Source organism: Trachemys scripta, chromosome 2 (assembly GCF_013100865.1).
Source record: "Trachemys scripta elegans isolate TJP31775 chromosome 2, CAS_Tse_1.0, whole genome shotgun sequence".
NCBI lineage: Eukaryota > Metazoa > Chordata > Testudines > Emydidae > Trachemys > Trachemys scripta.
This window is the reverse complement of record NC_048299.1, coordinates 223,368,848-223,513,026: the sequence shown is the minus strand read 5'-3', so window position 1 is coordinate 223,513,026 and position 144,179 is coordinate 223,368,848. Positions and strand designations below refer to the sequence as shown.

Genomic DNA, 144,179 nt, shown 5'->3' with positions numbered 1-144,179 from the left:
CATTGTGTAACACGCACAGAATGTCATATGTTTTATTCTTTTTATATGGTAGTAGTAATATAATCTTGCTACCTAGCGAAACAGGTCTGTTTTAAACTTATTGAAAGAGTCTCTTTGGATAAACAGGAAAAAGAAAGCTTGAAATAATATTAAATAAAGTGGTTCTGTTAGACAATGAGTCCAGTGGCGAGAACATGATGGGAGTAAAATCTTAGTTAATATCTTAGTTGTAGGAATACAACTATTTTCATATCACTGTAAACCAATCCAGTTGTACAGCGGATGGCAGCATCATTTTCAAACCGACAGCTGTCTTCCTATGTCTTGCCTTTGTTCTTGAAAGGTGGATCTGAAATACAGGTTGATAGAATTCCTTGCGTTCTGCACCCTACACGTCTCCGTCCCTCATCCTGTTAATGTAATGTCTAGCTCATTCTGAATGAGTTCTATGACAATATAGTTTCATTTCTAATTAAAGAGCACCTCATAAACATTATATATAAATAGTTTAAAACGGCTATCTCCACCTATTTTTGTTGGTTTGAAATTTTGGGTTCTCATGAATACTGCAGGGGCCAAAGCCCCCGATGGAAATATTTGGCTTAGCCATACACCCCGTGAACCCTGTCCTCTAAATCATCCCTCTCTCCCCACTTCCTTCCTAATATTTCAAATTATAGCCAAAGATTAAGCTCTTAATTTTCTTGGCTTCAAAAGCGGTAACAAATCGTTCAGACTTTATTTTTCTAATAGGTCCAAGATTTGATTTATTGTGTCTATGTTATCACACAATCAAACTTCATTCAAAATGTTGTTCTGGGATTATTCTATACACTGCATATTTATTTTGAATGTCTCTTCTCATTAACGTTACTAAGATTTAATTACTAGCCATTAATTTTGAAATCAAATATTCGCTCTCACTGTCCGGTCACTTTCTTTCTTTCTTTCAACTGTGGATGATTTTTTTCCTCGTATATTGGGTATTTTGGAAGAGTCATGACCCTGTTTCCTTTGGGTTTATAATATTAATATGAAAGGCGAAATAAAGCTTATTAAGAAAGATAGAGAGCTGTGACTTTTCCACTGCTTGGAAATGCAAGGGTCACATCTACCAAATTATAAAAAGAAACAGCAAGGGAGTGAAAAGAAAGAACTTGCTTATTAAAAGATTGTTTAACCTCCAAGCCCAACGTTTAAATTACTCCCCTCCAGCAAAACTGTTACTTTATCCTAACAAAAACAATATTTATAAAGAACAATTTCAGCATTTGCACCTAGAGACTATAGTCATTCCTTTCATTCGCACAGAGACTCCCAAGGCCAGACTTTCAATAGAAAGATGATTAATTCATTGGTCTCTGAACTATTTCCTTTTTCTTGCATGAGATTACGTTTTTGTTAATGTTTTGTTGAGAGCATCCATTCGCACTGTGCTCCGTATCTCCTGCTCAGATGTAGCCATCAATAGTTTTTAACCCTATGTACCAGCTCTGTTTCTTTCTACGGAAAGCTCACGACAAACTTTTAGTTCAAATACAATGGGATCATTTTCTCAGTCCTGGTTAATAACTGCCAGGTTTGGAGAAAGAAGCAGTAATGACAATAGAAATTAAATACGCACAGGAAATGATCAGTCAGGGTGCGCTAATGACAAGCTGTGAAATCATACAGCTAAAACCGAAATAACCTAATGTTTTTAATAGGATTTATCGGTCCTAAGACCTGAACAAATCGTAGCTCTAGGAATAAGGGAGTCTGTTTCCCTCTTCCCCCAAACCAGAATTTCATTAAGATGGATTTCGAAATTATTGGAATGAAGCCCTTCAGAGCCATGTTTTGTAATAATATTTCCTGTTAATTTCATTCCTTTAAAGCTGTATTTTGATTGATAGGTTCCCAGTAAAAAGCTTGTGCCTAGAGGTCTTAAACTTTGCTCTTTAATATATTGCATGCGATGCACAAAAGCAGAGGAGGCGATTATTATTAATTATTTCACTTGTATTATAGTATTTGTTAATAGGACGGGGTTGGGAACCATGATCTCAGTGTTCATTTATGCTAATTGACAGGCCTGCTTCTTTTGTCAGCTGTGGCGGGAGCCCTGTGCTGTTACGGTGTCACGGGAGTCCAGAATCCAAGTGTAGCAATGGGAGAGAATCTGCCCAGCTATCGGGCTGTGGCTGGCTGCTCTCAAATCCCCCAGCTCAGAGCCGCGGTCCCCCCGAAGGAAACGGAAAGGACTCCGTTTGCTTGCAGCAGCCTTTCTTAGCTCCAGGGTCCCCCCCCCCCCGCCATTGCAGCGCTGGAAGAAGTAAAGTAGCGCCAGACTTCCTTGGCCCAGATTTCCCAGGCTGGGAGCCAAACGGCCACTCCTCTCAGGTCACTGACGTTCATGGGCAGCTGTCCCTGGTCCTCTCTTTTTGCCCCGGGGAGACGCCTGGGGTGTCTCCCGGGAGGAGGGGTGGCCCCGCCCCACTCCCTTGCCGCTGGACTGCAGCTTGATTAATGACTCGTGGGGAAGTGGGCGGCCGCTCCCGTAAGCAGCGGGCTGCGGAGCGAAGGGGACTGGCGTTCAGGTGAGCTCCGGGTTCCCCACTGCAGGCAGCCCTCCCCGTGCCTTATAAAAGGCTCTGCCGGCATCTGTCTGTGGGAGACAAGGGACAATGTGACCGCAGAAGTAGGGAGGCTGCAAGCTCCGCGCAGACTAGACAGAGCTCCGCTCCCAGTCCGGATTGAATCAGCGCCCGCCAGCCCTCCCCTCCCCTCCCTCCCTCCCTGCTCCGGGCAGCGCCAAGAGGAAAAAGTAAGTCACCCTTCAGCAGCGTACTGAGATCTCCCTAGCATTGGCTCTGGGATCAAGCTCCATGAGGGGTTTTGCTTTATGAATTCCAATTATAATATTTTATACAACACAGAACATCCTGTTTCAATTAATAATACATAAGAGTTAGACCTGATTTACCAGTAAATCCCGTTCAGATTAAATGCCTTGAGGCTTCCATCCTTGGGCTCGCCTCTGTTCCTGAGAGTCTGAAAGAGGAAAACATTTTGTTTAAAGTTGCACTGCTGAAAATCCTGTACAGTAAGAAGCAATGTAAGTTACAAAAGTACCACAATTGCTGTCAACTCTTTCTGTTTAGTGCAATAGTCAGATAAATGATCACGTGGGTCCAACAGATAAAAAAGGACATTTATAAAAGTTTTTGCTGGTCTCAATTATTTGAACGAACTAAAAATAAAAGACAAGCTTTTCAAAAGAGAAAGTGGCATTCAGGAAAGCTGATGTCTTTAGAGGAATGCGATCAGTCCAATAAAAATATCACTCTCCATTTTGTTTTTTTATAACACTTTATATTAAATTAAATAGACTTTGGGCAGAGTTTTTCAATTGCTGGCTTCACGATTTAAAATCAAAATATTCCTTTAGTAAAGCTCTTCCTAATTCATACACTGTATTGAAGTCTAACTTTCATCAATGTAAGTTCCATAGTATTTATTGTAACAGAATAGATAAAACTGTACTAAATCGCACAATTTTTAGTAAAATTGCACAATTTTTAGTCCATTTAAATATCCCCTCTTTAATATATACCAACCTGATCCTTTGTTAGCTAACAAACACGCCCGAGAAGGGGTAAGGCTGTTAGGCAGAAGTTTGGGGTGGAGGTATATAATGCAGATAAAAAGATCCCAAGTATTTAACATTGAATAGAATTACACCTCATTTCTTTATCATTTTTCAATTTTAAAAAATCCCCTAAACGTTCAAGTCAATGTCCAAAGCTAGAAAAAAATTGCCACATCTGTCCATCCAAGAACTCGTTGTGTGTGCCAACTTTTGAATGTTTGTATGTAATTTTGTTTGTTGATGTACCAGAAATAAATGAAATCATTAGCATCTGAAAAAATCCCACAGGAAGGGAAGTTGTCAAAAGTAACCTTGTCTAAAATGTGGATTTAAATAGAAAATGGTATGCAGAACTGGGACAAATCTATTTGCAAAGAGAGAAACAGATTTTGAAAGGAAAGACTTGAGGTATAATGATAACACATTAGCCACAATTAGATTTTTTTTTTAAGACTTGTGATAAATATTTAAAAGGTAATATTTAACTTTTTTCTGCATATATAATAAAGGCCATTGCTGCACATTCTACAGTGATTTCTATTTAATAGTGTGTATTACTTTGTGTGCACTTACATGTTGTGCAAGATGTGTGTGTGTGTGTGTGTGTGTGTGTATTTAAATTGACATATATATATATATATACATACACACACACCTTGTGCAAAACGTGTTTATATATGTATATAAAAGTGTATATATATGTATATAAAACATATCTTGCACAATGTGTGTGTATAAATATATAAAACACGTCTTGCAGAATGTGTGTGTGTGTGTGTGTATGTATGTATATATATATATATATAAAATTAACACATCTCATTCAGACATACAAATACTTAATGTTTCATTGTGTAAGATCAAAATATTTCCATTTAAATGGTCTCAGGCAGATAAAATGGACATAATCGGTTTAAAAAAATCAGTCTGAAATTTTTGTATCTATTATTGTTGCAAATAACACCTGAAGAGTGCTCTAAATCAATTACCAAAATGTTCTCTCCATATTTTTCCAGTTTGTTTATTTTGTACACTCATTTTCACTGTTTTTCTTGTACAGTTAACTAGATAATCAGATTCCCTTGTTGTCTGAATGTTTCTCTCACACAGGAACAAGAGAGAAAAATATTTTACAAATAAGAAAATGTGATTGTAAAACCACAAAAAATGGGCAGAAGGGCTTAGGAATGATGTAGTACCTGAAACTACTTTTAACTAGTTGTTGTTGTAGTAAATTGACTAGATTTCAAATTGATGATGTCCATGTAACATCATACATTTAAAGCATATACAAGTAACACTTTAGACTATTAAAACAGAAAGATGTTTTTCTACTTTACTTTCACTATTTCATTTTCAGATTAGTCTGTACACAATGCTGTAATATTTGGGTTTGCAAATACCTGTATGGCAAGGGAATGTTTTATTTGTTTAAAACTAAAAACAAAACAAAAAGCTGTTTCCAGTGGAATTTTAAAAACAAATTAAATGGGAAATTTTTGCTAGCCATTGGCTTTATACATTTTTGTTTTCAAATAGACTGTATTTTGGAAATCTCTCTTTAAGAGGCCCATTAAGGAAGTCCATATAGAAAATGTTGGGTGTGCAGAAAATGCAGGATCAGTCCCAAGTATGAAATTTGAGCACACACATTTGAACCTCTTTGGAAACAATGAATCTATTGAGCAACACTTCATAACATATACAGTCTAGCTCTGGGTTCAGAAAGCAGCTAACCCATTGATTACAGATGCTACTATAAACAAAAATACTTTATATTTTTTGTATTTTCCCATTTACACTTTTTTGGGTCTACACTACAGGGTACTGTGTTACATGCTTGATTTAAAACCTAGAATCAGTGCACAGGTAAAATCTTGGCCCTACTGAAGTCAATGGGAGTTCTGCCATTGACGCCAGTGGAGTCAGGATTTCAGCCAATGTACTTTGTGGAGTTCTCCCCACCCCAGAGAGAGAGAACAAGAAAGATGAGGAAACTAGGTTTTTGGATATAAGTTACCAGGGTATAACTAAGCTCCATTATACCATATAACTCTTTATCAATCCTCAAGTCTTTACTTACAAAAAGTTCACAGGGACTACAGTGAGAGTTCTTACTTACATAATTAATATTTTATTAATGTTCACAATGAAAGATTAACACCTATAGGGAGATTTTCCTCTGAATTACAAGCACTTACAACCCAAGTAAAAGTATTTTGTAAATAATAATAATAATATACTCCAAACAAAAATGAAAGTGAACAAGTATATTCAAACATATTATTTGATATATTCTTCTAGCCAAACTAATTCCAAATCAATCACAGCAAAATAAACAAAATAACATTCATGCATGCACCCACATACACCATCATCAAATTAGAGAGGACAATGTAAAACAGCTGACCTATAAGCCTCATTCTTCTATTTCCACTTCTTTTTTTACTTTTCTGCCTGTTCCTCTCTGTCTCTTCCTCCCCATAGCCCTTTTGACTTTGTTCACTACTCTCATCTCCATCCTATAATATGATGACTTCAATGGGACTTAAGCATATGCTTAAATGCTTTGCAGAATCAGATTACAATGTCTTTGGATTTAATTAATAGAAGTTTATTAACTTTTTGTTTGTTTTTGTTTACACAGGAGAGCACTAATGACAGCCGATCTCCAACTTGAGAGAACCAGTCCCTGTCATATATGAAATATCTGGCATACATTCAGTAGTTTTGCCTGAGCAAAGGCTGCAGAATCAGGTCCTTCAGGAGGTATTATTTTACAGAGAGTGGTGAATTGGTGAAAAGGACTGCCAGCTGAGATGGTGGAGTCAAGTATAGTAGTAATGTAGTTAAAGCAAAACTTGGGTTACTATATGGGACTGAATAAATTAAAGGAATATTAGTCAGTTTTGTGATTGGGATTATCTGACAGTCCTTTCTGAAAGTCAGGAAGGAATTTTTCACTGATTGTTCTGAGCTTCTCTCCAAATGATTTTTGTTGTTGTTTTCAAGGGACAGTTTTATGTCCTCTGGCACAAAGACAAAAAACCCCAAACTGGAATAAAGTTTACATTAAAAAAAAAATTAAATGTAGAGGACAGAGCTAGCATAATGATCCTTAAACAATTTCAGACATGAAAGGATTCATGGCCTGTTTCTGGTCTTACATAATAATGGGTCAAATTCTGCCCTCATTAATTCGTTGCTTTCTGTCCGCTCTCCACCACTTCACTGAAGTATGGCCCTATGAGATTAGAAAATAGATTAGAAATGGGATCTTTCATGAGACATGTTTTTTAAATATCAAATAACAAAACAGAAATTATAAACAAAAACTAGTATGCAGTGTTATTGTAGCCATGTCAGGATATTAAACTTGTCTCTCTCACCAACAGAAGTTGGTCTAATAAAAAGATATTACTTCACCCTCTTTGTCTCTCTAATATCCTGGGATCAACACAGATAAAATAACACTGCATACTAAAGCAGTGATCCACAATTCTGCAAGTAGGAATCCTGCTGTTTGCTCTAGTTGACAACTTTTGGGGTTTCTATTCTATTCCTTATACAACAACCAATAGTGCAAGTGACATTACTGGCATCAGTCAAACATGGTCTTTCCTTCTTTATGTCTTCCCTTTCTCAGGGAGAAAATCGTGTGAGAATTTATATAATATATGATGTGTTTATATTAGCAAAGGTTGAAGAAGTGAACCTTCCAGTTGAATGGAAGGTGTTGAGGTTTTTGATAGTTCCTAGATCCTGTGGAAGTTGTTTCCACAGTCTTGGACTGATTCCTAAGAAAGCTCTCTTGTACACATTCTTGCTGTAGACAGGTCCATTGTGTCAGAGGAATGAAGTTGTCATCCACAGTTCCTGTCCTAGTGTATTAGATGGCTTATGTTACACTTGAGTACATGCATGTGGGTTTGGGACAGAAAGGTTTTGCACTGCAAGTGAAGGTCTATTTGCTCTCTTGCTCAAGTTTTTGAGCTTCACCATGGATTTGCAGCACTGCTACTGCTTCAGGGGTTGGATGGTTTCAGAGCTGCTCTTGTTGATTACAGGTCCCTGTCCACCTGGGAAGTCACAAATGGACTGTAGAAATGTATCTGAGAACAGCAAGGAGATCTCCAGCTCTTGTTTGGAGCCTGACTCACTGCTGCCCCCAGCATCTGGCAGTGATTCTTCCTCCTCCTCCTCAGCCGGACAACGAGTTGGGGCAACTGCTGGGAGACCAGCAGCTGCAAATGCTGCCCGGGAGCGTAGCCGAGTGCAGACCCTGCGCCATGCCTTTCTGGAGCTGCAGAGGACCCTGCCCTCTGTGCCACCTGACACCAAGCTCTCCAAGTTGGATGTGCTGCTCCTGGCCACCACCTATATTGCACACCTCACCCGTAGCCTACAGGATGAGGAAGAGTTGCCTGGGGAGGGCTTAGGCACCCTGAGAGGGGATGGCTACCTGCACCCGGTCAAGGTAAGCGGCTGAGGGACAGCCAGAATCTTCATATTTACCTTGCTAAATCAAAAATAATGTCTAATATGAGTAGTTCCAATCACCACAATCTTTAGGCACCAAGGACCAGATCCTCAAAGGTATTTAGGCGCCAAACTCCCACCAATTTCAATGATCCTGATCCAAAACACATTGGCGTTAATGAGAGTCCTTCCACTAATTTCAATGGGCTTTGGATCAGGGTTTAAAATACAAAAGCCAAAGCTCTTTAGCATAGTTAAAGCTGGCACAACCGAATGAAATGGGCAGCAGTAGGACACTGGGGCCTAGTGCAAAGGCTCACTGTTAAGGTAATAATGGAAGCCCAGAGTATGGGTCACAAAATCTTTTAGTACCACTTCTAGTGACTATACCTGGGTATAAGATGATTCCAAACAGTACAGTGCTTGGTGCTATAAGTAGGGTTGTTCGCTTTCTCTCACTGATCCAGTCGCAGGTTTAGGTCAAGATGTTAGGTGGGGCACTAATTCTTCTTGGCTGCCTATGCATTCAATATATAAGGGCACTTTAAGGTCTCTTTGTTAAGCATTCACTCTAGTTTTTAACCATAGTGTTAGCTCTCCTTCAGAAAAACTTGTGAGGCTGCAGGGGGGGGGGGTGGAAAGCATTATCATGAAGGAGTAATTTGGGATAAAAAATGTTCTCAAATGCATTGGACAGATGAATTTATATATCTTCAATTATTTTCCTTCAATTCTAATGTCATGGGTTTTTTTTGTTTGTTTGTTTTTGTGTGTGTGTTAAGAATACTTTGGTTTTTTTACATGTAAGATTCTGGTGAATTCAGGATGATTCAATTAGGACTAATCTTGAAATGTTCTCTGATTTCCCACAAGTTCCTTGAATATTAGTTCCCAAGACAATCAAGGAGAGTTCATTTTCATAGTACTGAAACTGTAATTGTTCATACTTTAAAAATAAATGTACATTTTCAGAGATGTAGCTTACTGGTTCACATGGCATTATAAGTACAAGAGATTCACTTAAATCAGTTAGAAAAAGTAGAGACTTCTTAAGAAAACAAAACATCTAATATTTAATCTATTAAATCAAGTTTTAACTTGAAGTTGGCTATATTTCATGGAATAGTCAATATTTGTTATGTATTTTGGGACAGATTCTGCCCCTTACTGACATGACTCACCCCACTGACTTCAATGGAACTAGCTGACTGAGTGCAGTGAGCAGGATTGGCTCTTGTAATATTTGGAAACCATTAAAAAAAGACAGAATCCGGGGAAGCATTTAATTAATATGGGCAGTCAAACTATACAGATGCACAATTCTCTGGCTACTACAATAAACTGAATAGTTGGCTCATTTTCTAATCCTCTCAATAGTAATTTTGTTTTTAAATTGGTGTTGGTAATACAAAAAAGTATGTTGTGGTCAAATCACAGTATTCACTTTTAATAAAGCTCTAGATGTGAACATTTGAGATTATAAAATCTACAGTTACAGTACACAAGCAAATATTTACCATACGCAAATGTATGAAAGTTAAAATAAAAATGCAAGTACAATTTATATATGCTGAATAAGAAACATGATTACATTTAAAGATATTAACATAGATAATTTTCAGATACCTTAATAGATAGTGATCCATTTCATATCTCATAATATCAGATTTGTTGTAATAAAAATGTTGAGAAAGATATTTTATTGCCTTTCAAAGTGAGCCAAATAGCCTTGTTTTTATTTTATAATTTTAAAATTAATAGACAGTTGTAGGCCTGGCTTAACATAAGTAATTAAACTAGAATTCTTTCAGGGGGTCAACAAGCATGTGGACCAAGGGGATTCAGTGGATATAGTGTACTTAGATTTTCAGAAAGCCTTTGACAAGGTCCCTCACCAAAGGCTCTTACGCAAAGTAAGCTGCCACGGGATAAGAGGGAATGTGCTCTCATGGATTGGTAACTGGTTAAAAGATAAGAAACAAAGGATAGGCATAAATGGTCAGTTTTCAGAATGGAAAGAGGTAAACAGTGGTGTCCCCCAGAGGTCTGTTCTGGGACCAGTCTTATTCAACATATTAATAAATGATCAGGAGAAAGGAGTGAAGAGTGAGGTGGCAAAATTTGCAGATGATACAAAATTACAAAAGATAGTTAAGACCCAGGCAGATTGCAAAGAGCTACAAAAGGATCTCACAAAACTGGGTGACTAGGCAACAAAATGGCAGATGAAATTTAATGTTGATAAATGCAAAGTAATGCACATTGGAAAGCATAATCCCAACTATACATATAAAATGATGGGGTCACCACTTGAGTAAGAGATCTTGGAGTCGTTGTGGATAGTTCTCTGAAAACATCAGCTCAGTGTGCAGCGGCAGTCAAAGTGAACAGAATGCTGGGAATAATTAAGAAAGGGATAGATAATAGGTCAGAAAATACCATGTTGCCTCTATATAAATCCATGTTGCCTCTATATCAACCCACATCTTGAATACACCTCTACCCAGATATAATGTGACCTGATATAACACAAATTCGGATATAACAGGGTAAAGCAGTGCTCCGGGGGGGAAGGGGGAGCTGCGCACTCCAGTGGATCAAAGCAAGTTTGATATAACGTGGTTTCATCTATAATGTGGTAAGTTTTTTTTGGCTCCCGAGGACAGCGTTATATCGAGGTAGAGATGCACTGTGTGCAGATGTGGTCGCCCCATCTCAAAAAAAGATATATTGGAATTGGAAAAGGTTCAGAAAAGGGCAACAAAAATTATTAGAGGTGTGGAACAGCTTCCATATGAGACGAGATTAATAAGTCTGGGGCTTTTCAGCTTGGAAAAGAGATGGCTAAGGGGAGATATGATTGAGGTCTATAAATTCATGACTGGTGTAGAGAAAGTAGATAAGGAAGTGTTGTTTACTACTTCTCATAACACAAGAATTAGGGGTCACCAAATGAAATTAATAGGCAGTAGGTTTAAAACAAATAAAAGGAAGTATTTCTTCACACGACGCACAAACTGTGGAACTCCTTGCCAGAGGATGTTGTGAAGGCCAAGACTATAACAGAGTTCAAAAAAGAACTAGATAAATTCATGGAGGATAGGTCCATCAATGGCTATTAGCCAGGATGAGCAGGAATGGTGTCCCTAGCCTCTGTTTGCCAGAAGCTGGAAATGAGTGACAGGGGATAGATCACTTCATGATTACCTGTTCTGTTCATTCCCTTTGGGCACCTGGCACTGACCACTGTGGGAAGACCGGATACTGGGCTAGACGGATGTTTGGTCTGACCCAGTAGGACCATTCTTACGGGTAAATCCTCATTTTTTGGAAGTTAGCATTAGGAGGGGAAATAAATTATCAGGTTAAAAACAAAATGTCTGTGGTAACTAAAATAGGTAAATGAGTCAATAAGCTAAAAAACCAAAATGTTTGAACTAACTACAACAAGGGGAAACACCCTAAAAATTTACAATAAACAAAATAAGCCTAAAACATAAAATAAGGTAAAGAGTAAGTCACATATGAACAGTGTGTGAACAAAGCATGCTGTAAAAAAAATTGGTTCCTACGAAATAACTAAGCATGTAATGCAATGTATAGTAAATGCAATGGTGTGTGTGTTATCTATAAAGTTTTCTGTATAACTCTGGATGTGTGGTACACCCTAATCAACTTAGCATAGTTCTGCTGTATGCCAAATAAAAAATACCTAAGTAACAAAATCTAAAGTCAAAGTACATTCTTAGAAAGTCAAGTAAAAAATGGTCTTAAAAAAAATCCTAACATAGGGTTCCGTGACTAAGATTCCAAATTCCATTCATCTGGAGCAGGTAACTTAGTTTATTATACATGTAGTTTTACTCTCAAGGATTGCAACTCAGCAGTTTAGCAATGGCACTGAAAGAATTTCAATTTGAGGAGGTTTCCAGGGCACTGGAGGAGTGGTTAGATTTAAAGGAGGTTCCTATGGACTCAACAGGAAAGGGATAGGGACTGGGTGGAAAATGAACTCCAGAAAATAGTATTAGACAAGAAATGCAAGAAAAAAATCCATGTTACTAAAATATAGTATAAAATTCTCTCCTAAAAATTCAGTAACATTAAAAAATGTACTTTTAATACCTATGGAAAAGAATGCTTGGTAGAGCACAAAAAAGGTCTGTTAAATGCCACTAACATTTAAAAAAATAAAACCCGGGGCAATCATAAAAAAAAAAAAGCAATTGCAGCTAAAAATATGTGCAAAAAAGCACAAAAATAAGCTCAAAGCCACCAAAAACATTGGCTAAAAACGTCACTTTACAATTTTTTTAAAGTAAAACGTTAAAGCATTTATGCAGAAGTTAAAAACTTTACAATGTGCTAAAAATATCAAGCAAGTTAGTACAATAGAAGTATTAAACATAAAAGTAAATTTAAAGATTGCTTAATTTTAATAATAAAACATGGTTACCACAGTACAACTTAGTGCATTCTCGCCTGGTTAAACCCTCTTAGGGTACATCTACACTACAGGGGGGAGTCAATTTAAGATACACAAATTCAGCTACGTGAATAGCGTAGCTGAATTCGACGTATCGCAGCCGACTTACCCCGCTGTGAGGACGGCGGCAAAATCGACTTCTGCGGCTTTCTGTCGGCGGCGCTTACTCCCACCTCCACTGGTGGAGTAAGAGCGCCGATTCGGGGATCGATTGTCACGTCCCATCGATAAATCGATCCCCGAGAGGTCGATTTCTACCCGCCGATTCAGGCGGGTAGTGTAGACCTAGCCTTAGTCAAACAATGTATGCAATGAAAGGTCAGGTGGTAACAACTACCACCACAATGCTTTTGTCTCCAAAAACCTGTACAGCCATTCTAAAAAAAAAAAAAAGACCATTCCTCCTCCTTTCCCCCCCGCCCCAAAATGGTCTGTAAATAATTACTGTAGGCAAAAACAAAACAACAAAAAAACCAATACTTCTAATGATATAATTATAAACAATTTAGTCAAAATGACTAAGAAAAAAGGGGGAGGTTCCATTTAAACTTAACTGCCTCCAAATGTACAAGTAAAAAATGTAATCTGGGTATAGTTATCTAAAAAATAATTTGAGCAACACCAAAGGTATTAAGCAAAATATTTAAAATACATTTTTGTAATTATGCAAGGTTTTAAAACCTAAACAAACACTCCTGGATTGTAAAACACCATTTGGTATGCTTAAAATTAATTAGCTTTTTAAAAATTCCACCAAAAATCCATTTAAATCTTTCATTCAAAGTTGCAAAAAACTAACCAACACACTTTTTAAGCAGCTGTCAATATTTCCCAGCAATCTTTGCTGAATTACTATTTTTTCCCCTCTCAAGCCAAACACAAGTAGCTAGTTTTATCTGGCTTCATTACCTCAATGTTTTTATAAAATTCAACATCTTTTTACATAAAAACTAAAAAAACATAATATATAGCAGAAACCAAAATTAGAAAAAAAAACCCTCTACATCCTTTTATAATAAAACAGAAACTACAAAAGCTGCAGAAATATAAATTTAAAAAAATGCACCTCTACAATAACAGTGGGGAGACGGGGAAGGGGGTTGCCACAAAAGTAGCAATGTTAAAAACATTAAGCCATAAAGTGGCTATAAATAAATAAATACCCCCCGCAACAATGTGTATCTAAATCCCCTGAACTGCTTTGAAATCTTAACCACTAACTTTTATTTAAAAATATGAAATAGAAAAATAGGTTCCGTATATGTGACAATGGAAACTCAATTTTGAAGATGAAAATACACAATAATTTTGAAATTGGAAGATTAATGGTTAAATGCCCTGCACTACTTTGAAATCTCAATCAGTATGTCTAATATTACAAAACCAGGATATAGTGGTACCATATATGTGACAGTAGAAATTCAGTGTTGGATTTAAGACATGAGAGTGCTACTCTTACACCAGAACTCCTCAATGAAATTATGCCTATATATCCATGTTTGTTTATTTGTCCCTCTTATTTTAGTGATATTAAATTTGAGTTTTCTTGGTGGGTTCTGATGCCATTATAAACCATGGGTGATATCCTGACCCTACTGAAGTCAGCCTCATGAGAATGACACTGAAGGTGCAGCTCTGCTCTGAAAAGTGTCGTACAAATAGCATCTTGTGGTGCCTTATTTATTGTGTCTCAGCTATTTCTATATCAAATGTCTAGAAAAGGTTGGCTTTTCTAATGCCCAGCCCTACAGAATCAACCCAGAATCCGAGTTCTTTCCTTCTCATGCATCCTAAATATTGTCCTAATTTGTATCTATGTAATTCCAATACCTGAAGTTATGCCCTCAATGCCAACTGTACAACCACAGTGCTGTCAGTAGATTTGTACAATGTAAATTATTTGCCTTGTAATTGGAAATAAGTAAACTGTTCTGATAATGAACAAGAAGAAATACATTCCAGCTTTCTCTCCTAGAACTGTGTTGGCTCTGCAAGAGCCAACAGGAATAAAAAATCGTGAGTGATCAGATATGATTTTGATAGGGAGCAGATATATTGAGTTAAGTGCCATTGTTATGTAGTCAGTTTTCAGGCTCTGATACAGCAATTGATAGCATGTGGAAAAACTGAAGTCAACTGGGTTCTTCATAGATGCAGCAATCCGCCCAAACACTAGGATGACGGCCTAAGTGATTTGTCACCACAAGCTCAAAATAGAATTCCCGTTGCCATATACAGGAATGTTCTGTTTTTACCTAATATACAGCTACAACATTTGTTTACATTCTGCACATGAATACAATTTACCATTTTTTTCCTGTCGGTTCATGGGGATTTTCAGCAACTCTACATTATACAGTGAGATTACATTATACAGTTTTCAATAATTTTGTTCATTATTATTTGAGCACTGACATGAAAACCAAACATTTTTGGAGATAACCATAGACTTTTGTATCTATTTTATTGTGACTTCATTACTATTTGAAGTTTTGCATTCATTTATATTTCAGAAATCATATCATATGTTTTAGAGAGACTCACTTTTTGGACACCTTGTTTGTATCCTGTCTTTCAGAAATGGCCAATGCGATCCAGGTTATATATTGGAGCTACAGGACAGTTTTTGAATCACTCAGTGCAAGCGGAAAATGCAAACCAAGGAGAAACATCAACAAATTCACAAAGCTAATCTACCTTGTCCTTTTTGAAAATTATGATATTTATTACACCAGATATATTTAAGTTAAAACACATTTTCAGACAAACTATAATTTCTGATATATTGTTAATGGATGAGAGAGAATTGATTCTTAAATGCATGTAAAGCCACATCAAGTAAATGTGAAATTTAATTTGTCCCTAGCAGTGGTGGAGATTGGTGATGTCCAAAATGGGTGGGCAAAACTGACAGACAATTGCACTCAGAACTAACTTAAAGCAGCAGGCAATGCAGTGATACTCTTAATGCATCAATACAGAGTAGGTACTGTACCATACCCAAAACGAAGGATTCACAGAATATGTTATGTAGGAACAAATGCAATATAAAACTATATACAGTGCATTGCAAGTTTCAACTAAAAAGCAAACACAAGGATGTCTAAAGAAATACAAACAAGTCCAAAGAGATATACACTTTCTACACTGTGGATGAAATCCTGGCTCCACTGAAGTCAATGGCAGAACTCCCACTGACTTCCATAGGATCAGGATTTTACCCTAATAATCTAAGATCTTAAATTTCTGAATTTTCTCTGAAAATGTGAATGTATGTTCATTGTCACGTGAAAGGTGTCCTGTAATCCACACCCCCCGACACACATAAACAAATGCAAACTGCTTTGTAGATTAAATGTAGCAGTAATATATGTTTACAATATAAATTAAACATTGCTTGTACTGGTCTGTATTATGGTGTCACACGTTACATGGTTTGAAATGTACAAAATGTGTTTGGGGATTAATTCAAAGGTATAACTTGTTTGCTTACATAGCAGGAATTATTTACTTTGTCTTTAAGGAATGTGATGTATTCAAGAAAACTGAGCCTTTATGTTAGGCTGATTCACGACACCCTGTTCAGTTCAAACATTTGCTGTAAATAGGCAACTGTATCTGAAATTAAATACATAGTGAGATATCATTCAATAGTTTCCATTATGTAAAACTTTGTACATGGTCTACACAACTTACTGTTGATGCTAAAACTAACATTTTATTAAATATTCTTAATTAGAAACTTCTACATAAATTCAGCTAGGCTGCAAATTAATTTTTTACAATCTGCATCAGCTTAATTTCCGATTGCACAGGAAACAAACTTTTATAATAATCATACTTTGCACCTTTATAGTAATGTCCATCTGAGGCTGTCTTAATGATTTAGGCCTCACAATTCAATTTCACAGATTAATGAAATTAAGCACTGAGGGATCAAGTTTTGTAAAAGTGCCCACTAATTTTGGTGCTTCAATTTTTGTGTGTCCCACTTAGGACACTTATGGTCTCGCTTTCAGAGGAGCTAAGCATTTCAGTGGGAGATAAGAATGCTCAGCCCCTCAGCAATTTAGGTCCTAGGTGTCATCCAAAATCAGAGTGGACACCCAAAATCAGTAGATAAATCTGTAATAGTGGCCTAAGTGAGTTGCCCAATGTCATATAGGAAGCATGCAGCAAACCAGGAACAGAACACGGATCTCTTGACTCCCAGTTCTGTGCTTTAACTACAAGATCACCCTTTTCCTTTAAAATATTTTGTTACAAAACTATTTTTCAAATGTGTATAATTTAAAGATGGTGTATTAAGAAATTAATAACTACTGAACTTCATTGATAATATAACAAAGATGAAAATTTCTCTGACAGATGGAACATTCTTCTAACACAACTCCTGAAAAATGGCCTCTCAGATTCAAGATCTCTCTGAGACCTGTAATTCTTCTCACACTGATAAGAAAAAAATAGTGAAATTTCTCCCCAAGATGCATAACAATACTTAGTAATGATAGAGCCCTTTACAAGCATTAACCCTCACAACACTCCCATCAGATAGGAAAGCATTATTATTATTTATTTGTATTACCAAAGTGCCTAGGAACCCTAGACATGAACCAAGACCACACTGTGCTAGGCACTGAACAAGCAGAAATGATGGTCCCCCAGAAAGCTTACAGTCTAAGGCTACATGTACACCACAGCACTTACAGTGGTGCAGCTTCATGGCTGCAGCTGCACTGTAGTGCTTGTGGTGGAGCCACTCTAAGCCGACGGGAAAGAGCTCTCAAATCTGCTTCATGATTCCTGCCACAGAGAGAGGCAGTAGCTATGTCGGTGGGAGAAGCTCTCTCGCCGACATAGCGTGTCTACCCCAGCGCTTAAGTCAGTATCACTTACGTGACTTGTGCAAGGTATGGCTCATCCACACCCCTGAGCGATATAAGTTATACCGAAGTAACCTGTAGTGTAGACAAAGTCTAAGTAAAACACAAACAACAACAAATGGATGCAGAAAGGCCAACGGGGGAGTGTAAGGAAACAATGAGACAATAGTGGTCAGCATGAAAGGCAATGGTTTCAGCATACCAGTGGCTTAACTGCTGTCAAATTTTTTACAGGCCTTACTGAAAAGAAGAGTTTTGAGGAGGGATTTGAAGGAGGATAATGAGGGAGCTTTGTTTTTGGGGAGCACCTCCCAAGCATGAAGGGTAGCATGGGAGAAAGCACAAAGGTTCTTGTTTGAAACGTTAACAAGTGGGCAACGGAGGTTAGCATCGTGGGCTAATCAGAGGCAGAAGTCGACCTTTTGATAGTGAATGAGATGAGAGGTAGGGTGGGGCTAGGTCATCCATCAAGAGTGTTGAAAGTGAGGGAAGTAGCTTATGTTTGATGCAGTAGCGAAGGGGGAGCCAGCGGAAGGATGCAAAGAGAGGAGCGATGTGGTAAAAGCAAAGGACTAGGGAAATTATGTTTGCAGCAGCATTCTGAAGGGAAATGAGTGGGACATGTCTGAATTTGTCAAGGCTAAAGAAAAAGATGCTGCAGTAATTGAAACATGAGACAATGAGAGCCTGGACTAGAGTTTTAGCTGTGATGGATAGGAAACAGTGTATATTAGAGTTGTTATGCAGAAAGACTCAGAAAGATTTAGATACAGCCTGGATGTGAACAGACACAAAAAGAATGAAGTGACTCCAAGGCCACATAACAAATCAGTGACAGAGTTGAGAAGTGGAGGAGCTCTTGGCTCCTAGTCCTATATTCACTCCTCTATAGTAAGTTGCCCTTCCAGAGTATGTTACCGTTTTTACAGAAAGTTCATTTCCAACATGCTTTGTGATGAAATACATGCAAAATGGTAGTTTTACATACATACATATTCATACAGTAAAAGTTTATTATATTTTTATCAATTTTCATCATGGAAAAAGGCTAAAAAAGTGAAGTGCCACAGATTCTGTACCAGGACTGGTGGTTTTTAATATATTAATGATCTGGAAGAGGGGTTGAGAATTAAAATGATAAAATTTGCAGATGACACCAAATTAGTTAGGTTGGTCAAGTCTGCAGAAGAGTGTTTTTCCAAGTTCGGGTCATGACCCAGTACTGGATTGAGGCATGTAAGGCACTTGTAAGGCCTGTAAGCATGTAAAGCCTTGTTCAGCGACCCATTGGCTCTGGTCAGCACTGCCTACCAGGACGTTAAAAGTCCCGTTGGCAGTGCTGCTCAGCTAAGGCAGGCTAGCGCCTACCTGCTCCGACACCGTGATGCACCCTGGAAGCAGCCAGCAGCAGGTCCAGCTTCTAGGCAGCGCGGCCACTGGGCTCCGCGGGCTGCCCCCGCCCCAAGCACCAGCTTCACACTCCCAGCCAATCAGAGCTGGGGGGGGCACAGTGTCTGCGGGAGAGAGCCACACGGAGCCACTTGCGTTCCTCCACCTAGGAGCCAGACCTGCTGCTGGCCACTTCCGGGGCGCAGCGTGGTCCGTGGTGCCAGGACAGGCAGGAAGCTTGCCTCTGCACCCTGGCTGCGCTGCTGACCAGAAGCCGCTGGAGGTAAGTCCGCTCCCCAACCCCTGCTCCAGCCCTGAGCCCCCCAAGCCCCAGCCCAGAGCCCTGACCCCTCCTGACTCTAACCCCTCCCTGAACCCAGAGCCCCCTCCCACACCCTGAACCCCTCATTCCTGGCCCCACCCCCCCAGCCCTCACCCCAACTCTCTGCCACAGCCCTGAGCCTCCAATACCCCAAGCCCCTCATCCCCAGCCCCGTTGGGTCATGGGCATCAACAATTTTTTTCCACTGGGTCCCCAGGAAAGAAGTTTGAAAACCACTGCTGTAGACAACTGTGAGGAACTTCAGAAGTACCTAACCAAACCAGTCGAATGGATAACAAAATGACAGATGAAATTCTATATTCAAAAAATGCAAAAGAGTATCCACTGAAGGGAATTATTTGAAATTCTCACACACCTTATGGGGTTCTAAATTAATGCCATCAGTTAAGGAAAAAAGACCTACGGTGAAATCTTGGCCCCACTGAAATCAATGGCAAAATTCACATTGATTTCAGTGGAGCCAGGATTTCATCCCTAGGCATCACTGTGAAGAGCTCAATGAAGAGCTCTGCTCAATGTGCAGCAGAGATTAAAAAAGGAAACAAAACATGAGGATGCATAAGGAGTAGGAGGGAGAATAATATGAAAATATTATATAAATCATGGTATGCCCTTACCTAGTATATTGTGTGCAGTACTGGTCTCCCATCTCAAAACGCACATAGCAGAAAGAGAGGGAATTCAGATAAAGGCAATGTAGTGGAGTAATCACTCCGCTCCGGCCCTGGAAGGGTAAAAGCAGCCCTGGAGAGGGCTTCAGCAGGGTAAGAGGAAACAGCTGTGAGAAGCTGAGTGAGTCGTTGACCTGACCACAGCTGTGGCCAGCTTAATCAGGGCCCAGCTGGCCCTTATAAGAGGGCTGGGGCCAGAAGCTAAGGGGAGATACTTGGCTGCTGAGCAGGGTACCTAGACTGGAGCAGGGCTGGGGGAAGGCCAGAGTAGCTGGGGAGCTCTGGCCTGGAAAACTCCCAGCCTGCAGGCCTTGCTAAAGGCTGGAAAAGGTATGGGGGTTGCAGAGGCAGCAGGTCCAAACCCCCCTTGCCAATGAGTGGTATAGACTGCAGTCTTCCCCAGTCAGATGGGGCTAGATGGTGACTCGCAGTAGCCACTGAGGTGAGGTGGGGATAAGGGGCTGGGAATTCCCTGGGGAGGGGAGATCTTGAGAGACTGTGGGGTACTGCAGGGGGCAGAACCCTGAGAGAAGGGGCACTGGGATCTGGGAGGGACATAGGGGGCCAGCGGCAAGGAGAGACACCTGCCAGCAGAGGGTGCTGTGGAGGCTGGCGAGCTAATTCCCTGGACGACCAGCAGGTGGCGCTGTGCTGGTGAGTTGTCACCCCTGCTATAGGCAACAAGAATGATTAGGGGCACAGAAAAACTCTAATGTAAAAAGTAACTGAAAGGTTTGGACTGTTTATTTTAGAAAGCAGATGAACAAGAGGGCACATGGAAAAAAGTATACAAAAAATGATGTAGGAAAGTAGGCTGAATAGAAATTCCCAGTCTTTCTTAGAATATAAAAACAAGGGGACATTCAACTAAATTAGAAGATGGATCAATCAAAACTGATAAAAGGAATTATTTTTTTCATACAAGGCTCAATTAGCCAGAGGAACTCATTGCCAAAACATACAATTGAGGCCAAGAACTTAGCCGGATTTAAAAAAGGATTGGATATTTTTATGGATAATAAGAATATCCAGTGTTATAATAGTAAATATTAAAAAAATTAATAGGATTCAGGGGATAAGTCCACGTGTGCATATATTAGGGTTAGAAGAAAACCTTTTCCTGCAGACGGTTATTCCATAACTACTTATTGCAGGGTTTTATGCACCTTTCTATGAAGCAAGTGGGGCTGGCCATTGTCAGAGACAAGATAGATTGACCTTGGGTCTGTTCCAGTATGGCAATTCCTATGTTCCAATGCCCCTAAATGAAACTTAATGTTTGGGTCAGAACAGTTTTGGTAAATATGCAAAGAAAGTCAAAATTAAAGGATGATTTGGTGATTTTATATATATATTTAATACATTGCATTTTTTAAAATGGCTTTACAGCTAACTAGCTTTTTTGTTTGCATTGAGTCTTGTGTTAAACCTCAAAAGATTTGATTTTTAATTAACTCTGCATGTGTGAGTAGTGTAAATGTTTTAATAAACCTTTACTGCCATCATCAGTTTCTCATTCAGTACGATAGTTTAAATTTAAACTAACTATATGTTTATACATATAAAAAACACATGCACACAAATAACCTGGATATTCAAAACATAATACATAGTTCTTTTACCCCATACATACAGCTGTAATTACAACACTATGCCCTCCAGTTAAATGTTTTCCCCTGTTAATATATGCCCTTCCAATCGCCAGTTCTTCGAGATCACTAAGAGGAACAAAACATTCATTCTATTTGTGCAAATTGAAGAATGGCAAAATAAAACAAAGATGAATTTGCTATGGTGTTTACTTATATAAGACAAGAATTATAACTCACTGAAAATTGGTCTGTGTTCGATATAAAACAGTCTGTAATTGGATATTAAACAGAGCAGCTTCATAGCTATTCCTCTTACACCTATATGCTGAGACATCACTAAATTATTTAGTGGTGAGCAAATTGGGGTTTTGGGGGGGGGGTGGTTTGGGGGGCCAAACTGAAAAATAAATAATTGGGTTAGTTTAAACTGAAACGGATTTTTTTTCCTTGCAAAAAAAATTAAATAGTAAAAATTTGTGTTGGAATGTTTTGTTCAACCCAAAACTAAATTTAAAAAAAGTTAGTTTTGTTTTCTATTTTTTATAAATTAAATGCTGTTTTCAAAAGTTTAAACCATCTTTTGAAATGGTCAAAATAACCTTTTGTAACGGTCAAAATGAAACATTTCAAAATGAAGAAAAGTTAAAATATTTCCATTTGAATGGCTGCAATGAACCATTTAGAATTTTTTTTAAACCCCCCTGTCTTCCCCCCGCCACTCATTGATCCAGTCAGTAATAAAATGCCAGTCAGGAATCATCAGTAATTTGGATAATTTGCACAGAAATTATTTCAGTACAGTTCATGTGTTCCTAGTTTTGGGGGATTAATTTTCCATCTGATCAGAGCCAAAGTTTCTGGCATACACACCATGGACTTTTCACAGATTTGGAACTTTGATCTTGAGCACAAGTATAAATGCTATTATTGTTTAAATGTGTATTAAAATAACCATCCCATCTGAAGTAAAAAGAATCCATATACAAATGTCATACATAATGACAATGCACTTATGCTTTGGGTCATTGCCACTGGTCAGGCATTAACTCCATTTTGATATGAGTAAGGGAAAATTCTACTACAAAGGCACAGTCATCATGGGCAACTTCCTTCCTGTTACAACCTAACTTCCTAGTATAGGCTACTTGGGGACCTAGAAGATTTTCAGAGGATCAGAACTATTCACCACTCTTGAACTGGGGGACATATTACTTTACTAATTAAATTTAAATGTGTAAATATCGCTCCTACATCTTGACAGTTCAGAAGAAAAATAAACGTGTATTATATAAAAAACATGTTAAGGTTGCAAAGTCAAACACTCGAAAGCTACAAAATGCCACAATTAAGATTGCACATACAACATTAATGCAGTCCTCTGATGTCAATAGTTCATGGATTAGGGACCCAATCTTATGGGGTTTCAGGGGCTTCTGTACAGATTAATTAGAATCTTTCTATCTACCCAATGGGACTCAGTGCTCAGTCTAGAAGATACCATCAGAGATGCTTCGTTTTGCAGTTCTCAAACTGTGGATTTGTCTCTCCAGAGATAACAGCAACATTTTTAAATAAATAAATATACAGAAGTGAGAAATAACAGACCTCAACCCTATTGTCCCTCTTCAAATGTGTATACACAGAGTCAATCCCTTACCTCTCTCTAAAAGTGCAAAGTTTCCAAAAAAATATATATATATTGTTGGGCGCAGAATAGATCTGGACAAGGAGAAGAAGTCTGGAAATAAATGTGGGAAGGGAGGGACAGGCAGTAGAAACAAAAGTGAAAGTGTTTGAGCAGCATATTACAGAAGTCTTGAGGTATTTGAGTGTAGCCTTCATTGATTTGAGATCTACCATACCATTCTCTCACTAGCAGCAGGCTGTAAAAAAGACCCAGTTTGGGAATATTTTAATGAAGTTCCTCTACCTGTGGGTAAAACAGGCATGCGTGTGAAATGCAAACAGTGCCACAAAGAAATGCAAGATCTAGTTGCCCGAATGGAGCCACATCATGAGAAGTGTTCCTTCTCAGGAGGAAGCTGCGTTGAAGATGATGAAAGAAACATGTCTGAACATGCAGGATTTTCAGGTTTGTAAACTTTTATATTTCATACTCTCTTAAGGACTGCCTGTCTTCCTTCTGGACTATTCTTGAATTCTCATGTTTGAGCAAAAAATAGTTGTTACTCTATGGTACTAACATTTTAGATGCAGTTATGATAAAAAATAAATAGCTGAAATAGGCAGATCTTCCTTTTACAATTTCACCTTTAAAGTAGTACTGTCAGTGAAGGCAATGAGTAATACTAAATGAACAGTATGGTAATAATAATTAAATGACTGCATTGACTTATTTTGTTTAGGGGAATCCAACCTCAACATACAGGATTCTGAAGACCATCCACCTTCAAAATCACGATCATTTTCTATAGTTTCAGAGTTATCTGCCAATGACAGTGTTTCAGTCACATCATGTATGTCACATAGCCCACAGTATATCACCTGTAGCAAAAAGAAGAAAAATCTCCATCACCCAGAAACAACCATAGAGAAATTTGCGATAACCAGCAGATTACAAAAAGAGGTAATTGATGACAAAATTGCCCGGTTTGTTTATGCAACAAACTTTCCTTTCCGTATGATTGAGAACCCACACTTCATTAACATGGTTCAGTCATTAACACCAGGATAGAGTCCACCCAACAGAGCAGATGTCGCAGGCAAATTGCTAGATAAAGCATATGGAAGAGAAATTGAGTAGTGTGCAAAAGGTCTAGAGAGTGAAATTGTTAACCTGATGGGTGGAGCAATGTCAACAATGATCCTGTCGTATGTGCTTATGTGACAACAGAAGAAGGGAATGTCTTCCTTACAGAAACAATGGATACATCAGGAAATGCACACACAGCAGAATACTTATAAGAAGTAGCAGTAAAAGCTATAACAAACTGTGGGGGAAAAAAAGTTCAAATGTCTAGAATGCAGTTTGGTCACAGACAATGCTGCAAATGTATCCAAGATGAGGAGAAACTATTTAGAAGAGAGCCCTAAGCTAATAACATACGGTTGCAGTGCTCATTTGATGCACCTCCTAGCCAAAGACTTCAGTGTTCCAGAAATAAAGGCTAATGTTGTTGAAATTGCAAAATACTTTCGTAACAACCACTTTGCAGCAGCTGCTCTGAAAAAAGCCGGAGGAACCAAGCTAACTCACCCACAAGACATGCGATGGAACTCTGTAGTAGACTGTTTTGAGCACTATATCAAGAACTGGCCTAATCTGAGGAGTTTGTGAACAAAATCATGAAAAAATAGATGGCACTGTCACAGCCAAAGTTCTTAACATTGGGCTTAAGAGAAACATTGAGCACATGCTGAGTACCCTGAAGCCTATTTCTGTAGTCTCAAATAAAATGCAGGGAAATAGCTGTTTTATTGCTGACGCCGTTGAAATTTTGAAGGAACTGAGAGATCTTAAAAAGAGAAAAATGCAATGACAGAGTTAAATTACAAGCATTAAAAAAACAAATGGGACACGCCCTATCTCCAGCTCTTTTTCTTGCAAATATTTTCTATACTCAGTACCAGGGTCAAACCTTAACTGCTGAAGAAGAGGAGTTGGCTATGACATGGACATCCAGCAATCATCCCTCCATAATGCCAACTATAAAAAACTTCAGTGCTAAGGGTGAACCATTGAAGAAGTATATGTTTGCTGATGATGTTTTAAAGAAAGTCACACCAGTGAACTGGTAGAAGTCACTTAAGCACTTGGATTCAGAGACTGTTGAAGTGAATCTCACTTTTAACAGCAGTAGTTTCTTCTGCCGATGTAGAGAGAATATTTTCGTCCTTTGTACTAATTCATTCCAAATTGAGAAATCGTTTGGGACCTAAAAAAGCAGGAAAGATTGTTTATAATCTGGAAAAGAAAAACAAACATGAAAATGAAGGTGAAGACAACTGAGTTAGCTGCAGAAGCCAATATTTTAAGTTTCTCATGTTGACCTGGCTGACAGTCTATTTGATTTTTTTTTAATATTTAACTTTTTTAGTTAAACAATTGAAGCAAAAACAAACCTGATCTTTAAAAAAAAAAAAACAAAAAAAAAAACAAAAAAACCTTGAATGTTTAACTAAATTCAAAAATTCATATGCTTGTTTTGTTAAAATATTATAGGTTTCCTGTTGGGGGGGAACCCTAGAAGACATAACATTGTTGCTTTAGTTAAATAAAACAACTTATTGTTTTGGTGATGTTCTTCTCCTAATACAGCAGGGCAAGAAAATCCTCCAAAAATTAATGATTAACTTGTTGAACTAGAGATATTTATGAAGTCATTGGGAGGTGAACTATCTGCTTCAATTACCTTTGGTAAATGAAATAACCAATCATTCATTTTTCTGATATAGCTGTAACATGAATCTGAAAAGTTTTCAAAATAAATCACTTAAAAAATATATAAATCTATACCTTCTGAAAATGAAACCTACATCTACCTCTGAGTTGTGAAGACTATGTATTAAGGTTGTAACAACTAACAAGAATGCACTTTTATGTGGAAATCCATGATTGAATCGAGTCTTCCTGACTAGTGGATTTAAATAAAATTGAAACACTTTCTAACAGAGTGGATTTAGAAAAAGTGTTTCATTCTGCATGCTTTTTCTTTAATAATGTGGCTGGTAAAACCTTTAAAGTTAGTGCATGTAGTTCATATAACTGAACCTACCCTACAGCAATATAGCATAGTGACAACTGCTAGTTTCTTCTCTAGATTGTTAACAAACAGAGCTAGCATGAGACACAATTAGTAAGTACATCTTTGCAGAAGGTGTCAAGTATCAGGGGGTAGCAGTGTTAGTCTGTATCTACAAAAACAACAAGGAGTCTGGTGGCACCTTAAAGACTGACAGATATACTTGGGCATAAGCTTTCCTGGGTAAAAATATCCAAAGAAGTGAGGTTTTTACCCACAAAAGCTTATGCCCAAATATATCTGTTAGTCTTTAAGGTGCCACCAGACTCCTTGTTTCTGCAGAAGGGTGATTCCTTCAGTAATTCAGCCAAAGGTATGGCACAACGCCCTGGGAGAACAGAGTAGCCTACAACTGCAACCACCCCAGTAATTTGAAGGATGAGGCAGTGGCTGCAGTACACGTGTCAGGGTGAATTTTTAATCCCCGCTCCCTTTATTTGTACGTGACTTGCCTACAGCTTCCCCAAGGGCCTGGTCCTGTCCGCAGCCTAGGCAGCCGCTGTGTGCGCGCTCCTGGTGGCTCCGTGTCAAACTATCACACGCCCACGCCGGCCTAGGGCGCCTGAGGGCAGCGGGGCGGCGGCAGCAGGCTGGAAGGACCGTCCCCCGCGCTGGCAGCTGGCTCGACGGTAGCCTGCCCGAGCCGCTCCTGGGTGGGACTCTCGCGGCCTGCGCTGCTCGGCGAGGCGCCTGCACAGCCGGCCTAAGGCTTAATAACAACACAGAGCTCCCCAAATCCCCACGCGGGGCACGAGTCAGGGCCGCATACTCCGAGGAGCCACGCGGGGATTCAGCGCCCGCCGCACGTTTAACGGTCACGGGCTGACCCCGCCCACCTGGCCGGCCTTGCCTATGCGTAGTCAACGTGTGTGTGAGTGGTTTAGCACCATGGCGGCTGCGCATGTGCAGAGTCTGTAGCTAGGGGAGGGGCGGAGCCCGGCACTGCGCAGGCGCATCTCTGACATCCAATTCCCATTACGTTAGTGGGACCGGTTCAGGATACTGCGGAGCAACACAGAGCTTGGGCGAAGTTGGCGTTCTGCCATACTTCCGGTCACGTGGGGCGAAAGGAAGCGGTGTTTGTCACGTGGCCCTTTCTGGGCTCGTTTTAACTGGGGAGAATGCAGTTCCTCCTTCCGTTCCTTTCGCGGGTGCGCGAGAGGCAGCTGGAGAGCGGTCAGCGGCCCACGAGGTGCGGGGCTGGGGGAGCAGGGACGGACTGGCGGTCTGGGCTGAGGGGATCCTGTGGGTCGGGGAGGTCTGTGCGAGGCGGATTGGAGGGGCGAGGTCTGTGCTGCGGGGAGGGAGTTCTCTGGTGGGTTGCTTGGGTGTGCGTGTAGGGTGGGTATGTGTGGAAGGAGGGGTTTAGGGGAGGCTGGGGGGGCGAAAGCAGGGATGGGCGGTCTGGGTGTGTGGGGATAGGTGTGTGTAGGATAGGGTGACCAGACAGCAAATGTGAAAAATTGGGATGGGGGTGGGGGGTAATAGGAGCCTATATAGAAAAAGCCCCCAAAATCAGGACTGTCCCTATAAAATCAGGACATCTCGGGGGCTGGACTAGATGACCTCCTGAGGTCCCTTCTGACCCTGATAGTCTATGGCTCTAGTGTGGGAGGAGGGATTGGGGGCTCTGTCTGTGCTTGTTGTGTAAGCACTCATTAAGGTGGTTGGGTGCAGATTTGGCTCGAGTGCCTTGGTGAGGCAGTTGGTGTGTGTCACAGCAACAGCCCTGTGGCCAACTAGCCAGCTCCTGCATGTCTCTGGCAGGCTGCTAATGTACTTTGAGGCCACTGAGACTGTCTCCCTAGAACCTGAGTGTTGCAGAGCCCAGAGAGTAGTTTCCAGCCCTGGGTGAAGCATAGATGCCCTGGATATGCCTCTGAGCTCTTGGACCTGGAAAGCACTGTTAGCTCTGAGAGTCTCCTACTGGATTCCAAACAAAAACTTAAATGGACTCATTGTTAATTGTCACTCTGGCAATTCCATTACAAGACTCACACTAGTTGATAATTTTCTTTCATATGCGGTTGCTGGCGGCAAGAAGTTTCATGAGACTCTCTACAGAGAAGACATTGCCAATTATATCACTATATATAATGTGCCAGTGTGGTTAAACTTCTATAATTACACCAATGTAACTCCCTGTGTGGGCACTTAGCCCTCAATAATGTTGGCTTTTTTGCCTTTGCTTAATTGCTCTCAAAGTAACCTACAATAAGTTTAAAATACATAAATGCATTCATACTGGAATAAGAATGTCCATAAAGTAACCTAACTGGAATAAGTGTGTCCACACAGGGAGTATAGCAGTCTAAATTCACACCCTGTATCATACCGGTATAACTTTCCCATATAGAGAAGCCTTAGTTTCTAGCCCTATTGGTTACAGAGACAAGCTTAAAAACATGATGCAAGTGCATCCTAATATCTCAGAAACTAAAAGACAAATAAGAGAGAACTGCTGCTAGGAAGTATTGGTACAGTAACAGCTGACCGACTATTTAGTCACCACAGAGAATTTGTAGATTCTAGACTTGGTCTATACTTAAGCTTCGCTGGCATAGAAATGTCAGTTGGATGTGTGAGACTTTTTTACACACGTGGCCAACATAGCTGTGCTGGCAACATTCTGGTGTAGACAGTTCTACTGGCAGAAAGCTATTTTGCCAGTATAGTTCATTTTGTTTTGGGAACTGGTATAAGATAACCTGCAAAAGAATTATTGTCAGTATAAGCTAGTTCTACACTAGGGGAGTTTGTCAATATAGAAACTCCTTGTAGATCTTGCTGTTTTCTATAATATTCAAGCTTGCATTAAGAAAATTTCTACTATAGCTCTCAGAGGCTTGGTCACATCCCTCACTGATGTACTCCTCAGTATAGATGCAGCTAGGTTGATGGATGAGTACTTCTGTCAATCTAGCTAATATTTAGGGAGACAGTGTTCCTATAGCAACAGAAAAAAAGTCACTGTAGGTTGCATCTACACTATGGGGCTATGTTGGCATAGTCTCTGTAGTGTGGACATACCCATAGGAAAAACAATGCTAGGAGAGTTGTACACCTCTCTCCTGTAGTCCATCTTGATGTGCTTTTAACTTTGTATTAATATGCAGCTGCTCAGAGCTCTTCATACTGGAAATATCTACCCACTGTCTAGTGTCATTGCAGCTTTGTCTACACATAGACTTTCCCTGGTTTAACTGAACATGTTATTTTTAACTGATTCAGAGCTGTTCGACACTACAGAGTCAGGCTGGTTTAACTATATTGCTCAGGGGGCTGTGAAAAATTTCACACCCTGTGCGATGTAGTTAAGCTGACCTAAGCCCTGTGGTAAACACCACTAGGTTGATAGATGAATTCTTCCATTGAGCTAGCGTCCCTTGAGCAGTGGATTTACTACAGCGACAGACGAACCCCATCTGAAACTGTAGTACATGTCTACACTACAGCAATGCTGCTGCAGCGTTTCTAGTGTGGGCATATCTTAGTTGTATGTAGATGAAGTCTGTAGCTCAATGTATTAATTTGGATGGTTGTTTGTTTTATGCCAATCTTCTGATCACTTAAAATGGGGGTTTTTCCCCTCAGGGTTACTTTGAAGTTAAAGAAAAAATCACAAACTCCAGGCCCTGATGGTTATAGTATCAGCTAAGCAAGTTTAACTTGGGTGAGATAAATTGGTTTGCTAAACAGTAATCTTGGTGTAGCTGTGCAATATTTTTCAGTGACCCACATCATTTTTGTAATGCTACCACTTAGTGGTATTTTAAAATATGAATAGGGAAAAGTAGAATAGGAAACAAAGTTAAATGTTTGCAAACATCTGTTGTCTCAGATCAGGAGTACCAAGCAATAAGAGTAAGTATTTCAAGAACAATCCTTTGTTCTATTACTTTGAATTAGAAATCTGATTTGGGCAGAAAATCAAAGCCAACTTGTTAAATCCCCTGACTACAAAGGAGACTAAATAGTGTACAGTACTATTGCTTTAAGGATAAATTGTATAGCAAAAATATCTACAAGTCATGGGAAAAATGAATTAATACGAACCTAATTTGTTGGAAATTGGCTTTGAAACTAACTAGTAAACTGCCCTCAATATTTCACATAAGCACCCAGTATACTTTCCTATAATGAGAGAACAAATATTGAGTGAGAAGATCTTCAAATTCTTAAACAAAAGGATTATAGAAGATCACATGGGTTTATTTTAAAAAGGTACCATACTCCCTCATCACATTAAGTTTATTAATAAATATTTAAATTGCAGTAGCACCTAAAGACCACAGTGAGGTTGGATCCCATTGTGCTAGGCACAAAAAGTTGACAGCAGTACAATTCTGAATAAGACCTGGGGGCATACACCCCAAATAGCCATATTTGCCTTGTTTGCTGGGGACCTTGCTAGCATTGGGAGAGAAAAGAACCCTCAATTCTAACAAATGTTATACAGATAACCAACTTCTGTTTTCATTTTATGGTATGCAAATATAATTTCAGAAATTCTGCTACTTGTGGGGTTCTAAAAGAGAAGAAAGTTGATGTGATGGTTTTATAAATTGGAAAAGTACTTTTTAAAATATAATGTTAAAGTCCTGAGAGATGAGCTACAGGTTTCTTGGTTTCTCTTTGAACGTGTAATTCCACAAGTATTGACAATTACAGTGAAAATGAGAGTTTAGAAATCAGCTACTTCTTTCAGACCTCTGGGACCTTGTACAATATCTCTGGCAGAGAAACCAGGAAGTATGTAATTTTAACTAAACTTAAATTCTAATCTTGACACAACTTTAAAAATGGAGTGAATGTAATTTGCACTTTAAAAATAAAAAATGGGGCAGATGACCTGCTAACATGTTTTATATACACTCTGATTTGAAAGGATAGAGTTTCTAGTGGAAATGAACAGAGGTAATTTCCTATTATGTCCTCCTCATAATGACATCTCCCACCATTTCTGAGACTAATCAAATGTGATTATAGTTGCGCTAACACTTTATTTTGAACAAACTGCTTTGTTTGATTGCAAATTAAATCGCTGATTTCTTATTTGAGACTTGCTTTAAGACACTTAGTTTATTTTACTACAGTTTGCATATGTTCTGTGAAATTGAGCTGGATTTCATTAGGCAATAGAAGACATTTACTATTGGCAAATCATTTTTATTGATTATTTTGAGTTATTTTCAGTCTTTCAAGTGTTCCAGATAATGATAAATTGGACAGCTAAATAACCTTACTGCTGTTGATATGTCTTCATAAATCATTTTCATCAGCAGCTGGGTGTCCAAATTCTAATGATAAATTGCCCCTTTGTCACTGGGGAGTTTAGTTAGAGAGTTGTCCAGTGGTCCTGACCATGCCCTTTCCATAGTATAGTGACATACTTAAGAGCATTAGTTGTCTTGGGACTCCATTGTAGTGGGATCTTGGTTTGGTAGTCTCAGAGGCAGCATAATCTTGGTAAGAGTTCTGACCTTGAATTGAACCTTCAGGGAATGTACCATTGTGCTTACATGGAAACCTGTGCTCCCAAAGCGAGGTAAATATAACCTTTAACCTTAGTTCATCTTTCATACTTGTCAAACCCAACGGGACAAAAAAAAGCAATGGCTACTCCTTGGGAATATCATACTCTTGTAAAATCAATAACTCTGCATAGTGGAACATGCTTAAATATATAGACTTACCCACAACACATTCTTTTAATGGGCAACATTAATGCCTTCTGTTTAACTGCTTTTTGTCTCTTAAAAAATTGTGACATTTTACTGAACTTATCCCAGAACTCGCTTCATGAAAATGGTTCAATATTAAATTGTCACTGGGATCAGTGTTGCTTTACTGATATAATAATCCTTTTGGCCCATTTTCCAAGTGAATGATGAGAATTCCATTTCTGTCAACTGTTCAAAATGTCTGGAACTTTTTTCTTTTAGGTAATGAGGATAGAGTCAGCAGTTAGTATTTGTTTCTGATGGTATTGCAAGTTTCCTGCCTCGACTCTGCTATGCTACTCCTTTGTAACCAGCAAGATGTCACATGAACTGTTAAAGAAATAAGGCTGTGAGTATATTGTTGTGTATTTACAGTAAGAAAAAATCCCGGTGCTTGGAGAGCTTCTGCAAGCTAGCAACCAGGAAGGTGTTTTCTGTTAAATCCAGACCCAAGTCACTGTGGTTTTGAACATTTTGATTTTGAAGGGGGCAAAAGAAGCAAGATGGCAGTGGGAAAACCCTTACTTGTTAGTTCTATTTTTCATGTGACTGAGTGTTCTGCATTAACAAATGCAAATTACTGTAAAATATACACCTACGTGTTGGCAAACTGTCCTGAGTGGCTGAGATGCTGGGCAAAGTGCCCAGGGGCATGTGTTTTCATAGCTTGAAGTTAGCCTTCTTCCATGCAGTAATAACTGTATCAAAGATAAGAAGTTGTTTCACTGGCATAATGATGACTTCCTTTTTGCCGTTTACCCAACTGAATGTCATTTCGTTGATGTATATTTCTCAGTCTGAGATGCCAGCACATCTGTTAAGTAAACCAAATAACGAGGAGTTTGTAGAATCCAGTCGGCTGTGTGGATTTCTAATTTATTTTTTCTCCTAAACACCATAGATGAGCATTGGCCTCAGATTTTGTTGCTCTGTCCAGAAATCCCTATATTGTGAGATGGGCTTTCAAATGCTGCTTACCTGAAGCCTGCCAGCTCTCACCTGAACTGCTGAGGTAATTTAAATGCTTATCTTTTGCATCTCAGTACTAAGATACTAGAGTATTTGTCTATACAATAAGCTTCTCAACAAGTAATAAATTAATCAGATAGCAGAATTCATTCTGGTTCTCCTGAACAAAAAGAATAAATCCCAGAATACTCAGATACAAGCTGTTCTCTTTAGAAACCAGAGAGCAAAGATAGCTACACTTCACCTGGCCATTCATCCCCATCCTACACTGGTGGAGTCCACATGGTGACAAGTAAGTATAATTACCACACTTGTGACTAAAAATGTGGAGGTAACTCATTTCTTAAATGGTTCTGAAGCTAACAGGCAGTCTGAACCTTTAATTCTAGTAAAGAGATTTATGTACTAACGTGGGACCTGATCTTCAGACTGTGGCTTGCTTTTGCACTTAAAATGAATTGCTGAAAAAAGCATGATTAATTTTGTGGATGCAAAATTAAACTGCCGTTTGAAGGCCAGGCCTAACTTGTAGTACTAGGATGCTTATTTTATACTTCTAAAGAGATGTCACTATATTAATATTTTCTTTGTGATCAAATACTTACTTTTAGTCTCATAGCATTAAATGCTCATCATAGACAGGAAGTTGCTTTGTTGGCATAATTTCTTTTTGCCATTTACCCAACTGATTGTTTTGATGTATCTGAAATGCCAGCCAAACACTGAATAAACCAAAAAGTGCCTGTGGATCAAATTAATTGTTTCTGATATGAACATTTTATTTAAAATAGTGAGAATTGAGTCAGTTGTGACGTTTATTTCAAATGTTTTTACAAGTCCCATGTACTTTGTGTATAGCCAGCAAAATGTCCTATCAACTGGTAAAGTAATAAAAATGAGTCTGTTGCTTTTTTTATATCAATACCAGAAATCAGAATCCAATAAGAGTCAAATCTTCATCTGGTGAAAATCTGCACAGAATTGGTCCATGATGCTTTTCCATGATGTCCCTGAAACTATGTTGGCTTACACCAACTGAGGATCTGGCTTGGTGGTCAGGGGTTTCATTAGGCCAGCAGCTGGGAAGCTCTTCCTATTTTTATCTAGCCCCTGTCATTGTAGTGATCTTTTTTATTTCTGTTATAGCAATCTAAGAGATAAGTTGGAAACTGGAATGGGGGGCAAAAAATTGTACTAGTTTTGTGCTTTTATATTGCAGAAAATAATTGAAATTCAAGTCTTTTAAAATATATGCATTACACAGTGGCAAAATGACATACTGCAGAAATATAGTTCTTGTCCAGATTATCATGCCACACATACTGCAGGAAGACAAGTTCTCATCTTGAAATTAACTACCTTTCATTAAATCAGCATCTTAGACAATATGATGTTACTGGCATAATGATGATTTCCTTTTGCCGTTTACCCATCTGAATGTATGGTGATGTATATGTTCAAATCTGAGATGCCAGTAAAGGTTTGGATAAGTTCAGTAACTTAGTTTGTCAGTGTGATCAGTTTTATACACTTTTATTTCTGCAATTTTTTCAGTGGGAAATACCTTCGTTATGTGACTTGCTGAGCTCAGACACATTCAGAAATGCCATTTTCCTGACTTTGTTCTGCTCTTTGCAGCCAACAAGATGTTGGTTGAATTCTCTTAAGGTAAGTGGCGGGGGAGAGTATTGTTTTTGTGATGCCTTTGTATATATCTCTATGCTGAAAAGAATGAAACCTAGCCCAGCTAAGGTAGGTAGAAGTCTAGGTTAAAATATGTGAACCAACCCAACAAATGAGTCATGGAGAGCAGTCCTTTAAAAAGTTGTGAGGAAATAACCCTCTGACCATTCTGGGTGAGGACTCAACATTTTGAAAAGCTTAACAATCTTTCAGATGATTCAGCCCAACTTAAAACTAATTTCAGAAACTTTCATGTGAATATAAAAGGAAAATATAGTTGATTTCAAAGTCAGCCAGACCATTTTGAGTTCCAAATATTTGGGTTACATGTGATCATGTTAATATTTCTTTGAGAAAAGAGAGGTTTAAATAAAGACAAAGGGTCTAATTTTGTGGAACTGAACCTCTTAAATTGTATTATGATAGCCTCTTCCCCATATTCATAATTGTCCATGAGACGACTAATAAGCTTAGTTTTAGTCCTGGGTGGCAGACTGTTGCTTTGATGGCCTAATGATGATTATCTTTTGCCGTTTACCCAGCTGATTTTTTCTGGAGAGAACATCTGAGTCTGATGTGCCATCTTAATTTTGAGTTAGCTAGATTACATAAACTGTGACTCCAATTTAAGTGTATTTCTTATGCCTTTTCTTTTCAGAACAAGAATTTACATCAACCGTGGTGTTAAATATATGTTGTCTAATGTGCAGTTAACTTGCAGCTACCAAGAAGTCGTACAGTTTTCAAGGTATTTTGAATGTTTCAGGAGCTAATTTTTCTGTCATATCTGTTGTTTTGATACTTTCATATTTTAACTGGATCCTAAAGCAATTATCAATCTGAATTGATATAATGAAAACTGATCAGAACCTTCTCTAGAGCAGGTTCTTTATTGTAATTAAACAACATTGCTGGGGGAGGGGGAGAGAGAATGAATAAATATATTCTTAATATCCCCCTTCAACGTAACTCTAAAATACATGGTAACACTGTCGATTTCTGATTTAAAAGCAGTTACTTTTAATCTACTGTCCCAAATGTATTAAATCAGCCTTTTAAAGGTAAATGTTTTGCTCATAAAAGATGCTATATTGACTGCTCTAGTGCTTGAGGTTTTTTATCCAGAGGCCAGGCATAATGTGGGCAGTAGCAATATGAGCTTTCCTAATCCCAGCCTGAGTTGACAGGAGGACCACTAGGGGTGAAGAGGGTAATTGTGTTCACACCCATTCAGATCTTGTCCTTTGCTTTGACTGACAATAAGCATGTAAGATATGATGGTGGTTTTGTAGTGCAGCCCTGTCTGCAAGAAACGATCCTGAAACTAACAAATTGTGTGATGCTGACTTAGTCTTGTTATAAAGGCAAAGGGAAAATTCAAAAGCAAATTCAAGGTCCTATTACTAATCTGTTATCAAGAAAATCTTCCAATCGCAGGAAATTTTTCTTTCCAAAAGCACAATGTTTACTCGGTTATATCTACCTCCCTTCATAGTGAGGATAGCCTGCTATGTAATCCCCAAAAGACCCAACTTAGACTTATTTAAAAAAAACAAACAAAAAACCTTGCATTAACATGCTGGAAACGACTCCACACTTCTGTATGAATAACCTTTTTTACATAAAATCAAAAGCTCACTAATCTGAGCCAGTTCCTCAACATTACATCTGTTTCCAGTTTCCTCAACAACATTGTGTCCATATTTGTCATTTTCTTCAATCTTGCAATATTTCTGGCCACTTGGGCTTCAGCAATGAAAATCCATCTCAGCTACTTGCTGTAACTATTTCTGCGAAAAGTCTGTTTCACGCAGTATCCTCATACCTACATTTCACTTCTCTTTGGTGCATAATTTGTTTCAATTTTTGTTTCATTATATCTATACAATTCAGTTCTCATTCCTTCTGAGTTTGAAACTGATTCCCTTCACCACATCTTCTCAGGCATGTTGTGGGAAGCAGCCCTGTGAACCAGGGAAAAGATGAGTGTGTTCTGACTTCCTGCACCAAAGAATCTGCGGGAGTATAGGCATGTACAGTACATACAGGTATGGTCTGACCTGAAAAAGCATAAATTTAATTAACTTCTTGTGGTCAAATGTGGTAGTGAGTTTGTTTTCGTCTTGATGACTTTTTTCACTAATAGACTAATAATTTGTCATTCTAATTATAAGAGGCAGCACTGGCTAGGGACACTGGACAGGGAGTCAAGAGACCTGGGTTTTATTCCTGACCTGTATGACAGTAGGCAAATTACTTCACACCTCTGTTCCCCCTCCTCTCCTTTGTTTCTTTTGTTTACAGGGCTGGCACCAGCAAAGAAAGCAGGTTCCTGGATGGCCAATAGAAAGGGTCAGCAATCCGTCTGTTGGGGTGGCACATCCAGGTCAGTGGTGGCAATTCGGCGATGGTTCCTTCAGCGGCAGCTCAATCGCTCCTCTTCAGTCTTCAGCGGCACTTTGGCAGCGAGACCTTCAACCTTTTTTTTCCCCTTTGCCACTTGAGGTGGCAAAAAAGCTGGAGCCAGCCCTATCTGTTTAGACTAGAGTATGAGCTCTTCAATGCAGGGACTGTCCATATTAGGTGCCATACAAACAATGGGCCCTAATTTCACTTTAAGGCCTCTAGGTGCTACTGGCATACAAATAATAAAATAGCTATCATACCTCTAATTGTGTCTGAATGAAAAATATAGTTGTACATACTAAATGTTTTTAAACATACACATGTACAGTTTTTATGAAATACTTGTGACATTCTATGTCGTTGAATTGCAGCAGCAAAAAAGCCCACAGAATGCAGACAAAGTTGGTAAAGTTTAATCACTAGACTCTGAATAAATAGTTCTACAAACTACCTTTTAGTTTATAAGCCATTTGACAGCATTGGTTATTTTTTAAACCATTTTTATTTAAACTTTTGTTTTCCTCTTATTCCCAATATAAGTTTTTCACTACCATTCCCTGGGTACATTTTAATAGTTGTGGGGGTGTGAGCATTGTCACCTACTTAGTATTTACAGCAGCATGAGTATGGTGCTTTGCTTTTCTTCTCTGGGTCATCTTATCTTTAGAAGTCACAGCTTTGAGAAGCCACCAGTCTAGTGATATGCTAAGTCTGAGAAACTTAATGTGCAATATCGTTTAATTTCGAGTTGGCTTATTCGTAGGAGTAGCAATTTCATAAAACATCAACTTTCATATACATTTTGCAGTAGCAATACTCTAAAACTTATTAAATTTGTTTACATTTTCCCAAAAAAATCCCAACTTTATGATGAAATAGGAACAAGCTCTGTTTTCAGAATGGGGTCTTTATTCTTCACTAGTGGTAACGTGTGTTCCAGGGCCATATGTGGCAATAAACTGTAACAGTTGCTGATAGCACTGCATCAGATAAACATCTCTTTGCTGCAGAGAGTTTTCATCAATGAGGTCAAATGGAAACACTGCATTTGGAGCCACACAAAATACAGAGGCACCTACACAAAAAAGAATTGAATTGAAAATGTTATGTTAATAGATTCCATACGTTCCTGGAAAATCCTCTTGGCCAACTGTTCTGCTTCATCTTAGTATTTGAAAGGATGACTTATGAAATGAACATTAACCACATCTTATAAAGTAATATTTCTACCTCATTCTCAAATTTTCTCTCTCTATTTTTAAAAAAAAAAATACTCCTGGGGATTTGGTATTGGATAGGAGATTTACACTTCTGGTTTGAATTTGGTTCAGCTCAACAGCAATCTGTCTTGAAATTCCAAGAGGCAGGTAAGATACTCCTCCATTAAGCTCTTGCACGTGTAGGTTCTGACACTCAGATCCTTTAATGAGTTCTACTGACAGAGGGATCTGCAGGGAGCTCATTGCAGGATCAGGGCTCATGACAGGAAATTCCCAGGTGAGAAGGAATTTTTCCTAACCTTATAATATATCAGATCTTGTTTGTGTGGTTTAAAAAAAAAAAAAAACAACTTGGGATTATCACCCTCTACTGTTAAATCAATTTTTCTTCTCTATATTAATAAGAGATAAGTCTAAAATGGTTGGTGCTTATTGCCTTTGAAATGTAATGCTATGCCATAAATTTGAATTAATCAATATTAAGCTCCTGCCATATTAATGGATCTACCAAAGAATCTAGATACCAGTCTTCTAATAAGGAAATGAGTATGAGGAAAGCTGTAAATGTCCAAGAAGCCAGGTACAGCCAAAATAATTCTTGCTTCTCAGAGTGGTGTTTTGCTCTTTAGCATTCTGTCCCTATCAAGTCAACTTTGCTACTTTACTCTTAGCATGGAAATGGTGCTTTAACTAAGAAAACACAGATATTTATATCCAAATTTGGGATGCCTTAATTCAAACTTGATTGCATCTTTGATCTAGTTTAATTGTGTTTATATTGGGTAATTTTTAACATTAAATATAAAGTATCTACACATTTAGACCTAATACTCGACTAACAAATGACCAGTCAGTTAAAACATAATTATTTTTACCATGTTTTAAAGTGAGAGATGATTCAAATAACAAAACAGCAATCAATACATCTTCCTCGAGTACTTTCTTCCTTAAACTCAGTTTAGTGTGTGCTTTAGACAATGAAACCCTAAAAGACAAAAACGCCAGGGTCTCGGAAAAGTATATTACATAAAATACATGTGTATGCACTGACTACATAAAAAGCTAACTATAGTGGCAGTCAGTAGCACCCCTATAGTTTATTTTCCATACCATACCCAAATTTTATAGATTTAAATACACTGGGGGGGGGTACTCAAATGATTTCAAGTGAGCTAAGTTACATACTGTTTGTTCTATCACAGCCAAATATGTACACAACTATTTTGTGCATCACTTGTCCCACAATAGTCTGAGAATAAATGTTATACAACTCCCTCATGAAACTAGTAGGGGACTATAATTATTGCATTGCTCAAGCACTAAGGAATTCAGGATACTGCAACAATCAACTCAATTTCTTTATTTTTGTAATTTGTTTCAGTGCTAATTATTTTAATGGTGAGGTTTGGCTTTTAAATAGCCATTATTTTTCATGCCTGGCAAATGAGCAAATAAGTTTATTCAAATAGAGATTTCTGGAGATATTCCAAGATAAATTCAGGAACTCTGACCATCCTACAACTATAAATACTATGTAAACTACTGTACAGGACCTAGACCGGGGGGCAAACTATAGCCCAGGGGCTACAACCAGCCCTTCAGATGTTTTAATCTGGCTCTTGCTGGGGAGCAGGGTCCGGGGCTTACCTGGTTCCACGCGTTTCCTGGAAGCAGTGACATGTCCCACCTCTGGCTCCTACACTTGGGGCAGGAGCAGCATGCGGAGCCCCCTGGCTGCCCCTAAGTGCCACCTGTGCAACTCCCATTGGCCGGGGTTCCTGGCCAATGGGAGCTGCAGGTGCGGCACCTGTGGATGGGGCAGTGTGTGGAGCTGCCTGGCTGTGCCTCCGCTTAGGAGCTGGAGGGGGGACACATCGCTGCTTCTGCAATTTGCTTGAGCTAAGTGCCACTGGAGCCTGCACCTGTGAGCCCCTCCTGCACCCTTGCCCTAATCCCCCTTCTGCCCTCTGAGCCCCTCGGTCCCAGCCCAGAGCACTCTCCTCCTCCCAAACCCCTCATCCAGCCCCATCCCAGAGCCCACGCCCCCAGCTGGAGCCCTCACCCAACCCAACCCCCTGCCCCAGTCCAGAGCCCCCTCCCATACCCTGAACTTCTCATTTCTAGCCCCACCTCAGAGCCCTCACCCCCTTCCACATCCCAACCCCCAATTTTGTGAGCATTCATGGCCTGCTGTACAATTTCCATACTCAGATGTGGCCCCCTGCCCTAGACTGAAAACTTGAAGGATCCTGTATCCAAAGATCTCCATGTTTTTATTTAATAACTTAAAAAAAAGCCTCAACTCTCAAGTAGGCAAGCACTAGTACCATTTTTACAGATGAAGAATTTGAGGCATGAAGAAGTTAAGCAATTTAATTAGGAAAATTAAAACGTACAGGATTTTCAGTGCAGATGTTGATAGTTTTGATCCATGAATAGAATCTGTTCTGACTCTGCGACTTGCTAGGTAGTAGCCGTGAATGAGTCTTTCTGCTTCTGAACTGAGTTCTACTTGCAAATTCTTAGCAAATACAATAAGCTAAAAACAGCATAAATTTTAAATATTTAAGGACTACTGTTGAAAACTTACACCCAAAGCTCATTTTGCTATTCATAACATCAGTTGCATAGTATTAATATATCTAGACAATATTTTCCATATTAACACAATTTTTAGAAAGGATTATGACCATTTATACAGCAATATGGCTATGTCTCAGGTGTAGAAACAAGTAATTTGTTCACTAATCTAGTAAATTTAAACAAATATGCTAGAAACTCCCTCAATCATTTTAAATAAATATTCTCTAGTGTACTGAAATAAACATGCACTATACTAATATAGTCTAATCTTGTCCACACTGCATACTGGAGATCTACTTTTTAAAAAATTACATTTACCAACACTATTGCTTCAAAAACTAAGCAAACAAATGGAGTTTAATAATTTGGCTCTTAAAAGGAGTATATAAATTACTTCAAATGTGTACAAAACACATTAATTTTAGTATGAGAAGGGTTTAGAACGCTGAACATAAGAGTTTTGTTACTGTCAATGCTCAAATTTGCATGCTATCCTTATTTTTAATCTATACATGTATTTTAGGACATTAGTTGTGCATGTTTAGTTTGTTAACCTATAATTATGAAACTCTGGGCCAAAATCAGTTGTGGTGGCTGGGGGTGAGGTCACTGGAAATGAACTTGCTTGTACCAGATCTGAATTTGGATGATGTTTCAGGGTTAAACTTCTAAAACCCAATTTCTATCCCTTTGAATGCAAATAATAGTTAATCAAAAATTGATTTAAAAATAGTTCCCCATATTATTGGTCACTATCTTGGGATACCTGTTGCAGATTTCGTTGCACTGGACAGTCAGATTACCTCTAGTTTAAATTTTAAGTACTAGCTGTCAGCCAGACAGTGGCCGGTTGAACTTATTTACTAAGCATCTGCTATCACTAGAATCTCTGACTGAACAACAAAGGAGCTGTGTACCTCCTGATGGCAGTGGTAGCCAGTGATGTCAGTAGTGTTTAAAAATTAGTGTAGAACTCCCAAAAAGCAACCTGATACATAGAAGATACAAAATGAAGTTGCTTGTCAGCATATCCATTACTTTTTGAAAGATGCTATTTTTCCTGCTAATAGACATTTTCTTACTGTGATTTAGGGTGAAATCAGATTAATTGCAATTAAAGTTTTACGTTTTGAAGTGCCTTGAGTGGTGGAGGAACATGAATATTGTATTAGTATCAAATGTGCATCAGGTCACTATGGAGTTGGACCATGTTCAATTCAATAAGTATATTGTCCATCCTGCACAATTAGGCTGCTGTGAATTTTAATAAGTCAGCCTTTTTTGTTTTCCATTTTTAAAAAAGTATTAAATGATCACTAGTGTTTTGCTTATACTCCACTAATATATACCTGCATTCTCCTTCCTGGAAGAGGTACACACATCCCTGTGCCCTCAGAAAGTGGTTCTTCTGGAAATAACATGATTAAATCTTTTGTTGTAGTATTAAGTCCTGAGGTGGTGGTTTGTGGAACAGATACAAAGAAGGTGTTATCCCCACTAGATAAATTTTCAGAAAACACCCACTAACTTATAGATGGGAAAATTGATTTTATCAGTGAAAATAATGGCAAAACTCATTGACTTCAGTGAGACCACAAGGGGGCATGGAATAGTAAGTGAATATCTGCATGGCTGGAAGTATACAAGTCATCTCAGGAAAATCACATCATGCCAAGTAATAGAGTTAAATTATAAAATACAATTTTGTTCTGAACTACAGCTAGTTACCTCTTCATAATCTTGTGTTCTGAACTGCTGGGAGATGGTATAAGGTACTTCTTCTGCATCAATGGCTTTTTTCATGATGTGATCCAAAAGAGGAAGAGCTCGTTGGCAAGAAAATTCATTGCAGTGTATCAAAAGCCCAAAAGCATCTATAAGGTTAGCTGCTATTGATCTCAAGTCCTAAACAGAATAAAACCCAAAGCAATATGACTGAAAAGCTCAACTGCTTATTTTTCAAATAGAAAAAAATCAATTTACTTCTGAGTATACTGTACAGAAAATGACAGGCTCTAGCCCTCTCTGATAGGTGTGCAAGTGCAAAGGTATTTTGAGTGAAATTACTATTGTGGGGGGAAAATAGGGTAGTCCAATGTCACACATGCGCACACTCTACAATCCTGTTTGTTCAGAGGCTGTAGGAGCAACATAAAACCCTTGAATAAACAAAGGCTTCATGTTTAGAAAAGCTGGTCTGTTTTTAGAGGATATGGGCTTTAAAGTGACTTCACTGTGGCTTGGGTGGAGATGTCACCTCTTTGTGTTGGTCTCCATTGTTTTACATGTAGAATTGTCTACATCTCCAGACTTGTTACATAACTTTGCCATAACAAAGTATATGTCTTACCAATTTGCCAATTAGAGTATTATCCTTTTGTACATATGTTTTGGATGACAAATCCTCATCTACAAAAGTCCAGAAACTGGTCTGAATTGGAAGGATAACTTGCTGGTCAACATCTTCTCCATACTTCTTTCCAGGAATAAATACTGTAGTGGTTCTGCTCTCCAGCACTATCAGGTCAAACAATACATGTTACTTAAATTAAACTACTGTAATGTAACATTAAATCTCCAATCCTAGTTATAGGGTCTGAGGATAATTCCAATTACATACTGCACTTAGTTTTTATGGAAAAGTAAGGATCTCTTCAAAGTAACTGATGCAAAAATGTAAAAGTAATCATAATGCATTTAGTGCAGGGGGGTGGAGAAAATGCTTATGCATCCAAGAACCTTTGTGCTCTCCAGCTAAAGATTTTCATATCCCTGTGGAAAGAATATGCCATCTAGTCCTCTTTGCAAAAACTTTCACTTACATAAAACCAATTCAGTTAGCTAGGTGTATACAACACCATGTAACGCTGCAGTCTATTGGTAAACTAACTTGGGCTAAGATGCCACCCTTGGTCTGTACGTAAATTAAAACATAGAGAGGGTTATGTTGTTTTGCTTTGTTTAAACTACTATAGCTGTGATACAGACAAAGGAGTGCTCCATCTTCAAAAACAGGCTCTCTCTCTAAAACTTGCCATGCCATGCTAAAATGTGCTTGCATGAACTCCTAAATATAATTTGAGTGCTCTCCATTGCCAGGACTTGTATCCTGCATAAGCTAGTTTTCTATAATTTAAGTAGTTAATGTAGTAGGTACCTCTTCTGCCCTAGTAAGTCTGTGATCCTATCATGCCTTGCTTTAAGCTCCATTCATGTAAAAATCTCACTACTCTTCCCCAGTACTGTTAATATCCACTCACTTTTCTCCCTATCTGTGGCATATATGAGGTTTTCTGATGACAGAGAAGGTGATTTTCTCAGCAATTAGTGAGAAATTATAACATCCCTGTCAAGAGTGCATGAGAGTAGGGTTGCAGTTAGGCTTTAAAGGCCCCTGGACAAATTGTAGAAACTAGCTTCCTCGAGGTCTGGTGGTCCCATCTCTCCTAGTGTCTAGCCCTGGCTCTACTTGTCTCTCCTCTAGCACTGATTTCTCCCCTCTTCTGATTGCTCAGTGTATGCAAAGTGGCTTTGTACTGGTTACCTGACTGCAGAAGTTCAAGTTTATCCTTTTTATGTGACAACAAATCTCCTATGAAGCAGATACCACCTTTGGCCAGCAGAGCACTGCACGCCTGAATGCTAGCAGTTCCAGTTCCATGCTTATCTTTGGACACAGTAGGAAAAATGTCATTAGATGCTGGGTGCCGTATGCCACGGGCTACAAGACAAACACTGTAATTCAAAAGCCTAGGATAAAAATAATTGTCAGCAATTTGCAACACATGCAAAAAATGTAGTTACAATTAGTTTTTGTAAAAGGAAAATAATTTATTTATAAAATCGGTATTAAAAGCACACACATTGGAACTTCATTTGAATAAGGTAGAGCATTTTAAAATCATTTTATAGGAGTATAAAATATTTCTGAATACTAAGATAAAACCCGGGGTTTCTTATACACAACCACAAAAGGGGCAGTATTTGAAATGGTTGCTCCTATTTATCTTTAATAGTTTCCTTCTAGTAGCATTAACTATATGAAGAAGCATAACTTCCAGCTGTATTCTAATTTAATATTCTTAAATTGGTCTAGCATACAAGGCAAAATTCTGAATTGGGTCAGAGGAGAGATTGAATTATCTTCCCACATTGCTAGTGCCTGATTCTGCCCCATTGAAGGCAACAGAAGTTTTACCATTGACTTTAAAGAGTGCAGGATCAAGCCTCTACTAACCATTTTGCCACATGTATGGTGACCGGGGACAGGTGTGTGGATTTACACAATAGTGGACCCAAAGACTCTGAGGCATGGGTGCAGGGCCCTCCCCTACTGAGCTGTGTTCTAGGGCATGCAGAGTGGTCAGCCCAAACGTTATCTCCCACATGCAGTGGAACCACATTGATTCCATTGCTCATGCTTGCAAATGGTGGAGGTGGGCTTTGTCCCAGTATTAATAAATGACATGGTGTGATAACATGTATATGTATCAGAGGGGTAGCCGTGTTAGTCTGAATCTGTAAAAAGCAACAGAGGGTCCTGTGGCACCTTTGAAACTAACAGAAGTACTGGGAGCATAAGCTTTCGTGGGTAAGAACCTCACTTCTTCAGATGCAAGTAATGGAAATCTCCAGAGGCAGGCATATATCAGTGTGGAGATAACGAGGTTAGTTCAATCAGGGAGGGTGAGGTGCTCTGCTAGCAGTTGAGGTGTGAACACCAAGGGAGGAGAAACTGTTTCTGTAGTTGGATAGCCATTCACAGTCTTTGTTTAATCCTGATCTGATGGTGTCAAATTTGCAAATGAACTGGAGCTCAGCAGTTTCTCTTTGGAGTCTGGTCCTGAAGTTTTTTTGCTGTAAGATGGCAACCTTTACATATGCTATTGTGTGGCCAGGGAGGTTGAAGTGTTCTCCTACAGGTTTTTGTATATTGCCATTCCTGATGTCTGACTTGTGTCCATTTATCCTCTTGCGTAGTGACTGTCCAGTTTGGCCAATGTACATAGCAGAGGGGCATTGCTGGCATATGATGGCATATATAACATTGGTGGACGTGCAGGTGAATGAGCCGGTGATGTTGTAGCTGATCTGGTTAGGTCCAGTGATGGTGTTGCTGGTGTAGATATGTGGGCAGAGTTGGCATCGAGGTTTGTTGCATGGGTTGGTTCCTGGGTTAGAGTTGTTATGGTGCGGTGTGTGGTTGCTGGTGAGAATATGCTTAAGGTTGGCAGGTTGTCTGTGGGATGATGTATATGTATATGATGCAGGATGCCACCATCTTGACAGTCTAATGGCATCCAAGCCAGGCAAAACTCAGCATACTAAAGCATGAGACACAGGAGAGGCTGAGAAGAAGGATGGTCCAGTGGTTAGAGTATTGGTTGGAGACCCAGGTTCAAATTCGTGCTCTGCCAAAAATTTCCTGTGTGACTTTGGACAAGTCACTTAACACCCTGATTTTTAAAGGTATTTAGGCACCTAAATAAGTTTAGCAGTTTAGTTCTTAGTCTCTTTGTGCCTCAATTCTCCAACTGCAAAATGGGGATAATAGTACTTCCTTACCTCACAGGAGTGTTGTGAGGATTAAAGGCATTTAAATATTGGGCGATGCTTAGATATTACAATAAAGGGGATCTATAAGTATCTGAGATGAGATTTGTAAGGTACTTTGTATTATATATATATTTTTGTAAGTTACTGTAAATAGTAAAGGCCTGAGGGAGAGATTGAGGTGTGGGCTCTGGCCAGACAGCCTTTACTTCAGGCAGCTCCTGGCCAGTGGCGCAGCGGTGCTAAGACACAGCTCTGCTCTGCACAGCTCCTGGGAGCAGGCACCATGTCTGGACCCAAGGCCAGCCAGCTCTGCACGGTGCGCACTGCCCGCACCTGAAGGTGCTGCCCCCACAGCTCCTATTGGCCGCAGTTCCCTGCCAATGGGAGCTGTGGAGGCGGCGCTTGGGGCGGGGGAAGCATATGGCGCTTCCCTGATCACATCTGCTCCCAGGGGCTGCAGGGATATGCCCGTCGCATCCAGGAGCCACATGGAGTCAGGGCAGGCAGGGAGCCTGCCTTAGCCCTGCCGACCAGGTCAGCGCTGCTGATTGGAGCTGCCAGGGTCCCTTTTCGACCGGCTGTTCTGGTCAAAAACTGGACACCTGGCAACCCTAGTCCAAACAACACAGTGATAAAAATACCAGCAGCCATTTGGACCTTGTTAATCACTGATGGAGCTGAACTGGAGGTCACAACAGTGTGACACTTTTGACAAAATAGCTAGTTTAGAAAAAACTAAAGTGCTATATCAGAGTGATTTAAAGCTTGAGAGGGGCAAATCTTTGCTTTTATAGCCACAGACTGTAGTCCTTTCAATAGCAACTTCAGAAGGACTATAGTTAGGCCTCTGCTAAACAGGGAGGAGTTAGAAATTCGGCAAGTTAATTAGAAGATTGATCATTAAATGCTTTACTCGTTAAAAGCAAAGCCTTAAATTTCACCATAGACATAAGCAGCAGGTCAGTTAATGCCACTAGATCGCACATGCCCCACGTGACCATCACATAGTTTGCTTCCCTCTCAGCAGTATAATAATGAAGACCTTGCACACAAATGACAAAGGAAAGGAGAGTTCAGAAATCAAAAATGTAAAACCTTTATTAAAAAAAAAAGTTATTTTGCTGAGTAAAACCCCAGGATACACTTTAAAGTGTGAACTCTGTTTTCCTTTTGAGAAAATATCAAACCTCTCTATATAAAAATTTGGCAAATCTTTTATTTAAAGTCAAATATACTTGTAAAAAAAATACAGGTGTCAATTTACCTATCTGCTATTAGGGTGTCACTGGTCACAATCAAAAGATCCAGGTAATCTGCTGTCTCTCTCTCTCTGTCACATGTCTGGACTAGACTCAACAGTATGGACAGTTTAAGAGTATTGTAAGTGCCTGGTGGGACAACTTGAGAAGCAAAGATGTTGGCAAGTATGGCTGTAAACCTCCAACATGAACTTGAAGTCAAGGAGAGCAGATACTTAAAATTCTCACTGATACCAGAAGTACCTAATATAAACACAGGATATCTTAATCAACACTTTTAAACAGAGCAATTCATGTAATTAAAACAAATCAGCATTAGGTAGATCCTATTATCAGAAAAAAATAATTAAAAACAAGGTATGTTTGGAATTTATTTTAGCGTAACAAAAATTCAGACTGTGAACAGCTTAAAATGTTAGTTTTACTATTATTAAACAGGTAAAGGACACTGTGTCCACTAATACATACTGAGTAAGAGTGCGAGTACATGAATTGAAATTGTATGGCCATCTAAGATACAATCTAAATATACCTGTGACAGACTGACAATATTTGCATCATCCTGGACAAACTTTATGGAATTAAGGTAAACTTTATTGAATTAAGTTAAATCTTACTGAGTTAGGATTGATACCTTTGGGGGCCATTGTATTAAAAATGCAATTCTGTATGTATTATTGTGGAGTTGTATGTAACTCCTCTAGGAGGAGGGAGAGGTAATGTAATTCCTTCAGTTATTAGCCCCTGTGAAGCTACCCTCTGGTAAGTTCCTCATATAGTAGTTCAAACTGGATTCTCCAGGGACCAACAGAAAAAGAAAAGATTTTTGGTTAAATAGCCTGGTTTTAAACAGGCTCAGTGCCTTCTTCCAGATCCAGTAAACAGACAGGCCCCAATCCTTAGGGGAGGATTGGAAGGACGCAGCCTACTGAAGCCCCATAAGACTGTGTGCTTGTTCTGAGCTAAAGCTGTGATGAACTTGAAACCACAAGGAAACCCCTTTGGTGAGGTATTGAAGGACTGCCTCTGCCAGAGAGCATGTTAGGGATGAAGTGACCTCTAGTAAGCTTATTAGAATGCATATAGGTTCTTTTATTGTTTTCTCTGTAATGCTTTTTATCTTAATAAAATAGACTTACTTAGAAAGAACTGTGTGGTAACTTACAACGGTGAGCAGTCACACTGTTAACCATCTCTGAAGAGAAAGCAAGCAGATGTGCTTGGGCAGCCTGTCTCTGATGGGAATAACACAGTGAAGGCAGAGGACTGTGCAGCCTGGAAATACTCATTAGAAGGTAGTGAGACAAAGGTCTCCAACCAAGAAAAGCCACAGCTGGAGACTGGAAGCCTGAGGCAAAATCCAATTGCAGTTGCCATTGGTCTGAACTGAAACAATACCCTCTAATGAAAAGCCGAGCTTAGAAATAAGATGATAATGGAAAAGCACATCAATAAATAATGTTCTGCACTTTCCTAAATAGAGAAGTGGACAATAGTATTGTGTGTGTTTCTTGGGAGACAGCAATATCATGGCAAAAAACCAACTGGGACAAGCCCATACTCAAGATTACTGGAGTGAAAGTACCAAAGTGGCTTCCAAACCTGGATCCTCATGTACTAGCAGACTGCACTAACTGCCAAGCCTTTGATCTAATAAAAATATCTATTTTTAGTAATTTTAATTTACTATACAGTTGTCTTACCTTCTGGACTACAGAGCTGTATACTGTTGACTTCTATACAGACTGTAACTTGTGAGCAGTTTTGTATGCAAGCCGGAATTCCTATAAACCTATACCTGTTTCCTATTTTCATTTTGTTTGACAATTCATCTAGAAAAAATAAATATACATGGAAATATAGGGATTTATTAGAAAATCCAAAACTTTAAGATTATAAAGTATTTTTATATGTTAAACTAGTGGTTCAGATTAGAAAATATAATTTAGGGGAAGCAGCACACACAACAGTTTGATTCAATGCAGCCTTAAAGAATGGAAATAGAACTATGCATGTAGACAATTTATAACATTTTAGGGCAGCAGGTGAGGGAAGTGAGTGGGACGAGCCACTGGATGATTTTCTGTTGAGAAAATGGATAATGCAGTTAGTTTTGAATTGAAACACAAAGGAGAATATTTGTACTCTCAGATCTCTGCTCTGAGATTTGCAGTGTTCTCATGATCATTTATTATCAAGTAAATGTGATGGCAAAATTCCTTAGTAAAGAATATTAGAAAGACAAGGTTGGTGAGGTAATATCTTTTATTGGATCAACTTATGTTGGTGAGAGAGACAAGCTTTCAAGCTTAAATAGAACGCTTCTTCAGAAGCAAGGACCTAGAATAAATAGATTAAAAAAATGCAAAAACATACTTGGAAATCTTCAAATTTCTGTTCATGCCATTCAAAACCTGTACTGTTTTTGGTAAGGTTTGTAATGTAAGTTACGTGCAACCTAGTATGGGCCTGAGCTGTGAGATGCTATGTCCTGCCAGTCCCCACTGAAGCCGATGGAAATTGAGGGCACACATTACCTCACAGGATTCAGCCCAAAGGCTTTACTTTGTAATAATACACATACAACATCACTATTTAGTTGTGTTGCTTGTTATTTTGGAGTAAATGGGGGAAAAGGGTTACAATACTGCAAAAATATTTTGTCATAAAACAAGGTTAGTTTTTTGGAGCCTGTAGTTGAATTTTCACATTCCAAATACTGTATTGTTTGCAATGGAAGTTAGAAACCTCAGAAGCCAGAGATCATGAAAAAATAGGGAAAATGGCTAGATTGAGGAAGGATGTTACAAAAAATGTTAAGCCACTGCAAAACAATATAACCAGAGGAAGGAGGAAGAAACAAGTTACACAGAAAGTGAGATAATGCTGAACTGGCCAAGACATTTTAATTAAGTAACTAGGGCCCTACCAAATTCGCAGTTCATTTTGGTCAATTTCATGGTCCAAGGATAGCAAACTTCATGATTTCAGCTATTTAAATCTGAAATTTCATGGTGTTGTAATTGTAGGGGTCCTGACCCAAAAAGGAGTTGTGGGGGGGTCGCAAGGTTATTGTAAGGGGGGGGGTTGCGATACTGCTACCCTTACTTTTGCGCTGCTGCAGACAGTGGTGCAACCTTCAGAGCTGGGTTCCCAGCCAACAGCCGCCGCTCTCCATCTGTCCAGCTCTGAAGGAAGAGCTGCCGCCAGCAGCAGCAGCACAGAAGTAAGGATGACATGGTATGGCATTTGCTACCCTTACTTCTGCGCTGCTACTGGTGGAGCACTGCCTTCAGAGCTTGGCACCCAGCCAACAACCACCACTCTCCGCCCACCAAGCTCTGAAGGCAGCACAGAAGTAAGGGTGGCAATTCCACAATCTCCCCTAAAATAACCTTGTGACCCTCCCCCCCGGTCAGGACCCCCAATTTGAGAAACTCTGGTCTCCCCTGTAAAATCAGTATAGTATAGGATAAAAGCACACAAAAGACCAGATCTCATGATCCGTGATGTGTTTTTCATGGCCATGAATTAGGTAGGGCCCTATAAATAACACATCAAAATAAATATGAATGAACCAATGTTTTGACATGTGTTGTCTTTAACTGCCTGGCTTACCACACGGGATTCCTTTTCAAATAAAAATGACATAATCAACTAAATATAAACTATCAGTATTTTCACCATTTTGTCCAGAGAAATGAATATATCAGGAAACTGTAAGGATTTGTTCCAACTAAAAAGCCATTTTACAGAATACCATTCATTTCAAAAACATTTCTGTTTAAATAGATCGATCTCATTCAGTTTTATCATTATATTAGGATAGATGAATACACAGCCTACTCACCTCTTAGGAAAACTGTAAAAGACTGAATCCTGAAATGTGGTTTGTTGTTGGAATATCCTTGGAAAGCACTCAGAGCTTTTGCATCTATCATTTCAACTAGCTGTTTATCTTACAAAATAAACAAGTGTAGAATGTTATATTTCTTAAGAGTGGTACTTTACTCTTTAAAGAATAAACTAAGTAAATAAAAATGTATCAAAAGTAGAAAGATAATTTAGAACTAAAAATAAAACTACATAATTCTTACCACCAAGTACTCTAAATTTCATGTCTTCTCGCAGTGGTGAAGCACATAAACTGCATACAAAATCATTCCTCACTGTTGCAGACTCTGTAGCTCCAGGGATATGCACTCTTATATAATTAAACCCTAATAGAAAGCATTACATAGACTATACAGCCAAATATTTCTTCACATTTAGTCATAATAATTTGTAATGGACTTTACTTAAAATATATAATTGGTTTTAAATGCAGTTTATTTCAGTTTACTATATGGTAACAAGTATAAGCTCTGAAAACTTCCTGGCTCTTTAAAAATGGCACACAGCCTTCATTTTAATCCCCCAACCAGAGTGGTAGAGTGAGTAAAGCATTGAATTGAGAATCAGGAGTTCTCAAGTGTCGAATTTTTCTGTTCTTAAGATGAACAGCTTTATTGAATGTTCTGTGTTTCTCTCATGACTTGGGAGTCTGTCCCCCTGCCACCAAATAAAAATCAACAATTATGGTGTACTGGCCCTCCGAGCCACATACAACAATCACAGAAGTTTGAGAGCTGGGGCACACCTGCTGGGAGCTGGGACTCAGAGCTTCAACCCCACTCCTGTTGAAGCCCCAAGCCCCGGCAGGTGTGTCCTGCAGGGCTGATGCCCTGAGACCCCTCTCCCCGCTGGACAGAAGCCCCTACCCCCGCCCACCCCACTGCACGGCAGAGGTCCCAAGCAGCCCCCTCCCAGTCTGGTAGGCGGAGAATGGAGAGGGGGGTTTGCGAGCCACATTTAATGGTAAAAGAGCCGCATGTGGCTCATGAGCCACAATTTGGCCACCCCTGGGTTGTAGTTTTACCACTGGATGGCAGAATTGCTTATTACAGATTCTTAACCTCATCGTGTTATCCTGGTTTTGTGAGAAGCAGTCAGAGAGATATGTCCCTATGTGCTCCATTCAAAACTACATGAGGTCTCTGTGTTTATTATTATAAATATGTCTTCTTGATTAAAAACATAATTACAATGTGTTCTAAAATGAATATTCTAACATTGGGAATTAGCTTCTCTTTTATACCTTCACAGTCACTATGATTGTGAAAAACAATTTTAGGGGTTAATCCTGCAAAAGCTTTAGCACCAGAGTAATTTTATGCAGGGGAGAATAGTCTCATAGAAATCAAAGAAGTTATTAAAGTTAACAAGTTCTAGACTGCTGTGAAGGAATCAATCCTAATCTAGTCCTGCTGTATAGGTAGGAGTCTGACACTGACCAGGTCTTCACTAGAAACTTTTGCTGGTATAAGAACATTGGTTAGGGTATGAGTCTTTACAACAGTTTTATACAGGCAAAAACCCCTAGTGTACATAGTTTACCAGCAAAAATGTCCGTTAATTAGTAGAGCTTATTTTGTTCAGGGAACTGTTATAAGCTATATCGGCAAAAGAACTTGCCGGTATAAGATGTCTCTACTTAGGGGATGTGTGTGGGGGGGAGTTTGCTGGTATACAGGCAACGCTTTGTAGTGTAAATCTGGACACTGACTTCAGAATAAATCAGAAAGTTGTGATGTTCTCACTACATCAAAATGCATCCTGGATATGCAGTTCCCTTGAGTAAATTACATACAAATCTATACAGGAAAATGCCAAGTTTGTCTAGATTTTAATGTAAATAATGAGTTCGAGTTAATGGGCTAATCAGTCAGAGAATCTTTTGAGTCTAGAACTTTCCTCATTTTACATTTTTTTTCTTACCTTCAGAAAATGGACAGGTTTCCTCAGAACAAAGGAATCTTGCTCCTTGTGTGTATTTCGTTACAGTTCCCATTGCAATCACTATTCCCTCTGACATATAAAATCTCTGAGACATGTAATCAAGTGGAAACTCACAAAGGCTGAGAACATAACTTGGCAGAGGAGGCAAGTGTGTTGGTTTCAACACTATATTAATCTCATGAGAGAAAAAGGGTTGCATTAAGACAAAAATCTTTTTTATTTGAAATGTTTAGTATAAATGACAAATGCTCATGTACAAAACCCAATGTGGTCCACAGTTACAAAAACATATTCCAGGGACGTGCCAAATAAGGTGAAAATAGCTCATAGTCACATATATCCACCTTCTCATACCCAGAGTATGCATGGGTAAGAAGTTCCAACTATTTTTTTTTTAGATTGATAGGACTGTTGAATGAAAGTGAAAATTAAAACTGAAAAATTAACACCAAAAAGATTGCTAAATACAACTTAATATTGTTTGAAAATTACTTTATTTTTATGTAAGCTGGTAAAAAGTTTAAACTCACCTGGGCCTCTGTCTGTAATTGTTCAATTAATGACAGTGTTTTAATAGCTATGAAACAGACCTGTAATTAAAAAATAAAATGATTTGGCAAAGAAAAATTTGGTTTAAAACATTGAATACATTTCTGCCTCTGTAAACATACAAATTCACTTACCGACTGAAAAATTTGTGCAGCTTTCATGGGTTTGTGTAGAATCTGATTGCCAAGAGCTGCATCCAACTCAGCAATATCAGAAGGATTTATCGAAATAATGAATCGATAAACAGCATAACTTTGCTTTGAGTCTGTAAGAGCAGAGAGTCAATATGCAAGTGTCTCAGAGCACAAAATATAGAAATAAGGTATATTTTTCTTTAAACTAACTTTGTTTGGTCTGTCAATATTAATAGAAGGTTTACTGAACAAACAGTACCATTATATCGTTTGCAATCGTCCACAAATTTCTGAAGGCCACCACTCCTATCAAGGTAAATAAGGGCAACCTCTTTCATTCTCAGAAGATCTGGTCTCATCTTCCAATGAAGCTCTATGCTTTCTTTTATCAAAATGTTAGAATATATTAATATAAATCATAGGTGGTAGAATTAGAGTCAGAGCTCAAGAATGCTGTAATAATAAAATAAGTAAGGATAAAACATATATAATAAAGACATCATATCTGTCAAAAGTGAAACCAGGTGCCAAGAAACTAAGCAAAGACAAATATTGCCTTCTATAACATTACAAACAATGTAACTTTCAGAAATATTTTTGTCTGACTTCCCCTTCAAAATGGAAAATCCCTTGCTCACAAAGAAATACAGTATTATGTTGTTACTGTAATTTTTCTAATAATAATGTTCCAGTATTTTGCGACAATGAACTATTTTGTGACTTTTAGAACTTGGAGACCCAGAAAAGTGTCCCATTCTTTAACAAAAATTCTAAGGTTTTTGTGTAGTATAGAGTTATACCCACCATAGGAAAAAAAAATCACACAATATTTCTGTGCATTAACTAGATGATGCCTTATGGGGAAGGGCAGTACAACCAGTCAGTCACAAGTTTTTACACAGAGTGAAATTGCATTACATAGATTAACATTTAGATTAATGTTGTCATTTCCTTTATGTTTTCTAATTTAGGCCCTGATCTGTGCAGACGCTTATGCTAGTTTTAATTTGAGTAAAACCAATGGAAGTACTCATATGCATAAAGTTAAGTATATGCATAAGTGTTTTCAGGACTGGGATCATATTTTGTAAGCTCTTTGGGGTAGGCTGATTGCACTTTTATTTGTTTGGTCTATATTGTACATTAGGCACATCAATGTTGTTATACAAACACAATAAGTAATAAAAAATCATATATGTTGTCTCTTACTTTAAATTCTCCTTTCTCCAAGTATCCAGGTCCACAGATTCTTCATTGGATTTTCATGTCCCCTGCAAACTTAAGGAGGCGGAACCAGACCAGTCAGTCATCACGGACCTGGAGTTAAGCTCTGCACCAGAAGTGCCTATTTCCTATTCTCCTCTGCATCCAGATCCACAGATCCCACAGTGTGATTTTCACAGGATGCAGCACAATCAGGAAAAGTTACTTAGTCTAAACACTCATAAATATTTACAATTTTTTAATTTAAAAAAATATATTTTTACTAAGACCTTACACATGTACACCTTCCAGCTAAATGTGGTTTAGATTGAAGATTGTTAGTTCAGTTTGTACGTCTGTCTAGTTTGCTTCCTTCTAGATCTCATCTCCACAGAAATTCATTGTGATGGAATTCACCCCTGGGTTCAAACCTCACACACTATTATAATAATCTTTGTACAAGGAATGCCTTGTGAGGTCTCATTAGAAAACTCGTAATTTGATGATCAGTGATATCATGGTAAAATGTGTGTGGCAGCTTTATGCATTAAGTTATACATTTCCTCTGTTTGATGTTAAAAATACATGTGCAGACTCACATATCACCAAACTGGTCAAACAGACCTGTTTTGAACAAAGTATATGCTTGTCTTAATTGGCATTAACACAGTAAACAGTCATCAACCAGAAAAGGGGAAAGGAGAAAACAAAGGGAGCTCACACAGGTGAAAAAGCCCAGCAGGGAACAGCCTTCCTCCAGTAGACTGCCTGTCTCCTGGTTCTCAGCTGGAAATGCTTTTCAAAGAGGGACTAAAACACTATAAAAAGGCAGGGCAAACACCCCAAGCCACCCCTCTCTTCCCTGCCTACTGTATTCTCTGCACCTTAGAAGGCAATGACAACAACTGTTGGATGTTAGGGGCAGTGCTCTGACCTGAAGAGTTTGGTCAGTGATGCTGCTGAAAGCATGTGTTGAGAAACTATGCTTGAATCTAATATAGTTTGTTAAATTAGGCATTAGAAAGTGTTTTATCTTTATTTTTCTTGTAATAATTTCTGATTTTTATGCCTCATTATTGGTACTCACTTAAAATATATCTCTTTGTAGTTAATAAACTTGGTTTATCTAATCCACTGAGTTTATATGAAAATTTCTGGGTAACTCTATTTAAGGTAGTAAACCGTTGTATTCCCTTAAAGGAATAAGAGATTTAATATATTTGGACTGTCCAGGAGAGAGCTTGGCAGTACAAGACATACATTTCTGGGGGGAAATTTAGGAGTTGGGAGTTTGTTGGGATCACCCTGCAGCATAACCAAGACTGGTGAGAGCCAGGGTGTGACCCAGTTACACAAATACATCTGGGTGCGACCTTCCTGCTGGTGGCTGTTTCTGAGCAGGCCAGGTTGGAGGAGGCATTGCAAGGCACTCCAGGTTACAGGGCAGGGATGACAAAGCCGCCCAACAAGTCTGGATAGCACCCGGGTATATCACATTCACCCTGTGCAGATAGCCAACACAAGACACCACTTAAGTCTTCAAAAATAGCTCTGGCCATCCACTGCAATTGAGGAAGCAGAACTGGTGGGCTTTTCAGGGGGGCAGAGCTTACTCAAGGAAGATCTGTAGTATTTGTGGACCTAACTGCATTTTCCCTTCACACTGAGATAACTGGATGTTTATGGAGAGCTGTCTGTAAGCTGGGATAAGGCAAAACTATATATTGTGTGTGTCTTGTGGGCCTGTGCAGGGGAATATGAAGTAAGGGCCTGAAGTGTTAATATGAAAAACTGTAACCGCAACGTGAGGAAAGATTCCATTAGAGTATTCTCTAACTCCTGGGAATTGCTCCCACATGACCTGCAGCTGCTTTGATAAATGCTGCTCTGTTCCTTAAAACCTCAAGGAAAATTGAACACATTCCATTAAATTCAAGCCATGCACATCCAATTTAACCACAGCCGGACAGTAACCATGCACAGACAAATCCAGCTACCCAGAGTTTCTTTCCCCCACCCCACTGACGCTACACTGCTGCAGAGAGAAGAAAATATGGGACTACCGCAGTTTAAAATACTGTTCATGTTGTTCCTAGACATACTTTGAACACTAGCTGGATACCCTGGCATGCTGAACTGTCCAGCCAGCGACACCCCCCCACAATTATCCTCCCTGCTGGCACCACTACCCCCCTTACCTGCTGGCACCTCTACACCCTCCCCACTATCTCCCCACCTACACATCACCACTGGCATCACTACACCCCCGCATTGACGCACTACTCCATCTTACCTGCTAGCACCTCTACACCACCACTGACTCACTACCTCCCTTACCTGCTGGCACCATTACGCCCGTGCCCACAGACCCACTACCCTCCCTCGCTAGCTGGCACCTCTACACTCCCCCCACAGACCCACTACCCCCCATACCTGCTGGCACCATTGCCCCCCTTCCCCTACACTGACACACAGCCGCACCTTACCCGCTGGCACCGCTACACCCCCACCCCACACACTGGCACCCCTGCTACAGCGCTGCCGTGGTACTTGCACAGCAAGCAGGTCAGGGGGAGGGGCGAGAGCTCCCACCGGGGAGGCGGGGGCAGGCGAGGGGCTGGAAGGGGGCTTCTTCGGGCGCAGCCTCTGGCGGACCGGGGAGGACCCCTGCACCCCTCCCCCCGGCCGCTCACCCACAGACAGGCGTGGGCCTGAGGCGCCTGCCGCCTCCCTGAGCTGAGCTGGGCTGCACGAAGGTGGGAGAAGCGGGTCGGAGTCCGGGCACAACAGCGGCCCCAAGCGGCCGACGGGCGTCGTTGCACATGAAAAGTTCCTGGCCGGCGGGTGTCGGGGGAGAGGGCCTGAGCCCAGCCTGCCTCCCTGCTCGCGCCCCTCACCACACCCGGGCACCTGCTGATCCAGCACAAGACAGCCCCCTTCAGCGTGGGGCCGGCCTGCCTGCCGCAGAGCACCTATGCTGATGTGCCCCCCCGCCCCACGCAGAAAGGCGCCTGCTCTGATAAGTTCCCCACACACCATGATGGGGAGTTGCCCCCACACTGATGCGCCTTCCTCCCCTCCCCCCTACAGCGGAATACGTACTAACGCAGCCCAACGTGCGCCAGCCTAAAACCCTAATTCCTCCCAGTGCAGGATGCCGCCCGCCCATCCAAGGCACTCCCACCCAGGCCCAAGATTGATGCATCTACAGAGCCACATCGGCTGTGACCCCCCCCCAGGCTGTTCAGTCCCCCAACGTAGAGGCCCCCCCCATTACCCACAGACAGGGCTTAAATTCTCATAGAGCATTTCCTGAGCCCCCTATGCCTCCTCCACCCCCACATGCTATGAAAACTATGGGGGGGGGGGGACTTGAAAATATTTATCAGCGCTCCACTCGGGCCAGCTTCCGCTGAATTTAAGCCCTGCCCACAGAGGTATTCCCACGCTGGCCTTACACACCCAGTCCTATGTTTCATGTGCCACATGCTGTGTAACAACATTGGAGGACTCCATGTTTCTACAAACTGAACTGGCTCTTTATTAAGAAAACTAGTTACAGGGATGCTGCAACTGGTGCCTGCATTCCAGCCCCGTGCACAGACTGACCTGGTGCTTCCTCCAAACTCTTCCCACCTGAACCTGCGCTCCTCCTTCCAAAGTTTATGCTGATTTGTTATCTTTCCTTTTAACCATTTTTTTTCCTGGACCAACCTCTACAAAAGAGCCAACTGGAGCACAGGACAATGCATGGTTGGCTGCAATGTCACTACTACCACCATCACCACCCCGTGTCCCTTATTTACACCAAGGGAGATTCGGTTATGAAAACTTTACAAAAAGGGTAGGCAGGCCAGCAGCAGCCTTCTTTAGTAGCAGTAACTCCTAGTATTACTGCTAACAATGTCATTCTAAGTATTTTTCCTGTATGGATTTGTCCTTTATCTAGGAAAATGTTAAGAAGCAAGCTACAGCAACCAACTGGATCAAATCCCCCTCCCCCCCCCCATATATTCTTACAAAACAACCAAAACACCATACTCAAAGATGCAATTCCCTTTTCTAGGGCCAGTCTCCAAATTGGTCTCGAGTATTTGAAATTCAGATTTTAAATCAATGAAAACTTCTTGGGAGTTAGAGGGCAGCACTCAGGCTTCAGTAAGGAGTGCACAATGGTTTGTGTGTTCTGCTAAAGCTTGCTATTTCATACTTTCACACTTTGCATTCAGTCTATGAATTAGTTTTAAAACCTATAATGAAATCCTGGTGTAGGCAGAGTAACTTTCGGTTTTAGATAAGGAAGTGTAAAAGCAGGAAAAATTGATTTACTATTAGGTTCAGCCATACATGATGGATACTCAGAAGACTCCTGTTCTGCAGTTACAGATTTTCTTTTTGAGACTGAACTGAGGGGCTATATAGTTTGACATTTCACCACTTGGAAAAAATCCTTAAACTGGCACATTCCTCTTCTTAGTAAAGCAGTGATATCACACCCTATTTAAAATTAGAAAGTTTAGGATACAAATAGCCAAGGAGATAATCTTTGCAAAGCCAACACCTCATAGAAAACATTTTATTGAAAAGAGGACGATGGAGGCTGAAATTAGCAGAATTATATCCCTTTCATTCCCTCTCCTTTTACTACTACTTCAATTAGCTAGCAGAGGTACATGAGCAGACAGACACCTTGTGTCAATTCTTCAGTGTTTCATCAGTGTTAATCATTGTGCAGGTGACATACAAAGGATTATTGCTTCAAGTGAGAAATTCACTTTGGTTTAACCTTCTGGGAATTTTCAACTGACATAGCATTCTAGGCATATTATTACTTTTTACTTACAGGTGTCCTCTTAGAAATGCTACTTTCCCTGATCTTCACAAGGGATTCTATTCCACTGCAACAAGATCTGTAGCTTAATGTTTATCTTAATTACTTGGATTTTGTTTTGTTAGCTATGACAGACAAGTTGCATTTTTATGATCAGAGAAACTTCAATGCTTAAATTTTTTTTTTTTAAATTTCTTTCAAGGAGTTAAGATCTCATGGTGATCCAGTTAAAGGCACTGAAATGCATTGTGAAAAGTGTGCACCCACACTTACCAAGTGACAGACAAACCTGTTATTTACAATCAAAGTGAATCACAAATATTATTACTGCTATAAGTAAGTCACATTAAAACTGGAGCCAACTTTCAGGATGTATTGTGTTTAAAAAAACCCAAACGAGTTGATCAATATTAGCATTTTGGTTATATGTGCATATCATAAGAGGCACACACTGTGTACTATCTCTCTTCACATTCTTAAAAGTAATCAAAAGATAGTTTAATAGTTAGGAAAAATAACTATCAAGCAAAGATTTAAGAGCTGATACATTAGAATATAGAAAGACAAGAAACTATGAATTCTGATACAGTTCATTTAGAATATAAATTAGTATTCCAGATACACACAAAATAATCCTAACTTTTGGCACCATCTCCTCTCTATAGGGTCATAGCAAGACTGCCTTTAAAAGTAGCAATGATTATTGCCCTTCAACTCTTTGGAAAAATGGAATTTTAATGCAAAATAATTTTAGTGCAGTTGCGATTCAGATATTTCTTCATCAGAAAAGAACATTATGGACAATGTATTTAGTAGTGTTACCAAATATTTTGGGCTAGTTTGTGCTACCCTTACTCGCTTTGAGTAGTGCTTTATTTCTCAAATAATCCAGTGGAAATTGAAAGGAATACTTCAGAAGGTATTTACGAAGAGGAGTAAGGATGGCAATTTGATCCTAAATGAGCAACTTTTCAGTGTGCAGATCCTTAAAGTATGTACTTATTCTTCAATGAGGAATTAAATTTTAGAGTAAGTGCTGTAAAGTAATGAACTTATATTTCAAAAGGTGATATAACAGGGGAAACATTTATCTTTTTTAAACAATGATATACAAAAGACAATTGCATAGTTACAATTCAAGCACAAAGTCACTGTAAATAGTTACAAAGGCATTTATAAATGTGCTAAGTTTGCTGCTGCTGAAAGACAACCAAATCCTGGATAGGTATTAATGTAAACCTGGAGAAAAAAATCAGTCAGTGTGTTTGCTTAAAAACAGATATTGTAAAGGAACAGCTTTTAGAGATCTTCATTTTAAAAATATTTTTATGCAGCAGGTATAACAGTTTAAATCCCAAAGAAAGCCATCTGAAATGCCCAATTTCCTCATATACAGCAGAAAATGTTTGTTCATTGGTTTCAACCCTACATATAAAATGAGGCACTAGTTACACATATTCTGGACTATTTCACACTCATGTTTCAGTCCATCTTCAGACTTGTACTTGTGCAGCATTTGTTGGCTCCTAGCCTCCTAGGGAAACAAGTCTTCAGAAGGTGGTGCATAAGAAAATCCAACAAATGCATCATCTGCCTCCAGCACACTGGCATTTACAATGTTATAACCAGAGGAAATGCAAACTGAATAAGGAACCATTTCTTCCGTAAAAGCTGCATCAAAATTCCTTATATCATCTGGGCCAACCTAAGAATGAGATACACAAACCAGCATTAATCATATTAATATGGCATTTGTATTTTTAAATGCTTTTGTCTGTTAAATATTTTTCATTTTAGTAAAATTCAAAGTTGTCTACGTTATGAAGTTCTCCCTTTCATAAAGAGAGCAGTTAAGTAAATCCCATCACTCTGCCTGAAAACAGCTTTTGAAGCGTTTTTTTATGGGGTGTAATTCAGGCCAAAAGATCAAAGTGTCAGTAAATTTGCCAAATCCACATATACCGTGCAGTACTTCCAGAAGGAAAAAGACAAATAAGTGCTGCTTAAGAGATGGTGAAAAGAGATACAAAAACAAGAAACCAACACCTCCTTTTCCTTCTATTCACCCTCCTTCCTAGTCATGCATTCTCCTTCTTTTTAAATTTTTTTTTAAAAATCACTCTTCATTTTCCTGTTTTTCTCCCGTTTTTCTCCCCATTTTCTCTTTCTGCCCCTTTTCTTTACACAGGTTTGTACTGTATTAGTATTTTTCTAAGAGAATTTGAGCTCAACTATCTGTATGTCAAATGGCAGCTCTCCTGGAATCAGTTTAGTGACCGACAAACATGGATTCCACTAGTGACAATAACTACACAAAAATGGTACCTCTTGCACCTCTTAGTGGGGCCTCAAATTTAAAAAACGCAACTTAGAGGAGTGTTCCCTCACTACCTAAGCACACATAATGCATCAAACCTATTGGGTAGGAGCTGCCCATCACCCAAACAGTTGGAGATGTAGGGGGAAAGAAAGATCTCTCCTTCCCAGTAGTCAGGGTGGAAAATGGGAAAACAGAAGGTGGAGAAAGGTCTCAGAGAGCTGTAAAACAAGTCATAGTGCAGTATTCTGACCCTGTGCCATGACATGCAAGTCACGAAAGCACAACTTTATCACATTCTGATCCAACACTATGACAAAAGCACAATGCAATGTCAGGATGGCATGCTGCTGATCTCATTCAATAACAAAAATGGCTCTCTAGCTCTTCTAATTTAAGAACCATTGCTCTAAACAGTTCAGAAATGGTCACCAACACTGTTTGAGAGGTACTGGGGTTGCCATTCTCTGCAACATTTAGATAGATGTTCTCACCCCATAGATTCTGCCCCACTACATGAAGAGATTCGGGACATATAATCTAAATATACAGATTGCACCTACCACATTAGGATTAAATGGTGGTGGAATCTTCTTCTGGAGAAGGTCAGCCCAGCTGAGAGATTCAAAGAAAGGATGCCTTTGAATTTCAAGCTGCAACAGTGAGCAAAGATAAACTTGGTTATTTCCATGATATACCCTACAGCACTTGAATACAATGTTGTTTCAGAGATCCTTCCAGCATGCTAGAGTAAAAGAGTTTCTTGGATTTGGTGCAGGAACCAGCAGGGGTGAAAGTAAGGCGGTATGGGCCAGTACAGCATACCGGTAAAAAGCGGCAGCTGGTACCAGCCCGTACAGCTGACTTTAAAGCCCTGCCGTGGCAGCGCTTTAATGTCATTGCCCCTTTTCCAGCCCCTGCGCTCTCCCTCCCCCCGGGTCGCTGCTGCCGGAGGTGGGGGGAGGGTGGGGGAAAAGGAGCAGCTGCCCAGGGCTGGCGATTTAAATGGGCCTGGGGCTCCGGCTGCCGCTGCCACAGCAGCAGCCCCAGGCCCTTTAAATCACCGCTGGAGCCCCAGGCAGTGCGGGCCAGGCAGCGCGGATAGGCTGGCTGGGGGACACTGACCCTCAGCCCCGCCTCTTCTGCCCGAGGCCCTGCCCCTTCCGGGGGAATGGGGGAGCTCAAAGCCAGCCTCCGTACCAGTAAGAGTTCAATTTTACTTTCACCCCTGGTAATAATAAAGTTCAAGCCCATTATTTGTTTTACAATTTGTATTAAAAGGTATGGCTGGAGTGGCTTAACATTTCTGAAAAGGCTGGCCAGTACATTTTATTTTCTGCTTAAATCGATGTCTTAACCAAAACCTGGTTTCAAGAAGGTTTTTCAAGTAGTATTTATGTTCATGTTCCTGCTCCAAGCTAACAAAACTTACTAATATGAGCACTGTTCCAGATGGAACGCCTCCAGGAAATCAGCAGTATGTTTTCTGTTTATGTCTATAGTAAACAGTTATGTCCTCCCAAACATAACTGCCTTTCATTTACTGTGTGCTGCAAAAAATGTAAATTGTACTGTAGCAATCTAACAGAACTTTTAAGTTTGTGTATGACTAGATCAACACATTACAGAACATTAATAAGACTCTAAGCCTAAATACATCAATCAGGGGTAAAACTGCAAGATCATTTGATATCCTGCCTGCACAATTCTATGACAACTTCTCTGTGCATCTTTACACAAACTTAAGGAACACTGTCAAAATATTATTTGATAGAAGTTTGCAAAACACTAGCCATTATTTGTAAAGCCATTTTGGAAGCCTGAAAAAATAGTTGTTTCCTTGCCTTTTTCTTATTTGACAAATAGCATTTTTCTCACCATTGAAGCTGACTTTACCAAAAAAGAGTAGCTCTTTTTGTTTTGGTAACTTCCTTGTTTGAGTACTAGCATCATCAATTATATCAGCACAGCTCAGGGAATATGATGTTAGGAAATGTGTTTCCTTTGCTGGCAGGTATTGCAGCAGTCAAGCTCAAACCATTGTAAGTTCTGCATAATAAATGTGTCTTCCCCTGCCCTTCAGGTTTTTGGTGACAACTAGGGTATTTTGTTTTAAAGTTGATATTCAGCATTCAACGGACATTCTCTACCTGTTTCTTACAAATAATGTTGAATTGTGGCCTTAAATTTGACAATGTCCCTTTAATAAATTAGTGCCCGATTAATTCATTGCCAGGAAATTACATACAAAGTCTTCTCTTGCTCCAAGTCTCTTTTGCCTGTCTTTCTCCAAGAGTTCTTCCAGAATAGACCAGGCTGTAAGACTGACTCCTGGGCGCACATATAGAGGTTTGTGAAGAATATTTTCATACATCTCAGCAACATCACGGCAGTAAAACGGAGGCTGAACAAAAACAAAATGAAGAATTGAAATGGGGCTTTGAAACGGTACTGTTCAATAAAAACTTTTTTCAAATGTGAGAGTAAACTGTTCCATCAGAAATGCCAATGATTAGCAGTGAAAAATAGTTTCACCTAGTGGCAGTCTGATTTCAGATAGAAATTCAATTTTTTAACCAGAATTCTTCCCTCCCCGCAAAAAAACCCCAACTCCACACTTCTTCATGAATGGACCAATTCCTTTATCCTCACATAGCACATGCAGTGACACCAGGATTGCATTCCTCTGTTAGCGCTTTCCTGCATCTCCTGTTCTCTGCCCAGGTGCGCTCACATTCATTGGTAGCTGTAGAAGTTATCCACATTTAAAAATCTTACTGAATGTGAGCAAAAGAGCATGAGTGGTTGAACAAACTTTTGCATGTTTTCCCAGGTGAAGTAAGGAAATTCATTTGCATGTGAGGAGGGAATGTCGTTTGTGAAACACAAAACAAGCTGTTTTTAGGGAGGTTACAAGAAATAAACCCTAGCTTAAGCATGGAAAGATTTGTTTTTTACTGCTGTATTAAGAAGTAATCTGGGGGAAATTGGAAATGTTAGGGTTAAAAATCCTTTGCTAATGTCTTTGGTACCACTTTTGGCTGGTAGTACTTTACTTTTATAGGGCAGCACCACTGCTGCTTCAATAGACTCTTGCATTTATGCTGCGTTAAATCTGCTTGACTCCACTGGATAAGAATTATTAATGTCACATCAGTTTGGAGAGCAGAATTTGAGACATCAAAACAAAATTCAAGAGACAAAACTAAATAGTAAGTTAGAAAGTTACAAAACAAGTTATTCATCAGTTAAAGTGTGTTTTAACCGTTTTGAAAAGTTATATATTATTAACTATAGTATTCAAGTAAAAAGTTTGAAAGGAAAAAGATAAAATACTTACCAACCCATAAAGCATTTCATATAGAACCGCACCAAGGCACCACCAGTCTACTGTGTTGTCATAGGGCTGTTTTCTGATCACTTCTGGGGCAAGGTACTAAAGAAAAAAAAAGTTAGGCTGGTTACATTCAAATCTAGCCTTTATCCAAGCAACTATTTTACAATACATCTTTAGGAAAGTTACTGTATAGATTACTAAAGATTTCTCTTGTCCTTTAACAAACTCGGTAAATCTCTCTGACATCCAGCCGATTGTTTAAATGGACAGCTGTTGTTTCCCAGCTCAAGTTATCCTTTATACCCATTGACAATTTGCCAAATTACTGTGCCATCTCTAATCTGACAATTCTTTCAAGTTTCAGGGAAAGGTCACTGCACTGTAGCTTCACAGACAACTAAGCAGCAGCTGAAGCCACAGTGTGGGAATCTGCAAAGGAACAGTTTCCCTCTGCCAATGGCATCTCTTTCTCAAGGGCAAGTTGTTCATTAACCAATCCTGTTGCCCCCCCTTGAATACTGAATGAGGGGTTTAAAAAGTGGGAAATAAGTGGAAGCATCTCATTCTGCTTCAAACCAAGAAAATGTTTCTTACTCCTCCCTACTGTTACGGCATAATCACATGATCTATATTTTAAGTTTCAATGAGGCTTCAGACAAATAAATCATCAATTGTGAAAATCCAGAGATTTTTTTTTGTCACAAATTAGTCAGGGGACACAGATTTGAAGGACACATTCCATACCATGGTTTGCCATCCTTTTACATCAATTACTGGATGGCAACAAGACACTACCAGGTTTCTAGGTGCCTCACAAAAAAGTTTATTCAGGATTTAGGCACTCATATGGTTCCCAGCACCATAATAGCTAAGTAGATACATCTGGTACAGAATCTCCTAGGCCCACCAGGCTATTCTGTACAGATACACAGTTATTTAGAATTTTGACGATATGGCTGGATCATTCTTGTTCTCACAGCCCTGACCTGCAATGCTTTTGCTCCTTCAGTCCTTGCCTCTCCTCCCTCTTAAGCAGAGATTGCCGATTCTACTTTATAGTCAGTTACGTGATATGGACAAATATAGGGACCAGAGAGAGATCATACTAGACACAGGTACCGTTGTAACGAGTGGAGTTTAAATATTAAGCTAGATCATTAAACTTTTAGCAGCTCATGAATGATCTGAATCCAAGTCTCAGAGTATTCAGACTGGTACACAACCCACAACGCTCAAACTCAGTAAAAGGTTTTTATAAACTGGGGCCTTGGGCCATAGTGTTTCAGTCCTCTTGTGTATGTCCAATATGAATTACACCAAATGTGTTAAAAAACTTGCTCTTAGGACAAGTCAAAGTTTTTTCTTTGCAATCCATTTCACAATTGGTCATAACAAATGTTTAACCACCAGTGCTCTATATTTTGGCATTCAAATTTTCCAACAAAGTTCAATAGACACATTGTTTCTCTTCAGGTTTGATTACTATATGTTTTATTTTATGGACTCGTAGATAGATTACAACTCACATAAATTGCTGCCACAAGAGTTTTCACTGACAGACACTTCACCATTTGTACAATCCTTGTCAACTACAAAACTTCTAATTCATGCAAGATTATCTATCTGTCCATCAACTTTGAAAACTACCAACACTCCCCACGCACCACCCCAAAAAATGAAACCCTCTCCCCCAGTTTGTTGTGGCAATTTGCTTGTGCTGGCTAAAACTCAAGGAAATTAGCTTACTTCTGGTGTCCCACAAAAGGTTGCGGTGGTGTCCGAGATAGCAATCCCTTCTTTACAGAGTCCAAAATCTGTTAAGACTACATGTCCCTGTAGAGAAAAAACAAAAACAAAACAGATCTTACTGAAAATAAAATCAATTTATGACTGTATCATAACATTTTGCATTTACAAACGGTAAGTGTTCATGTAAAGAGATGTCCAATTTTGGACATCTGATGGGATATGCTTACCAGTGAGTCTAAGAGAATGTTTTCTGGTTTCAAATCCCTATTAAAAACAAAGTCTTATATTAATCCTCCTATGAGTGTAATCAAAAGATGAAGAGAGAGAGTTTTATACTAATAAGTAGTCACTTATTTTTTAAAAATTGAGTCAGACCTCTCTTTAAAAAAATAAATAAATGGTAAGCTTAAAGTCATAAGTCCACGTGTAACTAGGTTGAATAAAAACAGCAAATGCAGCTTTTCTTGATTTGCTACATTTATCTTAATGCAGAACAAAAATAAGTTTTAGGAAATGGTTACCTGTATACAATATTTATGGAGTGCAAGTAGCCCAATGCACTGGCTATTTCAGCAGCATAAAATCTGGCTCTCTGTTCAGGAAAGGAGCGTTCTCTTTGTAAATGAAAGAACAGCTGTAAATATACAAAGATGCAAATGATAAGACAAACTGGCATAAAAATATCAAAATTACAAGATGCAATCCTTTGCAATAACAAGCAAGTCACTTTCAGTTAGCTTTTTTATGTCAAGCTAGCAGAACTGTGAAACAAATTAAATTTTTTCCTTTTACATAACCATTTATATCCTTCCTTTAACCATGTCTTTATTTTATCACTTGTGTAACCCCAGTGGTACTTAGAGTGCAATGAGTTAATAGACAGGAGTACAGGATGTTTCCCAGAAAGTCAAGTCCAGCCAATACAAATTTACTCCTGAGGGCATTCTGCACCAAAAAATTAAAAATTCTGCACACAGTATTTTAAAATTCTGCAAATTTTATTTGTCAAATAAATGTGGAGGCTCCAGCATGGCATTGGGGAGCACAGACCACTGGCTGTACAGAGATGGAAGATTACTGTACAGCTCCCTCTTCCCTTTCCTCCAGGACACGGACTCAGCGGTGAGGCTGCACCCGACCCTGACACAGTGCAAGGACCAGGCCAGGTGCACCAGGTGGGGTAGGCAGCCTCAACAAGGCAGGATCCAAGTGCGGAGGGGCTCAGTGTCAGGGATCCAGGTGTGGGTTGAGAAGGTTCTGTGTGGGACAATCTGGGTGTGGGCTTCTCAGTGGGGGGATCCAGGTGTGGTGGGGTATCTGGATGCACAGGGGCTTGTTGGGGCGTTCTGGGTGCAATGGTAATGGGACTCTGCGGGGGGGTCCAGGTGAAAGTGGTTGGGGCTCAGAAGGGGTGTATGTGGGGGGCATAGAGCTTGTCACGGGGGTCTGGATGTGGGGAGTTCAGTGGGGGGGTCCAGGAAGGCTGGGGGAGTGGGGCAGGGATCCAGGTGCAGCTGGTTGGGGCTCGGTAGGGTGGGGATCCGAGTGCAGGTGGTTTGTTGGGTGGTCCAGGTGCTGGGGGAGCGGGGCTTGTCAGGGGAGTTCTGGGTGCAGGGGGAGTGAGCCTCGGCATGACAGTCTGGGTATGAGGGGGTATGGATGCACGGGGGTTGGGTGGATGGGGGAGCAGCTCCCTGTATAGTGATCATCCCTCACCCTGCAGCTGAGGAGTGATGGGTGCAGGAAACAGGGGTGGAGGGAGTTTGCAGAATTTCCTACAGCCGGGGGAGAAATCTTGGGGTGGATCTGACACAGCCTCAGATGCTGTGCAGGGGAAGAGGAAGTCCAGTCCTCCCCAGCCCAGCCAGGACTAGCAGCTGAACCCGGCACAGGGTAGGAGCCAGCAGCTGGGTCTTCTCCAGTCCCCCCACTTCTCCACAATGATTTACCTCTCTGCGGCTGTCCTAGGCACCCAAAAAACTTACTGCTGGGGAGGGATGCATGACCACTCATGGGTTCCCTTTACTTCCCCATCAAAAAGTCATTTTTCTGCAGGGAAGCAAAGAAATCTGCGGGGAACATAAATGCTGTGCGTGCACAGTGGCGCAGCATTCCCCCAGCAGTACAAATTATTACATTGATGACAAAGGCAAGCTGGGGAGTAACTTATAGTCAGATCTCTAGCCTTTTCTATTTTAGAAGATAACAAATAGCATAATACTAACTAATTTGACAACTGCCTATGTGCGGAGCACTTCAATACAAGTACTTGCATAACAGTCTAATGAGATTACATTCTATTCTGAGACCACTTGGAGGAGTTTTATATTATGAGGATACATTCTTCAATCCTATAAGTTACTTGGTGCAAGTGGACCCCACGGGCTCACAGGCTTCCGCTGATATCTACATGGGTGTAGGAGTCTACTGACATGGTGTTACTTGTAGGGTTGGAGACTACCTTGCCATGCACAGAACTGAAAAGTTTGCTATAGAAAAAGACAGTTACCTTTTCTGTAACTGGTGTTCTTCGAGATGTGTTTCTCATGTCCATTCCATATTTGGTGTGTGCGCTCGCCACATGAATCGGTGCCAGGAATTTTTCCCTCAGCAGTTTCCACAGGGGACCAGCTCTGATGCCCTCTGGAGTGACACCCACATGGCACGGTATAAGGGGCGCCGCCGGCTCCCCCCACCCTCAGTTCCTTCTCGCTGGAAACTCAGACAGTGGGGAAGGAGGACGGGTTGTGGAATGGACACGAGCAACACATCTCGAAGAATAACAGTTATGGAAATGGTAACTCTTTTCTTCTTTGAGTGCTTGCTCATGTCCATTCCATATCAGGTGATTCCAAAGCAGTACCACTGGAGCAGGGTAGGAGTTCAAGGATGTGTAGATTGCAACACAGGTCTGCCGAACCAGCATCATCTCTGGCCTGCTGAGTGATGGCATAATGAGCAGTAAACGTGCGAACAGAGGAGCACGTTGCAGCTCTACAGATGTTCTGGATAAGGATGTGTGCCAGGAAGGCCGCCAAAGATGCCTGCGCTCTCGTCGAGTGGGCTCTGACAATCGGCAGCAGCGGAACCCCCAACAGGTCCTAGGCACAAGGTAATCCAATTAGAAATCCTCTGCAAGGACACCAGGTGACCCTTCATCCTATCCACTGTAGCGATGAAGAGTTGAGTCAATTTTCAGAAAGGCTTGGCATGTTCTAAGTAGAAAGCCAAGGCCCTCCAGATATCCAGGACGTGAAGACACCTCTCCTCACTGGTTTTGTGTGTTTTGGGACAGAAGACTGTGAGGAAGATGTCCTAGTTCATACGGAAGGTGGAGACCACCTTTGGCAGGAAGGCAGGGTGGGGACGCAACTTTACCTTATCTTTGTAGAAGACGGTGTATGGAGGTTCTGAGGTCAAGGCTTTAATTTCAGAGATCCATCTTGCCACCAGGAACATGACTTTCCATGACAGATGGGAAAGGAAGTAGGAACCCAGCGGCTCAAAGGGCAGGCCGGTGAGCCTAGAGAAGACCAAGTTAAGATCCCACTGCGGGACAGGAGTTCGTACCTGCAGGAAGAGTCTTTTGAGCCCTCTGAAGAATCTGACCATCATGTCATGGGAAAACACCGTTTGTCCTTGGATCCACAGGTGAAAAGCGGAGATGGCCACTAGATGAACTCTAATGGAAGAGTGTGCCAGGCCCTGGTTCCTTAATGGAGCAGGTAGTCCAGGACAGCCTGTATGGAAGAACATGAGGGAGAGATGCCATGTTCGGATGCCCAGCGGGAAAACCTCATCCACTTGGCCAGGTAAGTCAGTCTAGTTGAGGGCTTCCTACTAACTATGTATAACTATTTTATAGGATTTTAGAGTTTGCAAGAACAGAGAAAGAATCAATTCTAGCTGAAGCAGCAGACATTCCAGCACCGTCACTGGCTGCAAGAAGGAAGTGAGGGTGAGGGGAGCCGTCAGCACCCCTTATACCACGCCATGCGGGCACCAGAGCCGATCCTCTATAGAAACTGCTGAGTGAAAAAACTTCCGGCACCAGTGCATGTGGCAAGCACCCACACCTAATATGGAATGGACATGAGCAAGTACTCAAAGAATATTTTCTTTCTAAAGTCATCTTGTGACGCATAGCTAGAAAGGGTTAAACATCCTAAATAACCCTCAAAAAATAAGTGGGGAGATAATGTTTGTGTATTTCCATATGTATGAGTAGGGTCCACAATGTAATCAACAGTCCCTGTCTATGCTTTATTCTGATAATTCAGAGATCAAAAAAACATCTGATCATTTAAATGAATTGTAAACATGGGATATCTCTGTATTCATCTCTCTTTGAAATGTATGGAGAATGGTGGAGGAACAAGCAAACGGCCTTATGTTAATTCATACAGCTAAGTACTGGTTATGGACCTCCTTCAAAGTCATCCCAATTACCTTTTGTTCCCTGAGGAACTCCCAACTTGTCAAAGATGACATGAAATAGTATAAAAGATCCTTGGGTCTTGATTCTGTCATCTCAGATCTGTTTAGGCTTCATCAGGGGAAGTTTGAGTCACAAGACTGAGGTCCCAGTTACGCTGGTTCGCCCTGACTATGAGATTTAGACATTGGACTCTGAACTATGAACTATTTCTGAAAGAACTCTTTGCAACTACAAAACTCACCATCTCTGCTATGAATCTGAACCTCAATGAATTGAAGTAATGTCTGTATATTGATCTTTTATCCATACTCTCTCGTTTTTTTAATAAATTTTAGTTTAGTTAATAACAATTGGTTCTAGTGTGTTTTTGGGTAAGATCTGAAACAGTCATTAACCTGGGAGGGAATGTGTCCAATCCTCTGGGATTAGCAGAACCTTTTCTTTTATATGATGAAATAAGATTACAGAAATTTTCATCATATTTGATGTGAGTACCTGGATGGAGGCCTGAGGCTGGATCACTTTAAGGGAACTGTGTTGTTTGGACTTGAAGCTGTTTTATGCTGTCTTGGCAAATCTAAGTATTGGAATATTGACCAGCTTTTGGGGGATTGTCTGCCCCATTCTTTGCAGTTCACCCTAATTCAGTGACCACAACTGGCTCCCCACTAGGACCCCAGTCACACCACTACTGGAAATGAATAAGCAAGCAAGATTCCAAGCATTCCAACTTGACTGCAAGAAGGAAAACTTTTGTATTGTATTTATTTCTATCACTGTTGGTGTTAGATTTGCATACTTCTTAATGTGTGTAAGTTGTACAGAGTTCAGAAAAACAGCATTGTCTGGCCACACTAGGGGGGCCAGGGTGGGGAGGGGGAATAGGAGGCAAGGGATGTGGTTTAATTAGGCCACAACTTTATTCAGTTAAAATATCTGGGAGTACCCAGCAACAAATTGTACAGTGCAGGTCACCATTCTTTCCTTAATCATTTCCCAATAATTCCCAACTAGGTCCCACCTATCCTGCTGCTGGGACCCTGCCACCCTCCCCTCACATGAGGGCAAAGGAAGCTATAAAAGGAGAGGGGTCACTGTACAAGATGTGGGAGTCCAAAGCCCCTCTTACTCAGTTCCATTAAGGGATTATTTCCTTTAAATCCTCTTCCAATCCATTTGATCTGATAACTACACTCCTTCCCCACTGAGTAGCTGCATTGGAAACCTGCCACAAGTTTTACATATTAAGTTATGACATTATAACCTAACCCTCCCCAATCCACCTAGTCCCAGGTCCACTGTGGGGAAATGTGAAAAAAAAATTCACCCTACCTTGGCCAATCTGGTGGTGAGGGAAAAATTCCCCCCAAGCCCACCAAGGGAAAAGACACCTAGTATAATGTCCACTGCAAGTCAAGGGGAACCCAGTTCTTTTGCCCAGTTCATGGGTGGGTGGGTGCTGCTAGCCCAGTCCTGGTAAAAGAGAGCCTCTAGGGATGCATGGGGTATAAAACCCTCCCCCACTGCTCCAGTCAAGCAGGAAGGGCAGTGTAGTGACCTTCTCCTGACCTGACTCCAACTGCTTCCTGCCTTTCCCGTCCATCCCTGTCAGCTTTCCCCCCACTCTTCCCACCCATTATAACAGAGCCCTTAAAGATCTCTAGCCTCTTCTATTTCTTATAAGAAAAGCATCACCCCTTTTCTTTCAGCTAGCCAGACAAAGACTCACCCCCCCCACACACACACACACAAAAAAGCTCCACTGGGCACACTGTATGGAAAGGAGACAAACACTAAATAAAAATAGAAGAACACGGGACATGGGAATTACCATCCTGGACCAGACAGAGATCTATCTAGTCCAATATCCCACCTCCAACCATGGCCAGCACCACGTGCTTCAGAGGAAGGTGTAAGAACCCAGGAATAGGCAGATGCAGGATAATCTTCCCCCAACATTAGGTCTCATCCTGATCTCTAACAGGACTGGCTTAGCCCAAAAGCATAAAGTTTAATGTACATCCCATTCATTTTTTGTTCTCATTAATTATAACAACTCTGGATACTGCTATACGTATAAAAGGTCCAGTCCTTTTTTATTTTAGTTTTTGGCCTCAATGACTTCCTACAGCACTGAGTTCCAGAGTTTACATGTTCTGTGAAACAGTATTTCCTTTTGTCAATTTCCCACCTTTTAATTTAACTAAACGTCCCCTTGTTTGTGTGTTATGAGACAGGCAGAACAAAAGTTCCTCATCTACCCACTCTATACCATTCATTATTTTATATATATATTATATATACACACACTTGTATCATGTCCCCTCTTATTAATTTCCTTTCTACTGTAAACAATCCCAGGCCTTTCCATCGCTCTTCAAATGAGAGATTTCATGCCTTTGGTCATTCTCATTGTCGTCCTCTGGGCCCTCTATTTCTGCAGTATCCTTTTAGAGATGGGGTAACAAGTATTGTACATAGTATTTCAGATGAGGCTACACCACTGATCTATATAAAATGTATTGGTATATTTCCATTTTATTCGCCATCACATTATTTTTTAAATGTAACATCTTGTTTGCTTTACTGACTGCAGCTGCACATTGAGCAGAGGTGTTCATTGATACCCAGGTGTTTACAGCGATACCCAGGTCCCTTTCTTGAATTGACAGTCAATTGAGACCTACAACAGAACCTCAGAGTTATGAACACCAGAGTTGCGAACTGACCAGTCAACCATACACCTCATTTAGAATGGGGAGTACACAATCAGGCAGCAGCAGGAGAGAAAAAAAAACCAATAATGTTTAACACAGTTCAGTAACTACTAAAACAGTAAAGGGAAAGTTTAAAAAAAATTGATACAGTAAGGAAACTGTTTCTGTGCTTCTTTCATTTAAATTGAGATGGCTAAAAATCAGCATTTTTCTTCTGCATAGTAAAGTTTCAAAGCTGTATTAAGTCAGATCAATTATAAACTTTTGAAAGAACAATGTTTTGTTCAGAGTTATGAACCTTTCAGAATTACGAACAACCTCCATTCCTGAGGTGTTCGTAAGTCTGAGGTTCTACTGTATGTAAGGCACATGAGTAGCTTAAATTTTTTTCCCCTCAAATGGGCATTAGTCAACATGAAATTCAGTTTGCCATCATGCTGCCCATTCACTGAGTTTGTCTGGGGGTCTCTGGTCATGACGAACCTGAATAACTTTGTCTCATTTGCAAGTTTTGCAACCTCACTCCCCTCCACTTTCCAAATTATTAATATGTTGACCTATACAGGACCTAGAACAGAACCTTGAGGCACCTCACTGCTAGCTTTTTGCCAAGAAGAAAAAACAACCATTTATACTTGACTCTTCTCCTAATCTTCTCTCCTCCCACCCCAAGCCAGTTTTTTAATCCATAATATTTTGCCTCTGACCCCATGACTACTTATCTTCTTTAGTAGCCTCTTATGCAGAACTTTGTCAAAGGCTTTTTGGAAATCTAAATTATGTCAACTGGTTCTCTTTTATCTAGTACTTTATTGTATGTTCAAAGTATTCTAAGAGATTAGTGAGACATGATTGTTCTTTGCAGGAACTGCACTGGTCAGATGCTATGCTATCATGATTTTCCAGGCGTTTTGTAATTCTGTTTTAAAATAGTAATTTCAACCAAATTTCCAGGTAAAGATATGAGGAATTATAGACCATTAAGCATCACATTACTCCTAGAGCCATTTTAAAATAGATGTAATATTTGCTACCCTCCAATCCTCTGGAGCAGTGGTTGTTAAGGAGATATTGTGTACTTTTATTATCAGCTCAGCCTATTTATACTTGAGCTCCTCCAGAACTCTTGGGTGTATGTTATCTGGGCCTAGTGACTTACTGCTTGTTAAATAATCAATTTACTCCAGCATGTCTGATTAAAATTTACAGATTTCATCCATCTCTTTCACAAGTTCTTCCTCAAATTACGTATGGTCTCCTCAGCTTCAATATTGGTGCTCAGAGTAAACAATGCTGCAGATCACAAGGCTATTTTAGCAAGAGGTAACTATGGCATTTGAGGCTATGGTGTACAACCAGAAGCACAGTAACCCTGAAGAAGTCAATTCAATTGTTTAAGTCTGTCAAAAAACACACCCTCTTCCTGCTGCTTCTAGAACAGGGGTAGGCAACCTATGGCACCCATGCCAAAGGCAGCACACGAGCTGATTTTCAGTGCCACTCTCACTGCCCGGGTCCTTGCCACCGGTCCGGTGGGCTCTGCATTTTAAAATTTAATTTTAAATGAAGCTTCTTAAAACATTTTAAAAACCTTATTTACTTTACATACAACAGTTTACTTATATATTACAGACTTATAGAAAGAGACCTTCTAAAAATGTTAAAATGTATTACTGGCACGTGAACCCTTAAATTAGAGTGAATAAATGAAGACTCGGCACACCACTTCTGAAAAGTTGCCAACCCGTTCTAGAACTTGGCATCTAGGCTCTTGTTTATGTCACAGAAAAGGGAGGAATTGCTTTAAGTGCTGAAGGAAATATCAGTATACAGTGAATTCATATTGAAGGTATGTTTTATTTACAGCCATATCCAGTAAAACAGTGTATATAAGGCTGGTGAGAATTTCTGCATTAAAATTGTGTATTAAGGTTTATATTGAGAGTTTAATAAAAATGAGTTGTATGAGAAAGAAGAAACTCTTCAATAGTTGCAAATAAGTTTTTGAATACAAGTCTACAGCAACATCTTAAAAACTGTAATTAGTAGGTAAAATCAATAGGATTTTAATTTACTTACAGAAATAGTAAAATGAGCACATTTTACAGTAGATTTTTTTTTTTCTGTAAATTAGCCTGAGGAGACAAAAACCTGAACAAATATGAAAACTACTTACCTCCCCTCCATTAACAAAATCCAGAACAAAGTAAAGCTTTTCTGTTGTTTGGAATGAGTAATGTAATCCAACCAAAAATGGATGTTTCAAATTTTTCAACAGTACATTACGTTCAGCCATAATATGTTTTTGCTGCAAGGAAGTGAAAGGTCAATAAGTAAATAGGAACAATTTTGTAATTGAAGGGGAAAAGAAAAATGTATTTCCCCGCACCTCTTTCCTGTTGAGAACAACTTTTTTCTGCAGTACTTTGACAGCATAAAATTTCCCATCCAGTTTTCGTTTTGCAAGAAGAACCTGTGAAATTTATGATGAGAGAGGAGACGTGGTTAGCGTAGTTCTCATTCTGATATTAAAGAGTATCTGAAGAAACATGATTAATACAATTACTTCACTGTACAGTTTCTTGGCCCTTAAAATAGTTCACAATTATTACCAGTGTCACCAGCAAAAAGAGAATGTTTCCAGAATATGGAATCTAAGATCTTGCACAGTTTCTGCTGAACTGTAATGTCACAATGGAGAGCTTATGCAAGGCCAAATTATGGCATAGGCACTACAGGTTCATGCCTAGAGCCCCAGCTCCTGGAGTGGAGGAGGGCGGAATCGTGGCTCTTTTAAAAATATACATTTCTAGTCTCCATGGTTGTGGTGAAATGCTCAGAAATATGACTAAGGAGCCTCAAACACTAGCGCCGAGATGGATGAACTGCTCCATCTATCTTAACAGGGTGTTGCCACAAAGACCCACTGCTCTGGGGAGCCCAGCCAACACCACCCCAAACAGAGAACTGGGTGTGTGGCTGTAGTTGAGTAAGCCCAGCACGCCCACCCAGCAGATAATGCAGCAGCAGGAGTGCAAGTACTGAGGTGCCTCCCTGCTGCCACCCTTGCTTCTCTGTGGGGAAGGAGGGACCCTAACTGCTCCAATGATAGGGAAAACCTTACTGCTGCTCTTGGTCAGGAGTTGAGGGGGTCCCATGTCACTGCTACTCCAGGTGGAAGGAATGATGCCATGGTATAAAGTGGGGCTGTAAGGGTGGAGCCACAAGGGGCCTTGTGTGCCATAGGCCCCAGGTTGCCTTAATCCAGCCCTGAACTTGTGAGAACCACTTCCCAGTGTTCACCAAATCTAGTGCCAGTGTGCAGTTCTGTCAGGTTGAGAAATGTTAAGAAAGCTCACCTTGCCAAAGCTGCCTTTCCCAATGACTTTCAAGAAGTCAAAGTCTGTTGGCTTAGCGCTGGAAGTGATTCAGAAAGGAGGAAGGTTACTTGGAGTAGAAAATATCAACTTCACAGTTTTACACAATGCTCAGAATTATATTTAAACAAGTGCTTGAATTGCAAACAAAGTGCTAATCTGAGCCACTATTTCCCTGCACACCATGTCTCACTTAAGGCCTGCTAGTAGCTTGGAGGTTCTCCATACCAGCTCCTCTTTTATGACCCGCAATCAAACCCTTCTCTGTTTTCACTTCCTATTTTCTGCCAGGGAAATACAATATAAGTGTTAGTGTTAGAATTTAAATAAAAATAAAATTGACAAAACGGACTCAGTGCCACACTTCTCTGCTCTTTGTTCTTTTCTTCCCCCTCCCCCATCTCATGTTCATTCTAGTCCCTTTTTCTTTTTTTAAGTCTAGGTTTTCCCCTCATACCTCCCTCTTTCCTCCTGGGGCACCCCCTGCTTGAAAAAGGCCTATGACTCTTAAAATAGTTTGTTCCTTGTCCTTCCCCCTTTTTCAAGTCTTTGTCTCCCCTTTCTCCCACCACTCCCGCATTCTGTTCTTTGCATCCCATTTTTTGGCATTTCTTCCTCTTCCTTTGTCTTGTTATATAGTCTGCCTCACTGTCCATCTATCTTTCCTTGCTGTTTTCTATCCCTCAGATTAGTCGTCCTATTCTCTGGCTTCTGCAATTCTTCCCCTCACTGCCCACCCTACTTTCTTCCTATGACTCCCTATCTCTCCCTTCCTTCTCTCTGGGAGGCACATGTATTCAGATGCATTCGGCATTCAAGTGCCGCTATCTCTTGGCCTTCCAACCTTCCTTCTTCACATGGCTCTTGCCCTCCAATTTGACAATTACCTTACAAGGACCACCATCCACTCTATTTGTTGCCCTTTTATTGATTGCACTACCAAAGAGGATTTGGGGCACAATATATAAAGCCCCACACTCTCTCCCAGTGGTGCAGTACAATCAATGAGGAAAGTAGCAAACATGGGGAGCAGATGCCCTAAGCAGGAAATTAGAGGAAAGGCAAAAAGGATGAGGGAGTTGGGAGACACAGCGATGAGAGCAGGAGCCACATAGAAGGAGAGGAAAGACATACTGATTGCATGAGCCAGTTTTTCATATCAACATAATATAGTTCCTTATACTATACTGTAGAAGTTTGACATTAAACACAAGTTTACATTAACACAAGTTGACTTGATTTGATCTATATAGTGGTTCTACATAAATCTTCAGACCAAAATCTGTTCTTCTTGAACAATGAAGAAACAACCCTTTTGCTCTCTAGGCTAAGAGAGGCTGGAAACTGCTGAGTGGGCATTTTTTCCCCCCTCAGGAGTCTTTTGGGCAATTAAGACAAGCCATGGATAGACTTCAAACCAAATTCTTCTAGTGAAGGAAGAACGGGAAAAGTAACAATTGCAAACCAGGGCCTAAAAAAATGGAAAGGGAGACAATGGGGCTCCTCAGGGCTGTGTGAGGGTTGCTATGGGCAAATTCTGTCCCCACAACTCTTCCCTCAGTCATATAATAGGGGGATAGAACAAACTGCAATTCTGTACAAGCTTTGGGGTTTGAACTGTTTGTTTGTTTGTTGGGGTACATTTTAAAACTGCAGCTATGGCGTTCCAAAGAGGAGCAGTTATCTTGCCTGCATAACATCATCATCTGTCCCACTCGTGTTTGAAACTTAGTAGGTTACAAAACCTGTTAGATAAGAGAAGAGGGGGCGGGAGAAGAATAGAAAGAAAAATCTGTAAGGGGGTCTCTGTCTGCAGGATTGCAGCAACCCTGCTAGTAGCGCTCTGAGGTGGAAAGGGGAGGCAGGTCGTTTGCATATTTCAAAGATACACTCTCCCAACCTAAGAACATTTATATATTCCTTCTATTGTTTAAATGGGGTAAACTATTTCTATAGACATCACGACATCTCAGATTTGTTTGGGGTACACTACTGGTAAAGAATCTGCTGATTATGCTAAAATCACACAGCATACAACTAATGTGCATGATAATATTTACTTAATGCCGAGTTAGAACCTTTGCTTCTCTCAAGTTGCACAAAGTAGCAAATAAAGGCACGTATCTGGAGGACATTTCATATAGTTAGCAATTAAAGTGTGTCTAACTTTTGGTTTATATTTAACTAAAACATACTGAGGATTTCCAGATGGTCCCAGGTTGATATTCTGTGAGGTAGAGTTTAGCTGTAGGAAGGAAAAAAAAAAAAGCAAGCTTCAGATCAGTTTAGATTTGATTACCCATTAAAAGGAAATCCCATCTCTTATCCTTCAGCTAATATTCATTGCAAAATATTCAATTAGCTCAAACCATCTCTACATTTATATTTCTCATTATTTTCTATATAGTATTTTTAAATATATTTATAAAGTTAAAATATCAGAAGAGTTAACGGGAAGGGTTATACAGACAGTGTCAAAGTATAAAGGTAATATAATCTTATGTTCCAATACAGATGGCAAGGTTATGAACAGAATTTTAAGTCTCAGCCTTTTTAACAAGTAACTTAATTTCAAAATAGGTTAAATTTTGGACATTGTTTTATCCAGAGAATATTCCTGGAATATTTATTTAATTTTTTAAATCCACTACACTCTTGCCAATATATTATCAAAATAAACACTGCTTATGCAGGACCAGTTAAAGACATTGTGTGTAAAGGCTGTTGTCAACCTTTGATAATCCGACACACAAGGTTAATTATTCCAATTCCAGTAACTGCAGGGATGTTGCCAATGCTCATACACCTCCCTCCCCCACAGCATATAAATTACAGGGAGAGGGAGAAGCTCTTCCAATTTCCAATCTCTTCCCTCTTTAACCTCTGTGGATACCCCAAGAAGCAATGGGCTTAAACTGAAGCCAGGGCAGTTTAGATTGGACGTTAGGAAAAAGCTTTTTGTTAGGTGGTAAAACGCTGGAATAAATTGCCAATATTCTGATCAATTTTCCCAATTTTATTTTATTTTTTAAAATTTATAGGACATCTGAACCATGACAGAGCAGAAGAATGTTAACTAGGAATATGATGAACATTTAAGGAGAAAATATAAGATATTCCATTTATGATTAGTGCCTATTGTATTTTATGATGGATGGAAAATTAAGTTGAAAACATACATCCATTATTGAGATTTTAAGTTACATTTGTCACCACAACTTTTATTGATTTTAAGATTTCCATTAAAGTCTGAGAAATTAAAAAATGGAAGCCCTAATTTCTATTAAAAATGTAACAAAGTGCGATTGTAAATTTAATTAATTCTTCTACCTCCAAAGAGGTGAAAGGTAGAGAGTCTAAAAGTAAGGAACAGTGTAGAAAGAAATAATTATACAAGATTTGTAGATTTAGAAGACTCAGTAACTTCAAATGTTCAGCACTGAAAACTACATCAGGAAACTGATCTTGTCAATTAGGACCCAGGAAAGCTTATTAATTAATGCACAATAGAAGATTCAGTGCCCAGAGAAGCGTATTGGGAAAAAAATGACTTTTGTGGGAGTTGGAGCAGACCGCAAGAGTGTTAAATGACTTTTGCATGCGAAGAACCCTTGACTATTGGGACATGAGACACACAGAACGGATTAAAATAATTATTCTGTTATTCTACCCAGCAAGACAATTTTTTTTTCTACCAATTTTTATAGTAGGACATTATAACTAGAAGTTCTTAAGACAGAGGCTCCTAAATAGACAGAGACTTAGTACAATTCTAAACCCAATATAGTGGCTTTAGTAAGAGATTGAGGTTTGAAACCTCGCAGTGTAAAAGGTGAACTGTGAACCGAAGTTATTTTTTCTTTGCGCTACTATAAAAATGGCTTCAAATATTTTTCAACTTAGAGTCTCCTTTTTTAGTTATTAAGCATTTAAATATCTGATCCTCCTAGCCTTCTCTTTTCTGGATGTCTCTGGCAAGGTCTTTGGAGGACCTAAACAGTGATGTCACATGAACTGTAACCTGAGCCCAGCCCTTCCAGCCCCTAACAAATGGGGAAAACAGATTGTTAACACTTGTCTTTGCAGTTTATATTTTAGGGAAAAACTGAGTAACCTTATTGGAAAGGAACAGGGAGGAACCCGTTGGGGAACAACTTATTTTGTTGAAAGTTACAATACATATGAAATTGCCCTCATGTAGTTACAGTTTGTTCAAAAGTGCATGATTACTGTTCTACTCCATTCTAGCTGACTGTTACCTTTTGATTGCTCCTTTCATCCTCATCTTCAGATGGATCTGACTGATGCTTTGGATTGTCCATCTGAAGAAATGCTCTGACATCCGGGCTAGAAATATAATTAAACCTATTAGGACATTAGTAACCTAAACGAATTTGCAACTCATTACTACAGAAGAAGAATTTTTTTCACGTTCACCATCATATTATGCATCTGGTAAAGAACAAAAACCCTTCCAACAAATTGGTTGACTCCAGCCTCTTGTAGCGCGCGCGCACACACACACACAGGTAGGGCCACACCCAGCTGCAGACACAGACTGAATTCAGCTGTGTGTGAGAGAATTCTCCCAGCACTCACATGCACACCACTTTTGGGGAATAAACCCAAAATAATACTGTCTTGCACTGTATAGAAAGATCTGCACAGTGCAAGCTCACCAAAATTCACCCTCCCTCAATGTGAAGAGAGATGCACAACTTCTTCTCCCCCCAAGTTAGAAATTGCACAAACTGAGTTTAATAATAAACAGAACAAATTTATTAACCATAAAAGGCAGATTTTAAGTGATAGCACACAGAACAAAGCAGAGTCCAGATCAACCCCCTTCCCAGCCTTAAAAAGGATTTATCTAAGGCAGGAAACCTTTGTTTGATCCCCATCTCCCTAGAGAGGAAAAGTACCATCAGTGTCCAAGGTGGTATTTTGCATCAGGTGACATTATCACTTGACTTTGTAGTGTCACAGCTACATCCCAGGACACCTCTCAGGAAGGAGAAAGATTAGTATCTTCCCAGTCTCATTGTTTCTTCCTAATGGCCCATCAAGGCTGTGATGGCCAAGTGTCTGCTGGGTGTCTCCCAAATACACATACAGTTGTAATTGTTACATAGTCCATATCCCTAACTTCAGATACAAAAATAATACATCCATACAAATTGGATAACCACATTCAGTAAATTATAACCTTTCCAATGATATCTTACATGAGCCAACTTGCATAACGCATGTCTTAGTTATGCCATATTCATATCATAACCAATTTCTATGAAGAATATAGGGTATAACGTCACACAGGGTTAAAAAAAAGAACTAGATAACTTCATGGAAGATAGCCATTGATGGACCTATTAGCCAGGATAGGCAGGGATGCAAAACCATGCTCTGAAGTGTCCCCAGCCTTTGTTTGCCAGAAGCTGGGAATGGGGGACATGGGATGGATCACTTGATGGTTACCTGTTTTGTTCATTCCCTCTGAAGCACCTGGCATTGGTCACTGTCAGAAGAGTAGATACTGGGCTAGATGGACCAATGATCTGACCCAGTATGACTGTTCTTTTGTTCTTAGACATACCTGTTCTACCTCTCATCTGAGCTAGTGCACTAAAAATAGTAGCATAGCAATAGTGGAATGGGTAGCAGTAGCACGGGGCTACCTGTGCAGAGTACAAACCCACCTGAATCCTCTGGGTATGTATTCAGCACAGCTAACCCATGCTGCCACTGCCCATGCTACCCCCAGCTATGCTATTTTTAGTGTGCTAGCGCAGATGGGAGCTAGCACAAATATGAGCTGGAAATTGTACCCGTAATTTGTAGTGTAGACGTAGAGAGTGAACTACCTACATTACAAGTCCCCAATTTATAAGTCCGCAATACAGTGTGTGCGCGCTACAAGAGGCCGGAGAGCCTAATTCAGCAAAACAGGGAGAGGGAATCCAGGCTGGTGGAGCAGGCAGGGCTCAGTGAAAGCCCAGTACAACAGGTTGCATCCCAGAGGGAGTTCAACCCGTCACACCCTGTTATAGTCTTGGCCTTCAACATTCTCTGGCAAAGAGTTCCACAGGTTGACTCTGTGTTGTATGAAGAAATACTTCCTTTTGTTTGTTTTAAACCTGCTGCCTATTAATTTCATTTGGTGGCCCCCTAGTTCTTGTAGTATGAGGAGTAAATAACACTTTCTTATTTACTTTCTCCATGCAAACAGGGAAACACACTCCTAGCTCAGTGTAGATGTAGCCTCTGTTTAACTGAGCATGTACACCAACATATGCAGTATATACAATTTTTCCACTTGCAATGACTTGCCCTATTAAAATATAAATGAACATGAAAAGATTGCAGGAGGTGTTCAGTGAGACTATTTCAACTATGCTAATCGGAATTAAGCTTTCCACTTCCTCCACCAATGTTTGTAATTGGTTGTTGTCTTGTGAAATACCACAGGAAAACCAATTTCCTTTCTAACACCTTCAGTATCAGTGTGTCATTTACAGTTTTCTAAAATTAATGAGAACTTATTACCGTATATAGAATGAACTGACATTATTTGTATTCTAAAGCACATCTTGGGTGATAAGTGGTATTATATAATTTCTTTTCCCCAATGCATATTGGTAGAATCGTGTATTTTAACGGCACTTGTTTTGTATTGTCAAGTCTCAATGTAAAGAAATCCCTGCGTTCAGTAATAGACTGGCCTTCTGCTATCTACATGTCAAGCCCAATACTTACGAAAAAGTGTTTTGCAGAAAAAAATATTACTTTTACTGCCAATGATGATACCCCACAGCTTGAAATAAACCCTATTTGAATACAATGCTTCAGATATCAGGAATGGCAATATACAAAAACCTGTAAGAGAACACTTCAACCTCCCTGGCCACACAATAGCAGATGTAAAGGTAGCCATCTTACAGCAAAAAAACTTCAGGACCAGACTCCAAAGAGAAACTGCTGAGCTCCAGTTCATTTGCAAATTTGACACCATCAGATCAGGATTAAACAAAGACTGTGAATGGCTATCCAATTACAGAAGCAGTTTCTCCTCCCTTGGTGTTCACACCTCAACTGCTAGCAGAGCACCTCACCCTCCCTGATTGAACTAACCTAGTTATCTCCATACTGATTTATACCTGCCTCTGGAAATTTCCATTACTTGCATCTGAAGAAGTGAGGTTCTTACCCACGAAAGCTTATGCTCCCAATACTTCTGTTAGTCTTAAAGGTGCCACAGGACCCTCTGTTGCTTTTTAGTGAAAAAGTGGTACACCAATTTGTGGTGTTTTAGAAAACACAGGCCTGAAGCACTAAGGCTTAGTGGTGGAGAAGATGACGACAGACCACAACTATGTGAAAGCAGGAAAAACTAAAGACTGGGATCCTGTAATCTAGTGGTGTTATATTTGTTTTTCTTAGTTGATGTTGGAACCATAAGGACCCAATTTCTTTTCTAGAATGACTACTGTTCATGTCTCTCACTGCAGAAACTGGCAGTTTATTTAATACAGAGGACACTGCCATCATAAAAGTCACCTAGCGGAGTTATGCTATGTTTAGTTTTCCTCAAGGAGCTACTAGAATTATTTTTAAACTATGCTAAGTCTTTAATGCATTCTATTTTATGCACTTGGTTTTAAGCTGCTTCTTAAAAGGGTGTTCTGATAGACAATTGCACGTATTATCTTTTCAGTAAAGGCCTACAGCTGAGGGGGAGGATGGCAGGACTTAAAGAGCTGCTCAATGGATTAGAGCTCAACTGTATTAACAAGAGAATTCCTAGCCTCCTATTCTAGATTAGGAATCAGCAAGACAGAAATGTTAGTTCATATTCTCCATCTTTTCTGAAGCTTTTCTGCAAGGTACCTATAGTCTGTGGAGGAGAGAAAATTCTCTCTAAAATGAAGCAAACAGTAAAAATTTGGAGTCTAAAGCTAATCCACATAGGAACTACCATACTAGCTCAAACCAATGGTCCATCTAGCTCGGAATCCCATCTTTGACAATGGAGGCTAGTACCTGACTTCACAGGAAGATCCACAATTGACCACTATGGAATTTCTTGCAAGTATCTTTCTAACCTGCTTTACAATAATTGGTTGGCTCATATGCGTTAGCATGAAGATTTGCTTTTGATACAAAAGAGTCAAAGGACAAATTGCAGACCTAAGATAAGGACCCACTGAAACAGAAAAAATTCTCCACATTTCCCAGCAACACCAGTACGGTTTGCCAAAGCAGGACTGGTAGTACAACCACCTAGCACTTGTCTTAATGCATCATGTGGTGTAGCAGATAAGAGCTACAGAAAGTTTATTGGAGTGCACACACAGTACTCAACATTTTTTCTATATATCCCCCATCCCATACTAATTCATTTCATGTTACTAATCTACTTAATTGAGTGTACACGTAGCAGGTTAAGGAAATAGTGTCTAGAAAATAAGTTTGTTTAGGAGGCCATTTGTAAGGACACAGTGGTCATTTCCCCCCTTTAATAGTTAGTTTCCAATGGGAATGGATTTTACAAGAACTTCACTAAAGGCTTGATTTTTGTCTGTTACTAATATTGATTGGTAGACAAAACTAAGGCTGTGGACTTTTATATAAATCAGTATGATTCATTGTGGTCATTCACAAAAAAGAGGCTTAAAATGTATTTTAAAAACAACAGCAAATAGCGATATAGTGAAATTTTAAATCTAATATTTTAATAATCCCTGCACTGCAAGAAAAAAAAAAACCACCTGGAATAAATGCATTTCAATCCCATTCTGTACTACACTACAAAGACAACAGCTTGATCCTTCTCCCACAGAAATAGTTGTTTACTTTAATGAGCACAGGACTAAGCCTTTATTCTCTGTTTGTTCATTAAATACATTTCTAATTAGACAACTAGCTATTGGGGAAGGGAAGGAATAGTAAACCTTAAAATCTTCAATTTCTAATAATGGACTTCATATTTATACTGGTCTTCACTGGACTGGAATAGTTAGTGCTAGCTTGAAGTACTTAAAATAGATTAAAATCTAATTTATGTACTGTTAAATCTTCTTGAGCTTTTCAGATCAGATTCAAGGAAAAAACATCTGTTCCTATGCTCAAAGAAAAGTTTATGAACCTCATGTTAAAACAGTCCAGTGTCCGGCTTTGGAAAAAAGTACATATAAAAAGCTGTTAATTGAAATGTTTCACAGCTGTATACTTAAAGAACCAGGAGTAGGAAAAAAGTCTGTGGACTACTAAAAATATTGTAAAGAAGTTCTCCTGTTTAATACATGAGAAAGAATAATTGTTGAAACATAATCTGTTATTTGAGAATTACTCTTCATTGTTTCGCAGCTGAGGACAGTGGTATGATCCACTATGATCCAACACTTTTTCTTTTACTAGAAAATTGTTCCATGACAAAGATTTTCTGTTGTGTCTATAAGCTTTTTCAACTTGTCATTAGGAAGAGTATGCAGAATGCTTTTGATAAAAAGAAGTACATGTTTCAGGTTTATGAGGCCTCAAAGCAGTTCATGAAGCAGAAAAAGAGCATCTGATGCATGCTGCAAATTGTGGCAATGTTCCCCATTTAAGAATGGTTGTTTCCGATCTAAAAGCAGAACATTCCATGGGTATTGCAGATTGGCAAATTAAGTAGAGTAAGTGAATGAAAGCAGAAATCTAAATATACTAAGGGTTTGTTTATATTCAGATTTGCATCATTTAAACTAGAGGTATGATTTTACACAGACTTAATTAAAGCAACGCTGAAGACCGGGGGGGACATTTATTTTGGTTTAATTTAAATTGATTAGGAGTAGGTTTAAAATAACTTTGGTTTAAGAGTGGCATTTCAGGTAAGTGTTCTCATGGGATTTGTACTGGTTTAGCTAAATTAGTGTTTAATTAAAAGGGTGGCAAGTTTGTATGCAGAAAAGACTTAAGAAAGCAAGCCAAGTGTTTACATGACAATTGCATCACTTTGGATCTATCTTAGAGATAACTCAGTCTGGTCAAGTGAAAAATTCTCTAAGTTGTTTGCTGTGCTGTTGTAGTTGAGTTGGTCCCAGGAAATGAGAAACAACGTGGGTGAAGTAATAACTTTTAATGGATCACTTTGTTGAGGGAAGAGAGCTTTCGAGCTGCACAGAGGTCACCTGAAGAACACCTCTGTGCAGCTCGAAAGCTTGTCTTTTCCCCCAACAGAAGATGGTTCATTAAAAGCTATTACCTCACCTTGTCTCTATTATAACATTTACCATAGATAACACATTTTGTACCCAACTAAAGAGTATTTAAAGTCAATCAGTCATATATTTTTGGAATGTATCACGTGTCATTTAAATAGCCAAAACAAAAGAGAAGAGGAACTACTTACTGGTTGCATAGCTCTGGCTGTCTAACTAAATTTTGAATGAATTCATTCAGTCCTGCTCGTCTCTGTTTAATAAAATCTGGGGAAGAAGGGAAAAGTGTAATTAGAAAGAATCATTCAATGAATTCATGGCAAAACAAGTTTTTAATTTTGCATTTTTTACATTACTTTAATGGAAGTTAGTTAACAGAAAAAAAGCGTCTGAATATAATTGGGCTTACGCATGAGGATTTTGTATAGAAAAAATATGAAATGGGAAAGAATAGGAGCCCCAGTCTCTATATAACTTTCATTTTATTATACATTTTAAAAAGCAAAAATTTACTCAGCCCAACAGATCTTGCATGCGACAAGAATTCAGAGTGTGCAGTCACAATGGCCTAGATTTTATATTGGAGAGCACACTGGCCCTGATCCTGCTAGCACTGAAGTCAGTGACAAAATCCAACAGCGACAGACCTACTCTATAAGCAGGCATCAACATGTAACCATTACCAAAGATATTTTAAAATCTTTATTTCTCTCTCCACTTTTGATGTAGTTTGTCTTGCACAAAAGAGCTAACCTAACCTGAAACTAAACAAATGTTTACTTTGGTTCAGTAGTAAGGAAAGGCCTACTACAGGATTGCAGTCCTTGTTATATCGATCTAAGCTTAATTCTGTGCAAGCCAGATGGATTAAATTCAAAATAAAGAACAAAATAAAGGAATAATAACCAAGTCATAGTCTACCTGGATCAAAATTGTCTCCAAATATTCTTTTAGCTGGAATCTTCAGGTTCATAGTGGGAAATTGTTTCTTCAGCTAAAAAATAAACACCATATGCATACTTAGATATTTGGACTCCAAGGCAAATCCTATAAATAATTGCTTGATGTAGGCATATTTTACTCTCAATTTGCAGAAAGTTTGGACTTCAGACTACTAGCATCACTTTTTCTGCCCTTAATATTGTCTTTGTTGGGATTAGTACAAAGGGGAGTGTGGAGACAGAAGGCTGACCTGCATATAAACAAATTGTCTAGGCTCCATTTACCAGTGTATTACTATTTGTAACCTGGTTAGAAGACAAGTTCAACCTTGTTGCAAGTAGGGCTTTTAGCATCTATTGTTATTAGAAATGTTCTTTATTACATTGCCTCCTCTGGCCCAGTTTGCTTTTTTTCCCTCCCCTCCCCCACAAAGTAGCTGTCTTCTGGCTAGGAAGACAAGTATTGACAAACTCAGTGGATAGGTCTCTAATGATAGAAGCCCTTGGAGCCCAATGCATTTCCAAACACCTACAACCTTCCAGGGATTGGATGCTGTCACTGCAGCAGACAGACCTATTCAAAGAAGAGACTGGCTTGTGAGAGTGAATCTTTGCCCAAATCCAAATACAACTTAAAAAACAAAACAAAAATTCCACGCACTCGGCGTTGCAGAATAACCTGGTAGAAGAAAAATCCATGTTCACACTCAGACTTTTCTTAGTCACTCCTCCTTGTATATGTATAGCCTGAAAGTCAAGATCCAGGTTTACACCACAGTAAAGCAATCTCTAGGAGCAAGGAGCCCCTAGGCTGGATGGCTGAAATTCAGACACTTTGCCCTAGCTATTGAGGAGCAAACTAATTCACCAATAAAGGATTCATAACGGTAACATGCCTGTGAGAGGCACTGCGTGAACTCATTTGAAAAAAGTGCATCCAGAGAGGATTGCAGATAAAGAATTTATTCATACTATGTAGGAGGCCAAACAATAGAGGGAATAGGAAGGAAAACTAAGGAGTTTATAATATGGTAGAAATCTTAGTAGAGATAAAGACACTAATACATTCCAATTCATTCTCCTTGATCTCCGTAAAGCCCGTGTGTTTAAAAGCCACCATCTAAAAATTGTGAAAGGAGCAGCAGATACATCTCTCTCTGTTTTGGAGACTATTTCTTCTCCTCTGATTTAAGAGCTGGTGGTCCCTTTCTCCAGTTACCCCATAGGCAAGTTTCAATATCAACTCCATTTGGCATTTCACGTTCCTCCCTGACATGCTATGCAGTTTGCAGAGTCCTTTGGAATGTCCAGCTCCTTCCCTTCTTTTCAGGAGAAATTGGGGCAGATGTCCCTTTCACCTTGGCTAATTTCTCTAAGAACCTACACTTGCATTAGAAAGGCTGGGGCAGACTACGCTTCATGACAGTAGTGACATTGTCTGACAATCCAGATGGGTGGGCTATATTAGCATTCTTCAGCCACTGAAGAGGGGATACTTTCTTTCTCCCTTGATCCCATGGGTAGTCTAAGAGGTGTGCCAAGTATGACATGTGGCATCCCAGGCAGACTTCAGTCACCTAGGTAAAACAAGGTGTGTGGACAGAACAGAGTGCATGTCACTGAGGGTGCCAAGGAGGGTGGTTTCAGCAGCTGATGTTTTGTGAACCAAACCTCCTAACACATGTATGTATCTGAGGGTCTGTGGGGTGTTAGTTCCTCTTGTAAGATCTGGAGGCAGTGACTTTAGGGGAGTACATACTAGGACAGAGTGCAGACAGTAGGGTCCCCATAAGTGCATGGCCCTGGATAACAACAAAATTGGCACATGCCTAGGACTGGCCCAGCTTGCTCTCCTCTAAGTGGAAGGTGGTAAGGTGATAGGGAACAGCCAGCATGGATTTGTAAAGAACAAATCATGTCAAACCAATCTGATAGCTTTCTTCAATAGGTTAACGAGTCTCGTGGATAAGGGAGAAGCTGTGGATGTGGTATACCTAGACTTTAGTAAGGCATTTGATACGGTCTCACATGATATTCTTATCGATAAACTAGGCAAATACAATTTAGATGGGGCTACTATAAGGTGGGTGCATAACTGGCTGGATAACCGTATTCAGAGAGTTGTTATTAATGGTTCCCAATCCTGCTGGAAAGGCTTAACGACTGGGGTTCCGCAAGGGTCTGTTTTGGGACCGGCTCTGTTCAATATCTTCATTAACGACTTAGATATTGGCATAGAAAGTACGCTTATTAAGTTTGCGGATGATACCAAACTGGGAGGGATTGCAACTGCTTTGGAGGACAAGGTCATAATTCAAAATGATCTGGACAAATTGGAGAAATGGTCTGAGTTAAACCGGATGAAGTTTAACAAAGACAAATGCAAAGTGCTCCACTTAGGAAGGAAAAATCAGTTTCACACATACAGAATGGGAAGAGACTGTCTAGGAAGGAGTACGGCAGAAAGGGATCTAGGGGTTATAGTGGACCACAAGCAACAGTGTGATGCTGTTGCAAAAAAAGCAAACATGATTCTGGGATGTATTAACAGGTGTGTTGTGAGCAAGACACGAGAAGTCATTCTTCCACTCTACTCTGCTCTGGTTAGGCCTCAGCTGGAGTATTGTGTCCAGTCTGGGCACCGCCTTTCAAGAAAGATGTGGAGAAATTGGAAAGGGTCCAGAGAAGAGCAACAAGAATGATTAAAGGTCTTGAGAACATGACCTATGAAGGAAGGCTGAAGGAATTGGGTTTGTTTAGTTTGGAAAAGAGAAGACAGAGGGGACATGATAGCAGTTTTCAGGTATCTAAAAGGGGGTCATAAAGAGGAGGGAGAAAACTTGTTCACCTTAGCCTCTAAGGATAGAACAAGAAGCAATGGGTTTAAACTGCAGCAAGGGAGGTCTAGGTTGGACATTAGGAAAAAGTTCCTAACTGTCAGGGTGGTTAAACACTGGAATAAATTGCCTAGGGAGATTGTGGAATCTCCATCTCTGGAGATATTTAAGAGTAGGTTAGATAAATGTCTATCAGGGATGGTCTAGACAGTATTTTGCCCTGCCATGCGGGCAGGGGACTGGACTCTATGACCTCTCGAGGTCCCTTCCAGTCCTAGAATCTATGAATCTATGAAAAAAGTGTGTACAGTAGTAACAGCCTCTGCCAGCAACGAACCCCAAGAGATCCACTGAATTTGCACGAGTCTGCAGCTGTAAAGGCTTATTTTAGGTGGATCAAGTCTTCCCCTCCAGGAAATCATGACAACTCCTAACTGACTTCCAAGTACACCTCTATCTCAATAGAACGCCGTCCTCGGGAGCCAAAAAATCTTACCGCGTTATAGATGAAACCGCATTATAGTGAACTTGCTTTGATCCACCGGAGTGCGCAGTCCCATCCCCCGGAGCACTGCTTTACCGCATTATATCCAAATTCGGATTATATTGGGTCGCGTTATATCGAGGTAGCAGTGTATTTTAAGAAACAAGTTTTTCAAAGAAGTACAACTATCTATACACTTGTTTCCTTTATTTCTTTGCAAAAACAATTCTAACGCGATTACTTTTTTTTCCCCTTTAAACAAAGACATATCAAATACCACACACATACTTATTCAATAATATCCACATACCCAAAAAACCCCAAAGTCCCACACCTCTAAATCCTATTAAAGTTGAAACTAGTGAAAAACGGTCTCTGATGGTTTAATGTGGAACACAACTACACACCATAAAGGAATGAATTCAAACCATACAGCAAACAAGCATTCCTTTGTGCGATTTTAGTGTGACTCTTTAGAATGCATTTTACTCACTGTGTTGTACAGTTTATCAAATTCAGCATATCGTCTGAAGACAAACCACTCATTTCTACCAACGGAGACCAATACTTTGTAAACCTATGGGAACACAAAGGCAGAGTAAATGTCAAAAATCTGTTTCAGAAAAGCCACCTGTTTTGTTTTCGGGGGGCTTATATGTGCATGTATGTACACACACAAACATATTTCTCACTAAGCTACTTGTTTATTACAACTTCATATAAGCGTTAATCCAAGATTAACAAATCCTGTTTTCTGTAAGCTGCAAAATGCTCATTTTGTTTTAAACTGGAGCCTTAAACATCAGTAAAACTACTATATAAACTCCATAAGATGAATACACATTCAGCAGAAGCATCTTGCTACTAGATACTAAAACGCTGATACAGGTCCACTTTGTGGTGGGCGGGTGGAGAATGAGGAAAGCCTCAAGTCCAATGTAATGATGCAAGAATGAAAGCGGCCTCATTCTACAGAAATTTAGTCAGGTCTTTATAAGTTAAGAATATATAAACAAGCTAAATCTATGCATTTGTTTTAAAAGCAAATACAAAGGAAGCAAGCCTTCATAGTACTGTTAGCCCAAAAAAAGCACATGGTTGTCACTGAAGATCATCCTGACCCAAGCTTTTGTTGAGTAGCATGTCTTGACGAAAACAGGCAAGTGGGAGAAAGCTGTACATTCAACATGTAAGCAATCACTTATCTGTAAGAGTAACTCCTCTGCAGATAGTATCTGTGGAGTTAGACTGCCTAGAAGTGTTTTTAGGATGCATCATTATTGGACAAAGTTGACAATCAAGTCTAGCAAAGAATTTATTTAAAAAGAGTAGTGTTTGCCACTCACGTTTCCAGAAAGGCATAAACTCTAAACCTGTTTACATAACCATCCATTCTGCTTCAACCATGCTCAAACCGCAACAGCAGAATTAGACACCTCCCGAAGAGGAGAAGAGAGATGATGCACCCACAGTTACTATTTATAGTTAAGGATTATTCTTCTGAAGTATTATCTATGGATTCATGCTTACACTGCCATGACTAATGAAAGCATATGAGTTAGTGTAATAGGCTATAAACACTCCCCTGGAAGTCAGGCAGGGAGGAGTTAGTTATTTTCCAAGGGAGCTAGGCAAAGCACCTTCTTCAGCCCAGAGAAATTGGCTGGCCTGCCAGCTGGAAAAGGGAGGATCCCCATCTAGGCTCACCAAGGAACAGAAAAAACAGGAAGGAAAAATTGCAAGACAGTTCTGAGAGAGAAGGAAGTCACACCCAGTCTCACTCCTCCCAGATGTGGTGCTGCTGTTGTAGCCTGAAAGATTCTAGAAAGTGGCTGCTTTACCCAAATCCAGGACTGCTCGTTGCTCCAGCCAACCCCAGGAAGGGAATCAAGTCAGGAGACTCTCAGACCACGATGTAACCAGGAGATCCAATGAAATTTACGTGAAGGATTATTCCCTACCTCCCCTAGATTAGGGACAGGGAGAGCAGAGCCAGCAATTTCTGCATTAAGCTAGGGTGGTGGCAGATTTAACCTGGGAAACAGACAGATTTAACCATGTCAGCTAGAACTACTCTTTTCCTTTGATTACCTGCAGCTGAAGTGAGCCTGATCAGGCTCAGCCACCTGGGGAACCAAGATGAGACAGGTCTTAATTTACACATCTATAAAGGGGCCAAAGCAGGGAAGCTGGTGTTTTAAAGGGACAGTATTCTTTTTCCTTTGTTTGCTGGTGTCTGCCACTAGACAGGGCCACCCTCCTATGGCTAAGCACAAAACTAATGGCTGGGCAAATGGATTGTCCAGATCTCTTCCCATGAATCCTAATTTTTTAAATGGAGCACATGCAGATCTCTGTTCTCATTGTAATGTTCAAGTCAGCTTCTGACTTCATCCCTTTTAAAATGAAAAGTCAAACCTCTTAGCAAGAATTATTAATCATGGTAGAAGAAAACAACCCTCAGCTATAAAGGACCCTGTTTTAGATTACTCCCCGACATCAGACCTGCAGCGGAGGCCTCTGGCATTCAAAAAATCAGCCAGTCAAGTGCAGGCTGTTTCTTTTTCTTCTAAAAAGACATCTCCTGCCTTCCCTACTAAGGAAACAACTCCTGTATCTTACCACAAAAGCCAAAACACTCAAACTACAAATATGTGGTAGTTTAGCCTAGTGTTAAGCATTACCAACTGGTACCATCTTTTTACCTGAGGAGGACACCCCTACCATATTATGCAAACATGCACTTTTGTCCACACTACTGGCAACTACACTGTTCGACTCCTGTGGGGTGAATGGGAATAGAATGGAGTGGCATCCCTAAAGCTTAGGCCTTTGAGACATTATCCTCTCACCTGCTGGATGTTCAAGCAGTTCAAGAAAAGTTACACATCTAAGTGCAAGAATCTTCCACATCTTCCTTACGGTTTTTACAATAATGCTTTCCTCATGTGTGTCTGTCTCTCCTTTTCGTAATCCCCTCCTGCAGGCTCAAGGAGCAATGCCCAGGGGCTCCAGAGAGTCACTGCAATATGGGTTTGCAAGAGGAGAGAAAATAAATGCAGTATAATAGCCATAAAAATGCTCTGGAGGATGCAGGTCTACTATTGAAATTTACTGCACCCATCGCTTCTTGGCTGATAGTGTTATTAAATCCTAAAATATACATGACAAACCCACAAGCTTTGCTGTGAAAAAGTATAATTTGTCAGGCTGCTAATTATTCCTGGATATAAAGTGGAAGAGGGCAAAACTGAGCAATATGCTTCCATAGGGAACATTCACCCGGCTAGACTGTGCCTACTGTCACCTCTTCTCTCTAAAATTTCCCCACTGTTGCTAATGTTGGTGCAGCTCCACAAGTAGGAGTGCCCAGGGAGACAGGTCTCTAGGTTACAGCTGATTTTCTGCCTAAAAAAAATTCTACATGACCTGGTGCTTAAAACTCTGGGGACTGTCATTGTCTTGTGCACTCTAGTGCTGTCACTAGTGAACTTACCACAGCAAGAAATTTCAGGACAAATGTCCAACCACTGACAAGTCTGTAAAGAATTAACATTTAGGTAGTACAATGTGTTAATTTTGTTGTAGGAAGATCAGACTTTTGAGAGAGCTACTTCTTTCAAACTACAAAATCACATGAAATACACTTCCAACACATACTGACCCCCCGAAACTGCAAGTTAACCAAACACCCTTTTTCTTTTCTCCACTCCCCCCAAAACAGTTACTTCATGATATACTTGCATATTTACATTGACTACATAAAGTAATATTCTTTTCCTTCTGAAGATAAAAAGAATAACTGCTGTAGCCTGAAAACAGACATAAACCTTGCACTAGTTTTCATCAGTGAAACACCCTTGGATTTACTAATTCTTTAGAAACATAGAACAAGCTAGTCAGCAGCTCTCAGTTTCAGGAGGAAATTGCACAACAGGGCAATGAATCGGATCACATTTTTGAAAGAAAGCATTAGGATGCATTCTTTATACCCTAACAGACATAGAAGCAAAGACAAAACCACCCAAAACCACTTTACTTCCTATTTTAAGTAAGATTCTTTGCACCATTAAACAAAACAAGTAAGTACTGCCTGCCACCAGATTTAAAAAAAAAAAGCCTGCATGATGTACAAAATATGTCTATCAGGAGGCCAAAAGGAAACAAAATGAGGGGAGGGAAACTTCCAAGGGCATAAGAGTCAGAGAAAATATATGGGAGAGGGAGGGAGTGTAATAAGTGATGAGTTTCCTTTAAAAAACGTATAAAAACCATTAAGAAAAACTGTAAAGATGTAAAATAAATGTAGAGTGTGTATACTCAGGAGCTCGCTTTTTTTTTTTTTTTTTTTTTTAAAGTACACTTCACTCTTTGGGATTTTATGTTTTTCACAGAAAAGATATGGCAACATTTGGATCGGATATGCTAGGGCAAAAAAAAAAAAAATCCCCCCACATTTATACACTAAATGCCAAATATGAAAAAAAAAATCTGCAGTTTTGTTTAAAGGGGTATCAAGAATTTGTAAACCAGAACTATATCTACAAAAAGTGACAAACTCTAGAATAAATATCCTATTTCCCTTGAAGATTCATTGTGTAAAGCATTTTGTTCATTATGTCCAGTACATATCATTTGCACTTGAGCAAACACTAATTTCTGTCATCAGTATGTGGTGAGCACAATAATAGTCAAATATTTAAGATGTGTGCTAATGTACAAAACAAAGCACATAAGTAACAAGTAGTCTGTCTAGAGAAATGCTAACATACTTACAGTAAACCTCTTTTTCTTCTCTCTATGTTCATCAGAGCTGGGAATGCTAACACTTGGGCAGCTTTCTTTGAGATCCATTTTTATGTATTCTTTGGCCAAGTTTGTGTCAAGAGACTCCACTCAGTGTATAGCAAACAGAAGACAATCTCAGCGATACTGATCCAAAATGTGAAGCTTTTCTTGGGAAAATTTAAATTCCATCATGCAACCTTAAAATGTAATTAAAAAGGTAAGATTAAAACAGAAACATTGCTCATTTGCATGGTTAGAATTAGTCTGTGAGCTCCTTCTCTGGGCAGGAATTATAACTTCCTATGCAGATATACAGTACATAGTGCAAAAGTGCCTGATCCTGATTGGGGCCTTTGGCCAGTGGGGACAACAGACACTACTCATCTCTGCAACAGACACTCAAACGCTGATCCTACAAGATGTTCCATGCTGGTGGGCTTTTGCCCCTTTACAGAGCCCCATTGACTTCAAAGGGGGCTCTGCAAGGGTTCAAGGCCCCGCTGCAAAAACTAGCTTGCAGGATCAGGGCCACAGCATGTAATGCACAATTTGGGACAACAAGGCGACAGGCAGATAATTAACATCAGAGTCAAGTTAGTTTTACTCAGCCATAAGAGCTGTATTGAGGTAGAAATAATTTATTCAAGATTATTTCTAAATATCTTCAGATGTTCAAGTCTGTACCTCAAGGCACTGCATTCCTGTCAGAACACACAGAGTATATTTAAGGAAAGATCATATGAGAAAAATCTTTCAAATCAAGTTTAAAGGGACAGAGTTAATTTTAAAACGTCACTTCTGTCTTTTGTTACAAGTGAAGCATATGACGACAGTAACTCCAGGGCCGGCTCTGGCTTTTTTGCCGCCCCAGGCAAAAAAGCCGCTGGCCACCCCCTACCCCCACCCCCTACGGGAAGGGCGGCCGGAGCCCCAGGGGGAGGGCAGCGAGCCCCAGTGGGGGCTCCGCTCTCCCCGCGGTGGCCGGGGGGAGGGCAGCGAGCCCCGGCGGGGGCTCCACTCTCCCCCCGGCAGCCAGAGCGCAGGGGGCAGGGCGACGAGCCCCAGCCAGGGCTCGCCGGGGGGAGGGCAGCCAGAGCACCGGGGGGAGGGCGGCGAGCCCGGCCGTGGCCCCGCTCTCCCCGGGGGCCGGAGCGCCGCGCCGCCCCCCTCCAGGTGCTGCCCCAAGCACAAGCTTGGTGGGCTGGTGCCTGGAGCCGGCCCTGAGTAACTCACAGATTAAGGAGACTTCCCCCAGTTTTGCTTACTTTGTGCTTTTGACAGCACATTGTCTAGAGAGTTTCATCATTTCCCCTGTACAGACTGTTAGTCAACCTCTCTTCATTTAGGCCTTTCAACACAGCAATAGGGAAGGGGGACATTTTAAAAGGCAAGAAAATGAAAAAGTATACCTACCAAAATAGGCCGGGGCCAGGTTAGTATTTAACTGGTTTTCTGAAGTTTAGATTTCAAGTTAATGGTGTCCTCTTTCACTCACCATCTCTGGGGCAGGGACAATTTTTGTTGTTGTGTGTGTGTCTAGCACAAAGGAAACTAATCCTCAACTGAGGCCTCTAAATGTTGCCACAATACAAATATGAACTTTTAAGTAACACACCAGAGGACCATAAATAGATGCTCAAATTTAACAAAAGAACTCCTGTTCAGGAATGTATGGATATTTCAGTTTTTTTGTTTTGTTTTTAAACCAAGTACAGTTCAATCCTAAAAAAAGGTAACACTAAAATATTAAATATCTAGCTTGTTTCATATCTAACTCGACAGGGAGAAAGCTTTCGGGAGTGAAAAGCTCAAATTTTAACTGCCATTTTCTCAAAATAGGGAAGTTGAATATGAACTGCATATTTCAGGGCAAGAATTAAAAAAAAAAAAAAAAACACAACCACCCACCAAATAATTTGATGCAATTCTGCTGTTAGAGACACCCATGTTTGTGTTGGCAGAAGTGACAAAGCCCCTGGTATCCAATTGAAGAGATTTGTTTTTTTTAATATTCAGCTAATAAATCTTAGATGAGTCTGGTTTTCTTCTTATGCTCAAAATCCAATCACCTTGATCTCTTCCAAATCTCCTCTAGTTTCTCCTCAGATTTGAGGAACTTGATCATTAATTATAATTTACAATTAAATAAAAGAAATATTAACATGGTGAAATTATTAAAAATGCAGAAACAGCTATAATCACAGTGAAATCAAGATCATTCACTAAGCAGCCATTTATTCAGTCAAATTTTGTTTTAAAAATTTGACTCCCATTTGCCTTAATGTTTGACTTTCCCATACTTACTGGTAACTCACATCAGAGTAATAGTTTCCAAGTTTAATTCAGATATGTTAATAAGTTACATATTCGAATTACATTATCTTCTACACACCAAATCAGCCACATGTACCTTTGATGAGCCACTGTTAAAAAGCCGTGTTATACTGTAAACCATAATTACTCTTTTATAAAATTATATTTGGGTGCATAACCTGTAAGAAGTGTGCTCCCTTACTCCCCACACCTAGTTTAAAAAATAAACTAAAAATGTTGCAGTTAAATATTATACTGCAGTCCTTCCCCATTACCCCAAATATGTATTATTTGGTACAGAAGGCCCCTAAAGTCAATGAAAGTGGTATAATATTTTCAGTCATGTTTTATACTAGGTATATGATTTACAAAACATTTATGCCCATTTATGGAGCTAGTAGTTACACATATACTGCATTTGCTCATATTGTTTACTTACTTATTTTCCTGGCCATCACGTCGCATATTAGAACAGCAAGCTTTTTCTGTCTTTCCTTCCCTCATTAACACCATCCTCTGAGCACTGTCAACCTCTCACAAATGGACACTGTGTCTAATCCTACAATGTTCCTGGAATTTTTGCATTCACCCTCATGTCAATTCCACTTAGGGCATGTAAGGTAAAGATACAGGCCATCCCTCTCACATTCTTTAGATTTCAAAGCCATAGCAGAATGACAGGACACTAAGAGTTGCAGTACTACTGAAGAAAAGGCATGGATTATAAGAAGTCATAGTCCAGAGAGCAGTACTGCACAGATTTGATATATAGCTCATTCTCAAATGTAGAAAGTCCAAGAGAAGAGTCACCAAGTTTGATACAGGATGAATTTACTCATCTTGATCTGGTAGAAAAGAATGAGCAGCTATTGAAGACTTCAAAGAACAGCAAACAATAAAAATATTTATACTGCAAGTTGCTTGAAGCTTTGCATGATGCAGCTTGCGTTTGTTTCCCTGAGGAGACTACACTTACAATAGCGTTGCAAAACAACATTAAAATTAGGTGGTAAAATTGGAAAGAGCAATTGCACCTTGCCTATGAAACTCCAGAAGTTGAAAGCCTTCATGCAGTTTCTATTCACCAGCAGCACTCAACTATCATGGTAACTCCTCAACTGTAACATACATAAGAACTTCATTTCAAAAAGGTTTTTCAGTTTTTCTTGATTCCTCCACCCCTACAACACTGCAGATCAGCAGGTTTATTTGCTAATTTCAACAGTGCCTAGCACCATGGCAACTAGGTAATTCAATAAGGATCACAGGTTAGATGTATCACTCATTAAAAAAGACAAAACACAATCATACCAGACAAGCATTGCAGTGTGCCTTTAAGGCTTTTGTAGACTCAGGCAGACCACCAGAGAGGAGTGAATTTTAAATAGGAGCTGAGAAAGCTCTACCACTGCTAATAGTGTGCTCCCCTATTAGAAACAAGTGCCTTCCTGCTGGCCTCAACTCCCATGACAGGTAGAGGGAAAAGACAAAAGTCTGACAACCAGACCATACACCTTGAATTGCACCCAAGTGTACATAGGAATCCACATCTGGCAACTCACAGCAGCCAAGAGACCTTCAGCATCAACTGAAGCTCCCACAGGCTGGAAGGGAGAAAGGTGCAGAAGACATTTGCACACAGATGGGCAAAGCTTTTCCACAGAACATTTTTCACCGAAAAATACAGATTTGAGTTGACTGAATGTTTTGTGAACTAGTGTTGATTTCAGCAAACTGTTTTGGTTTAAATGAAAAAAGTTTAGAGGAAGTGGCAGTTCCCCCTTATAAAACTTTAGCCCAGTGGTTAAGGGACTGGGAGACCCAGGTTTAAATCCCTTCTGGTGCAGGGACTTGAACCCAGGTTCTCACTTTGTAGGTGATTGCCCTAACCACCGGGCTACAGTGTATTCCAACGTGGGGGAAATCTCAGAGTTTCTTCTGTTGAAGCTGTTTCACTTTGTATAAAATAGTGAAAGAGTCATTGGACCAGAGACCGAGAATATGACTTACAGCCCTCTGTTTAGGACTCCCCTTTGGGAGGGGGAACATCTAGGTTCCAATCCCTGCTCCAGTGACAATTTAATTAATTTATACATAGAGGAACAGCTTCAAAAGGAGAGACTGAGAACAATCCATGGATAAATGCCCTATAGCCTGATGGTCAGAGCAAGGATTCAAACCCAGGCCTTCAATATCTTGGGTAAGTGCTCCAGGATAAAGGTTATAGGTGATGGCACTCCCTCCCGCTCCCCGTTTTGTGAATCTAGCCCTTCATTTTCTTTGCTAAAACAAAACAAGGTTAAATGCCCAAAACTGAAATGAAGTTTAGTTTGACCTGAATGAAAATTACTCTGTTTTTTCCCTGCTGAAAATCCCCAAAAAGTTTGATTAAACAACCTGAACTTTTAAAAAAAAAAAAAAAAAAAAAAAAAAAAATTTAAGGAACTGCCAGTGAAATGAAAATAGTCAGTTATTTGCACAGCTCTCTGTTGTGAGGTTTGCATTAGAAAAGAATGGGGCAGTCTCCTTGGCAGTTTTAGATGAAAAAACATCAAAAGCAAATACCTAGATCTGTCACAAGAGCAGCAACCGATCCATGAATCATTCTGACAAAACGCAAGAATGCACACTTGTTAGATAGTGAGACACCCGTTTGTCCACTACCGTTGTCTTTTACCAAAAAGCATGCCTTTCGTTCTTTTCTGGGTTAACTATATAGCCCAGGGGTAGGCAACCTATGGCACGTGTGCCAAAGGCAGCATGCGAGCTGATTTTCAGTGGCACTCACACTGCCCGGGTCCTGGCCACCCGTCCAGGGGGCTTTGCATTTTAACTGAATTTTAAATTAAGCTTCTTAAACATTTTAAGAACCTTATTTACTTTACATACAACAATAGTTTAGTTATATATTATAGACTTATAGAAAGTAACATTTTTAGAAGGTCTAACTGTATTACTGGCATGCAAAACCTTAAATTAGAGTGAATAAATGAAGACTCGGCACACCACTTCTGAAAGGTTGCTGACCCCTGATATAGACATTTCAATTTTATCCAGATCCCTGTCTCTCTCAGGAACTGTGAATGCCAGGAGAATAGAACATGGCTGTTACAAAAAGCAGACACACATCTGACTATCCCCATACATATACAACATTGCAGTACAATATATTTGAAAATCTCCTCAAGTGACCTATTATAAAAACTGAGCAAGATGGATCACTATCAGTACATCCACACAATTTCAATTCCATATTAGGATCTGAATCCTGACCGACAGGAATCCAAGAAGTCTTTTCAATCTACCGCTGAAGTTGGCTCATCTCGACCTTCTTGATAAACTTCCTTAAAACTGGAAGATTTGTGAGAGGATAGTAACTAGTGAAGTTTTAATGTCCAAATATGGTTGCATAAGCAAGGTCCTAACCACTTGTCAACCATGGCTAGCTGCTTGCACTTTTGGAGAGAGGAATTAAAAAAGTATCACCAATGCCCCCTTCCCAATGACCCTCCTGCTGACTTTAATCCTTCACCATGGACAACTCCCCTCTGAAGAGTAGCTGGGTGATATTCTAAGCATCCCCAAAAAGCCCTGTAAATAAAAAGTGGGTGAAAGCCAGCCCCCTCCTATTCTAATACTTTTCCTTGGTGATTGGAAACTTGGCCCAAACTGTACTATGAAAGGCCTCTCAAGTTTTGTATCTAATAAGAGAGAAACATTTTAGTCTAACTATTTTAACTTACAACAGCACCCAGAGGGCCCAAATCAGGATCCCAGTCCCATTGTGCAGGATGCTGTACAGACACACTGCAAGAAAAAATGTCCCTGTCCCTCAAAAGCTAAAACTAGATTAGACAGTTTGTGTGTACTTCCCATGCCGGCTGTAGCACTGAAATTAATAACCAAACAGTATGCCCAAAGCTCCACTGACAACAATGCTGCTGGTGTTCCCACACTGTAAAGGAAGGGTACCATCTTCCTTTCAGCACTTTGAGCAATAGGAGGAAGCAGACAGGGAGGTGGAGCGGGCAAAAGGAGTGGGAGGGCAGGTGAAAATAAGAGGATTTTTCCAAATTTATTTGGAAAAGAGAGTCAGCAGGAAAAGAATCTGGCATGTACCTTTTAAGAGGCAATATAAACAAATGACCACAAGGAGAAAGACATTTGGGTGGCTACACTAACCTTTCACCTCTGGAAAGCTAGGTCCAAATCCAGGGCTGGGTCACAAGTGAAATCTGGAAGCTCCAGCTGAGACGGATTCTGGTGCAGGAGGGACCTGCAAGAAATAATGCTGGATAAATAGGAGATATTTCAATTATTTGTCATGGTTAAGAGTTAAAAATAGGTTTAATGTTCTCTCTTTAAATTAGGCCATAGTATCAGTTTCAGTACATCAAGATAGGATAATCACAGAAAGAAGAGAGACAGGGACTGTCAGAGGATCATGAGACTTAAAAAGTATATTAAATTTATCCATCGCTAGCCTAAACCCTAACAAATATCAGAGGGGTAGCCATGTTAGTCTGAATCTGTAAAAAGTAACAGAGGGTCCTGTGGCACCTTTGAGACTAACAGAAAAGACTTTTCTGTTAGTCTCAAAGGTGCCACAGGACCCTCTGTTACTTTTAACCCTAACAAAGTTACCTGAATTTCAAAAGGGACCCAAGTCCGCTTGGATTTGTTGAATGACTAACTTCAAAATAATTCAGGTTTCAAACAGACCACCCTTTAATACCATGTGCATTTTCATTTTATGGACCTTTTTGTAAGTTTTAAAGAGTGTTTTCAACTCTCCTGCTGATGTTTACAAAAATCTGTCTAGCAAAGGAGAGTGCAGAGCACTTCCCTACATGCCCGGGCCCACCCCTCCTCAGCTCTTCACGCATTCCTGCTGGTTGCCATTTCAGTTCTGCTCCCATTAGTGGTAAATACCCTAGAGAACAGCTTGCACTTGGAGCTCCTTCAGATAAGAGATGATGAAAGCAATGCTAGTTCATAAGACAGGAAGTGCAACATTGGCCTTCTGCAAAATGATAAAACTGAATGAAGACAAACTGCTGTCAAACTGGAAAAAAGAAGAGTGTGAATTGTGTTCCTCCTCCACCCCTTAACCTGTAAACTGCTGCTGTAAAAACAACCCCCCCCCCCGCCTCCACCCCACCCCACCACCACCACCACCGGTCACTCTGCAATAATCTGGTCAAGGTGAAATGTAACTCTTTTGTTATTCTCCCTAGGAGAAAGGAAGAGGACAGAGGTGAGTGAGAAAAGTTAAAGAAGAATGAAGAGGAACAGGAATAGGGGATAATTGCCTACTTTGCATCCCCTACCTCAGTTTCACTGGGTAGAAAGAATAAGGGAGACATTTTCTACTTATAATCCCACTGAAAAGTATGCCTCCCCTAGGACAGCAACACTTATTTTATCTGTCCTGGGACAACCACTAACTGTTACATGTGAAATTTCAACATTTGTATCTCAGGTTGGATCTGTCAGGATTCTTGTTTATTGCAAGACAGAATGAACTATAGGCTCCACCACTGTTGAATGACTGTAGTGTGGATCATTACTAACAACTGAGCATGTATTCAGCAAGCTCCTAGATCTGCCTTAAGAGCAGCCCTCTAGAATTGTTAGTAAAGACTTATTTACCCATATTTAGTCCTTAATGATTAATCTCTAGCCATATCCAGAGAATCTGGACGAAGGGATACAACAACTGTAAATGCATTAAATTAGTGATGAACTACAGGCAGTAAAGTCCACTTGCACTGGTCATATGCCAACACTTATGTTTTCTGGATTGCTTCCTCAACCTTCCTGTGTAGCAGCTCCAATTAATTTAGGCAAAAATTTTCAAAATTTGGGTGCCTAAGGACAAGCTCATAAATATGGATTTAAAGTTTTGGCCATAGTGCCTTGAGCTGCTTCTGACAGATCTTACGATAAAGCCTATCCCACTTCCTTTGCTTCAACCACTTGTAGGGAGTCCAATTTTGCTTCAGCAGGCAGTCAGGCTTCTGTAAACATCAACCAGAGGGTTGTTATCCCCTTTTTGACTCCATTAACATACATCCAGTCACATAATTTGGAGAGGCAGGATAGTCTAGCGTAATGAATATGGGAGTGGGAGTCAGATCATCGTAAACTCCAATTCTGGTTGGGTTACTGGCTGTGTGTGTGTATTTGGACAAGTCACTTTACTACTTTGTCTCCAGTTCCCATCTTTAAAATCATAGAATGTAGGGCTGGAAGATAAGTCAGGTCATCTAGTTTAGTGCTGAGGCAGAACCAGGTATACCTCCTAGACCATTGAGAATACTGACATATTTAAGGAGGGTGTTGCAATATTTGTAAAGAGCTCTATAAAAGTATACACCAAAATTTCATAACCAACAGGGTAAGAGATCTAGAAAATGGAACATCTCCAGAACAAAAAGCTGATAGGATATGCAGCATCAAATCTAAGCAGACTCTTCAAATTTAGATATCCCTAATTCTGCAGAAGTCAATGGAACAGTTAATACTGCCAAATTCCAACAGTGACAAGGGGTGAGGTAATATATTTGAGAAAGCTTGTCTCTCTATCCAATAGAAGTTGGCCCAAAAGATATTACCTCACCCACCTTGTAACTCTAATATCCTGGGACCGATACATTCTTGGAATTTTGTTATAGCTGTAACATAGTTAAGTAGAACAGATTTGAAGGCAAACCAAGAAGAGCATTAAGAAACTTACAGCAACACAATACTGTGGGCCCAATTCACCCATACCCAACCCTTTGGGTAGTTACACCAGTGCAAAGTATTACCAAACTCAGAATGATAGTGTTTTACACCCACTCTGCACTGATCCAAATGTCTACAGGGAAATGGTGACTCAACAGTCTTTCCTCAGAGAATAAGGTCATAATAGATGTCTTTAAAAAAAAAAAAATCTAAGGATATAGAAAGCATCAATCTATGCCTACAATACAAGTTGGTGTCACAATTTCTAATGTGGCACGGTTGTGATTTATAGTGAAAGGTGCTTATGGAAGCTAAGCATCAATTAGACACCACACATTAAGGCTACCATCAAGCAGGATATAGCTGAGGTAATTTATACAGCTTTAAAGAGAGTATCAAAGAAATAAAAATAGCAATCCTTTACTGCTGCATACAAATTAAGCTTAAAAAAAAAAAAAAAAAAAACCACTGATCTAACAAGTCTTCCATATTGCATTTTTTTTAAAGTAATACAAAAGCCAATTTTGAAAATCACTACAAACATGCAGACACAAAAAGTTAATATAAAAATACTGAAAATATTAAGATTGTAATAAGCCTACAAAAAAAGTTCCAGTTAAAAAGTTAATGGTATTCCTTCTTTAGTTCCAAAAGGATCTTCAAGAAAATAGTTACAGGGAATTATTTGATCTCCTCTAAATTTGAATTTTCTTGTTTTTATTAACTCCTGTTACAAGCTTTTAAGATGTATTTTATTAAATTCTCTCATTTAGAGTAGTAAATAGCAGTCACCTGAAAGATCAGATTAATGTTCTGGTGAGCACTATTTAAAAAAAACAAAACAACACACACACAAAAATCTATGTTTAGGTACTCATGAGACCAGAACAGTTTCATTGGAGTTCTTCTAGTCTATCGGATAAATGGCTTTTTCAGTTTAAATATGAAACATATAAAGTCAGCATAACACAACAGCCCCTCTAAATCCAAATTTAGGTATCTCAGTGTATAATCATGTTAAGTGTATCTTCACTGAAAGCTATGAAACACCTGACTGCATGAAAAATGGAGCTAGTGATTTATCTGTGAAATTCCCAGGAGTGTGGTGGTTGTTGGGAGAAGCACAAAGGTCTTGAAACTGCAGACATAGGTAAATAGTGTGTTGTAATAAGTTTAGCAAGCGATAACACAAACCTCAAAAATAGACAAGTGAGTGACAAACCACATTCCATATTGAGTTATGGCATGTTCAGAACCAGAAAATAGAAGGGTATCTTTTGGATGGCGTAGGGAAGAGAATTGACCAGCTTCCCCTAACATCTGTATGAAAATAAATTAAAAAAAACTCTAGTGTCACTGCAGCAAATCTTTAAATACTAATACCTTACAATTTTGTATTCATGAACATAAATTACATTCCCCCAGGAGACCCAAAGTCATATCATGCCATAAAGGGATGGGGGGAGGATGCAAAGTATTTGTTGTTTTAGAAGTAGCCTTAATGGAGTTCAAACACATTGACTCCAGTACAACTGTTAGTTCCCCTCCATAGTTGCAACTTTTCCACAAAATGAGCAGTTTACAGCCATAAGCAATTTTGTACAAGACACAAAGAAATCTCCTGAAGATAGAGTTTTATATCATCACACAGAAGGTGGCTGCTCCTTTTCCCCATCCCAGGGACTCTGACAGAAGAGAAGTGTACTCAATGCCAGGTCCTACTCCCGCCCTCAACACCTTGCAGTAGGGGCTGGGAAATTCATTGCATCTTGTTACAAGGTGAAGAAATGACATTGATCTGCTTAATAGGAAAAAAGTCTAGATAAACTGAAGTATTTTCTGAATAATGTCTCCTTCACTTTAGGAAGGGAGCGCCTCTTCTACCTCCATCCCCCTTAACCCTGGGAGCCCCAAAGCAGCACCTAAACAGAGTACCTGGCTCCAAAACCCTTCTCTCTTGTACCCTGGTCCCAAAGCTGTATCAAAGACACAGCACTCCACAGCTTGCAAGACAAAGTGCTCAGCTTCCTCTCCCTAGGCATGCCCATCTGGAGAGCTCTGTAAGCAAGTTGTGTACACACACTGGAACTCTTCCAACAACGACTGCAGGGCAATGAGAGGAACAGTCCCCTTTCTGATCATCACACAACAGAGTCCTGAGCTGTTAGTGCTCTCTCAGCCAGAGCAGCTCACACTCCCTATATCACAGGACACTAGAGGACCAGAACGAGAGCCCAATGAAAAGCATCACCCACTCCTACATAGAATCCGGCCCAAGACTCAACAATACTAACCTCAAGATGCAAAAAGCCCCTATCCAGAGTCAGACCTTTCAAAGACCTTGGACCAAACCCTAACGAGACAAGACACCGCCCACTGGGGACAGCAGATCAGAAACCGTAGTTAAGAGCCTCCGCAACAGCAGATCTGTCTGTGACCACAGGCAAACCAGACAGCTGACTGGCGCTCAACGCGCACCACCGCACCCGCAAACGAGAGTGTGAAGCCAGTGCAAACCCAGTGCGGGAGGAGCGCCCCGGTCGGCACCACGGAACCCAACACACCTGCGAGACACACGGACTCGGATTGCGAGCCATGCATCGCCAGCCTGTCCGCCCGCGGAGGGAGCGGAGACGGAGACGCATTAGTGGTGTTTTAACGAGGACAAGAAAAACTGGCCACCACAGATCCCCGCCGCTGTCCCCACTCCCGGCTGAACCCCATCCTGTGCAGCATCTGCTGGGACAGGCGCAAGCTGCTGCCAGCCCGTCGGGCCACTACAGCGCTGGGCGGGGATGGAGTTAACGCCCTCTCCGCCCCTGGGCGGCGGCACGATGGGCGACCGGGCGCAACAGCGTCGAGGCCAGGCCAGGCCAGCGCTTCCCCACGCACCTGGCTCCCCCGCGGGGCCCGGCCCTCGGGGAGGCAGCGCAGCACCCAGCAGCCCGCCGCTTTCCCGGCCCACATACCGCGAGCCCGCCAATCCGGGCCCGCGGCGCCAGGTGGCCCCGCCAGGTGGAGGGCGGGGTGGCGCCGCGCCGGCAGAGCTGTGGGGGAAGAGAAGGGACGCCCAGCCGCCCTCTGCAGGGCACAGAGCGCAGGCTTGGCTCGGCTCGGCTCGGCCTGGGAGCTGCCCGCTCCCCGGTGTGCGGGGCAGACCTACCCCACCCACAGCCTGCCCAGCCCAGCCCCTTGGAGCTCTTCCCGTCTGCTTCCCCAGCAGGCACCCCCCTCCGCCAGCCCAGCAGTGTAGCATTTTTCCCCCACCTCGAGGCATGGGCCCCGGGCCTACTCCATCCCCGTGACTCGTTTCCCCTGGGGCAATACTTTCCCTTATAGTGCCAGCTGTAGCGAAAGGCTCTCCCCGCAGGCGTCTTCTCGCTTTTACCTTGCAGCGCACACTGCTCCCCGCTTATACCAGCCAGGCCAGGACTAGCGCAGCTCTTTGAACGCTATGGTACAAGTTGTTCTAGCTCCAGAGCAGGTGGCTTAGGAGCAGCACGAGCAGGGCCTTCCCACAACGTTGTGGAGCAAAGGGAGAAAAGCTCTGCTAGGAAACGGTACTCGTTAGGACAGCTTGGCAGAATAGGAACACTAGTGTAGGCCACTGTTGCATTCACGCATAAAAGCAGGAAACTATAAACGTAGGTCCTGGAGCTATAGGGAAAAGAGATGGGACAAGCCTACAACAGGGGTTGGTAACCTTTCAGAAGTGGTATGCCAGTCTTCATTTATTCACTCTAATTTAAGGTTTCACAGGCCAGTAATACATTTTAATGTTTTTAGAAGGTCTCTTTCTCTAAGTCTATAATATATAACTAAACTATTTTTATATGTAAAATACATAAACATTTAAAAAAAACCTAAGAAGCTTCATTTAAAAATTAAAATAAAATGCAGAGGCCCCTGGACTGGTGGCCAGGACGCAGGCAGTGTGAGTGCCACTGAAAATCAGCTCACATGCTGCCTTTAGCATGTGTGCCATAGATTGCCTACCCCCTGGCCTGTAGACTAAACTGATACTCATTTTACTAAGTGATAATCCTCATAAAGCAGATGTTAGGCAAAAAATTAATTATTTAGAATGCCAAGACAACTAGGTTAAAAATAGGGATGGAAAACTACTTTTTTCAGTTTAACCCGTTGCAGGCTTTTGTATACGAACCCACATTTAGCTACACAAGTGTGTGACTTACCATCTAGGATAGCAGGTAGGGTAATCATCCATCCTATCAATTACTTTAAATGAAAGTCGTCTGTAACAGCAGAAATAAAGAACTAATGCAGGAAGATCAGAGAGTTTTGTGCAAATCTGGCACCAGTTTAGGGCAAGATGTTTCCTGTCCTTTACATCTTCCTTGCCAAACAAGCAGCTGTGTGGCTGTAGACAATGTGCTCAGACCCTATTTTTATACCTCCCAAATTAAGGGTCAGGTTCCAATACCCTACTCAAAATTAGTTGCACTTTACTTCATAAATTGTCCTACTCAACTCAAGGTGTCACTCATAAATAAGGATATTAGAATGCAGAATCTGGGCCAAAAGGTAGGTCTGCTTTGAAATCAGAGTCAATGCAGACCTTTACTTTAGCAATGCTATTATTCTGATTTATTTGGTTTGCTAGATCTAAACATGCAGGTGAGCATGAAGTTAATAGACAGCAGGCTAAAACCAGTGGAAAAAAATTACAATTTCTATAATGGGTATAAGAATTAGGAAGGGACTGAGCCATGCCTGTAGTCAACGTAAGTGAATGAGGCCTTGTCTCCATGAGAAAGTTGTAGGGATTGTTACTAATTTAACTACATTGATTATTGACTTAAGCCACAAACTGAAATAAGAGTCTACATGTGTCTAAATATAGTTTCTAAGCCAATTTAGTTAAAGTAGGTACAGTTGTATTGTCAAAGCTTAAGAGGCAAATACCCTTTCCAACAGTAAATATTAATATGAATGATTGAAGGGACACCAGGGACCCAGACCTAACTAAGCTTTGTGTAGCTCTAATAGGTCTCTCCCCAAAAATACTTGATCCAATAAAAGATTTCTCTCACCCACCTTGTCCGTCTAAAGGGATACTGATGAGGAAACTAACCCTAGATTGTTAAATAAATTAGATGTTACTCTTTTTATAATTTATAAAGGTATACTCTTTACATTATACCTGACTTGGATGTGAAAATGATCTAGTCGGTTTCACTTTCTGTTTAGTGTGTGTGACAGAATGATGCAATATCTGAGTTCCAGAAACACTTCAGGGAAATATTTAAATGCCAGTCAAAACTGTTTCCGTCAGAACTTAGAAAGGCTCAGAAATGTTTCTGTTGACCGATTTTGTTTTTGTTTTTTTTAAATCCCTTGTTTTTAACCCAACTTTATTTAACCTGACTAGACATGATATTTCTTTAACTGGAGTCAGTACAGTCTTATCATTGAGTACATAGCAAATACGTCAATTTGTGAGATCCTGTTTTTGAATCTGGCTGTTGACAGTATTTCACTAAGCTGTCATTCATTGACAGTCATCCAAAAATCATCCAAAACATAGACACAGTCTGGCATTGTTGAAATACAAAACGTTAATCAAAACACTGAAGTAAATGCATGCACACAAAAGCTACAAATCAACTCACTAGATCACAGTTTCTCTGCTTTCTGTGCCCTTTGTTAGAAATAGTGTAGTAAACAGTTATGGAACAACTTTTTTTTCCCCTTCCTCTTTTCAGTGTTTATTTTAAAGTGGATATTACTGTGTATCTTGACTCTATTCCTTAGAAACAGTTTGCTTTTCATTTATTCTGAACTGGAAAGGTTTTTGTTCCATGTCACATGTTCATAAAGAATACCTACGCAAACTGTGCTATCATTGGTTTCAGAATAGCAGCCGTGTTGGTCTGTATCTGCAAAAAGAACAGGAGTACTTGTGGCACCTTAGAGACTAACAAAAATTTATTTATTTAACAAATTTGTTAGTCTCTAAGGTGCCACAAGTACTCCAGAATTAGAATGATAGCATAAAAAGAACCGAAGTTCCTTTGCCAGAAAGGACTGCTGACTTTAAGTCAGTTAAAATAACTTGTTACACCTTTAAGATTGCCAACCAATTTAGTTGGGTTAGACAGAGTTATGTGACATAAAATAGTTCAGTAGCACTGCTCTTCTAGTTAGTCAGTAGTTTTTGGAGTTTATCATTACTGGGTAGCAAAAAACAGGGTCATGGGACTGAGCTGCAGCACAGGGGCCTCATCTCAGGGAAGGCTGGTACTACAACACAATTGGTCTGGGGAGGGGCAGAAAAGACACTGGGTTGAACAGGATTGGAAACTACTTGCTCCCCCAACTGCAGTGATGAAAAAAACAGGCTCTAACTTCTCTTTCAAGATATATATATATATATAATCAAAAATGCATAGTCTACAGCAGACTGTTGTGCCAGCCTGAGTGACCACAGTTAATGGCGTCACACCAGGCATTGTGTAGTGAAGTTCTCACATCTGGCTTAATCCTGAAAAGCCACAAATCTGCAGGGCAGCCCCATAGGAAGTGCCACATTGAATCAGGGCACATGCACCCCTTTACACATCAATGGAGAATTTGAGAACAGTGTGCTGGAGTGTCCCCCCCATCCTGGCAACATGGCTGAAGAGCATACATTCAAAAGCGGTGTTGCATATCCAAGTTGACCAATCTATCAGTATCACAGTGGACCACTGGAATGGAAGAAGGTTACTCCTTCCATGGTAATTTGATCACTTTGTGGCAGATGGGCCTACTGACACCGGTGATGACGATCTTGGGTGAGTTCTTTGACAAAAGCTATCCTGTACTCAGTGTCATTCAGTGTTAACACATTCCATGCGATGACACAGAACAAGCCTGTAAGGTCTGTTTTGGACTTCCAGAAAGTTGGGGTCACCAAGGCTGCATCTTCCCTAAGTGGAGTTTGGGTTGTGCCTGTTGTATGAGTGCTCAGCATGCCACTCCTCTTCCTAATAGCAGGGGCATTAGCCCTGATGCTATTGTCATGGTCTACATGGTGGGTTGTCCCTTCATTTTATTCTGCCTCCTTGGAACTGGGAGGCGAGGGAGAGATGTAGAGGGGTCTTATTTTGGGAGACACCAGCCCCTTTCCCAGGAGCTCTTCTGCCAGATGATGTTGGTTCCTGAAGGCATGAATGACCATAATGAAGATCTAGTTGTTCTTCTGCCGTATGCATTCCACGCATGCACCATTGTGGCTCATCTACCTTCACTACTGTTGGAGAACGTGGCCCTTATCCACTGGGTCCATTGTTGGTCTTCACTTGTTACCCTAAGTGGGGGCCCTTTTGGACCAAAGGCTCACATTGGCATGGAGAACCACACTCTGAATTAGCACAGCTTACACCACAACTACTCACTACTCAGATAGGGCAGGATCAATCTTATTTTAAGTAGACCCTTTCTCATTATGCTGAAACTATGCTTATTTGCTAGACAGCTTAGTGTTAGCATTTTGCATGTCTTTACATTTAAATTTGTCCAAAGTGAATTACGTAGAATATTTAGCTATCTATTGTAGGATGCTGTGCAGCAACACTCCTGGGAATTGTACAGTTAATTTTTTTATTTTTAAACTTTATTCATTAAGCTTTGAGAGGGAGCACTATGACTTTAGTCTAGTCACGATATTTTATTGTAGATTGTGTAACAGATCAAGACATATGTAAAATTTAACTTGCCTTTTAAATGTGGATTACACATTTCAGCATTCACATTTGTCTTTTGTCCACTGTGACTCACTCAAAGTCTTTGTGTGCTGGATAGATAGATACTCTAATATACACCAACAATGACTGGAGTATATTATCCTAGAAGATTAGGGTTGGAAGGGACCTTAGGAGGTCATCTAGTCCAAGCCCCTGCTCAAAGCAGGACCAATCCCCAGACAGCTTTTTACCCCAGTTCCCTAAATGGCTCCTTCAAGGATTGAACTCACAACCCTGGGTTTAGCAGGCCAATGCTCAAACCACTGAGCTATCCCTGCCTCCACCCATGAACCCTCTACAATATATTAAAAATATTCTATTATGGGATACCGCCCCATTTTCAAGTTTTTGCCTTATTTTACACTTTGCTAGAATGAAAATCAGTACACAAGAAAAAAAAAATGAAAATACTTCCAGGATATGTCTCCAACCCCAGCAAGAGTGAGAAGTAATTGTTCAAAGTAAATGTGAAGGAAAAACAATGTTTATTGACAATGTTCTTAAATATGTCCCAAATGGCTGCTGCTATTGGCTGAGCTAAAATCAAAATGAGCAGCAGTGAGGAACTAAAAGTCAGCAATATATTTTTAAGAGTATCCTAGAAACAGAAATTTGGGATGCAGAGGATTTAGGACATAATCCACCCCATCTCAGTGAAGAATTATTCCCTATATGTTTTCTAATATTTTATGATATTGACAAAAAAACCTCCACCACAAGAACCACCAAAAAATCCCACATGTGTAAACTGAATTTTTTAGTTTATATGGATGCACACTGCTTTTTGGGCTGAATGACCAGAAGTCTCAAAATCATTATCCCATCTGTTAGTTACTTTCAATGCTTGGCACAATAGCTTTCCTGTTAACCCTCATCTTCAGTGTAAGTATGTTTTATAGATACATCACATATGGGATACAAAGGGCTTCTAAATTTCTTTGAATTTTGCAGATGTACCTATCCTACGTTCTAAGTATGTTTCACAATTATTAATTTACCCCACCCCTCAAAAAATCAAGTTACACCTTAAAAGAACAGACTTTCAAAGATCACTTCAGCCCCTTAAACAGCATATTATTCTATCCTTTCCCACACTGACTCAGTCTCCAACCCCAGCTCTTCCCCAGAAAAACCTAGAAAGACAGGGGAGTCTTGTCTTACCAATCAGGGCTCTGATTAACCAAGATGAGAAGCGAGTATTCTGGCCCTCTCGAAATACCCTATTTACCAGCTTCTTTCTGAGTAAGCCAACAAAATGGCAAATGAAATTTAATGTGGATAAATGTAAAGTAATGCACATTGCAAAAAATAACCCCAACTATACATACAATATGATGGGGGCTAATTTAGCTACAACGGATCAGGAAAAAGATCTTGGAGTCATCATGGATAGTTCTCTGAAGATGTCCATGCAGTGTGCAGAGGCGGTCAAAAAAGCAAACAGGATGTTAAGAATCAATAAAAAGGGGATAGAGAATAAGATGGAGAATATATTATTGCCCTTATATAAATTGATGGTACTCCCACATCTTGAATACTATGTACAGATGTGGTCTCCTCATCTCAAAAAAAGATATACTGGCACTAGAAAAGGTTCAGAGAAAGGCAACTAAAACAATTAGGGGTTTGGAAAGGGTCCCATATGAGGAGAGATTAAAGAGGCTAGGACTTTTCAGCTTGGAAAAGAGGAGACTAAGGGGGGATATGATAGAGGTATATAAAATTATAAATGATGTGGAGAAAGTAGATAAGGAAAAAAGTTATTTACTTATTCCCATAATACAAGAACTAGGGGTCATCAAATGAAATTAATAGGCAGCAGGTTTAAAACAAATAAAAGGAAGTTCTTCTTCACACAGCACACAGTCAATTTGTGGAACTCCTTACCTGAGGAGGTTGTGAAGGCTAAGACTATAACAGCGTTTAAAAGAGAACTGGATAAATTCATGGAGGTTAAGTCCATTAATGGCTATTAGCAACAATGGGTAAGGAATGGTGTCCCTAGCCTCAGAGGGTGGAGATGGATGGCAGGAGAAAGATCACTTGATCATTACGTGTTAGGTTCACTCCCTCTGGGGCACCTGGCATTGGCCACTGTCGGTAGACAGGATACTGGGCTAGATGGACCTTTGGTCTGACCCAGTACGGCCGTTCTTATGTTCTTATTTAGGGCTGACATCTTAAAAACTCTACTTGGAAAGCAGCTGGTAGCCATTATAGTTTATTCAGCATTGTGCTAGATCATCTTGGTAACAGGACTAAACAAACAAGGTTGTGCATCCCATGCTAGCTGCAATTTCTCATTTGTTTGAAAGCACATTCCCAGGTAGAGAATAAATGTTGCGTAATCTATCCTCCTGGTGACAAAGGCATGGGTAATCAAGGTGAAGTCTGCATCTGAAGAGAAAGAGCATAACCCTTTTCTCAAATCACAGATAAAAACCCCCACCACTTGGCAACCACTGATACATGGACATCTAAGAACAAGTGGGGAATCCAACAAACCCCACAAACTAATGGTGCAAATAGGTCACCGACATTTCTTCTTGAGTGCCTCCTATAAGTCCCCGTAGTCTTGTCTGGGTTGGGCTTCAACTGGCTAGCCCAAATCTGTGCCCAGTCTATGCATAAGCCACTCCAAATATTAGTAGGATCAGAAAAGATGGAAAAAACAAAAGCTCCGTGTTTCACATGCTGAAGGTATCCCAAACTGTGTATGTACACAGTGAAGCAGTTAGAACTCTGCTTGAGAGAAATCTCAAAGTAGATCATCAATTGCCCAATATTACTCCCTTTGGGAACTCCCCCAAAATAGCAGATCAGGGCACTCAGAATAATATTGTTAAGGTGTTAGGACCAGGACGTGGGTGTCTGGCCTAGTGGTCGGAGTGGGAGTTGGGAGCCAGGGAACAGGCCGGGTCTGGATAAGCACTCTTTGCTTATGTCTCCTCTCTAGTCATCCTCCTTTTCTCCCCTCCATTCTCATATCCACCACAGAGGCCAGGGAGCCCAGTCCCCCAAAACCCTTTCCTTGAATCACCACATTCCTCAGCTCAGAGCAGCAATGTTCCAGTCTCGGTTATCTGAAAATGTCCATTTAAGTGTCACAAATGGATACGCTAACAGTGGTGCTCAAACTTTTATACTGGTGACCCCTTTCACATAACAAGCCTGAGTGCGACCCCCCCTGCCCTTATATATTAAAAACAAACACTCTTTTATATATTTAACACCATTATAAATGCTGGATGCAAAGCGGGGTTTGGGGTGGAAGCTAACAGCTTGCAACCCCCCACCATGTGAGAACCTCACAACCTCCTGAGGGGTCCCGACCCCCAGTGTGAGAACCCCTGCCTTAACAGGAAGGTTCAGGACAGGCTGCCCACCGACCCATCCACACTTGATCCAAGCCACCTTGCATGACAACCAACACCACTCTGACCACTCCAATATACCCTGTATAACCCCATGGCTCACTCTCTCCTTTTGCTCCAGTCTCTTGGAGATCTTCAATCCTCTCCTTCCCAATAATAGGTAAATTTACCCCTTGTCAGCCAATCCCACCCTAATCCATCCTCCAGAACCCTCACTCACCACCTGAAAACAGAGGCGCTGGCTGGGATCTCAGTCTTCCTCTTACTAATACCACCTCCACACACCAAACCCTATTTCTCCCCACAGAACTTCCATATCGTGAAAAGGAGGGAGCATTATATTCCAAATCATTCTCTTACAAGGCCAAGTGATTGTACTTCATACTCTACTTCTTTCCACCTGGCTTTTCACAGAGACAACTTTTCCCAATGGGTACAGGCAATGATCTTTTCAGGAAAAAGAGATGATAAAATCTGCAACCATCTGTTTATATATCGGTGCATACTGAGAGACAGGCTCATTGAAAGCAATGGGCTAGGCATGGGAAAACCCTAGAAAAAAAACTTATTCCTTCCTTACAAAAGTAAAATGTAAGATTGTGATTACATGCACAAAATATAGCAGACATACCTTATTTGCTTAATATTGGACTAGAGAAAGCTAAGACAGTTTCCTAAAAGGTTACAGTTCTTACAAATGGCATAACAGCCAGTTTACTATTTTATTCAAATTAACATTTGAAAAATAAACTAGACAGAGAAGACAATTTTCTATCAAAAGCATTAACTAGGTCTTGATTTTCATACATTAAAAAGTTAAACAAGAACAATAGCTTATGTGGCTTCCATTTCTCGTTATGTAATTGTTCTAGTTCCTTGATTTTGCATTATTTATGCATAACCTCGGTACATTTTTGTACACTTATTTAGGGAAGCTGTTATAGCTTTTTCATACCTCACATGTTATAACTGAGGAACTTTCCAGTAGTTTGATATGGATGTGAGTTTTTGGCACTAATTGCACATAAGTATGATGTGACTGCAAGACAAAAATATCCCAGATTGTCAGAGAGATATTGGTTAGTCATATTTTGCATTTAAACACATGTACCTTAATGTATTTTCTGACTTAAACACCTGTTTTATTGCAATAATCAAACATTTTTATGATACTGTTTAAGTGTAATTGTCAGTGGGTTTTTTTTTTTTTTTTTTTTTTTAAACACACACACAGTTTATGGTGTGTGTGAGAGAGACAGATCAGCAGTCTAGTTTCCATGAATAAAAAAAAAAAAAAAAAAAAAAGTGTTAAGATTAGGTTCTGATATGACCTGTTAAAACAAGGTGTTTACAGTGGATGTTGACACAAGATAACAGAAGCAGTGTTTCACAAAGCTCATTGCTGGTCAATAGCCAGTCTTTCAGTGCATCCTCCTATTTTCATCATCATTGCAATGATACAGGGGCACTTGGTTATATATGGGCATTGGAAACAATGATCCCAGTTCTTCCCTGCCGTGCACCTTACATATTCATTTACACCCAGGTAATCTGAAGGTCAAAGTTGTTTATGGTGACCATACGTCCCGTTTTGTCCAGGGCAGTCCCTTTTTTAAGCTCTGTCCCAGCCCTCCCGACTTTTCTAACAAAAAAACGAGCATTTGTCCCGTTTGCTCTTTGGCAAGAACAAACCAACAAATGCCCAATTTACCAAAAAAGTCAGGTCCGCCCCCTTGGGGGGGGGCACAGAGGAAAATTGGGGGGATGGCAATGCGAGGTGCCAGGCAGTGAGGGGGGGGGGGGGGGTAAGCCTCAGTCCCCGGCTCCACTGGGCTCAGCCTCGGCCATTGTGGAGTTGGGGAGGGTCAGCCCCAGCTCTGGGTGGCATGGAGCTCGGAGGGTGGGGGGGTGGGTGCGTGCGCACGCCAGCCCCAGCGGGGTTGGCGGCTCTGCTGAGTCCTGAGGGCGGGGGAGGGCCGTGGCTGGGGCGAGTCCTGGCGCTGTCCCATTTTTGCTTTAGGAATTATGGGCACCCTACCATTGTTGGTAGCATATTATACCTTCTTTGCTCAAGTACTACACAGGGTTCCAGGCAGAAGATAATCAGGCCCAATACATTTTATAAGTGTTAAAACACCTTTTATAGGCTCTACATAGATGGGCAAGTGGTATGTATACACATCGCAAAACAAAATCAGATTTTATGTTCGCTATAAAGAAAAATGCTTGAATAAGCTATACAAAACAAACATTTTTTTACAATACACTGAGCCTGATTCACTACACAGGTACAAGGCAGTGCTAATTTACATCTAGACAACATGGGCATAAAAAGCCACTACTGATGCAAGTGAGTTGATATCTTAGTGGAGCTGTGGCCCCTCATTTATACTAGGTCAGTAAACACACACTGTAGTAATTAATTATTACCATGAAATTTGAAGCTGAAAGCCATTATAAACAGAAATGTGCAGCTATGCCAATGTATTACCTTGACTTTGGAATATGATCTACAATTCATTCTCTTAACTGAAAGATTCTCTCTTCTTGGTATTCAGTTTATAAACACACTTTGACTCAGTATGAAGACGATCTGAACACAGCTAGGTCTTCTCAGGTTGAACATATGTATGAAAGAGCTTGTTCAATTAGACTTTGCTGTTAAAGTAAATATTCTGAACAGAAGTTTGAAGTGTTATGAACTTTGCTCCTGAGATCTCAGCTGTATTGTCATTTTAACAGAACTGCAAATCTGGACTGGATAAACACACACCTTTTCATGTTGCTGTTTTATGTTATGCAAGGAAAGCCCACCCAAAAGGACTACCAGGCCTCAGTGCAGAGGAAATGTGTGGTTCTCCCTTCCCTTAGAAGAAAAAAAAACCAACCACCTACTGTGTATATTTTTGAAGTAAATTAACAGATCTTATTGTGCATCATTTGCATACATACTGTACCTATCAACAAACTTGTGGTGCACTGGTATCATAGTACACTCACTACAGGGTGAGAGATCTGGATTTGCTTATCAGTCCAGGTTTCTCCTTCCCTGGGCTACTAGGGTCTTGGAGTGTTGTAGCAGCGTGCTTAGCCTCTGGAAAGAAGGAATTGTTTTGTGGCCACCAGCTAAAGCATAGCTCTACCAAAAAAAGGAATTGTGGAGTCCCAAGTGTATCAATGATCTTAATATCAAATTCGCTCCATTACAAAAGCTCCACCCCCGCCCCAAGCTATCACATCTGCAAATTCAGCCTGGAATCTGAGATAGTCACACTGTATTCTGGTATCACCAGCACAAAACACATGTGTAATCGTAACTCCATTAGCAATTTAGCTGAACTGTCCAAGAGAATCCAGCTCGTTCCCCTATAGCTTAGCAGACTCCATGCACCTAATGGGAGTAAACAGTAATGATAAAAAAAAATCCACCACTAAAGCAAGCAACTATATGTCTGATGACATAGGGTGGCGGGGAGCTTATCTTTTGAGTAAGGCGGCACCATTTTTAGGTTTTATACTGTAAGCACTTTACCGACCATAATTATATAATCTAATGATCAGTCCTTTTTATCCTCTGTGTCCAGTCCATGCAGGATGTAAGTGTACTACCTCTCAGCGTCAGAGCCTGACTTTTTAACTCAAGTTGTAGAGCCTCATGCATTTAGCTCTGGAAGGTCCTGGGGCAATCACTGGTGCTGGCCGACATGGTGACCATCATAATTACATTTTAAGGAATTTCAGAGACAGGCTTATAAAGGATATCCCCATACAGTCCTCCTAAACCAAAAAAGAGACAGATATGATACAGGACCTTTGAGACCAGGAGGGGATAAGTGAAAGAAATGAGGTGATCTGATATGGAGATGACAGACAGTCGCCAATGTATTAAGAGCATATACTAAGATTAAAATTCAGGCTTATCAAAGGTCCTTGGTGATCATATAAACAAGAAAATTGACCTTGGTTTTAACATATTGCTATTTTCCTTTTGTTACATAGCTATATTTTTATTTCTTAATATAAAAAATTAGAATGTTTCCACTGACATTAATTATTGCTCATACCCTATGTATTCCATAGTCTACAAAGTGATAACTTAATAGTTAAACACCACTACGAATTCAATAGCTAAAATTGTTGTTGTTCAATGCTTTATTACGGAATTTTCAGCAAGTGGGACACAAAGAAACACAGTACATGTGGATGTGTTTTAATGGCCCTTGTTTTGACAGACATGTTTGTGTTTCGTAATTGACATGCAATTCCAGGAAGCAAAGTAGTGCTCGTATACTTTTTGTTGTTGTTGTTGTTCGAGGGATAGGAATATATTGCAGGTTGTTCCAGTCAACACCACTTGTCCTGTTTCCAAATATTGTATCACAAAACTTCTCTCTCATCTACTTTTAGTTTTGATGTAAATGCATACAAATAATTTTAAAGAGAGACTTAAAATGAATGGATTTTTTTTTTTTAGCAAACTCATTTAACGTTATTATACCTTCCTACAGTCAGTATTCAAGTCAATTTGTCAAATCCCTGAAAAAAACAACAAGGAGTCTGGTGGCATCTTAAAGACTAACAGGTTTATTTGGGCATAAGCTTTTTACCCACAAAAACTTATGCCCAAATAAACCTGTTAGTCTTTAAGGTGCCACCAGACTCCTTGTTGTTTTTGTAGATACAGACTAACACGGCTACCCCCGATACTTGTCAAATCCCTGGTTCATCTCAAGATCTTGCTGCATGCAAATCAGACAAGCTAGTCAGTTTTCCTTCAATAAGTAGTGAGAACAAGAATTTTTCTATATTTCAGCTAGAATTTTCTTCAACAAATAGATTAAGATTAAAAGCAATTTTTGTATGTGATAGAGAAATTGTTCTTGTGGGTTCCCCCACACACACACACACACACAAAATTTCAGTGCTTCATAACTTCAAAGCAATCTTAGTTGGTGTCAAATTGATCATTGACTTCTCAAAATTTATAATACAAACATTCTAAGAGTTATGAAAATATTTAAAAATTTTTGTTCAAAAAACAAAATAGTATGTCTGATTTACATTAATTTTGCATATTGTATTTTAGATCTTATGAATTGAAAAACTGAACTAGCCATTGTTTGCATTTTATTAATATATCCTTATTGGATTCATTGGACAATATAGGAGCTCTCCAGTGACCTGTGGAATGTCCAGAGAAATACAGGTCATTAACCAAAGACTGTGTAACCTACTGGAAAAATATATCTGCTTCACATTTAAAATGCTGGGGGTTCAAATCATATTAAAGTAGCACTATTCAAGTGTCTATTTTTTCCTCCATCAGTGGGTTTAATTACCACCAGATTTCTAAAGCAACTAATTTGCAATCCAAGACATTTCATGCATATGCATATATATATATATATATATATATATATATAAAAAACACAACAACACAAAAACCACACACACACACTACTACAAGATCCCTATTAAATAGCCATGTCAGAACAAAGTTAGTCTTGTTTAATTTCCCTAGGCCTACATTAGACTACTTTTTCTTAAAAATTCCCACTATTGCATGTCTACACAACATAGTGATCATAATGTAGGGTGTCTCTTTGAACACTAGTGTTCCCATCTTTGCTAACTCCCATAGGAAAGTTGGGGGTGGGGTGTCAAATTGGACACAGCCAAAGGATTCATAATCCAACATCTGGAGTTCAGAATTAGGATGGGATGAGCATGACCAAGTTAACTCACAACCATTATAAATTTCCTCTCCTTCTCAGAAGTGTCCTGTCCACCCACACCCACACCCACCCCCAGGTTTGGCCTACACCTAAAATTAAGGTTGACCTAGCTACATCACTCAGGGCTGTGAAAAATTCACCCCAAGAGATGTAGTTAAGCCAACATAAGCCCCAGATAGAAGAATTCTTCCATCGACCTAGTGTCTGTCAATTTAGCTACCATCTCTACACGAGCAGGGGAATCTAACCCCTTTCCATCACTGTAGTAAAGGGTCTACACTACAGCAGCATAGCTGTAGCACTTGTAGTGTAGACATACCCTCAGTTCATTCCCTCCTTCTGAATCCTCCCACAATACCTTTCTCTCCCCCCCCACCACCACTTTTCCAAACAACCAATTTTTGTGTATTAATGCCAACTTGAGAAGTACCCAGCTTCCTCCAGGTTAAGATAGATGCTATGCATAGCACCTCTTTTAATCTGGGCTGGTTTACAAGCATCTTTGAAACTTAAAAAAAATAAATAATAATTAGGGTCAGAAAGTACAAACTTCCTTTCGGCTCATACAAGAATGGTTCCTTTAATTTTGGGACAAACTAACGCTTAAGTACTGAGAAATAAAGAGGTGCTCGGAATGATGCATAATGCTCACATATAGAAAGACAGTGTGATGATTTGGGGGTCTTGTCTGTAACACTTCTGAACTGTGGATGATTTTATTAAATTGATTCATGAAATTACTGTGTCATGAAAAACTGATGTGGATCCATCAAAAGTTAGCAAGGTTGCGTTACATCTCTACTGGGTCAGAGACAATCGTGAGTGATCAACACTCAACAATAAGCGTATACCTTCCACCAACAGAATTTGGTCCAATAAAAGATATTTCCTAAACTATCTTGTCTCTCTTATTCAAGATAAACACACTTTGGGACAATAGGTTTGCTCTGGTTGGGAGGACATTTCCTCCACTTGTCTGAAAGGAGGATTTGAGAGTAAGGGAAAATTATCAGGAAAACAAAAGAAGCAGATGACCCCAGCAGGAATCTACAAAGGGAACCTGGAAGGGGGAAACTGAAGGGAGAGCCAATTTGTAAGATGAGGCAGGCTGCTGCAGGGGCAGGATAGGCAAGGGGGCAGAGGACCCTGCCTGCTGGAACACAGGTGGTCCCTAAGGTCTCCCAAGGGAAGGGGGAGTGAGTGAGGGACATGGTGTTTAGCATATTTTATTGTTTTGTATGATCTGTATTGTGCTGTACATGATTAAGGATAAAAGAGCATAAAGGGGGAAGAAGGGGTGGAATGGGGGCGGGGCCTGGGGCAGAGCTAGAGGTCGAGCACCTCCCAGCACATTGGAAAGTCGGCACCTGTGCACTGCCCCAATCTTGAGGTCCCTAGACACACTCTCAGGACGCAGACCACCTATCTGGGACCTTTCTCCGAGTGTTGGAACACACTGTCCAGCTGCCTAGTCCCTCTGGGTGAAGCACTGACCCCCCCAGGCTCTTCAGTATTTAAACACACCCCTCTCCCAGAACTCCACCCCAAAGCTGTGAAGCTTCTGGCTTACAGTTTAATTCTTTCAGGGGCATGCAATGGTTGTGAAGCAGTCAGACTGTACAAAGTGTATGCATGCTAATATCTTTATTCCACATCTACAGTATGAGCTAGGCCTGTGATTCTTTAGCTTGCATACACATACTTGAGCTAGCACAAGTATAAAACAGCAGCGTAGCCGCGGTAGCACGCAAACCTGCCTGAAACCAGTGGGTATGTACTCAGCATAGTTAAGCTGTGCCTGCACTGCCACTACCCGCACTACTGTGGCTATCCTGCTATTTATACTTGTTCTAGCATGAGTACATGTACACGAGCAAGGTAATCACACCCGTAGCTTGCAGTGTAGATGTAGGCTTAGAGACTGCCTATGCATGGCTGGTTAACAGTGAATGTGCATCTATTTACATATTAAACATTTTATCAGCCTACTACAACTTATTTGAAAATACATTTTAAGTTAAACCCACAGTAAGTCTTGTTTCATTAGGAGACATGTTAATCCGTGTAAATGTAAATGAATGATTTCTCATTATGTTTTGCTTTCCAGACTACCTCAAAGAGGCATTTTGACAGAAAGTAAGAAAAACTGGCAGAATTCTGCTCACTGCTCCTAAACATATTGTTTTGTGCTGGATACTTCCTTGATCAGTTGAATGGATTATGCCCTTGTGGCAGGGAGAGTCTTGATCGGAGAGGTCATTGCCATCTCTGATGATCTTAAACAAGTCAGACGAACATGAACTACCTGCAACCTTAAATAAACATTTTTCTCATCTCCACACACACACACACACACACACACACACACACACACACACACACACTCTCTCTCTCTCTCTCTCTCTCTCTCACCCCAAACAATAAGATCAAATAAAGTTATACACAGTAGGAAGTCAAGAGACATGGACTTCTGCTACACTTTTATTGTTACCTCATCCTCCCAACTCACCCCCCATCCAGTTTGTTTTATCTATGTGCTGCATCCTGCCTTTCAAGTAGACAGAAAAGCTCCATGGGGCAGGGACAATCTTCTTTGTTATTTTTGTCTAATGTAGCTAGTGCACCCCTTGACTGGGTTTCTAGATTCTACCCCATAGACATAACATGGACATTATGGCACTACTTCAATATTTTTTTGTCATTTGTTTTAAATGGCGAATTGTCTTAAAACATTTTATGACTAACTATTTAGAAAGATCTTCAAAGTGGAAGTTTTTGGTGGAAGAAATGTTGGAAGTTTACCATTTAATTATGAATAGATTCATAGATTCTAGGACTGGAAGGGACCTCAAGAGGTCATCGAGTCCAGTCCCCTGCCCGCATGGCAGGACCAAATACTGTTTTTTCCAATTCCAGTTTGTTGGATTCAAGTCAGGACAACCAGCCCCCTTTTAGGAAGGTGGCATTTGTAACAGCTTTAATTCAAAAGGGAATGTAGCAAGCACTGACTTCCCAATCAGAGAGAATTAAAAAAAATTCCTCATATTGTATGCTTGAATTATTCTGGATTCTAACAAGTTTCAGTGTCATCACCTTCATTCAGGCTGAACTTACAAGAGGTTAGTTTGCTTTTGGTATTGGAATGCAACACAGTGTTCTCTTTTGAACAGGAGCCGTGTGAAGTACTTAAGTTAATTGCTAAGGTCACCTAAAATCACAGAACAGTTTATTCTAATAAGGTGCTTTTGTAAATCTTTTGACATTTTATACAGTCACAAGTATTGGAGATAGGTCTGAACCAAAACCCCAGAGCTCAGTACACCTTGGCTTTAGAAAAATCTGGAGGCTGAATCCAAACGTTGTAACTCATGCTCCTCTATGGTTGTTAGAGATTACATCAACTTGTAGTAAGATGTATCACAATTACTGCTGAGAATATGCCTAAAGTAGGTGTCTACACATTTTTTTGGATGACTCTCCTACTGGGGCAGATCCACCAGTACTAACAACAGTGGGAGTGCAAGTGCTGACAAGCTGCCTAAGTTGGCATATCGGGCCTAGCACAGCATTTTGAGGAATGATGTATTATAATTTGCCTGGTGCCAAGAAACATGCTCGGTGCCTCACAAAGATGTGGGCCCTGCTGTGAAGAGTTTATGATCCAAAAATTAGACAAAAAGACAAGTAGTATATTAAAGAGATAGGACAAGGGGAACCCATGGAGAAGGGGAACCCACGGAGAACCTTTATTTGGACATACACCCCTGAAAGGTGTAGAAGGTTTTTTTTAATTAAGTGTTTATAGGTAGAGTTACAGTTGATGGCAATTTTATTTTCCATTTAGAATGAAGATGGTGGTGGCACACAAAAAGTAGGCAAGAGAGGACAGAGGTGGTGGCATGGTAGGAAAGTGGTATGTGGACTAGCAACTAAAACCAACCTCTGAAACGTATTGTGCACTAGACATTGATCGTATTAGTCCACATATTGATATTTCCAGTTAGTTTACACAAAAGGGTGCCATTACTTGGGCCTATTAGATAATGTATAGGTTTTTAAAGAAGTCACCTACAACGTTATGGGGAGAAACACACGTATACTGACAAGCTAGCAGTGTTTCTCCCAGTAATGCTGGAGTTGACCCAGCCTGCTCTAGGTCCTCCCTCCCTTCCCACGTGAATCTCACTACTGTACTAGGCCCAGAACTGATCTGGAAGATCAGTTTAAAGAGGTCCTTAATATATGCTTCCACAACAAAATCATCATACAACAGCTACATTTGTTTTAAATAAAGTTGTTTTAAAACATTGTTACATATTTTGTTTACTCTTTCTGACTTTTTAACGTTCCAGTTTAACACAGCTGTATGTGCATAGTAAAAAACAAAACAAAACAAACCACAACAAAAAGACCCCTCACGCTACAAACATTACCCCTATTCTGACACATACCAACAATTCAGATAAGGCAGTTCCTAACTTCAGCTCTACTTATGTAGCATAGCTCCTGGGGTCTCCTGTCTGGAGGCCTCAGACTGTATTATATAATATGAGCTAAAATATCTAAATGGCTATAGCCAAGAACAAAGGGTGCACTTGAATTTAAGGATAGCGATTGTATCTGGCTTTTATAGTTTATATTCAGCCAGTAGTTGTGTGTGTAAAGTTTTACATGTAACCTAGCATTCAAATAGTGGTCGCATAGAGAGCGAGTTTTAGTTGATTTAGGAACAGAGAGTCCTGTGGCACCTTTAAGACTAACAGATGTATTGGAGCATAACCTTTCATGGGTGAATACCCACTTCGTCGGATGCATGAGTTGATTTAGGGGATCTCATGTTCACCCTTTTTTTGTCTAGTCTCAGATTTTAGTCAGAAATAAAAGTTATTGTGGGGCTTTTAAATTACCACAGATATACAATAGATACTCCCACACTATGTGAAATAGAACATTCAGAAACACATCTAAGATATTGCTTACCCCCTCCATACAGTGCCTTAGACACCCCAAAGTAACACTGAATATAAGCTCATACTCTGAATACTGTAGTTATGGTTTTAGCGAACAAAGTGTTTACTTGGCTTCTGTGCTTAATCACAACTTACATGTCCCTAACAGCTTGACACAATTTCTAGTATGGGTTAGTACAATTTCTAGCATCTTTCAGGCTTGCTTTTCATTACCTACCTATTGTGAGAAGAGTAGACTGGGAAATTTTTGCAAGTGAATTTGGAAAGACTTGCTCAGAGTTTGAATCTCTCTCTAGTGAACAGTTCTCTGCAGTACTAAACATAAGTACAAGTACATCACTGTTCTCTCATTTAAAATGTAGAATAATTCTAGGATTCATGGCAATGCCAGCCTAAACTTTGCTCTAAAGAACTCTTTGTTTTCAAATAAATCAATGCCTGGCTTTAGATAATTCTATAAAGAATCCTATTCATCCAGCACACAGCATACCAGTTAACATGAGAACAACCACCACCCCTACCAACTTCTCTGAACATTTTAATCTACCTTCGTTTTCCTTCTGCATATATCTGGTATAAACACTTATGAGATGTAGGATATCATTATAGCTAGAATACTGTTTGCTTTCTACACATAAAGCCTTTATATAAGGCATTTGCAAACTGATTAGTTAATTAGCCAATGTTATGTTAATTATTCCTATGAGTCTATGTAATTTACCATTTTCTTCATTCCTGTTACAAGTATTATCGTAGCAAAACACACCTTAAAGGGACACCATCCTGGTCTGATTTTGCAGTCCCTTGTGCACAAAACTCCCATCAGTTTTCAATAGGAACTCTGAACACAGAAGAAATGCAAAAGGAAGTCATTTAGGGCCAAGTCTAGGTTCTGTAAAACCCCGTATGTTGAGAAGTGTTTTCATGAATTGTTTTTCTACATTTAAATTTAAACTTTAATATTAAATGTTCAAACATTTCCCTGGTGTCCTGAGAACCCAAGTCACATGGTACTATTGAATTAGTTTGGTCAGTTTCACTTTGTGGTTCTAATTTAATTACTCACATGGGAGTAAAATGCAAAAACCTAACCAGTGAAAGTAAATTAGATTAACAATTTTAAAATATTGATGGTATTTTAGTGAGACTGCACTATTTAGTAGTTAGCATTAAGGGAGGGAGTCAGGAGACCCAAGTTTGATTCTAGATTGTCAGTATCTCACCATGCGGCCTTGCATAAGTCATTTAACCTCACTATGCTTTATTTCTTAAAACACTTTTACCCCAGCTGTCACAAAATGGGATCATCCAGTTATTTATTTATTATAGAAAACTCACCTTTAGAGACAAACTCACGTTTTTTCCATTTGAACACCTCATATATAAATATTTATCTCAACTACCTCTCTCTTTCTTTAGCTACCCCTTCCTTTAACTTCAGTTCTTTCCTAGTTTACAACCAAGGTGGCAGAAAAACAAGCCCCTTACATGTTTGAATTACTGGTCTTCAGGCAGTCAGCTGCCCTGGTATATTTTTTGTCACTTAGCTTTTTCTTCTACACCATTCTAATTTTGTCCTGTAAAGTAGTTTTGGTAGTGATCCAAACTTTTATGCTTTAATCTTGCCTTGAGAAAGCAATGTAATTTTAAATCCCATCTGCAAACAGTACAGAAGTTATATAGATGTTAAACAGCTAATGTTGAGGGGAAAAAAATCTAAGACAAAACAGACCATAAAATGGAAGCTTCAGAAGCTGTTTATGTAACAGCATTCATTTTCTGGAAGTTCAGTCCCTAATTTACTAAAAGAGAGTAAAATAATTAAGGGCTTGATTATGATCCCAGATCTCTACATGTGTAATACCAAGAAGCTAAACAGACTACATTTGAGGCAATAACAACTGTCTCTGTATACAACTGTAGCTCTGTCTGGCTATTGCAGACTAAGAGTGAATTAAGACAGATATGGATGTCCAACGTGCCTGTGCTTGAAGAGAATGAAAACAAGCCATGAGAGATCAAAAGGAGGAGGTCTTAGGCCTAAATACCTGTTATTCATTAGTATGTTCACCTCTCTGTATCCAGAAGCACATTTCAGTGCAATATTTTTACAAAGTCATAGGGTATAAACATTACTTATGAGGCTCCTTGGTTGTTTATAGCCAAGTTTTTCAGAAGCATTCACTAGTTTTGTTTGCCTACCTGATGCCAGTGCCTAATTTTCAGAGATACTAAGGACCAAGGATCCTAAGGATACTAAGGACAGCAGATCAGGGTGAGGAAGGAGGGCATCAGTTGGTCACCCAAAAATAGGGTATGGCTCAGTGAATCAGTGGCTCTTCCTCGGTTTCTCTCTGGGCCTTTCAGCTGATCCACCCAGCCCCCAGCACCTTCTGGATTGAGGTGACTCAGCCCTCTGGTTAGATCTCACAGAAGTTCCACCCCTACAGGATACCCAAAACCCAAACTAAAAATGAACACAAAGAAACAGACTCTGCCCTCCCTTCAGGGAAGTCCCAACAGGCTTTGATCTTCCCTGGTTCATGTCTCAGCCAGCCTTCTCCTCCACAAGGAAAGCTCCAGGTCTTTTCTCCCTCCCAGCCAAACAGCCCTTGAATTGGGTCTCTCTTGTTAGCTCCTCCCTCAAAGCATGAAGCTTGCTTCAGGTGTCACAGAACAGGGCTTACTGGGCCCCCCAGCACACCGTTAGCCTTTCCTGAGTCATGTTGGATTTGTACACTCCATCACAAGGAGAACACAAAAATTAGTGAACACTTCCAAAAAATTTTAAACTTAGTTTATAGGAAGCCATTTACAGATGCAAAATCTGATATGCAAAACCAAAATCCAACAATTGGGTTTTACACTCTTGGTAACTTCATGAATATTCCTATCTACATGAAGCTGTCTCACCTCTGTTACACCCAACATTCTTCAGCTAACAACTTGATAAGAAAAATAAATACGGTCATTCAACTGTTTCAGAACAATAGGTGAGAGAGGAAGAACACAACGAAATGGAAATTGATTATACACAGTGAAAGAGAAAACTGCAACACTGTGGCATGCAGTATGCTTCATGGACAGTGAGATGTGTCAATGCCATTTCTTAGCTTGCATCAACCTAGGTGGCCCATCAAAGAACCAGATTCTGATATCCCTTTCACTTTTCCAAAAAGGAATGCAATATTCCAAGAAATTATGCAACTTTTGAAACAGCAAAATTTTCTGGTACAATTTGGCTAGGCACATAGTTCTGTTGGATTGTTTGAAACTGAAAAGGGGAACTCCAAAGTGTGTGTGTGCGCGGGGGGAAGGGGGGGCTGGGATCACACAAGTTTATGCTCCTTTATTCAAATGCACACAAACTCCTATTTCTTTCTCACCTTCCCTGTCACCACCCCAAAAAGAAAAAGAAAAAAAAAAAGATGTTTCTGCTTTAAAAAAAAAAAAAAAAACACCACATTTAAAATATCAGGACTATCCGGTCCCTCTGTTGTTAAGAGGATCTTTTCACCATGGAGGACATGAATATTATCAGGCTGTAGCGTGGGTGGCAGCTTTTCATGCTCCCCAGGAGTGGTGGGAAGTGGATGATCAGTTAGTCTAAGATGGGGAGAGGTACTATGCAGGTTACAGGTGATCTAATTATTAAGGCTCCCCAAAGAAAGATCTTAGGTAAAGTGAGGAGCTGATGAGAGCTTATTTAAAATAAATTAAGCTTTAAGATATTATTTAAACCTTCACTGCTTCTTTATGACAAAGCAAGAGTTTTTGCTTTGCAGGTCACTTTCACACACCAAGATAAGCAGGCACACATAATTTTACTTTAAACTGAAAAAAGCATTATGCTCTATAACTTTAATATTTAAGGAGAGGTAACCTTACACGTACACAAAACATTCTGTTTGTTTAGACCATCTGTGCCAGTTCTACTAGTGGTTCTCAAACTTTTGTACTGGTGACCCATTTCATATAGCAAGCCTCTGAGTGCAACCCCCCTTATAAATTAAAAACATTTTTATATATTTAACAGCATTATAAATGCTGGAGGAAAAGCAGGGTTTGGGCTGGAGGCTGACAGCTCACAACCCTCCATGTAATAACCTCATGACCCCTGAGGGGTCCCAACCCCCAGTTTGAGAACCCCTGTACTAGCCTATAAACAAAATTCACAGTGATCAAGATTTTCAGAGTTATTCATCATTTTGGGTGCTTCAGTTTTTGGATGTTCATCTTGAGGCACCTTAAGAGGGCCTGGGTTTTCAGAAAGGGCTGAGCTTCTACCCTCTGAAAAGGACAGTTAGCGCCCCAGCTTGCTGGACACTAAAAGTTCGCTAGTGACGTACTGCAGTTATTATGTCAATGTGCACTAGGGAACTTTTACTGGATAGTAGCAAGTGCCACATGGACAGTACATGCACAGGACGCTACAGCGCTCTAGATTTGCACCCCAGCTTGACATGTATTAACTGCTCGTTTAGACAAGACACACTAAAAAGGGCCAACTATGTGAATCTGATTGCAGGATCATGGTCTAGGTCAGTGGTTCTCAAACTTTTGTATTGGTGATCCCTCTTACACTGCAAACCTATGAGTGAGACCCCCCTTATAAATTAAAAACACCTTTTTTTATATGTAATACTATTATAAATTCTGGAAGCAAAGTGGAATTAGGGTGTGGAGGCTGACAGCTCATGACCTCCCATGTAATAACCCTTGCAACTCCCAGTTTGAGAACCCCTGGTCTATGTTAAAAACGAGTATAAAGTAGAAAATAAGGCTAGTGAATAACTTGCAGCAGATTTTGCCAGTAGACAGTCTAACTGATTTACCCAAATACATACAAAGACTCAGATTATCACAGGACCTAAAGCAGTTCAATAGTATTTGGGCACCTAACTTCTTCAGGCTCCTTTGAAAACTGCATCTTCAGAGAACAAGGGTTAGCAAGCAAGACTGTTACTATTAAGATAACGTTAGTTTCTACCTTTAATTTTTGTACATCATTTACATACCACAATGACAGATGGTTTAGGAAAAACCTAAGGTATGGATTAGACTTCTTTTGATTACTGATGGGATTCTTCAATATTCTGAGGAAAAAAATCAGGGCTGAGATTCAGCCAGTATGCATTGATACATCTCTTTCATGTTGCTCTCTTATTCTCCAAAATCCAAGTTTAATTTTTAAAAAGTAAATCTCTAGCTTTTATAGTTGCTGAGACAGCCTCAAAGACAAACTAAGTGTAATCGATACAGTGATGTCCGCCTTTGTTCGCAAAATTTGAAAATGGGTGAATGGCCCCGTTCATCTCATTAGGGGCTAACTCAGATGCCCAATGATAACAGTGTTGACATTGAAGGGATTAGCTATTCCACTGCTCATCAAAGCATGTAAGAAAGGAGAGTGAAAATTTTACTACAAGGATCTGCACAGTCTATTGAGCGTCAGGTCACGTTGGTTCCACAAGTGAATGGGCTTGGGGGAGTACCTCCCACTTTTCCCATACACACTCCAAAATCAAGGAGTCAAACCCAAGCAGTCTCGCAGAGTCCAGTCAAGGACCATCAAAGAGAAGCCAAGTGTGAGAAGCTCAGCAGGGCCCATGAATGTATTTGGACCCCACTGAGGGGGAGCTGAAACTTGTGCGCATTCTGGGCTCCTCGTATTTTGAATAGCTGCCATATCTACTATGAGCAGTGAGTGAAGCTTGTTTTGTAGGTGGAGTTTGGAAGAGTACTCCTCCCCACACACATCTGACTCCTAAACAATATTCATCTCAGAGGCTGAGATTGTTCCTCATCACATCTGAACAGAAAGCAACCCCCTGCAAGTGGATTTCCCCTTCTGTGCGGAAGGGAGGCTTAGCCACCGCTGTAATACTGTCTTGTCTCCACTCCTCCCCAACCTGGTGCAGAAGAGGTCTCCATGGGGGAGAAGGAGGAGATGTAGAGAGTCAGAGGGATGCAAATCCTTCTCCCTCTAACCCTGTGGTTACCTAAAAAAGATAATACAGCCCCATATTGTTTTAACTTGCTTAGTGTCTTTCAGAGGGAAGGTAATGAAAGCAAGGTAAGGGCCACTATTCACTTAAGGCTTTGAGGCTCAGTCTCTCTCAATTGCCCTGAATTTAGTCACGCCCTACCTCTTAAATGTCTGTTGCTTTCACCAGGCACCAATATTTATTCAGGATCATGTAGTGGAATCAGAACATTGGGGTTGTCTACAGTTGCAAATCACACCCCAAAAACCTCCCAACCAGCCAACCTAAACATTGGACATATGGGAGAAGATCCGGTGAGGTACACAAATAGTAGGTCAATCAACTTAAAAGGAGCAAGGGACACTGTTAGCTTGGTTGGAGGGAGGGAAATAAAGTTTGCTCTCCTGAAATGTACCTATCATTATTACAAAAAACATCTAAAATTACACTAACTGAAAGAAGTTAATGAGCAGAAAATTTCTCAATTTTTTCTGCTTGTTTACTCTGTGCATTTGACAGCACTTGGGCCCCAATCTTGTAATCAGATCCTTTTATAAAGATATTTTCAGTCTCTCCCTTGCTAACAGACCACACAGAGGAGAAGGAGGAACTGAAACTACCATACACAAACCTTGATCTTGCCATTGAATCCATGTGAGTGCAAGACTGCCTAGATGGATCTGATTACAAGATTGGGGCCAAAGTGCTGTCAAATGCACACAGTAAGCAAAGAGGGAAATAGAGAATTTTTCTGCTCATTAACTTCTTTTGGTTAGTGTAATTTTAGGTGGTTTTTGTAAAAATAGCAGGTACATTTCAGAGAGAGTAGGCCCTCTCTGCTCCTGTTGCAAGCTGACAGTCTCCCTTGCTCTCATTACGTTTCTTGTCCACCGTCCTACTATTTAGAGATTGTTAAGGGATTTAACAATTCAGGACAAACTTTAAAAGAAAATAGATTTTTTTCCTGTTAGTGAGTTTTGTTAAAGTTGACAGTCCTTTTAAAATGAGTCTCTTTTTTAAGCCTACTATATGAATCATTTTAGGGATTGCAATTCAATTCACTATTCTAAGACACAAGGGTTAGGTACAACTGAGCCTGATAAACTTTTAGAAAGATTTCATTCCAACCTAGTACCGGAAGGTCCATCAGACCCCACATCACAGATAGCAGACTTTCATCTGGGAACCAATCACTTTATATTGTATTTAAGTTGATGGCAGAATACTCACTGGCTATAAGAATAGGAACAGGCCCCGAAGAGACTATCAGGTTTACTAAAAAGTTATTAAAACAATGAATTTTTAGAAGCATACTTTTACTTTTCACTGTATAGTTTACTTTTTGCATTCCTCTTTCACTTTTAATCAGCTTTCTCTCATGCAAAGTGCTGCAGCCTTCAGATTGCAAACACTGCACCAGAATGTTACAAAAGTGCATGCACAGACTGCAAAACAATAAATAGAAGTACAGGTAACAAAACAAAGTCTACCTTTCCTAAAGCTGTGCCCCTTTAAAAGACACAAACAGATTAACTGTTCCAAAGAGACATGGCATTGAAGCGTAATAAGAACGGAAAGGTAGAGCCTTATGCTTACATTCTGGAGGAAAATGATCTTGCCCTGAGATTTTCTCCTCGTTATTCTCTCCTCTCACCCATCAAGTAATTTCTTTTATAATCAACATAGGCAGACGTGCGAGGAACCTGAAAACAAGCTGATCTGACCAGTCACTACAACTCCTCTGAAGAATGCAAAGCCAGAAATGCGCAGCTGAGCACAGGGTACCGCCGCACGCTTTCTAATGCCGGTGATAGACCAGGATACGTACCACGCGCCTGTACAGGGCGTTTCTACCGGGCAACTTCCTCGCAATATTCCCTTTCGAGGATTAAATAACCGAGACAGCACTTTTTCCTTCCGGAACTCTGAGCAAGTTCCTAGCCCCCCGACGCGAGCGTTATGTGCACCCGAGCAGCTCGGGCTTCCTGCGGAAGAGGGAGGCAGGATTTTTTAAAAGCCTACTTATTTCTAAGTACAAACGAGCAGGGTGCAAGGCCCGCGTTTCCCCAGGTTAGCGCCGCACCGAGCAGAGCCCCAGCAGCCTAAGGTCCCGGCAGCTTCAGTTCTGCGGCCACGTGCGGCTGGATCACAAGCCGCCTGGCTGCCCCGACCCCCAGCCCGACTCCTCCGCGGCCACACCTACCCCAGAGCCCAGCGCCGGGCTGAGCGAGCCTCCGCCACTTTGCACTTTCTCTTCCTTTTTCCTGGAGCCCGCTGCCGGGGTTAAATGCTTCTTCCCTGACGTGTCAGCGGAGCTCCTCCCGGGCCCCCCGCCGGCCAGACACGCACGCAGCCGGCCAGGGCTGCCCCCCCGGCCCCGCCCGGGGCTCGTGCCGCGGAGCGCTTACATGCCCCAGGGAGCGCTCGCAGGCAGCACCCGCCCACCGGTGCAGGCTGCCGGCCCCGCCCGCGGGATCCGAACTGGTCTCCCCGCAGCCGCCCCGAGCCGAAGGCGGGCACTTGAGCCACCACTGAGCCCTGCCTCAGCCCACACCCAACCCCGGCTCCTGAAGCGGCTTCACCCACCGGCCAGTCACCAGCTTGGCCCAGGCACCCGCCGGGGAGGGTCATTTTAGGACGTTGAATTAAATGTGAGTTTCATGTGACACAGGGAGCGAGCAAGATAGCGGGGCGCCGCGGCCTCTAGCGGGCCTGGAGGCAACTGCAGGCTGCTATGCGTCCGAGAGCCGGTGAGAGCGGTTCGCAGAACATTCCTCTCCTCCAGTGAGTTAGGCCTCCTTGTTAAAATCAGATTAACTCACTTGGGGTCGGTCCTGATGGTGCTTCCTTAACAGCAGGCTGCTTTTAAATTAGAAAGACAGCTGGGTAAGGGAATGTCCTTTATTGGGCCAGCTTTTGAGAGAGAGACAAACTTTCCAGCCATACAGATCTCTTCTTAGCCGGAAAGCTCGTCTCTCTCTCTCTCTCACTAGAAGCTGGTCCATTAAAGGACATTCCCTCACCCACCTGGTCTTTTTACTATCCTGGGACCAATACTGTTCTAAGAATACTGCAAACCGCAACTGAAATGAAAAGTCCTTCCTACTTAAAACAGAGTGTGTGTGCAGGGAGAGCTCCAACCCCATAGCACGTGGGTCAAACCAGCAGGCACAAGTGGATCACATTGACATCTAGTTCTCTACATAAATCTCTTCGGGTATTGGGGTTTTAAAATATATATATAACAGAAAAATCAAGTTATTAAAATACAACATGTATTGACATGAAACATTTGCAGCTTTGTACAAGTTTGAGAGTGGGAAACAATCCAGCAGCAGATGAGAAATAGGCTTTTATTAAACAAAAGATGAGATAAGCCACTTGTTGTGTGCCATTTTTAAGCTTATTAAAATTAGTGTATGTTCTATGTCTTCTTGTACTTCCATGTTTAAGAACATTAAGGTTTTTATCCTCTGAAAGCTGCAGTCACTTAATAAGATATACTACATTTGTGTGTCTTCCTACAAAGTTTTAGAACTACCATCCTTTAACAGGAAAGAAAAATCAGGCTATCTTAATTGTACTGGGTAAATGGTCTAGATACCGCTAGTGTATAAATACTAGTATAGTAGACAGTCCAAGAAGTGTGAATAAGAAGTTTCTAGAGAGATTATTTGTAAATTAATACAATTCTGACAAATCTTTATATGTTGGCTAGTATGGAGCGATTACACATCAAGGGCATAAGTAAATTCTGAGACCCATTTGCAAATCTATTAGAAATTACCATTTGAGTACCATGTATCTTCAACTCCGGATATCTGAACTCCTCCTAGGCTATCTCAATATATTTAAAAATAAGTAAAATGTAACTGAATGTGATTCATCAGTTGTGCACTTGCCAGCCTATGCAACCACATGTGGAATGGCTTCTATATGAAGAGAGATTAATAAGACTGGGACTTTTCAGCTTGGAAAATAGAAAAGTAAGAGGGGATATGATTGAGTCTATAAAATCATGACTGGGGTGGAGAAAGTAAATAAAGTGTTATTTACTCCTTCTCATAACACAAGAACTAGGGGTCACCAAATGAAATTCATAGGCAGCAGGTTTAAAACAAACAAAAGGAAGTATTTTTTCCACACAATGCGCTGTCAGTCTGTGGAACTCTTTGCCAGAGGATGTTGTGAAGGCCAAGACTATAACAGGGTTCAAAAAAGAACTAGATAAGTTCATTGAGGATAGGTCCATCACAGACTATTAGCCAGGATGGGCAGGGATGGTGTCCCTAGCCTCTGTTTGCCAGAAGCTGGGAATGGGCAACAGGGGATGGATCACTTGATGATTACCTGTTCTGTTCATTCCCTCTGGGGCACCTGGCATTGGCCAATGTCAGAAGATAGGATACTGGGCTAGATGGACCTTTGGTCTTGTTAACTCTTATGTTCACTGTCACCCTTTTCTTCCTCCTTTCTATTGTTTATTAAACTCACTTGTTTAGTTCCTGTCTTCAAGCTAGATTGTAAACTCTTTAGGACAGGAACTGTTCTGTGTGTTTGTACTACACCTAGTACAGTGGGGCCCCAGTCTAAATTGGAGCTTCTGGGACACTACCACAATACAAATAAATAATTCAGAATGCTCATAGTGTTTCACTTGTGTCTGCGGACTGCAGGCTCACATCAGGCATCTGGACACCTATGCCCCAGTTTGATGCACAAACCAGGGGAAGACAGGTGTTTCTCTGCCTAACTCACCTGTGGTGCCCAATCTAGCAAGCATGCTCAGAGCCTGCCTACCAAATCAAGCCTCTATAGGCAAGTTTACACAAAATAGCACAGAGGGAGGAGGGAGAAGAAACCGTTTCAACAGGAGAGATTGAGGGATTCCCCACATCAGACTATCCCATAGCACAGTGACTAGGGCACTCACCTGAGAGGTGGCACATCCCTATTCAAATCCCTTCTCTTTCTCAGGCACAGGAGGGATTTGAACCAGGGGTCTCCCACTTGAGTACCCTAACCACTAAGCTACAAGTTATGAGGGAAGACTACATCCTCTAAAAAGCATATGTGCCTAACCCCAAGAGGGGGTTTGCAGCTGAGAATCCCAAGCAGAGGGAGGCACCTCCCTGCAGCCAGCTGTCAAACTCCCTGAGAAGGGGGGGACTTAGCAAACACCCTTGCCCTGGCATCTTCCATTGGTTAGGCAAGGAGCCACCTAGCATTTTGGCTTTGGAAAATCTCATTCTGAGGTCCCCATTAATTGTATAAGGTGCCTAACTCAGACTTTGTGAATCCCAGTGATTTTCTAGACACCTGAAGTTAAGGGTGATGGTGCTCAATGTTGCCAGGCTTAAGTTTCTATGTGAATCAATCTAGCCCTAAGTAACTTATTTCTGCCATCTCCTCCTCCCCCCCATCATGGGTGCTGAATACTTGCTCTTATTGTTTTCAGTGGGAGCTGTAAGTATTTAGCACCTTTGGAAAAAACAACCGATCCTGTCTCCCCTTCAAAAAAACAAAACAAAACACCAGACCACTGCTTAGATGTCTAGCTCGAAGCTCCCAAGTTTGAAAAAATTTGGCCTGCAGGTAGGTCTCAATGGGGACCCATGAAAGGTTATATTTCCCCCTCAGTGGGAAATCCATGAAATATTATGTTTTCCAGGCATTGCTTTATCTTTTGTTCTTTGATGGCCATTTTCTGTGTTCTTTTGGCAGGGGGGTGGCAGAATGATAAATTTGCCTCAAAGCAATGTTGCTGTTCGGAGTTCATATTTTCTATTGATCATTTATACTACAGCACACTCTGCAATTTCCCTCTTTTGTTATCTCAACATACAGCGTCATACACTCTCTCTCTCTCTCCAAAGTCCCTACCTTGAGGAGCATGCTATCTAATTCAAAGAGCCATACTGAGAACAACAAATCACACACACGCACACAAGCTAAGAAAATACATTGGGGAGGAGATAAACATTTTGAGACTTCACAAAACAATTAGGTTTTAAAGAGGTAGGAGAGGGCACTTGGCACACAAGATGTAGGAAGTTGCTCTGAGCAGAGGGCTAGCACAAGAGAAGGCACCAAGACAAGTGTCAGAAAAGTGAAGGGAGCAGTTAGACATGACTGAGGCCTGGTCTACACTTGAAAAAATCAGATGAACGATGTAGTTCAGTCAAGGTATGAAAGAAGTTTTGTGTCCTGAGTGCCGTAGTTAGTTGACTAACCTCCCCCTCCCCTTGCCCATGTGGATGCGGCTAGGTTGATGGAAGAATTATTTTGTTTGCCTAGCTACCATCTCTCTATGAGGCGGATTAACTACATCTATGGGGAAAAAAACCTTCCATAGATGTAGGAAGCATCTACACTATGGCATTAGTTGATGCTTTACTATTTCCTGTAAACAATGCTTAATTTGTGCCATGGCTGAGGCCCGGCACCTCTAGGCTAAGCAGTTCATAGCCCCAGCACCTCTGGGCTTGTTACATCAGTTATGAATGTAAAACAATTGCTTGAGCTCCAGCACCTCTTTCATTACAAATTAAGCACTGCCTGTAAACTGTCTTTTCACTCTCATCTTGATATAAGGATTTCTTTAACACATTTCTTACAACTGAAAGTCATAGCACTCTTGTGTTGTGTCATCACTGTTCCCAGACACTGACCTATACCTGCAGTTCATTTTGGTCTAATTTTTCCTTCTCTAGTCTACTACAAATTTCTAGAATTTTCAACTTGAGCTGTAACTATATTTGTTGTTGGACTGAACATTTCTCTTCCCGATTGACGGCTTTCTTACAACTCAGTGACAGCCTGTCCTCTTTTCTCATATATATGTTCTATTGTCATGATCCAAAGCACTACACTATAGTGTTGCAGAGCATTTATTAGAGATGGTTGTAGTACTTTTATACCTCATCAAAAGCTTCCATTTCTGATGAAGTCTGCGTACAGTTAATTAAAATACTCATGATTGTGTCCTTGTTTCATCTTTTCTCTAATTATTGACCTTTGGTTCTTACATGTAGTTATTTTTGTCTAAATATTTCCTTCAAAAGGGCAAGTTATCAATAATCCAAAAGAGTTTATACAGCTTGATCTATTCAAGGGAATCCATCTATTTTTCCCCATGGAAATTTTAATAGTTACACTATATTTTTCTTTTATAAAATTATATACGTACAGAATTGTGAACTTGTGGGGAAATGTTTGATTTATACTATTAGAATCCTTCTGGAGGGATGGGAGTTTCAGGGATTTGGTCTTTCACCAGTTCTATCCTGAGTCAGCCTGATAATGACTAAAAGTCATTACTGTTATATGACTCTTTAGTACCCTATGTGAAACAAATTGGTTCTTTCAGTTCAATTCCAAAGGAACATATGTCATACCACGTTCGGCATCCTTCTTGGTATTCTTAGCAGAGAGGCCAAGAATTCCTGGGTATAGAGAATAAGGTACTCTCTTACCCATAGTCATAGTACTTTCAGGTCAGGGCTATAGCACATCACTAAGGCAGTATCTTGCATTGCTACTGCTTATTCTGGGGATGAATGAAGAATTTCAGACACCAAAGCTCCAGTTTAATTTACCAGCTGTAAAGTCACTCCATTTCTTAAATTTACAGAGTATTAAGGATAGAGTTGGCAAACTCTGAACTGACTCAGCTGCCTGTAAAGAGATGTGTTAGTGCCAGAACTTTCCTCCCACTTTAAAGACATACTGCATATAGGCAGAAGGAGTAAGACCAAAGGAGTGACAAGACAGAATGAGGAAATAAGAGGACACCAAGAAACTGCTTTTATCCATTTGTCAAGACGTTACAAATCCCTTCTTCATGTGACATGAAATCACCTTTCCCATATCAGGCTTTATGTGAAAAAAAGAACAGACCATTTGAAGAAGATGGGCATTCTATAGGCCAAACTATGGATTGGTAGAAGGAATGCCCTACCTGCAGCCACTGTTCCAGCCTGGGGCTGGAGTAACTGACACAGCACCCTTTACCTCTTCTGCAGTGTGTTGAGCCACTAGATCCGTGTTTGTTCCCAGTTGCAACCCTCTGCACCAGCCTATATGCACTTGCATAGAGACTCCTATATAGCCACTCTGCCCGTAGTTCTCCTGGGTAGCCCCAGTACAGGGCTGAAGAAGTATGGAGAACCTCAGCTAGCCTTTTATACTTTGGGTGATTTTCACTCAAGGTAAAAGCCATTTCTTTATCAATTGCCAGTGCAGTCAGTATTATCTTTTCTTGCCCAGAAAACACATAAAGAACAAGTTTTCTTTTTATTCTAAAAATTTCCTGGTGAGGGGCACAAGTACATACGCAAGATTTCTAGGTCTACCTTATCTATAATAAGCTCTACAACTTTGAGTCCTACAGTAATGTTTTTATAATCTTGAGGCTGAACAAACAAAGCAAATAAAACTGCATGATCTCATCAGTCTTCCTTTATACTTGCAGACACGTTTCATTATTGCTATTTAAATATAAGTAGGTCAATGACTAAACACTTCACCTGCACCTGCCAGCAATGTGACTGCATAGGTCAGGCATGTTGAGAGGGCCAAGTTCCATTTTTAATTATGGTCCATATGGATGGGTATACATGTAGGACCACTTACTACCCTCAAATCACAGCCAAACTCCCACTGATGTCAGTGGGCAGGTTACACAAAGATTGAGGGGGAGGATAAAGCCTTTATGTAGTAACCAAACTTTTAGTTATTTACTCATTACCTTATTGTTGCATGAAAAATCACCCAGAAGCAAAATAAGCTCACATTTAGGATCACCATTATTTCTACTCTGTCTCTCTCTCCTCCCCCCTTTCGCTACTTCTTCCTTTTGTATCTCTCTGACTCCACATTTTTTCCCTCTGTATCTCCTTCCCTGCAGCAATTCTCCTCATCTGCTTGAAAGCCTCACTCTTCCCCTTCCCATGCAATCAAATTAATAGTAATGGAATAGTTCAGGGGCCTAATATTTATGGTGGGAATTTTCAAAGGCACAAAGGGTAGTTAGGTGCCCAGTTCCTATCTGTATCTTTGAAAGTCTCCTGTTTTTTCAATCACTAGAATTTAACCTTAACAACCCAATACAATTAAGGAAGAAGAGGGAGTTCACACAGCTCACATAGCCTGAAACAGTGGCTGCCTGCACACTCAGGAAAACACCACCACATCAATTACACTCATTTCACATTTGGATGTGTATTTTCACAACCATGATGGCCAGAGACTTTCATTTACAGTCAGAGACTGTAATGAAAGAGACCCAACCTAGATTGGATTTACAGAATGTGAATATGCCATACAGGCAGAGCTAGCCCAGCTGTCTAACCACACTGGTATAACTAGAGACAAATGGGTTTGAGCAATCTCTGTTGCTACTAAATTACAGGCTTTTGCAACCCTATCATGAGGTAGTTAGTGTAGCAGCTATTTGCCCTAGGTAAAAGAAACCTGTAAAAGTTTAGACAATGGTTCAAAAGACAAAAGGATAGGATATATGCATATTAGGCCTTCTGCTACTAATCTATTGCACACCCCCAACCACTGGAGAATCAAGTGCCTGCTGAAGAAGAGCTCTATATAAGCACAAAATCATGTCTCTTTCACCAACAGAAGTTAGTCTAATAAAAGATATTACCTCACCCATCTTGTCTCTCTGTTGTCAGTTAGGCATTAAAAGTCCTCCTCTATCCTCATTTAGCTTACTTGCTAAATTGTTGTCAGCCAATGGGGCCTCAGGTGATTGCTTCTCTCTAACACCAGTTGCAGCTGTAAAACCTTCTAGTTATATGTGGCAGGATTTTAACTGGTGATAGATGAACCTCCTATATACATACAGGGTTGCAAAACTATTGATTTTACAACCCCTTCTTAGCCACCGTTACCTGCAGGATTTAAACCAATTTTTTCTAAAGGACTTCAGAT

At 40.3% G+C, this 144,179-nt stretch overlaps 3 protein-coding genes, 1 long non-coding RNA gene and 3 other non-coding genes across 27 annotated transcripts; 5 read left to right on the top strand and 2 right to left on the bottom strand.

Moving 5' to 3' along the window:
* Nucleotides 1–2,367: 2,367 nt before the first annotated feature.
* TCF24 (transcription factor 24) lies at nt 2,368–16,563 on the top strand. 4 transcript variants are annotated; one of them, XM_034763042.1, is made up of 4 exons: nt 2,371–2,806; nt 6,279–6,400; nt 7,699–8,108; nt 15,175–16,562. In XM_034763042.1, exons 3-4 carry the CDS (start codon nt 7,725–7,727, stop codon nt 15,286–15,288), a joined length of 498 nt encoding a protein of 165 aa, XP_034618933.1. In that variant the 5' UTR covers nt 2,371–2,806; nt 6,279–6,400; nt 7,699–7,724; the 3' UTR covers nt 15,289–16,562. The 4 variants fall into 4 exon arrangements, with proteins under 4 accessions (XP_034618931.1, XP_034618934.1, XP_034618933.1 ...); XM_034763040.1 differs by having other exon boundaries at nt 2,368–2,806; nt 6,279–8,108; nt 15,175–16,563; XM_034763043.1 differs by lacking the exon at nt 6,279–6,400 and having other exon boundaries at nt 2,370–2,806.
* Nucleotides 16,564–27,271: 10,708 nt separating this feature from the next.
* LOC117873549 lies at nt 27,272–37,284 on the top strand. Of its 4 annotated transcripts, none has more exons than XR_004644755.1 (7): nt 27,272–27,429; nt 32,183–32,309; nt 32,862–32,972; nt 34,484–34,597; nt 35,271–35,360; nt 36,506–36,660; nt 36,917–37,284. It is a non-coding gene; the product is annotated as an uncharacterized LOC117873549 (long non-coding RNA). The 4 variants fall into 4 exon arrangements; XR_004644756.1 differs by having other exon boundaries at nt 27,277–27,429; nt 36,557–36,660; XR_004644754.1 differs by lacking the exon at nt 36,506–36,660 and adding an exon at nt 29,832–29,910 and having other exon boundaries at nt 27,282–27,429.
* LOC117873970 lies at nt 32,685–32,770 on the top strand. Its single transcript, XR_004644844.1, has one exon. It is a non-coding gene; the product is annotated as a small nucleolar RNA SNORD87 (small nucleolar RNA).
* On the top strand, nt 34,325–34,405 carry LOC117873971. Its single transcript, XR_004644845.1, has one exon. It is a non-coding gene; the product is annotated as a small nucleolar RNA SNORD87 (small nucleolar RNA).
* On the top strand, nt 35,117–35,196 carry LOC117873972. Its single transcript, XR_004644846.1, has one exon. It is a non-coding gene; the product is annotated as a small nucleolar RNA SNORD87 (small nucleolar RNA).
* A 217-nt stretch (nt 37,285–37,501) lies between the features above and the next one.
* MCMDC2 (minichromosome maintenance domain containing 2) lies at nt 37,502–58,324 on the bottom strand. Of its 6 annotated transcripts, none has more exons than XM_034763035.1 (16): nt 58,054–58,324; nt 55,367–55,435; nt 54,417–54,610; nt 54,158–54,288; nt 54,005–54,064; nt 53,454–53,649; nt 51,734–51,856; nt 51,487–51,594; nt 49,340–49,468; nt 47,642–47,879; nt 44,366–44,571; nt 43,172–43,338; nt 42,550–42,726; nt 40,635–40,777; nt 39,114–39,223; nt 37,502–38,093 (listed from the first exon to the last, which is right to left on the bottom strand). In XM_034763035.1, exons 3-16 carry the CDS (start codon nt 54,514–54,516, stop codon nt 37,927–37,929), a joined length of 2,055 nt encoding a protein of 684 aa, XP_034618926.1. In that variant the 5' UTR covers nt 54,517–54,610; nt 55,367–55,435; nt 58,054–58,324; the 3' UTR covers nt 37,502–37,926. The 6 variants fall into 6 exon arrangements, 5 of the variants coding, with proteins under 5 accessions (XP_034618926.1, XP_034618928.1, XP_034618927.1 ...); XM_034763037.1 differs by having other exon boundaries at nt 54,417–54,539; XM_034763036.1 differs by lacking the exon at nt 58,054–58,324 and adding an exon at nt 56,082–57,511.
* A 1,642-nt stretch (nt 58,325–59,966) lies between these two features.
* Nucleotides 59,967–136,812, bottom strand: LOC117873546 (serine/threonine-protein kinase Sgk3). 10 transcript variants are annotated; one of them, XM_034763024.1, is made up of 18 exons: nt 136,435–136,812; nt 103,871–103,964; nt 97,364–97,572; nt 93,081–93,164; nt 89,247–89,319; nt 88,517–88,592; nt 82,386–82,473; nt 80,322–80,371; nt 78,109–78,166; nt 77,139–77,222; nt 76,926–77,057; nt 68,116–68,228; nt 67,822–67,858; nt 67,592–67,678; nt 65,849–65,944; nt 64,757–64,912; nt 63,072–63,161; nt 59,967–61,896 (listed from the first exon to the last, which is right to left on the bottom strand). In XM_034763024.1, the coding sequence occupies exons 3-18, from the start codon at nt 97,439–97,441 to the stop codon at nt 61,726–61,728; spliced, it is 1,473 nt and encodes a 490-aa protein (XP_034618915.1). In that variant the 5' UTR covers nt 97,442–97,572; nt 103,871–103,964; nt 136,435–136,812; the 3' UTR covers nt 59,967–61,725. The 10 variants fall into 10 exon arrangements, with proteins under 10 accessions (XP_034618915.1, XP_034618920.1, XP_034618919.1 ...); XM_034763029.1 differs by lacking the exon at nt 136,435–136,812 and adding an exon at nt 136,060–136,163; XM_034763028.1 differs by lacking the exon at nt 136,435–136,812 and adding an exon at nt 135,828–135,993.
* Between the last annotated feature and the right edge of the window lie 7,367 nt (nt 136,813–144,179).

Excerpts from the sequence above, each read along its gene's own strand:
- LOC117873546 (XM_034763024.1), bottom strand. The coding sequence starts at position 97,441 with ATGGATCTCAAAGAAAGCTGCCCAAGTGTTAGCATTCCCAGCTCTGAT. Across the intron at positions 68,229-76,925 it reads ATTTTGTTAATGGAGGGGAG|CTGTTCTTTCATTTACAAAG; the intron begins GTAAGTAGTTTT and ends GTATATTTACAG. Across the intron at positions 63,162-64,756 it reads TTGGAGCAAGAGAAGACTTT|CTTGAAATTCAAAGGCATCC; the intron begins GTATGTAATTTC and ends TCACTGTTGCAG.
- TCF24 (XM_034763040.1), top strand. The coding sequence starts at position 7,632 with ATGGATTTGCAGCACTGCTACTGCTTCAGGGGTTGGATGGTTTCAGAG. Across the intron at positions 8,109-15,174 it reads GCTACCTGCACCCGGTCAAG|AAATGGCCAATGCGATCCAG; the intron begins GTAAGCGGCTGA and ends CCTGTCTTTCAG.
- MCMDC2 (XM_034763035.1), bottom strand. The coding sequence starts at position 54,516 with ATGAGACCAGATCTTCTGAGAATGAAAGAGGTTGCCCTTATTTACCTT. Across the intron at positions 51,857-53,453 it reads AACCTGTCCATTTTCTGAAG|GGTTTAATTATATAAGAGTG; the intron begins GTAAGAAAAAAA and ends GCTTTCTATTAG. Across the intron at positions 47,880-49,339 it reads ACAGCTCTGTAGTCCAGAAG|GTACTTCTGGTATCAGTGAG; the intron begins GTAAGACAACTG and ends TGTTTATATTAG.